We start from the raw sequence: 144,179 nt of genomic DNA on the forward strand, positions 1-144,179 counted from the left end.
CCTATAGGTTTATAAATACTGATATATATGTGTAACCTTGGTTTATAAATACTGACATATGTGTGTAACCTATAGGTTTATAAATACTGATATATATGTGTGTAACCTATAGGTTTATAAATACTGATATGTGTGTTTTCACCAAAGTCTGAAAAGGTTGAAAATATTTCAACTCTCGACAAGAAGTTAAAAAAGAACAACATAGACCTTCAGCAGCACAGTATAAATACATGACGCTCTCATTGTAAACAGTTAAAAACATACATACTGTACTCAGGATAAATGTCTTGGTGGACAGTAGCCCCTAAAGACACTTTTTAACATTGGCTTTCAGTGACACAGCTTATAACGGTATTCCAAGCTAATACTAAACTACAGCCTCTCTCTTACTGGGAAATTAAGATGCTGAAATAGAAGCCATTGTTCTTTCCATTAACCCTAGAACAGGGTTTCTCAAAGTGGGTGCACCGTGGCACCCTAGGGTGTCGTGACACAAGTCCAGGGGTGCGTCAGAATGTTTTGATAATATTTGGAATTGAGCCATATCACTTTTGGACCTACATCAAATCTCTTTGTCAAAAATTGCTGGTGTTCCCACGCTTAGAGTCAGTGCCCTATGGTGCATTCAGCCGTTTATTATTTAGTCACAAGCTCTTGTTAGTACTTTTCATTGGTTCAATATATTTATAAAACCCCACAGACACACTTAACTTTGACTTTCTGTTTCTCACAACGCATCGCGTTGTGATGCGTTGTGAGCTTGTAGATCTGTAGAGCTTGTAGAGCGGTTAGTAGATCTGTTAAACGTAAAAGTATAGAATTATTTTCAACCTGCCCAAATGGTAATTGATACTCTCTCAAGTTTTCCGCATGACATACTGTATCTTAGGCAGAAATATTTACATTTTTAAGTACCGTAATATGACATAAATGGAGGGTCCTATAAGTAAGTAAGTAACAATGTAATTCAGGGGTGCCGTGGATGAAAAAGTTATTTACAGGGGTGACCTGAGCCAAAAAGGTTTGAGAACCACTGCCCTAGAACACTAACGTTGGGCGATTTTCAGCCACACGATTATGTTTATGTGATTTTCATAACGTTGCTGATGTCTGAGGTGGGCGGGTCCTCGGGTGCCTTCAGGCTGCTCAGTGACATCATGGAAGGTAGGCGTGTTTCCTGTTGTTTTGGGTGATTGGGGTATTTTCCAGACGTTAGTGATAGAGCGTAAAAACAATGGGGTGGGCTCTCCCACAGTTGTCGGCTGATGCAATTAGACTGTGCCTTCACTGGACAAGGCTCACATGTCCCAGGAATGGGTCCCTGCTCCATCACCCTGTTATCATTGTTTTAAGGAATTCTTTGTTAACAATTCACACATTTTGAGGTCTTGTTATGGTATTGCTTTAATATAGGACCCCCCCCCTCCCTCGGTGATGTTTTTAACTTTCTGTGATATTTTATATTGAAACATTAAAGAAGAGTACCTCCATTTGCCATGTATTGTTGTACTTTAAAGGTAGGGTAAGTGATATTTTTTGGTATTTTTGTTGTTTTTGGTAAAAAGGTTAAAGTACTATATTGTGATAGTAATCATTGCTACAGAGCGAATATTTTATTAGGCAAAAAATGTAAAACAGCACAGTTACATTTAAAATACTTTGTCTAACAGGTCCGTTCATAAAAGTCCTTGCGGACTTGTTTCCAATGAGGGCCTTGGTATTCAATTCATATACATATATAGTGGCACCACAGTTCGAATATCATTAAAAAAAAAAAAACAGCAAAAATGATAACATATTGTTTTACTATATAGAAATGATGTGCCACCTCGCCATTTTCAACTGCCCCCTCAGTCACTTCATCCTGGCACCAGGCTTGGTGTGTGTGTGTGTGTGTGTGTGTGTGTGTGTGTGTGTGTGTGTGTGTGTGTGTGTGTGTGTGTGTGTGTGTGTGTGTGTGTGTGTGTGTGTGTGTGTCTGTGTGTGTGTGTGTGTGTGTGTGTGTGTGTGTGTGTGTGTGTGTGTGTGTGTGTGTGTGTGTGTGTGTGTGTGTGTGTGTGCGCGCGCGCGCGGTCATGGAGTAATTGTATTGTTGATTTTGCTGCCTGCTCTGGACTTTGTGCCGGTGGAGTAAATGTAACTAATTATATTTACTCAAGTACTGTACTTAAGTATAATTTTGAGGTATGTTTTACTTTACTTGAGTATTTCCAAATTTCAGTACTTTTATTTCCACTCCACTACATCTCAGAGGAAAATATTGTACTTTTACTCCACTACAATTATTTGAAAACTTTAGTTGTTCTTTTCGTTTCTTCATAAGAAACTTACTTATGGGATATCATCGCCCTCTGGCAATGGCACAGAGCACAACACATGAGCTCCCGGAAACAATCTTCGATTGGACAGGGTTCTCTGACGCAAACCGGAAACCGGTTGGGTTATAAAACCCCCAGCGTCACTAGGTTCGTCCTCTTCCTTCACTCTGCTAGCAGCTAATGCGCACAAGCACGGACCTGATCGGGAGGACACAGGCGGAGGAGCAGCAAAGGCGAGGGGCGACCGCAGGTCTCCTCGCCGCCGCCGTCGCTGGACGCAGGCGAGGAGCGTCCAGGTCGTCCTCCACCAGAACCAACTCCTGGGAACGTCCCTGCGGCTCCCTCCGCGTGGGGGACGTGAGGAAGCGCAAGGACTCCGAAACCCCCCCTCCGATAAAACCCCCCCGAAAGGACCTCGGGGCTGGTCGCAAAGGGAGGGGTAAGTGACGGTCTATGATCCCGTCACGGCCACTTGGCCGGTATTATGCGGGGTCAGCTCCCCAATTGGGGACCAGAACTGGCGCTCTTCTTGCGCCCGACGGACAGGGCCACGGGCGGCTCCGCGGGAACACAGAGACTATAAGAGACGCTAAAAAAGACAATTTAATTGCCATGCTGTCCTTTCAGTCAAATGTGTGTAATGTGCTTTGTGTGTGTGGAATAAACCTGTTGCCGAAAACACAAATGCTCATTTCTTCTCATACTAATGTTAGAGGTGGATCGTACCCCGGTGGGGTGCCCTGTCCTCGAAGTTATGCTATGAGCCCTCAGTGTTCGGTTTGCACCCTGGACGTTATTCCGAACACTGCAGGGACAACTCCTGTGCGTGCCATGACCATGATGAATCAATCGCAGGTAGTACCTCTTTCTGCTATGAATCAAATGTCTATAGAGTGTTGTTTTCACAATGTGAAACAGGGGCCTTCTGTGAATAAAAAAACATTTCCAACTGCGACATTGCAGTTCCCTCTTCCATCCGGCAGATGGCTGCAAAGTTCATCTGTAGGACGGCCGAGAGCCAAAATGGCGGCCTCCCTCAACTGCCCTAAAATGGCGGACGAGGGAGGGCGGAAATGCGTTTTTCAGACAGCCCCGGTGTTGCACCGTCAAAACTCCCCGGTGGGACGAAAGGTTTGTTCCGTGTAGCAACAACGTCTCCGCACAAGAGGCCCGCCCCCAGTTGACCTCCCTAAGATGGCGGTCGTCAAGAGACGGAAGTTGACGGACCAACGGAACCTGGTGTTACCCCTTCAACTCTCCCCGAGAGGGACGGGAGTTTCGTTCCGGGTAAAAACTCAGCCGAGTGAGGGTTCCGCTGTCTCTTCGAAAGGAGTGTCGACGCCTCCGGTTCCCATGGAAACGGGCTCGTCGCGGTGAGTTCTTCGCGTCCGTTGAAACACGGACGGAGGCGGCCGCTGCTGCCCCCCGTGGACGCCCTCCCACTGGTTACACCAGTCGGGCCGGCAGTTTCACCAGTTACCTTGGCAACGAGGCAGAGCTCTTCGGAGCTGATGACGTCATTGACCCCCTCCGGCCCCACGAACCCTCTGGCTCGTTGCCTGGCGCAGTGGGAAACTTGCAAACCAAATCCTTGGGTACAACGTACCATTACGAAAGGGCATAGGTTGCAATTTTCCTGTAGACCTCCCCTGACGGACGAGGTTATTTTCTCCCGAGCGTCAGGCCAGGCGGCTGTGACGCTACGGGAGGAAGTTGTGTCTCTGCTGAGCAAGGGTGCTATCAGAGAATTATCCCCGAATCAGAGCCGGCTAGGTTTCTATTCGGAATATTTCCTGGTGAAAAAGAAAGGGGGGGGGGGCGTGAGACCTATTCTGAACCTAAAAGGTTTAAATAGGTTTCTGACGATCTTCAAATTTCAAATGCTAACAACGGCCAGGTTGTTGCGATCGATACGTCAGGGGGATTGGTGGACGAGTATAGATCTGAAAGATGCCTATTTTCACGTCCCAATCTACCCCGCGCACCGGAAGTTCCTACGTTTTGGCTTTGAAGGCAAAATATACGAATACACGGTGCTCCCGTTCGGCATGTCACTGAGCCCTCGGGTCTTCGTGAAGTGCACGGACGCGGCTATCGCCCCGCTACGCCAGCAGGGTCTCCGCCTGGTGACGTACTGTACATAGATGACTGGCTGCTGGCGGCGGGGTCGAGGGAGGAGGTGGCGCGGCACACGAAGGTAGCCATTGCGCACCTGACGTCCCTGGGGTTTACGATCAATACTCAGAAGAGTGTTCTGGTCCCATCCCAGCAAACCACCTTCGTGGGGATTTCCTTGGACTCATCCACGATGGTGGCGCGCCTGTCTCAAGACAGATTGGCCGGTTTCCTGGCATGTGTGCGCTCTTTCCGTGTGGGGCGCAGGGGCGCGTACAGGACATGCATGCAGGCTGCAGGTCTCATGGCCTCGGCCATACACCTGATCCGGCTGGGCAGATTCCACATGAGACCTTTTCAAAGGTGGATGCGGAGTCTTAGGATACCGCACACCATGAAGTCTCTAAAAGTGGTGATATCTCCCCGGTGCGTGACGACGTTGCAACCGTGGTCACAGGCGTCCTTCCTGTCCGGTGGAGTCAGGATGGGCGAGGTGGTGTCACGAAAGGTGATTACCACAGACGCTAGCCTCTCAGGTTGGGGGGCTGTCCACGATGGTTACTCAGCCAGGGGGGTGTGGACTTCTGCTCAAAAGGTTTACCACATCAACTATTTGGAGTTGTTGGCGGTCTTCCTCCCCCTCCGACGGTTCGAGGACCGCATTGTGGGATGTCATGTTCTGGTTAGAACGGATAACACCACAACGATGTGCTATGTCAATAAACAAGGGGGCCTGGGCTCTGTTGTTTTGGACAAATTGGCACGCGAACTGACGCTATGGAGCACGTTGCGCCTAGCCTCGTTACGCGCCTCCCATGTGCCGGGTCTCCTCAACAGCGGAGCGGATCTGCTGTCTAGGGGCGAACTTCGGTATGGGGAGTGGTCTCTCAACCCGCAGGTGGCGAGCCTGATCTGGCTCCGGTTCGGTCGGGCTCAGATTGACCTGTTTGCGTCCGGGGGAAACGCAAAGTGTCCACGATTCTTTTCTTTGAATCACAAGGATTCCTCCTTGGGGGTGGACGCGTTGGCACACGTCTGGCCGGACGTTCTGCTGTATGCTTTCCCACCTTTGGAACTGATCCCGTCCATTCTGGAGCGGGTCAGGGTCCAAGGCAGGACGGTCCTGCTGGTGGCCCCAGCATGGGGAGTGTGGAGGTCGGAGATCGCTCCTCTCCTCTACGCTGAACCCTGGCCTCTCCCGCTTTTCAGAGATCTTCTGAGGCAAGGCGGGGATGAGGTGTTTCACGAGTTCCCCGGGGTTTTGGACCTGTGGTTCTGGCCCGTGAAGGGTCGGTGAACGACCGAAGGTGGTTGGACCGGTGATACATGTCCCTTGGGGACACGGTTATTGCCGCTGGCCGTCCGGTGTGGAGTCTTGCCAGAGGTGTTGGCCTCTGTGGCCCTGGCTCGACCGTGATGGCACCTGGGGTGTCATGCGTGGTCGGGATGGGGTGGGACTATGGTCAGGGGAAGCCGGCACTGGCTTTGGCTGGTTTCTCTTCCCTTGACCGGTGGTCTCCTTTCTGTTTCCCTGGGAACGGCTGGGCCAGGCCCAGGGATGGAAGGTGGGGACAGGAGCCTGGCTCTCTTTCAGGGAGAGGTCAGGTTCATCTGATGGGCTCCTGTCTCATTTCTCTTCCTTATGACCTTTTGGGTCATGCGTCTGGGGGTCGGGGTCTTGCCGGGAGGCATGACCTTTTGACCTTGGGGCGTACAGGTTGGATAGGGTTGCTCCTGGGACTCCCCAGGGGGGTCTTGGTGTCCCATAAGTAAGTTTCTTATGAAGAAACGAAAAGAACAACTAGGGGTTACGTAGGTAACCCCAGTTTTCTTAGTTTTGTAGTAAGAAACTTACCGGAAACCCCTTCTGTGCGCTTCGACTAGCGTGCAGAGTGAAGGGTATCAGAGGACGAACCTAGTGACGCTGGGGGTTTTATAACCCAACCGGTATCCGGTTTGCGTCACAGAACCCTGTCCAATCGAAGATTGTTTCCGGGAGCTCATGTGTTGTGCTCTGTGCCATCGCCAGAGGGCGATGATATCCCATAAGTAAGTTTCTTACTACAAAACTAAGAAAACTGGGGTTAACTACGTAACCCCTACTTACTTTGTAGATTTTGATTATTATTACAAAACACACATTAACCACTTCAGCCCCTATATACATTTCGGTTACATGTTTCGCGATGCGATGCATTGTGAGCTTGTAGATCGGATATGTACGCCAGCGGTCCTCTCCTGCATCTTTCTTGAGTATAGCCACGTATGTTAGTACGGGACGCCCTCGTGGTTGTGTGTTGGTTCCCACAGCACCAATTTGCTGGCTGCTGGCTCTTGATGTCTTTGGCAGTGTCCTGCTAATCTCATTCTCCTGGCTGCTATTTTCTCGCTAACCCTTGGCATTCCCTCATGTTGGTAACATGTGTACTCTTGCTGGTGTGAAGTACTGCACGCAACATTCTGGTGTAGCACCCGTCTAGAGACTTCTGCGGGTTGGTTTCAGGGTCCAGCATTCACTGCCATAGAGTATAACAGACTCTACCGTTGAATAGAAGAAGCTGAGTTTTGTCGGAGGAGGTTGGAGTTCCATACACTGGTCATGCCGTTCAGGGCCCTCCATGCAAGTGCCTTCCTCACCTTAAGATCTTGCTCGGTTGAGTTGACACATGAGCCCAGGTACTTGAAGTCCTTGACTTCCTTCAGAGCAGTGCCTCCTGTTGTTGTCAGAGGTGGATGTTCCAATAGGAGGTTATAGGTGATAACCTAGGTTTTCTTGGCATTTAGCCGAAGGCCAACCTTGGCAAACTCTGACTCCACTCTGTTCAGGAGCTTCAGTGCTTGTACCACATGGTTGGAGAGCAGGCTGACGTCGTCCGCATAGTCAAGCTATGTCAGGACAACTGTGAGGTGTCGTCTCGACCTCTTTGTTGTTAGGGTGAAGCCAAAATCCTGCTCTTGTCCACTGATGGCCTTCCTGAGCGCATAATCCAGGACTATGACGAAGAGGACGGGGTCTAGGCTGTCCCCTTGCATTACTCCATCCAGGATGTCAAAATCCTTACTGTTACCATCTGGGGTCATCACCTTGGCCCTTGTTCCTGCGTACATGGTACATCCATCTGCCGAAAGCGTGTCCTAACCTCCTCAGTATACCTGGTTTGAAGGCCAGGGTTGGTCGTGAATGCCTTCCAGTCATAACAGAACTTGGGGCATGGCTTGGGGACCCTGAGGCTCAATCGTACCCTCATGGAGACCAGGCGGTGATCAGAGCCCACAGAGCTGAATGTACTGTACGTTTCAGCATTCAGGATGGAGTTCCTCCACTTTTGCCTCACAAGTATGTAGTCCAACTGACGAGCCACAGCATACCTGTGGCTCGGTCCTGGAAGGTCCATTTATTGCCTGTTCTTTTCTGGAACTTGGTGTTCGCTGCCAGTAGTTTGTAACTTTGTAACTTTTTTATTACACATGTATGCCTTTTATTTTCAACAGCTATTCACAGTGTATCCTTTGCAAAAAAAAAAAAAAAAAAAAAAAAAATATATATATATATATATATATATATATATATATATATATATATATATATATATATATATATATACATATACATATATATATATATATATATATATATGTGTATATATATATATATATATATATATATATATATATATATATGTATATATATATGTATATATATATATGTATATATATATATGTATATATATATATATATATATATATATATATATATATATATATATATATATATATATATATATATATATATATACACCACTATTGCTATATGATGCCTCCAGGGCAAGGTGGTGTGGTCCTTCTTTTAGGACAACGGGTGTGTATTTCTTTTGTTAAGGGTATCTAAGGGTTTGACTCCTGCTTTAATGTGAATTCCTTCTTGTTAAATTCAGGGGAAACACATCCCTATTCTTTCCAGTATAAGAAGGTTAACTCTGTACGGGGGGAGTTATGTTTTGGGAGGATGAGGTGAGCAGAGAGGTACAGAGGACACAGGAGAAAGCCTTGTTAGGCTAACATGCTACTTGCTTGGCTTGCTTCATGATTTTATAAATAAACTTGCTAATTACTTTCACCTTCCTGTATGGACAGTATAATTTTTTGCCATAATAAGAGCAATGTTGAACCAGGTGCCCTCTTACAACCTGACCTCTGGCCTGAGCTGAAGGAGCTGAGAGACATGGTGGTGGTACAGCAAGAGAGGATCAACCATCTAAAACTGTTTCAGAAACTGCTTGATAGAGGCACACCAAAACTCATTGTACGTATACTGGTGTTTTGGTATGCAAATCAGAAAATGCATGTCAAATGGGGCAATGCATTATCTGCCCAATTCTCTGTTAGTAATGGGGTACGCCAAGGGTGGATTTTGTCCCCTGTCTTATTCAACGTCTATATGAATGATCTATCAGTTGAACTAAATATGTGCAATACGGGATGTATGGTAGGAAACACTATTATCAATCACCTGATGTATGCTGATGACCTGGTTGTACTAAGTCCATACAGTGGAGGATTACAACAGCTACTGAAAATTTGCTCTAAGTATGGCACTGATCATGACATTATATATAATGCAAAAATAAGTAGTGTCATGATTGTGAGAAGTAAGGATGACAAGAAATTGGCTTTTCCAGCCTTTTCTTTAAGTAACAGTCCTCTTTCATTGTGTCAGGAAATTAAGTATCTGGGCCACATCTTTACTGATAACCTCCAAGATGATAGAGATATCTCTAGGCAGTGCCGCATACTCTATGCCCAGGCCAATATGCTGCTTCGAAGGTTCAGCATGTGTTCTGATCCTGTTAAATGTGCTCTATTTAAAGCATTCTGCACTCCCATGTATACAGCCTTCTTGTGGAGCTCATACAAGAAGGGTAGTATGCGGAGGCTCAAGGTAGCATACAATGATGCCTTGAGGATTCTACTTAAGGTCCCCAGATGGCATAGTGCCAGTCACTTATTTGTGACAAGTGGTATACACACCTGTGAGGCTCTTTTAAGGCACTCTATGTATGGGTTCATGTCTCGCCTGGATGAGTCCAGGAATAGTATTATTGAGGATTTAGTCAATCCTGGGAAAAGTTGTCTCCGGTACTCATCCAGACTACGGAATCACTGGAGAAATAGTCTTTATGTGTGATTTGTATGTAATAGTATGTCCCTGTATATTTTGTGTTTTTATCTATTTATTTATTTTTTACTTTCTTAATCTGTTTGTTTTTATCTGTATGAAATATGGACCCCCTGTGTGTCTGGAATAAAGTTTGAATTGAAATTGAATATATACTTCACTTCATTCAGGGGTGGAAAAGCCTTTTGCTTACCTGTTATTTATTTTGTATTTAGTTGGGGGGGAGGGGACAATTTGAAGATAACATAGCAAATAATTATATTAATACAAACAAACAAACAGAAAACTAGGAACGTTTTTTTTTAAGGGATATTTATGCCTACATAATTATGTTCTGGAAACAGTGCTGCCCTAAATGCAGTGTTATTACCACTAGGGGGCACTAGACTTCAACTAAAGAGGGACTGCTGTCTTTGCCTCTAAACCAGGGGTCTTCAAGGTTTTTCAGGCCAAGGACCCCCTAGTTGAGAGAGAGATGAAGCAGGGACCCCCACTACATTGTTTACTATTGTGTTGCAGATTAAACTCTTTCATAGATTTCATTGATAGCGTCATTTAACCACTTAAACCTTCAATACTTAGTACTTGGTCTGCTCCTTTCCCCCCTACATCAAACTTCTTTGGCGAAAATAGCGGATCTACAAGCTCACAATGCCGTTGTGAGCTTGTAGATCTGCTGTTTTTGGCTAACGTTCCCCTCAGAAAAGGAATTCTAGGGTTCAAAAGGTTCCAATCTCAAAGATTTGGTGGCCCCCCTCTGTAGTAACTCTGAAGACCCCCTAGGGGTCCCCGGCCCCCTGTTGAAGACCCCTGCTCTAAACTCATGAACATTAAAAGATTCCCTTGCCTGTCTTGCTCCTTGAGGCCATTTTTATGTTTGAAGTTATAATATGACTTATTAGTATTTTATTGTACTTTTCATACTGCCTTGTGTCTGACTAAAGTGGTGCTAAAACACTATAAGTGGTTCTTTGGCTCATAGTCATATAGAGGAACCTCTTTTGGTGCTACAGTATAGCACCTATTTTATAGAAATTAGACGTTTGCCCAGGACCCAAACTAGTGAAAATAGCAGATCTGCAAGCTCACAATGCTTCGCTTCTCGCCGCGTTGTGAGCTTGTATATCGGCTATTTTCAGTACTTCTTCAACATTTTGTTTTTTTTATTTGTGGAAATGATTTTATTTATTTTATTCTATTTATGAAATACTTAAGAAATATGTTGGAATTCATTTTTTTTGATGAGAAAGGGGAATTAAAAAGATATTTACTAGCGATCCCATACATGGGTCCTGACCCACTTTTACTTTGCCTCTGCCAGCACAGCAGGGAGGGCAAAGGAAATATATGAACATATAAATGTTTTTATATATGCAACATATATGTTTATTTTAATGTGACATCATAATTGAAATTGGCTGCCTGCATATATGTCTCTACATACATATATATATCTATATATGTGGCATAGATGTGGATTGTGGACATAAGCTATAATGTATGTGAGACATATATTTCCTATATATCCACATATATGACCTGAATATGGCATATATAAGCAGCATAGATTCTGCATATACTTGCCATATATTTTGGCAAAATATATATATAATTAAACAAATAATTATAATTTGTTTTGTTTTTAAATGGTTCGGTCGCCCACCTTACCATCACTCTACTAGGTTACTGTCAGTGGTGGAAAAAGTACTCAAATGTTTTACTTAAGTAAAAGTATCAATACTGCAATGTAAAAATACTCTGTTACAAGTAAATGTCCGGAATTCAAAATGTACTTGTGTAAAAGTACAAAAGTATTGGTATGAAAATGTGCTTAAAGTACCAAAAGTACTCATTATGCAGAATGTCCCATTTCACAAGTTTTAAAATGTTTAAAATGTTTAAAAATCTTTTGAAAATAGCCGATCTACAAGCTCACAAGGCGTCGCATCGCAACGCCACTATTTTCAAATGGCCGAAATGTATAGGGCTGAAGTGGTTAATTTATGTTTTGTAATAATCAAAATCTACAAACTATCTAACTAAAGTTTTCAAATAATTGTAGTGGAGTAAAGTACAATTTGCCTCTGAGATGTAGTGGAGTAGAAAAAATTGGAAGTACTCCATTAAAGTAAAAATAGCTCAACAGTACTTGATGAGTACATGTACTTAGTTACTTTACACCACTGGTTAATATCCACCACTAGAGGCATCATGGCTCAGGTTGACACATTACTAATGAACAGATTCTGCTCTGCGTTGGAGAGATAGTGAGAGATAGTACAAACAGCAGAGGGCGCTGTTTTTCATTCTCACTGGCTCTGGGTTCCCAGATTGACACATTACAGACTGGAGGGGGGGGGGGAGAGGAAGAGGGGGGGTTGACTGTAGAGAAGATGAGAGGTGGTTCGGGTTGCGCATGCGTGCCAGACGCAATGGGGATTTAATTTGATCACATTACAACCAGCAGGTTGTATGAGGATGATGATGATGATGATGAAGAAGGCCCCTCCCACTGTCATCTGGAAGAGACATTCATTCATTCATTTTAGTGTTTTATCTGCTGAAAGGTGTTTGTGTGCTGCTGTGTGCATCATGTGATCATCATCAGTCGTGGATATTTGTCGTTGCACGGCGGGGGGTGTTAATGGTTCTATAAATCAGAACCCATCAAACTGCTGACTATAGATCTGTTTCTCTATCGTCTCATCATCATCAGGAGATCCAGTGGATCCACTGGAAACTTTGTAACGAGTTGTTGGATGTGTTGAGTAGACTGCAGACTGATGCATCATCTAACTGACTGGATCTCTGGTAAAATACATTGTATCTACTAGTATCTAGATATTAGCCTATTATTAGATATTAGTACTTAAATGTTTTACTTAAGTAAAAGTATCAATACTGCAATGTAGAAGTACTCTGTTACAAGTAAAAGTCCGGAATTCAAAATGTACTTGAGTAAAAGTACAAAATGTAATGTATGTTTTATAATGTAATAATTTATATATGTAAAGTAGGTCTAACTAGTAACTAAAGTGTTCAAATAATTATAGTGGAGTAAAAGTACAATATTTGCCTCTGAGATGTAGTGGAGTAGAAGTAGTATTGACAATTGGAAACACTCCGGTAAAGTAAGTACCTGAGTAAATGTACTTAATTACTTCACACCACTGATTTTAGCCTAGTTGGATCAAGACTATCACAGATGTATTTGATCGATTTTTTTTTCATTTATCTTTATAGATATGATGAAAGTAAAAGTCTGACTCGATAAAAAATACATCTAATAGTCTTGATCCAAGGGTATCTATCTATGTCCTTTAATGGTAATGATAGCCTTATTACTGTATGTCACTAATTGATTTGTAACAATTATGGTTTTATCCAACACAAATAGTAGCATGTCTTATAACTGAAATAAGATGATTTAATGTAATCACAATATTTAGTAGATGAAGAGCTGCATATTAGAGGAGCAGTGGTGTAAAGTAACTAAGTACATTTACTCAAGTACTGTACTTAAGTACAATTTTGAGGTATTTTTTACTTTACTGGGGTATTTCCAATTTTTGATACTTTTACTTCTACTTCACTACATCTCAGAGGCAAATAATTGTACTTTTACTCCACTACAATTATTTGAAAACTGTAGTTACTAGTTACTTTGCAGATATAAATCATTATAAAACATCCATTAACCACTTTATACATGCTATTTGAAAATAGCCGATCTACAAGCTCACAATGTTGTGAGCTTGTAGATCTGCTATTTTCAAACATTTTAGTACTTTTACTTTTGGTTTTTAAGTACATTTTGATGCCAATACTTTTGTACTTTTACTCAAGTAACATTTTCAACACATGCCTTTTACTCGTAACAGAGTATTTTCATATTGTGGTATTGCTACTTTTACCTCAGTAAAATATCTGAGTACTTCTTCCACCACATGGAGCATGCAGTGATGCCATATGGAGCACTGGTCAGGGTCAGCTGTCTGGACACGTGACAGTCCAGCAGCATAAACATGTCACATTGGCTGACCTGATGTGACAGACTAGTGTCACTTCACTACTTCAGAGATCATGCTTTTTTTATGAATCATGATTTTTTTTTATTTTATTAATATCATATTGTTATGTCCCTCAAACGTTTTTCAAAAGGTTTGAGCCTAAATCAAGCCTCAGATATACTCATTCCAACTAACTTCTTTCTGGCTTATAAAGCACTTTCACCTGCAATACCACATTGTCCTGTTTGGCACGTGGCGCTATTGAGCCAGTGTGTATGCATGTTATCTCCTGTTTCTGGAGTGGAAAAAGTAAAAAAAATAAAAATTATTATTTATTTATTTTCTAAGTTGAAACTGAAAAACGGGAGGAATTGTACCACTAGTGACGTCACTTTCGGGGCCAAATCAGTTTGGCCTGTTTTGAGACCAATTTACATAAAACCCCAGATATGCTGTGAAAGCCTGAGTGCTCAAACTGGGCTATTTTTTGGGATAGAAGAGAGGTATGGGGAGACCAAAAACACACAAAAAAGAAGAAAAAGTTAAAATTCATGGTGTAGTCCCTTTAAATAGTCATGTTATTTGATGTCATCATCAGGGACACCTTTGCAACATTATAGGCCTATTGCTGATGAATACATTCATTCTCATTTTGACATTGAGCAGTGACTAAGTACATTTCATTGAGTTCTGTTCTTAAAGGGGTAGTTCACCCCCAAAATTACTTTTTTTCCCCCTATTGATTAGTCACCTCATGGAGACTTGAATTCATGGATATTTTTTTTGTTTTAATTTTGATGACCGGCAGCGGTTCCGGTAGGAGACAGAAAGAGTCTCCTTTGTGTCTCCTACCCAAACCGCTGCCTACCTGGTCATCAAATGATTGGCATAGGAATGCAATAGAGTGACTAATAGATAGAAAAAAGTCATTTTGGGGGTGAACTATCCCTTTAAGTACATTTATTTGAGCATCTGTAGGCTACTCATTTGTAGCCTCCAGATACTGTGGAGAGTTCCGACCATACCTACTACCAGTGACATCATTGGTAGGCAGGTTTGGTCATTTCAAACAAGATTTCAACTTTTTTTTTTAAATGTAAGAGCAATGTCCTCTGTTTCTATGCTCTTGCATTAATAAACATAAAAGGTTGAAATCTTGTTTGAAATGACCATACCTGCCTACTGATGATGTCACTGGTAGGCAGGTTTCTGAACTGTCCACAGCCCTCCTCTGAGACACAGACCAAATAGAGAGAAATGGTGCATCATCTTATAATGAGCAATAGTGAGGAACAATTATATGAAGACAGTTTGAAAATGGGTGAAGTGGGCCTTTTAATCCATTAAAGCCGGGAACGCATCTGTGTAACCACTTCAACCATTATTTTATACTTTGGCTATTCAGAAATAGCAGATCTACAAGCTCATAGTGAGGCGAGCTTGTAGATGTGCTATTTTTGAAAAATCGTGAAAATGTGTGCAAATCTTTAAATATATATATATATATATATTTTAGAGCAAACATTTTTAGCTAAAATCTTTTCTTCTGGGGGGGTCCCTGGAACAAAACATTTTGAGATGGGGGTCCTCGGCCAAATACATACTGTATCTAAAAATATGTTCTAAATCCTAACCGTAATGTTGCTATATCAGTTGTGCTCCAACCTTTTCATGTCAAGGACCAAAAATGTATGTGGCCGCGGACCCCCATCTCAAAATATGTTGTTCCAGGGACCAGAAGCAAATATTGGAGTTAAAAATGTTCAAGATTCTTCAAAAAAAATCAGATCTACAAGCTCATAGCGCTCATAGCGATCTACAAGCTCATAGTGATGTATGATTGTCTCTGTATGTAATGTAGGATCCGTGGTGGGTGGCTGTGTGGGCAGGAACCGTGTAGACGGACAGGGGACGACCAGAGACATCGCAAGAAGCAAAAAACGTGGAGGTAAGAAGCTCTGCCCTGGATCTATGTATATATTCCTTACAACTGTGGTTCTCAAACCTTTCCATGTCAAAGACCCCCGAATTAATGTATATTTGGCCGCGGACCCTCATCTGACAATATTCTGTGCCAGGGATCCCCCATGCAAGATTTATGGTGTTAAAATGTTTCAGATAGATTCCAAATTGTTCACATTTCTTTTCAAACTAAAAATAAATAAATAGCAGATGCAGATCTACAAGCTTACTGAGCATGTAGATCGGCTATTAGCCTGTTAAAAGAGTAGTTTAGCCCTAGAAGGTGTGGGAAAAAAGTTGCTTTGTGTGCATTTTAGAGCCGACACAGACAGACGGCTACTATGGTGCTAACAATAGCCCACGGCTTGATGTCTTTTTCAACAACAAACACATGAACACGTAGATGCTTAAATCATTCCAGAAATGATAAACAACATAACTACTGCACTGCAGGGTGCTTAGGGCATGGGCACAAGGTTATCTGTGTTTAGATTATTTTGGTGTAGCCTACCGGTATATCTTTTGAATTTAATGTTCATTAAAACGATAAACGCTGCGTGCCTGCACCAAGCAGCATCAATATGTAATAAATAGATTTTACAGACCTTTTTCACCTTAAAGAAAAGCAGCAGTATGTGCTCAATTGTGTTTTTATAAGATGTTAGTCTTTTCAAAGACAATGATTTGAGCTGCCTAAATGCCATTCACACCTACAGTAACCACACATGAGTTTGATTAATCCATTGTGCAGGAAATCAAGAACGGATTACAATAATTTAACATTCTCTATAATCAGTAACATTTGTATCAAACATGTTAAAAATGTTATTCTAAGGCAATCAAAGGCTAGACATTATGATCCAAACGTCGGGATGTGACCAACGTGCTGTGTTGCTTTTCGATGTGTACACTGTATAAGTTTATTGAGCTATCTAGAGCACAAAGTACATTTCTGAACGAAGTATCGCGAGAATTTACATCATTGACAACCACCTGACAACCAAATCTCGTGATACTGCCGAGCCAGAAACGATACATGCCGCCAGTGGTGGAAACGGTACAACAATATTTTACTGAAGTAAAAGTATCAATACTGCCATGTAGAAGTACTCAGTTACAAGTAAAAGTCTGGAATTCAAAATGTGCTTGAGTAAAAGTACAAAAGTATTGGTATGAAAATGTACTTAAAGTACCAAAAGTACTAAAATGTTTGAAAATAGCAGATCTACAAGCTCACAACGCGTCGCATGTGAGCTTGTAGATTGGCTATTTTCAAATAGCCTAGGTATAACATAGGGCTGAAGTGGTTAATGTATGTTTTATTATGTAATAATTTATATCTGCAAAGTAACTAGTAACTAAAGTTTTCAAATAATTGTAGTGGAGTAAAAGTACAATATTTGCCTCTGAGATGTAGTGGAGTAGAAGTAAAAGTATAGACAATTGGAAATACTCCAGTAAAGTAAAAATACCTCAAAATTGTTACTTGAGTAAATGTACTTAGTTACTTTACACCACTGCATGCCGCTGTTAAATGCCACAATAAATGATACAGTGTGCACATCGAAAAACGTGATTGGAAAACAACCTGTGATTATGTCTTCTTTTATATTCCTGAACTGATTAACTGCCAAAGGACGCAATTGTTCAGAAATAGTGTTTGTTCACAAACTGGTCCAGCCGGCTGCCATTGACTCTAATGTATTTCACCGAACTTCCGGTTCCAGTTTTGCCTCCCATGCGCGTCAATGGCACCTGCCTGGTCTTTCATAGCCTTGACCCATAACAGGAAATGTTTATGCTTCCTTCAAGAAAAGGGAACTACAGTCGTGCACAGAGCCTATTACAGTCCAAATACTAATACTACAGTCTTTATGCAATAAGTAGGCCTTACCATAAAACAGCAGAGCATAGACAATTGACAGTTGGTTAAAAAGTGATATATGCAAAAAGTCATATATATATTAGCTGTATATGTAGACATTATGTATGACTGGCATATATGTGGAAATATATAAGCTATATATGAGACATATATTTAAAATCCACATAAATGCACATATATGAACCTGAATATTGCATATATAGTATGCAGCATATACTCTGCATATATACTCGCCATATATTGACAGAATATGTTCATACATTTCCTTTCCGTGTGGGTTTGCATGGATACTCATTCTGCTGTCAGATGTTAAATGTGTTCTGTAAAGTGTATGACTTTATGAACAAGAAGAACTGATAATTTTTTTTTATATGAACAAGAACAAATTTAAAAACCTCTACTTCACTTTACACACACACAGACGCACACAGACGCACACACACACACACACACACACACACACACACACACACACACACACACACACACACACACACACACACACACACACACACACACACACACACACACAAACACACACACACACACACACACCTCGAGCCCTATACTAAGACAGCTTTGCATCTGAAAAATATGAATTATTACCATTCCGCTTTGCACTGAACCTTGGCAATCGATATGCCAAAGAACAGAGAAACAAAACAATGGGCCGTGAGAGACAGTACACCTGCAAATAGGGTCCACCACTAATAGAATGTATACTAGACAAGGCTTTACAGTCTATTAATGGGTTGGCCATCTTGCCCTTGGTATTTCTAACTCATGCCTTTTTAAATAGGGCTGATAGGATTAGACTCTCTTGTGTAAAGAAGCTGTCTCTCTCCACAGCCTGGACACGAGGGACAGGTTTTCCCTCACCTGCTGCCTCAGACGAACTGATCCGGTGGTATTTTTGGGTGTTTGTTATTAGATAGAAAGGACACAATTAGACAGTGTGTGTGTGTGTGTGTGTGTGTGTGTCTGTGTGTGTGTGTGTGTGTGTGTGTTAATGTTTGAGGAAGCAGGTCAAGCTTGTTGCCGTGACGGTTGGCAGTGACTGCATACAGGAAGGACCGTGGCAGTTTGCATGCTGGCATTGTTGGGATCATACTTTCATACTTTCTGGATTCTTCTTTCTCTCAAATGCTGATTTTGGAACTGCGTTAGTTAACCTTGCGAGAGAATAAGTGTCATCATGGGAGTGACTAACTCCAGGGGCCACAGCTATCATTCCAGCAGGGACTTTCCCATCAAAGTGGTGCCGAAAAGTAAGTACTGCTTATCGCTGCTGTCAGGGGCCAGAAACCTCCTATCTCCATCTTCTAACTTTTTGGTGTTTTTTCGTAAAATCAACGTCCTACTTGATCATACTACAGCGTCACACAAAAGCATCAAAAGTAGCAGATCTACAAGCTCGAAACGTGGCGCGAAGCGACACGTTTCGAGCTTGTAGATCTGCTACTTTTGGATTTGAATCCTGAAAATTCACAGTTTTGGACATAATGAGGTTTCCACCCGACTTTATATAAACTGTAGAAGAAGCATTCTTACTTCTAAAATATTGTCTCCTAAACTCATGGTAAATATTGACCCAAAATGAGTAGCGTTTTCTTGTCACGGAAATCTTTTTACTCTGCATTACTCTGGTATCACATGTTTCCTGCAGACAGAGAACACAAGCTAAATCATCCATATTCAGTATTGACTCGAGTTATTAACTATATCTTAATCACCCTGGCTTAAACAAATGGGGGGGGGGAAAAGACTGTTGGTAAAATCTCTATCACTATTTATTGTGAGGCTGAATTAGACATTTTGATCAGGGACATGTAGACTTAAGGTCATTACACACCGGCGATTATGCGAATATACGCAAAATTCGGACTCTGTCCGAATAAATAAAAGACGCTTTTTCGGTCCGCGAAACTGATGTGGAAGCTTTGCATTGACTTTATAAGGCTTTAAAAAAATACATATTATTTACATGAAAAAATCGCCCCCGGTGTTTAAGAACCTTTACTGTTGAGGTTGCTGTATGTATTAGTAGTTATGTATCTATTAGTAGTTATGTCAATAGCCATTTTGGGCCTATAGTATATATTAGTGAAAGAGGAACTGTAAAGGAGTGCATGTATTTGTGACACAATCTCTGGTGCCTGCATGAAGTCTTATTAATGCTCATAATGATTATGAGATCATAACATACTATAATGAACATAGTAAATGACATTTAGTAGGTTTGCAGTACGGCATTCTCCTCCATGTTACATAGTTGGATATACAGAAAGGACAACGTATCACTTGTGTGGTTAGATTTAGTCAGTTTTACTAAGATATTGATAAACTTGGATTCCAGGTAACTAGACTTTATACTAGGGAACTCTTTTTGTTGTGGACCAGTTGCCTTCAAGTTCAGATTGGATGGACTGGGATGACATAGGAACAGTATTTGATACTACTGTATCAAGGACAGATTTCTGAGTGTTCATCACTAAACCCTTTACCTTCATTCCAGTAAGGTGTACCACCAGCCAAGAGGTTTACTTAGGAAATATAAAGCTTCAATACTTACAGGATAACCAGTTACAGATTCTAGTGGAGTGTTGATCGGTGTCTAATGCTTAGAGATCCATGTCTGGGACCTAGTATCGTCAAAGACCTCCAAATGTCCTTTCGCCTAACTGTAGCGGTAATGACAGTTGACCTTATCTTGGGTTTTTCCTCAGACATTTCCAGATACTAACCCATTTAGACCTGAGGCAGATTATTTTCCGAAAAACTTGAAAAGATTCCTGTTGCTATATACATGGCAACATCTAAAATGACACAGATGCTTCCCTGGTTTTAAAGGTATGACAACATATAGGCTTCCCGTTCTTAATGGGTTAATGCAGATCATTTTGTAAGAACTCATTTATCATTGCATTGTTCTATGCTACCTGTATTTATCAGAATGTAGCTGCTGGACTAGTTTGTCTAACATGTTGATACAATACTAACAATGTATTATTGTTTAATAAAACAGTACTATCTAACAATGCAGCACCGTTTAATAATACAATACTATCTATAATACAGTACCGTTTAATAATACAGTATAATATCTAATAATACAGTGCTGTTTAATTATACAATACTGTGTTGGCTAGCACGCTAACACATGCATGCAGCTCTCCAGTTGCCAGGGGCTAGCAACAAGGCCTTTAGGTTGACGTTGAATTCACACACACACAGGGTTTGAAGAAAGAGAGGAAATTATCTACTTATTCATTCATTCAAACCACAATCTATTTGAATAAAAATGTATGTTTTTCAGAAAAGGCGTTTTTAGAATCGGCCTCAGGTCTAAATGGGTTAAAAATAGTTGGAGACATGTGTGATTGATTGATTGATGTACTTTTATTTAGTAAGACATGAGAACAACAGTACATGGAAGTACAAATTCACAATACAAGGTCTACTAAACTGGAAGGCTCATAAAGCACTGAGCTTGTTTAAAATGAGACCCCCCCCCCCCCCCCCCAACCATGATGACATATAAGAGACAGACAAATATACACCCTACTATATAGAACGTCATACAATCAGCTTACAGGTTACTGGTATGAAGAGTGAAAAATATGTACACGAGAAAAAGAGGAAAGGTTCAGGGAGGGGGGGGGGGGGGTTGGTGGGGGGTAGGGGGGGTTAGGTTAAGACTTTGACAGGGGCCATTTTCGAATTGCAGCCTCTTGAAGGTGTTTCTTTAGGGCAGTTTTGAAAGTGAGTAGGGTTTTACTCCTTTATGCCTTTTGGTAGGGCATTCCACTTTTTTTTTTTTAGTTGTTGTTGTGGGTAGGTCTGCAATCAAAGATTCAAATTGACCGTATGTTATGGGAGAACGGATCTTTAATTTAAGCTGTAGGTCATTCCAAGTGGTTGGGGCTAAGGAAAGGCGCTCAGATTTCAGAAAATGTCTCTGCTTTGTGATCAAATATTACTCATAAAAATAGGATACTGTTTGTGCCCAGGCACATACTGTGTCTGCCTGGGCACACACACACACACACACACACACACACACACACACACACACACACACACACACACACACACACACACACACACACACACACACACACACACACACACACACACACACACACACACACACACTGTATCTGCCTGGCCACACACACATAAACAACACAGCATGTGGTTGAGCTGAAGCTTGGAGGATGGCCATGTTTATACAACAACAGTGTCCATGTTTCTAACCACATGAACTCTAGCCCATCCCTATTCTGGGCATGTCGTAATGTAGGCGAACAGATCTGGTATAGAGGGACAAAGGAGGAGACCTAGTACAGACCCCTGGGGGACCCCGGTCAACAAAGTATATAGGGTCCCAGTGGTTAACTGGTAAACATTTCCATAGACTGTGTATTCGGTTATGATGACACTTTCACAGCAAGTTTATTCAGCCAGTTATTTTCGCCCTAACAAGTGGGTTGATTAAGACTTCTAAAGCGGTATGAGTCCCTGTGGTTTGTGTTGTTGTTGTTAACAGTGAGGTAAGTAACTAAGTACATTTACTCAAGTACTGTACTTAAAGGGCAAGACCACTTTGGTAGAGGTTTGGGTTGTGTAGTTACCTTGCCATGATGTAACTCCAAAGGTGGTCAAGAAATAAAAAATAATTGCTGCATTGATTAGAAATTGATAATTCAAAATATGCTCCTCATTGACTTACATTGTACAGTAAAACAGCTCTCAAAGTCACTCTTTTAGCATGTAAACGAATGTAAACAAAGTCGATTCAGACAATATAGAACATCACCAAACCCAGTACTGTTTTTTTTTTAAATAAAAATGTTAACTTACTGTTGATTTAGCTATTTTTATTAGAAAGAAAACCTGGACTGGATCGCGGATCCGGATCCGGATCTTCAAATAGTAAAATCATCAGGAAGTTGACATTTTTATTAAAAAAATAAACAGTACTGGGTTTGGTGATGTTCTATATTGTCTGAATCAGCTTAGTTTGTGTTCGTTTATGGGCTAAAAGAGTGACTTTGAGAGCTGTTCCAGTGTACAATGTAAGTCAATGGGGAGCATATTTTTAATGATCGATTTCTAATTAATGGAGCAATTATTTTTCATTTCTTGTCCACCTTTGGAGTTACATCATGGCAAGGTAACTACACAAACCAAACCTCTACCAAAGTGGTCTTACCCTTTAAGAACAATTTTGAGGTATTTTTTACTTTGTATTTTCAATTTTCTATACTTTTACTTTTATTCCACTACATCTCTGAGGAAAATATTGTAATTTTACTCCACTACGATGATTTGATAACTTTAGTTACTAGTTACTTTGCAGATATACATTATTGTATTATAAAACATACATTAACCACTTCAGCCCCATTTTATACATAGGCTATTTGAAAATAGCAGATCCACAAGCTCACAACGCGTTGTGAGCTTGTGGATCTGCTATTTTCAAACATTTTTGTACTTTTACTTTTGGTACTTTATTTTGATGCCAATACTTTTGTACTTTTACTCGAGTAACATTTTGAACACAGGCCTTTTACTTGTAACAGAGTATATTTATATTGTGGTATTGCTACTTTTACTGTTGTTGTTTTGCCTCTCATTGCCTACAGAGTGTTTGTCTCTCCTAGCAATGCCATGTGGAACAGTGGAAGATAAATCCTGTTATGTAGATCCTGATTACTGACTATAATCCACTGTGTGTGTGTGTGTGTGTGTGTGTGTGTGTGTGCGCGTGTGCGCGCGTGCGTGTGCGTGTGTGTGTGTGTGTGTGTGTGTGTGTGTGTGTGTGTGTGTGTGTGTGCGTGTGCGTGTGCGTGTGTGTGTGTGTGTGTGTGTGTGCGCGCGCGCCTCTGTCTCTCACTGGCTACCACAGTAATCCATGACACTATAAATAATCCCTTTGATTTCCCTGCCTCTCTGTGTATCAAAGTGACCTTCCTCCCACATAGGTATCGCTTCTTCTTTGCGCTACTGACAGGTCTGTCATAGTAGAACTGACACCTGCACGTTGTAAAAGTTCTCTGTTTGAAGTCTCTCAAGGCACTCAAACTCCACAGTGAGTTTAGTCTATAAGATTAGATGTGTGGGATAATATCATATAGATCTGTGTTATATGTGTTGTTCCTTTGCAGTGCACGTGACACTGGAGGGTTTGTTTACACTCATAGATGTAAGATGAGCCTGAGCTCAGGGGTTGTTGTACATAAACAAAGAGAATATTACATCACGAGTCAAAACATGTCATGAAGGTGTAAACCCTATACACACCAACATCTGTTCATTCTGTTCCTGAGATGTGACATTTACGTCATTTTTGTTAACCCATTAAGACCGGGAACTCATCTGTGTTATTTTTAGACTTCTTTGGCTATTAAAAAATAGCAGATCTACAAGCTCATAGCGTGGCACTGAGTGCCGCACTATGAGCTTTTAGATCTGCTATTTATTTTTTTTCGTGAAAATGTGGGCAAATCTTACATATTTTTAAAGTGAACATTTGTAACTCAAATCTTTCCTTCTGGGGGATTCTACAAATGTCTTCTAAATCCATATGTCGCTATAATATCAGTGGTTCTCAAACGTTTTCATGTCAAGGACCCCCACAATTATATGTATTTGGCCACGGACCCCGATCTCAAAATATTTAGTTCCAATTCAAAAATATATATTGAAAAATGTACAAAAATGTTCATGATTTTTCTAAAATAGAAATAATAAATATATAATAAAAATAGATTTTGGCTATTTTTGAATAGCCAAAGTTTAAAATAATAAAGTGGTTAAAATCTAAAAAGAGAAATGCTTTCCAGGTCTTACATCGTACATCGGCTGTTTTCACTATTCTTTTGAGAAAGCTTGATTTTTTTTTGAACATTTCCCCTATAGTGACATCCTGATATAGTGACGGCAGGTTGAAAAGTGGAGCATCTCTTCAGGGCAGCCTAACCTACTGATCATTCTCACCAAGTTTAGCAGAAAGAATCGCAGCCGTTCTGGAGTTATTTTGTTCACAGACACACAGACAGGAGTGATTACGATATGCTGACATGCATGGCTGTGAACAGGGTAATAGTGCAATTGAAACATTATGCTGATACCTCTATGTAGAGTGCAACAGTATTATAACTATACTGAAGAAATGTGTGGCAGTTGGGTTGTACGTTGCAAGATTTTGAGATTTGAGGTTTATATGTACATCATCAATTATGTGTTGTATGCATTTATACAACAGAGTCACCGCTGTGGATTCAAAGCCCTTGTCTCTGTGGTGGTGGGCAGGAACTGTACCCCTGTGCCACCCGAGCACCCCACTGTCCACAGTACCTTGAGTACTATTCTTAAGTGAGAGAGGAGGTTGAATCATCATTCCTGTAATATCATTTCTTCACCACTAGGACGTAATGAGCCTCTGAAGAAGGAGCGGCTGAAATGGAAGAGCGAGTACCCCATGACAGAGGGCCAGCTGAGGAGCAAGAGGGACGAGTTCTGGGACACGGCCCCGGCCTTCGACGGCCGGAAGGAGATCTGGGACGCCCTGCGGGCGGCCGGCCTGGCCGTGGAGTGCAACGACCTGGAACTGGCACAGGCCATAGTGGACGGAGCCTGCATCACTCTGCCCCATGGTGAGAACCCTGCCTCTAGTGGTAGGAAGAAGTACTACTCACATGTTTTTACTTAAGTAAAAGTATCAATGCCCTATTTGTAGAAATAGGCTGTTAACAAGTACAAGTTCGATATTTGAAATGTACTTTACTTTTTGTAAAAGTGCAAAAGTATTGGCGTCAAAATATACTTAAAGTACCAAAAGTAAAAGTACTCATTATGCTGACTGTCCCATTTCACAATCGTTCAAAATGTTTAAAAAAATCTTTTGAATCTACAAGCTCAGGAAAATAGATCGTCTATTTTCAAATAGCCGAATAGCCGATGAAGAGGTTAATTAATGCATGTTTTGTAATAATAATCTAAATCTGCAAAGTAACTAGTAACTCAAGTTTAAAATAATTGTAGTGGAGTAAAAGTAAAATTTTTGTCTCTGAGATGTAGTGGAGTAGAATCAAAAGTATTACATATTGGAAATACTCCAGTAAAGTAAAACAAAAAAACTCAGAATTGTACTTAAAGGACGACTTCACCGATTTTCAACCTATATTCATATAATAGGTCCTCACTAATGCTCATGACAAAATGGTACAATTTTTTTCTACTCGGTCTGTGTCTCAGAGGAGGGCTGTGGACAGTTCAGAGTCCCGTCTACCAGTGACATCATCAATGGGGAATCCAAGCTAATAGAAACTGCTGGCTTTCTATTCCTGGAAAGTTGCAATGCAATAAAAGAAGCCGTTGTTCTCGTGTTAATACAAATCTAAATAAAAAATGTGAAATCTTGTTGAAAAAAAAAATCACGCCTAACGATGATGTCACTGGTAGACGTCTTTCTGGACTGTCCACAGCCCTCCTATGAGACACAGACCAAGTAGAAAAAAATTGTACCATTTTATCATAAGTATTAGTGAGGACCTATTATATGAAGATAGGTTGAAAATCGGTGAAGTCGTACTTTAAGTACTGTACAGTATTTGAGTTTATGTACATATTTACTTTCCACCACTGGAACCTTCACACAGACAAATGCACACACGTGCGTCACACACGCACACACACACACACACACACACACACACACGCACGCACACACACACGCACGCACGCGCACGCACACACACGCACACACAGGTATTCCTAGAAATGAAAGCTGTAAACTTCCATTGCTACGTAACAATGTATCATAACTCTCAGACTGTCAGCACAGTTGTGCAGTCTGAGTCCTGTGTGTGTGCAGTTGCTAAGAGATTACCGCTATGAGCGTTACGTAATAGTCACCAGGGCGACTAGAGCAGAGAGTGTGACCAGAGCAGATGGATTGCTAGTCAGATACCATGGCAGAGATGGATGGAAAAATCTGTGTGTGTGTGTGTGTGTGTGTGTGTGTGTGTGTGTGTGTGTGTGTGTGTGTGTGTGTGTGTGTGTGTGTGTGTGTGTGTGTGTGTGTGTGTGTGTGTGTGTGTGTGTGTGTGTGTGTGTGTGTGTGTGTGTGTGTGTGTGTGTGTGTTGGGGGGGGGGGTTTAATTACAAAGCATTTACCTTGTTTCAAGGACAAACGTATCTCCTCTGCTCTTTGGCTTAATAAAGCAAAACGCCACACAGCCTCTGTCCATGTCCTGATGGGACTGGGCATTGACCCTTCTCACACGAGACGCTGTTATTTAATTAGTCAGCATCTGACCAGTGTCTCTCTCTCTCTCTCTCTGGAGACAGACTGTTGGCTCACACAGTTTAATTAGTCAGCATCTGACCAGTCTCTCTCTCTCTCTCTCTCTGGAGACAGACTGTTGACTCACACAGTTTAATTAGTCAGCATCTGACCAGTCTCTCTCTCTCTCTCTCTCTCTCTGGAGACAGACTGTTGACTCACACAGTTTAATTAGTCAGCATCTGACCAGTCTCTCTCTCTCTCTCTCTCTGGAGACAGACTGTTGACTCACACAGTTTAATTAGTCAGCATCTGACCAGTGTCTCTCTCTCTCTCTCTCTCTCTCTCTGGAGACAGACACACAGGCTCACACAGTTTTCAGATGCTTCCACCATGCAGTCTGTGCAACGGAAGCGCTCAGAAATGCCAAGATTGTAAAGCGGACGTCCGACTATACTCCCCACTTCCTTCTAGCCTTTGCAGTTGTGTAACTTTGTCCTTCCTTAAATTAGTGGAAGCATATTGTAGCTTTGCCGTTTAGCAGAAATGGAAATTCAAACCCACATTAAAATATATTTCCGTGAACGGAAATGACAAACGGACGACAGCTTCCCGTTTGTGGCTGTCAGGGAGTCATAGTTACAGACAGTGGTGTAAAGTAACTAAGTACATTTACTTAAGTACTGTACTTAATTCACTTTTAAGGATTTTTTTACTTTAGTGGAGTAGTAATTCCCATTTTCAATACTTTTACTCCTACTCCACTACATCTCAGAGGCAAATATTATACTTTTACTCCACTACAATTATGAGACAGTTTTAGTTACTTGTTACTTTGCAGATTTAGATTATTATCACAAAACATACATTAACCACCGATCTACAAGCTTGACGCATTGTGAGCTTGTAAATCAGCTATTTTGAAAAGATTTTTATACATTTTAAACTTGTGAAACAGGACATTCTGCACAATGAGTACTTTTACTTTTGATTCCAATACTTTTGTACTTCTACTCAAGTAAATTTTGAATTCCGGACTTTTACTTGCAACAGAGTATTTCTACATTATAGTATTGATACTTTTACTTAAGTAAATAATTTGAGTACTTTGTCCACCACTGGTTATAGACTCTCTGAAGCATTCGAAGATTGTGGAACGGTTGTCTGGCTTGAGAGACTATAGCATCTGACTACAGGCGGAGGTCTCAGATAGAGACTAAAGCATCTGACTACAGGCGGAGGTCTCAGATAGAGACTATAGCATCTGACTACAGGTGGAGGTCTCAGATAGAGACTATAGCATCTGACTACAGGTGGAGGTCTCAGAGACTATAGCATCTGACTACAGGTGGAGGTCTCAGAGACTATAGCATCTGATTACAGGCGGAGGTCTCAGAGACTATAGCATCTGACTACAGACGGAGGTCTCAGAGACTATAGCATCTGACTACAGGTGGAGGTCTCAGATAGAGACTATAGCGTCTGACTACAGGTGGAGGTCTCAGATAGAGACTATAGCGTCTGACTACAGGTGGAGGTCTCAGATAGAGACTATAGCGTCTGACTACAGGTGGAGGTCTCAGATAGAGACTATAGCGTCTGACTACAGGTGGAGGTCTCAGATAGAGACTATAGCGTCTGACTACAGGATGAGGTCTCAGATAGAGACTATAGCATCTGACTACAGGTGGAGGTCTCAGATAGAGACTATAGCATCTGACTACAGGTGGAGGTCTCAGATAGAGACTATAGCGTCTGACTACAGGCGGAGGTCTCAGAGACTATAGCATCTGACTACAGGTGGAGGTCTCAGATAGAGACTATAGCATCTGACTACAGGTGGAGGTCTCAGATAGAGACTAAAGCATCTGACTACAGGTGGAGGTCTCAGATAGAGACTATAGCGTCTGACTACAGGCGGAGGTCTCAGATAGAGACTATAGCATCTGACTACAGGTGGAGGTCTCAGAGACTATAGCATCTGACTACAGGCGGAGGTCTCAGATAGAGACTAAAGCATCTGACTACAGGTGGAGGTCTCAGATAGAGACTATAGCATCTGACTACAGGCGGAGGTCTCAGATAGAGACTAAAGCATCTGACTACAGGTGGAGGTCTCAGATAGAGACTATAGCATCTGACTACAGGTGGAGGTCTCAGATAGAGACTAAAGCATCTGACTACAGGTGGAGGTCTCAGATAGAGACTATAGCATCTGACTACAGGTGGAGGTCTCAGATAGAGACTATAGCATCTGACTACAGGTGGAGGTCTCAGATAGAGACTATAGCATCTGACTACAGGCGGAGGTCTCAGATAGAGACTATAGCATCTGACTACAGGTGGAGGTCTCAGATAGAGACTATAGCATCTGACTACAGGTGGAGGTCTCAGATAGAGACTATAGCATCTGACTACAGACGGAGGTCTCAGATAGAGACTATAGCATCTGACTACAGGCGGAGGTCTCAGAGACTATAGCATCTGACTACAGGTGGAGGTCTCAGATAGAGACTATAGCATCTGACTACAGGTGGAGGTCTCAGATAGAGACTATAGCATCTGACTACAGGTGGAGGTCTCAGAGACTATAGCATCTGACTACAGACGGAGGTCTCAGATAGAGACTATAGCATCTGACTACAGGCGGAGGTCTCAGAGACTATAGCATCTGACTACAGACGGAGGTCTCAGATAGAGACTATAGCATCTGACTACAGGCAGAGGTCTCAGATTGACTCTGATTGCTGAGATTAGTGTCTGACAGACATTGCACATTTTGACGGTTCTCTCGTCTCATTCCACAGGCTCTCTAACAGAGAGTTATGATGAGCTGGGCAACCGCTATCAGCTCCCAGTCTACGCTCTATCCACGCCCGTCAACCTGATCAGTGACACGGTCAACGGGGGTGAGATCGCTGCACACGCAGAAAAACAAGCCCCGCCCACTCCACCCAAACAGGACTTCAGACTGCGTGTCCGCATGTCAACGGGTAAGGAAAACATTATCCTTATTTTCTATCCCCAGGACACCACAACAAATTCCCTTTTCTGCCCAGTATTCCCATGTTACAATTATAGCATATTTCTGTAATATTGCTTGTGTCTGTCTTTTTTGAATAATACGGTTCATAACCAGTGGAGGAAAAAGTACTTTTTTGGGCGGTGAAACCGCCCCTATATGTGAGGTTTGGATATTTGCACACCAAATCCTGCGCTGTGATTGGCCACAAATGTACCCCCCTAACCCTGCACCGTGATTGGCCAATCACAGTCTATTCAGGACTGTGATTGGCTAGGGAAACATGACACATGTGCATAGCCCTATATAAGAAACCATAACTTTAAAAAAAAAGAAACTTTGTTTTTTTTAAGTTATGGTTTCTTCCATCACTTCTTCCATCACTTCTTCCATCACTTCTTCCATCACTGTGATGACCACTGTGACCACACCGCCCACTTCACACTGGGTGTGATTTTGTTTTTACTTGTGTAAAAGTATCAATACCACAATGTAGAAATACTCTATTACAAGTCAAAGTAAAAGTCTGGTATTCAGAATTTACTTGAGTAAAAGTACAAAAGTATTGGCATCAAAATATACTTAAAAAAGCGAGATGAAGTCAAGAGACCCAGACAAGGAGAAATCTTTATCCTAATTGAGACCATGACTAAATAATTCAGTTTTTCAGAAGAATTTAAGTCGACTACAAAGCACCACTGGTTGATGTTGATGCAGCATCACCATCATGTTAACCCCTTTATCCATATCTGCTATTTTTTTACATTTTTGAAAAATCTTGAAAGTGTTTGTTTTAATAATTTAGATTTCTTTTTTTAAAACACAAATCTTCTCTTCTGGGGGTCAGCTGGCACAAAACAAATTCAGATGGGGGTCTGTGGCCAAATATATATATATCAATGAAAAACTACTGCTCTAAACTAACTTAGTAATTTGTGTCGTTGCGTGGTGGACAGGCAGGGACCTGTGTCTGACGGCCACCATGGCGGACTCCATCGCCGAGCTGAAGAAGCGGCTAGAGGGCCAGGAGGACATCGCCATCGCCCACCAGAGGTGGTTCTTCTCTGGGAAGCTCCTCACCGATAAGACCCGCCTCCAGGACACCAAGATGCAGAAGGAGTTTGTCATCCAGGTCATCGTCAACCAGCCTCCTCCTCCTCCTCCTCCTCCAGCCACAGCCAGCTGAGATCAACCAAACAAAAAGAGGGACACAGAGCTAGAAGATAGACCAGGGGTTCCCAAGTAGTGGGTCGAGACCCATTTTTGGGTCATGAAAAATATCCTTATTTTTTTTCGTTTACTACATTTTTATTTTTCAGTTTTCAAGAGAATTTCATAGATTTTCCCTCAAAATCTTAAGAAATTCAACTTTTAAGAAGTAGTGAAAATAGCAGATCTACAAGCTCACAACGCGCGCGACGCGTTGTGAGCTTGTAGATTTTGGCTATTTTCACTATAGTTTGGGTCCCCGGGTAGGCGTCACATTTCTCTTTCTGGGTCTCGGGCTAAACCACTGGGCTATACCCCATGGGGTAATACTGCAATTACAGTACATTTTGTGTACTTTCTCTTGTTTTTATTAAAACGTTTGTTCGCTTTTCTATCGCACCTTTTGTATGTTTACCTGTACCCCCCCCCCCCCCCCCCCTCTAAATGGCCTCATCTTTCCCCTGATAAAAACCCTGTAGATCCCCATGTTAACCGGCGTGGACCAGTGAAAAACCACATCAAGCTCCTACGCTTGTTGTTTTTGTTTACGTGTCCTTCTCCCCTTGTCGTGTGTGTTTGACTTTTGCACTATCGCTCAGTGGCAACACGCACAGTCCTGAGTGTTCATGTAACTCTGAGAGTGTTACAGATGGAACTAAATTGGATCCGTATAAGCCAGGGATGTGTTGCAACTTTGACGATGGAGAAGGCCACTATAGTTCCACACTCACTCCAGAGGGACACATTGCATATACTGTCGGGCCACTCTATGTCACACAAAAGCAGCAAAAATAGCCGATCTACAAGCTCAAAACGTGTCACAGTGCGACGCGTTTTGAGCTTGTAGATCTGCTATTTTTTTTGTTGCTATTTTTTTATTGGAATCTTGAAAAGTACACATTTTATGTAATTTTTGAAATGACTTTAAAAAGAAAATTGCATTTAGTTATACTTATGTTAGCTTTATGAACTTAAATACAAATACATTGGACGTAATTAAAGCGGGTCATGTTTGCATGTTTGGAATGTAAACAGCTGAAATCAATAATATATCAGTATTCCGATATTAACCTGCGGGCCGCATTAAGTGAGCAGGAAGGGCCGCCAGTTGCCCATGTATGGTATAAGCGTCCATTTGGTTCCATTTGGTACATTCTCACAGTTACACACCTGTAAGTGTCCACTCGGGATTTGTGTGAATCCTGAGTGAAGCCTGGACATCCTGATGAGGAAAATCTATCACGTTCTACCCTTTTTATCGTTGCTGTCACGCCAGAAACCTCTTATCTCCATATTCTAACTATTTGTGGGTTTTTTTCCGTAAATTAACGCCCTATACTTGATCATACTACAGCGTAGGCCTGACCTCGATTATTCATATAGTCGACTAATCAGTCGAGGGGAGTCTTTGAGTCGACTGCCAATCTCTTAGTCGAATTATGAAAAAAATAAAAGAGAGAGATTGGCCTAATTTGTTATATTAATTAACTAATAGTTTGCCAAAAATAGGATATACAGCATGAGTTATTGGGAGATAACTAAGCAAGTATATGTTAAATCAGACATTAATCACCCCTACAGCACCAAATGGAATGTTCCTCTATTGCATAAAATCTTTTTTTGCATGATTCGACTGAGAGATTGGCAGTCGAATCAGACTGATTCGACTGCCAATCTCAGTCGAATCATGCCAATATATATATATATATATATATATATATATATATATATTGTATTTTCTTGGTGTTGCATTAGTCGACTATTAATCGACTATAGGCAACATTTGGCCGATCAGATTCGACCATAGAAATCCTTAGTCGGGGACAGGCCTACTACAGCGTCACACAAAGGCATCAAAAATAGTGCCGTGTTTTGAGCTTGTAGATCTGCTACTTTTGAATTTGAATCCTGAAAAGTTTTGGATATTTAGGTTTCTACCCGACAGAGACGATGAGACTTCTATCATCTCATTTCCAGGTGTAGGAGGGTGATTTTTTTTTTTTTTCGTGGCGTGCCTGTAAATATGTACATTTACCTACAGTATATAATAGACACACGTGGTGTATTTTAAAATCTCAGTTGTATATTTTCAGTGTGAAGTGTAACGCTGAAGGCATACCTTTTTTTTAAGGGTCCAAAGGAGCAGATGTGGTTCTGATTTATTTTATCAACCCAATGTAGATTTAATTAAATGCTGTAGTTTTTTAATGCGCAATATGATGCTTAACTGAATTGTCAATAAATAAAAATGTAAATTAAAATGAAAAATATTCTCTACAGCTGTTGTCTTGTAGAGCAATTATTTTATATACACAGTAAAATGCTTTGTATTCATTTAACTCGACTGGTTAACAAGCTCACAACGCGTCGCATCGCGACACGTTGTGAGCTTGTAATCATAACACATTATAAATCATTCTATAACTAGAAAAAGTGCTCCTCGGAGCACAGGTCTCCGCCAGGTCAGGTAGAATCGGCCACCTGGTGGCGCTATAACAGGTCCATGTGAAAACTTTGAAAAAAAGATTGGGGGCAGAGGTTCGGAATTGGTATCCAGAGAGTGTGTGTGCAAAGTTTAGCTGCGATCAGGCCAACGGTGCCGGAGATTAGCTGTTCACAGACAGAAGGACGGACGGACAGGGTGCAAAACATACTCTCTCGCCATGCCTTCGGCCTGGCGGAGACGATGACTTATAAGGTCAATTATTATAATTGTCTCCATAATCTTTTAATGCATCAAATTACCACTTATAGTGACTTACTGTATAATGACAGTATAATGCATTTTAACAGTGATTACAATGCATTATAAGGTGATTATAAAGCATTATTACATGATTATAACGTCTTACAACTATGAGAATTACCATGCAATGCATAAAGTGTCATTATAAAATGGTTTAAAATGTATTATGATTGCATTACGAGTACTTATGAGTGCTTATAACGTTAATTATACAGTGTTATATGTATATCACAATGCATTTATACTTGACCTTATAAGTCATTATAGAATGCTTTATAATGTGTTATGATTATTGTTAAGTTCTGATTATTGTTAAGTTCTTTTAACTAAAAGATTTATTAAAAATATTTTGGAAATAGCAGATCTACAGCAACTTGTGAGCTTGTATAGATCGGCTATTTTCAAAAAGCCAAAGTTTTAAAAGGGCTGAAGTGGTTAATGTATGTTTTGTTTATAATAATTCAAATCTACAAAGTAACCAGTGTAACTGTCAATGTTCTGGCTTTAGTGTATCTTTTGGGTAGACAGCGCCCTCTACTGGTCACTAAATGACAAGTCAGGCAGAGAACCAGACACCAGTGTTGCCAGATTCTGTGAGAGAAACAAGCAACCAGGTCTAGGAAAACCAGCCCAAAAGAAGCGACTATATGGGCCACATCACATCATCATGAGCACTTTAAACATATACATCAGCCATTTGAAAATAGCAGATCTACAAGCTCACAACGCGTCGCATCGCGACGCGTTGTGAGCTTGTAGATCGCCTATTTTCAAATAGAATATTGCGGGGAAATTATAATAAGCAAGATCTGGCAACCCTGCCAGACACGTGAATCTGCCAGTGACGTCATCAATGAGCGACACAGAGCCATCGTCAGTACAGAGTTGAGAGAGAGAGAGAGAACGGGAGGATTGTTGTTATTATTATACTTTAACAAAATGGTGAAATCTGGTAAATTAAAATCCGGGACGTCGTCCAAGCTGAAGCGGTGGAGGAAGGGACACAGCAGCGACTCTAACCCGAAGACCAGCCTCCACAGAGAGGCCGCGAAGAGCCGCTACTTCAGCCGACCGAGTGGTAAGAGACCCAGAGACCTAGAGCACCATGACAGTCATGGAGCCCAGAGGTCCTGGGTTGAGATTTTTTTTGCCATTGCCAACTCTCACATGTACATAAACGTTCAGGTTTCAAATATAACGTGCTTAGCCAAGTGCCACGGATGTTACAAGGTGATCCGCACCGCGATAAGTACCCGTATCTCCCGTATTGTTCGATAAAAAAGCATTTTAATCCCATCGCCGGCCATTTTCCTTTCTTGTTTGTGTGATGTATCAGAGTGCAATACACCTCCCAACCGTTAGTGTCGCATAGTCGAAAGCAACGTAGAAAATTTGGAGAAAATGGCTGGCGATGGGATTAAAATGCTTTTTTATCGAACAATACGGGAGATACGGGTACTTATCGTGGGTCGGATCAACTTGTAACATCCGTGGCTCGTGGTTAAAGCACTTTATATTTGAAATGTGAACGTTTATGTACATGTGAGAGTTGGCAATGTCAAAAAAAATCTCAAACCAGTAACTGTGGGTTCCATGACGCTCTGAGGCAGACTGAGCGTCATGAGAACCATGGAGCCTTCCTCCTCCTCCTCCTCATCACACGTGGGTCTCTGTGCTACCATTAGCTTAGCATAGCAGACATTCAGAGCTGCTGCCTGGCGCTGCTTTATATGTTTGAAGCTTCTTAACGCTCGAAGGGTTTACTTAACATTCATATAAAGTTGTTTAAAGTTAGCAGCTGTGTGGTTTTGAAGTTGCACTTTATAAAGTATGAGTAGTTGTCCTCTATGACGTCATGTATGTGTAACTTAAGGCGTGCCTTACATGAGCTGGTGTTGATGTGTGTCTGAACCACAACATTATATTCATAGTTAGTCATCATGTCAGAGTCAGTGGTGTAAAGTAACTAAGTACATTTACTTAAGTACTGTACTTAAGTACAATTCTGAGGTATTTGTACTTTACCTGAGTATTTCCAATTTCCAATACTTTTACTTCTACTCCACTACATCTCAGAGGAAAATATTGTACTTTTACTCCACTACAATTATTTGAAAACTTTAGTTACTTGTTACTTTTCAGATATAAACTATGATGTTAAACATACATTAACCACATTAGCCCTATTTTATACCTAGGCTATTTGAAAATAGCCGATCTACAAGCTCACAAACTCACAAGAATGAAGAAGAGCTATAATGACATTCATTCTGACCAGTGGTGGAAAAAGTACTCAAATTATTTACTTAAGTTAAAGTACCAATACTGCAATATAGAAATACTCTGTTAGAAGTAAAAGTCCAGAATTAAAAATGTACTTGAGTAAAAGTACAAATGTATTGGCATCAAAATGTACTTAAAGTACCAAAAGTAAAAGTACTAAAATGTTTGAAAATAGCAGATCTACAAGCTCACAACGCGTCGCATTGCGACGCGTTGTGAGCTTGTAGATCGGCTATTTTCAAATAGCCTATGTATAAAATAGGGCTAATGTGGTTAATGTATGTTTACTTTGATTTTGACAATTGCATATAGATAAGAAACAAGTCAAAATACATCTATGATCCAAAGCTATTATATTCCTATCCTTCAGTCAATTAATGTTTACATCAGCTTGATGCTAGTAAAAAACAGCAGTGTTTTCTTTTCTGGTGGACAACATGACCTAACACACCTGCTGGCCTGCCTGTTCTAGCCATGTCATTATAGGAAAAAATGGTTAAAATATGAAGAAAAAAAAATTAATCAAATATTTTCTACAATAGTGAAAATAGCAGATCTACATGCTATTGATGTGCTTTATGAATAAAGCACTTTTAAACTGAAGATGATGGCCAATGTTAAAATGATATCGTATTGTGAAATGTGTGTATCGTGGCACCCTACTACTGCAGCAACTATGTTGATTAACCATAGACAGATGCTTTTGCCCTTGTGGAGTCGTATGAGATGTAATGCATAGAATCTTGTTTGTATGACTGTATTTCCTCCTCAGTGCAGTTCACATTGTGTTCTTTTTTTTAACATGTGGAGTGACCTTGTCCATGTCACACAAATGCTGGAATAAGTCAGTCAGACCTTGCATTACGAAGTTAATTCATGGGGCTCATTTATGGGAGACTTCAGAGAATACAAAAAGCATCACAACAATGTCACAAATGTTTTTTTTCTACCGATTGCTTGGTTCTTCCTCTGGTAGGGAACCTCAATATAGAGGATATGCAGCACGTGACATCATCGTACCCGGAAGTTATGTGGGAACGCCTACTGAGTGGCAAAAAACTACTTTGTGGCCTTGACAGCCCATACATCCAAACGGGATCTGATTGTATTAAACAACGTTAAACTCACCAACTTTGCATCCGTAGGGAAAGCTTGATTTATCCTCTTTCTATCTGCAAAGTTTTTGTTTCATAAAAATCCACTGTAGAGACAGACATGTTATGAGATACTTTATGTCAAGACATTCCGTGCAGGTGTTGGCGTTTGGAAGCGCTCGTTTTCAATAACGCAATGTCCTGCTGCCTCCTGGATTATGTGTCATTTCAAAACGGGTGGTATGCAGGACCGTTGAGTGATTTCCAACAAGCGCTTCCAAACTCCAACACTCCTGCTGCTCAATGTTTTGCCAGAAGTTGCCACTCAGTCTAGCTGAGGGGGGCGTGTCTAGCTGAGGGGGGCGTGTCCCGGTGGAAAAGTAACACATGTGCAGCATACTCTCTATTGTGTGTGTGTGCCTTCCCAGTTAGGGATGGGTATTGGCAACAATCTCACGATACGATACGTATCACGATACTTGGGTCACGATATTGGGATATATTGCGATATATTGCGATATATTGCGATATATCACAATATATCACAACTACATATTGTTTATATATACACTACATATTGTTTATATATACACTACATATTGTTTATATATACACTACATATTGTTTATATATACACTACATATTGTTTATATATACACTACATATTGAGTAGCTGCAGATCTGTGATAGGTTCTTTGAATGTTTTTCATAAAGCCTGTATCTGAAAAAGCAGATTTTTTATTATTTTTTTTAATCGCGATATTGATACTGGAGTATATATATACAGTATCGCGAAATAAAATATCGCGATATATCGTGATATCGATAATATTGCCCATCCCTAGTTCCCACTAGCCTTATCTTTGGTCTCTCTCCGTAGGAAAGAGTGACCTGACGGTTGACGCTCTCAAGCTACACAATGACCTGCAGGCACCAGGACCCCTGGAGCGGGGTGGCCGCGGAGATGCCCGTATGGACGAGGACCCGGAGGAGCAGGCGCTTTCCCAGAGGACCTCCGGCACCTTCCTCAGCGGTCTGTCAGACTGTACCAACGTCACCTTCAGGAAGGTGCAGCGCTACTGGGAGTCCAACTCAGCCGCTCATAAAGAGGTGGGTTTTACGTCTTCAAATGGAGCCAGCTGAGTTCACTTAAACCACCGGAACGCATCGGTGTCATCTTAAGATATAAAAGAAAATAGCAGATATACAAGCTCACATCTATTTTTTTAAGCGTTTTTGGTGAAAACAAGCTCTCATTTAAAAAAAGATATATATCCGGTTGAAAGAAGAGACCCTCATCTTTCCCCACAGACATCTGATGTTTACATCGTTATTGAAAAAAAATGTCTGTGGGTCTCGAAAGATTTAGTAAAAGCACTGGCAGTGGCTTGATTGATTAATTAATTCATTAATTCCCGGCTGTTTAATGGGATCCTTGATGTGTTCCACAGATCTGTGCCGTGTTGGCAGCCGTTACTGAAGTGATCCGAGCTCAGGGAGGGAAGGAGACGGAGACGGAGTACTTTGCTGCTCTGGTGAGTACAGCAGTGTTGATTTTGACAGCAAATTTAGTTTTAGTTATAGTCTTTTGAATAAAATTCCATTTAGTTTTAGTCATATTTTAGTCATCTGAAATGTTTCAGTTTTTGTCTAGTTTTAGTCGATTAAATATCATAAGATTATAGTCGACTAAATCTACAGTTGATTTAGTCGACTATAATGTATGTTGGCGGTGCCTTGATGGTGTCGTAGTGGCTGATTTTACACTTGGTTGCATGCTGAAAATAGCCGATCTACAAGCTCACAACGCGTCGCGAGCTTGTAGATCTGCTATTTTCAGAGCACAACACCCGAGCGCAACCAAACATAAAATGACTTGTCTTTTAGTTCTACTGGATCTCTTCTCCACTAGATCCTCACTAACATATTAGTCTAGTTTTTATTTGTTGACGAAAATGTCAATATATTTAGTCTTAGTTTTAGTCATAGCTTAGTTTTTATCTAGTTTTTATTTAGTTTTCGTTAGTGAAAAAAGGTAGTCACATTTTTTGTCATAGTTTTAGTCGACAAAATCAACACTGGTGAGTACTGACATAAAATAGTTGTGTTCAGTTTGACATGGTCAGAATGTGACGTGTCCAGTTCAAACCAATAGTGTGCCGTGTGTCTGAATGCACTGTGTGTTGGGTCTCCTTTCCAGATGACCACCCTGGAGGCTGTAGATTCCGGGGAGTCGCAGGCCGCTGTGGGGTACCTGCTCAACCTCGCTATGAAACGGTCAGTGCGCTGATTATCATCCTTGTTTTTATTTCAAATTTTCATGGACCCGTTACCCCACGTCGTACGTACCCCCATTTTATACCAAGTTTATCAATCTCTGACTCAAAATGTACACTGTAAAACCCTGGAATATTTAACCAAATGTAAGGTTCCATTTAGTTCCATTTCTACAGTTACAGAACGGTATGGGTCCATTTGTTATGTAGCTGAAGACCCCTGGGGGTCTTTGCTTGGACCCCAAGTTGAAAACCAGTGGATTAGTGCTGCAAACAACTGTATTAAAAAAAAAAAAAAAACTACTGTAATCAGAAATGGAGATTTAATGTGTATCGTTGTTGTCGGGCAGAAACCTCCATATTTTAACTTTTTGTGTTTTTTTGTATATTAACACATCCACCGCCAGAGGTTAATCTCATAATGTACTCACCAGTGCCAAGGTGTTTTTGTTGTTTTTTTGTTTTTTTCATGTCGCCATAGATCTTGTTAAAATCCTTAAGATTGAGCCGTACACGGTCTGTTTACATCGGCGACATCCCACTGTATCTCCCAGTGAAAACCACGTGTCAAACGGAGCCGCCATGTTTGAGTTCTGACCGTTTATGTTAACATGGGAAATGCGAGGATGAAAAACGACATAGGTTTAAAGGGGTTTTTGTGTACGACTTAGAATGGAGGCCGACGGGAAACAAAAAACGGGATCGCACTTCCGGTCGACATCGGGTGGTGTTACACTGAAAATGGTCCCCCTAGAAAATTGAAAAAAAAAAAAAAAAAAGAAAAAAAAAAAAAAACACCCGGACCGTAGGACTACGGTTTCGGCGCTTAACAGTTGGATTTAACGGACCGTAGGACTACGTTCTTGGCGGTGGATGTGTTAACGCCCTACTTGATCATACCACAGTGTCACAAAAGCATAAAAAGTAGCAGATCCACAAGTTATTAGCTTGGTGATCTGCTACTTTTTAATTTGAATCCTGATAAGTATCAGTTTTGGTTATATGAGATTTCCCCCGAAAAAAACCGATATATATATTTATTGTTACATGTGTATGAATGTTTGCCTTCCAGGGTCCCAGCTCCAGTTCTGGTCTCTAAGTTCTCAGACACAGCTAAATGTCTGATGGACGTCATGTCCAAGCTGGCCAGTTCTGACGCTGCTCCTGCCCTCCGATGGGTGAGTGGATGTTTCTGTGTCTCTGTCTGTTGTCCTCTGTCTGTTGTCCTCCGATGGGTGAGTGGATGTTTCTGTGTCTCTGTCTGTTTTCCTCTGTCTGTTGTCCTCCGATGGGTGAGTGGATGTTTCTGTGTCTCTGTCTGTTGTCCTCTGTCTGTTGTCCTCCGATGGGTGAGTGGATGTTTCTGTGTCTCTGTCTGTTGTCCTCTGTCTGTTGTCCTCCGATGGGTGAGTGGATGTTTCTGTGTCTCTGTCTGTTGTCCTCTGTCTGTTGTCCTCCGATGGGTGAGTGGATGTTTCTGTGTCTCTGTCTGTTGTCCTCTGTCTGTTGTCCTCCGATGGGTGAGTGGATGTTTCTGTGTCTCTGTCTGTTGTCCTCTGTCTGTTGTCCTCCGATGGGTAAGTGGATGTTTCTGTGTCTGTAGCAGATCTACAAGCTCGTAGCTTGTAGATCTGCTATTTTTGAAAAGAAAAAATTGTGAAAATGTGTGCAAATCTTTGAATATACATATATATATTTTAAAGCAAACATTTGTAACTCAATTCTTTGCTTCTGGGGGATTCTACAAATGTCTTCTAAATCCTAACAGTTTTTTGAAAAATGTTATGTTGCTATAATCAGTGGTTCTCAAACTTTAATGTCAAGGACCCCCAAAATGATATGTATTTGGCCGACCATCTCAAAATACTCTGTGTACTACCAGGGACCGACCCACAGGTTGAGAACCACTGCCCTGGGGGACGCCGGCTAATGAAAAATGTAATGTTTGGCTGTTTTAAGTTCTGTGCAACAAAACATGTGTGTTTTATTAACCCATGTGTCTTATCCAGATTCTGTCCTGTCTGGCCACGCTGTTGAGGAAGCAGGATGCGTCGGTGTGGACGTACCCCTCCACGCTGCAGGCTTTCCATGGTCTGCTCAGCTTCGCAGTGCACAGCAAGCCCAAGGTCCGTCTCCTGTTTCCTCTTTAGTATCTATACTGCTCACTCCAATGTGTTCGTTGTGCCTGTAGTCTCGCACAGCCAGGCGAGCGGAGATCCCTGCACCTGCGGATAAGTCTGATGACATCTACAATTCAATGTAGAGAGTAGGGCAGGGGTCTTCAACGTTTTCAGGCCAAGGACCCCTTGGAGATGAAGCAGGGACCCCCACTACATATTGTATGAAATTGTGTTAGAGATTAAAATTCTTCATATCATAGATTTCATAGATCAGCTTCATAGACTGTATTTTCAGACATTGAACCACTTAAACCGTCAATACTTAGTAACTTCTTAAACTTGACCTTTCGCTCTATACTTGGTCTGCTCTTTTCCCCCCTCTACACCAAACCTCTTGACGCCTCGCAGCTGTAGATCTGCTATTTTTGGCGAATGTTCCCCTCAGAACAGGGATTCTGGGGTTCAAGTTGTTCATGTAAAAAATAAGTTCCTATCACACAAAGATTTGGCGGACCCCCTGTAGTAACTCTGAGGACCCCCTGTTGAAGACCCCTGGACTAGGGTCAGCACCGAGAATGGCAGCTAGCAAACGTACGCTTACTTCCTTTGAAAACTAATCACATTACATTCCCAATATGAAGGACCACACCAAAGTCTTGGTTGTACGATGCAGTTATTTCTCAATCTCCGAATTGGTTTCCACCCAGTTTTGTAGCAAGCTGCATTGAATTTAGATGTCACCAGACCCCTGAGATCTTGCTATGCAAGACTGTGTAATTGTGACTCTGCTTTTTTTCATCACAAAAGGCGATGGTGAAACTTGTGCGTCCTTTTTTTATTGTGTTTGGTCTCATCCTGTCCACTAGGTGCGTAAAGCCGCCCAGGTGGGTGTGTGCGCGGTCCTCCGGGGGAGTGACTTCCTGTTCAGAGAGAACGCCCCCTCCCATCACCCAGCTGCTATGGCCACCGCCAAGTTCTGCATCAAAGAGATGGAGCAGGCCGGGGGTGAGAGGATAATATGCTCTCCCTTTGTTTGGAGATGTTTGATGTGATCATCACAGAGTTGTATTCAAGTAGTAATCTGTGTGGTGTGCACTGTTGATTTCATCGACTAAAACTATGACAAAAAAGTGTGTCGACTACCTTTTTGCACTGACGAAAACTGAATAAAAACTAAGCTATGATGATAATTTGACAATTTTGTCAACAAATAAAAACTAGACTAAAATGTTAGTGAGGGATCTAGTGGAGAAGAGATCCAGTAGAACTAAAAGACAAGTCATTTTATGTTTGGTTGCGCTCGGGTGTTGCGCTCTGAAAATAGCAGATCTACAAGCAAAAACATTTCAGATGACTAAAATATGACTAAAACTAAATGGAATTTTATTCAAATGACTATGACTAAAACTAAATCAAAATTTGCTGTCAAAATCAACACTGGTGGTGTGTTTGTGTTCAGGCAGTAAAGAGGACACCACCATACTGCACGTGCTGGGCCTTCTGAAGGAGCTGATGCTGACGTTTCCCCTGGCGGCGGTCAAGTCCTGCTGTGAGACTCTGCTCCGAGTGATGACACTGAGCCATGTGGTGAGTACACACAAGACCACAAAGTAGGGAAAATACTGATAGACAATCAGTATGCCATCAGTTACCCGACACCATTATTCAGTTAATTATGTTTTTTAAATGAAAAAAATATATATCGTTGTTGTCGGGCAGAAACCTTATCTTTATATTATAACTTTTTGTATTTCTTTGTAAACTAACGCCCTACTTGATCATACTACAGCGTCACACAAAAGCAGCAAAAGTAGCAGATCCGCAAGCTCGAAACGCGGTGTGAAGCGACGCGTTTTGAGCTTGTAGATCTGCTACTTTTGCTTTAAAAAAATTAGAAAAATCCTGAACGATTTACAGTTTTGAGGTTTCCTGTCCACCCGGCAGAGTGTATATATATATATATATATATAGATATAGATATAGATATAGATATAGATATATCTATCTCACACAGGGGTGCACATAACTGGTGCGCGGCACATCAGACGACGCGAGGCGCTTTTGCGTACCAACAGTGGGACAGGAATTTCCAAGCTTTTATTTTTTAGCAAAACTAAAAAGTAAAAGCCTGGAGATCGAGGCTAGGAATTTACTTCCTGAAGCCACACTCACACAATCACGCTAAAGCACGCGTCGGCCCCATGTACAGCCATTAGGCTCAGGGGGAGGGCACGCATGCTGCACGTGATTGTGTGAGTGTTGCCTCGTCCTGCCACACAGACACACTGCGACTCGCAGCTCGCTGCACGCAGCCAGCAGCGGTTAGCGGCACTCGTCACCGATGATGAACGCACCGTAATGGTGCCAAATATGCCGTGAACGTCCCAATCTGGCGGATAAAAGCAGCGCAGCACAGGGCACCAACCTTGGGGGTTCACCAAACGGCGTGCGGGAAAAAAAACGGCGAAAAACGACGGAATTTGGATGCAGAGCGTCCCTTTCTCTCGCGCAGCACCCCCCCCCCCCCCCTCCCCCCCCCTTGTGACAAGGGGGGGGGGCCCGTCCCCATGTAATGGCTGTACATGGGGCCGACGCGTGCTTTAGCGTGATTGTGTGTGTGGATTTATTTGGTGCGCACCAAGTCACATCTCCAGGTGCTCTTCTGAGTACTAGACCTAAAAAGTTATGTGCACCCCTGTGTGTGTGTGTGTGTGTGTGTGTATATATATATATATATATATATATATATATATATATATATATATATATATATATATATATATATATATATATATATATATATATATATATATATATATATATATATATATATATATATATATATATATTTTTTTTTTTTTTCACCGTTTTTACATGTAACCTTTCATTTTCCCTTGCTCACGCTCTCTCTGATCAACCAGTCTGAACTCTGAAAGTACTCTATTGCGTCTCCCTGAATGTGTTTAAAATAATGACATATCCCATTAACCAAATTACATTGTCAACAAAATACGGAACATGTATTTAATGTATTGTTATGCATATGAACTAATATGGTGTTTGGATATATTTCGGAGACAAAGTCATTTATCACTTGTACTCACAGCCACAGGTACGTATTTCTATTCCTCTTCATACTCTCTCTGTGTTTGTGTTTAGCTGGTGACGGCCAGCGCCATGCAGGCCTTCCACAGGCTCTTCAGCGGGAAACCAGGCGCCGTCTCTCTGTCTCCTGAACTCAACGCACAGATCATCACGGTGAGAGAATGCACCATGAAGTGACGTTCAGTTTGTTGATTTGCACCAAAAATACAAAATAAAACGCACTGAAGCAAAGCAGGTGAAGGCACGAAACTGAACCGGATAACAGAGCCTGTATGTATTGATTGAAATTAAGAAAAATATATAATTGTATGAACGTGTACATGTCATGGGAATGTCCCCCCCCAGGCCCTGTATGACTACCTGCCCAGTGAGAATGACCTGCAGCCCATACTGGCCTGGCTGGCTGTCATGGAGAAAGCCCACGTCCACTTGGCGAGGTAATCACTTCCACACGGCAATGTCGCCAAAAAACATTTACGTTTTCTTCCCTCTGGGCAAGTTGTTGATCATGTTTTCTCCCGTCTCTCTCTCTCTCTCTCCCTGCAGTCTCCAGAGCTCTCTGAGTTTGGGACACCTCCCTCGTTTGTTCTCGGCCGCCATGAACTGCTTCCTGTCCACTCACACACAGGTGGCCTCTGCTGCCACCAACACACTCAAGGTAAAGGAACAGTCCTTACACCTCAGACGTCTGTTTATTACAAAACAACTTGAGCCCACTACCATGGTAGTAAATGGCATGAACCCAAGTCAACAAGAAACATGGTAAATGGTCACGTAAATCGTGGTTTTAAACCCTTTTCATATCAAGGTCCATTATTTATTCTGCATTTGAGCCAGGGAACGACCGTTTAATGACATTTAGACTCTCACCCAAGACTCAGAATATTTTGTTGTCGTTGGATGAGATTTAGTCAATTCCACAGTTCCATGTTGTATTGATGTTGGTCTCAAGGTAAATTGACTAAATGCCTTCTTCAGGGTATACAGAGCATACAGTTGCTCTGTATACCCTGAAGAAGGCATGTGTTTGCCGAAACGTTGGTCTTTTTTACTCTGCGTCCTAAATATTTTTTTGCACTTTTGTTATAACAGTGTGTGTGGACACTTTTTGTCTTTTGACAATTTACCTTGAGATTATTCTGCCATGAGCCAGCAGCACCACTACAAGGACCTGGTGTGCGTAGCATCTTTGTGCACAGTATTGATGTTGGTTCCATAGGAGAGATAACAGGCAAACATTGATCAATATAACAATTCTTCTACATTCTCTAATTGTGTAGACTTCTTGTAAATTAAGTAATGCAGATGTTTAACAATTTTACGCTCTTAAGAGTTAAAGTCCTATAAGGGTCCATTTGGTTACCAACTCTACATCATTTAGCTGGCGACCACCTGGAACCTCAAGGACCACTGGTGGTCCCTGGACCACTGGTTGAAAACCAGTGACGTAAATGGATTGCAAAGATAACAATTAAGTGCTATAGAGTAACCTAGTAAACATTAAACCTACTAACCAACATACAGTATACTGTATCTGCATAGTATAACTGTGTCTGTGTGTGTGTGTGTGTTCAGACTCTGTTGAATGAGTGCGTGGCCCCTCGAATGGCAGAGATCGGCCCCGTCAGTGTCACTGCTTCCACCGGAAACCCAGCATACGTCTGCAAGATGTTCAGGTGAGCTCCGCAGCTGTAGAGAAAATTGTATAATTTTTTCCTAAGTTACACATGGATGACTGTTGTTGTAATGGTGTGTGTGTGTGTGTGTGTTCCAGTATCGTGGAGGAGGGTCTGTCTTATCGTTTCCATGCCTCCTGGCCCTTCGTGCTGCAGGTGCTGGGTTGTTTCTACAAAGCTGCAGGAAAGCAAGCGCATCCTGTCATGACTAAGGTAACACACAGACATTTTTACAACACAGGGCGCTGTGAATACCAAAGACAAGCAATGGACAGAATTCACAACACCCGTTCCATGAATTTCACCCCCGAAAGCCTTTTATAAACATATTTTCTATTGAAAGTGGAGTGGGGCGTCTTTCCCGCGAAAATGACGTCATCCGGCCGGAAAACGGAAATGCACCGGTTTCCTGTTTGGCCCTGAACTACCGCTAGTAACAAAAAGGAATATCACGCTGTTTTTATGGCATTATAGGATTTGAAGATGGAAAAACAACAGTAAAAGAAAGCACAGCTCACTGTAACTAAAGCTCCACTGGCTAAGAGAAACGATCCACAGATAGTATAAAACAACAAAAAGAACGCTTTTTGAAACGCTTCCGCCTTCCGGTGAAAACTAATGGAATTCTGGGTAATGCAGGAGGAGATTTGTACACGCTCCGAGTTAAATTAACACTGAGGATTTGACATGGTAGATTGAGGTCCCAGAGATGAAAGATATATCAAACTTGGGGTCCTTGATATTAAGACGGTTGACATTCACTGATCCAGACTGTTGATGTGCCCTCCGTGTCCCCATCAGTCTCTACAGTCCCTGTCAGACCTGAGGGCCACGAGTCACTTCCCCTTCGCCGGTGAGCTCGATTTAGCCGTGGGAGGAGCGGTGGAGGCCATGGGGCCCGAAATAGTTCTGGGAGCCATACCCCTCAACATCACCGGATCGGAGTAAGTAAAGACACACACACACACACACACCAGAGGTCGCGCTAGTCCGATAATTGCCGGTTTTGACCGATTTTTTTATGACAAAGACCGGAAAAAATAAATCTCTTCGAACATCCTGACCGGTTGATAATGACACGGCAGTTCATTAATTATCACCGCAAATCAGGCACATTTCAAATCCTCTTTGCAAGCTCTCTCTCGCTCTCGCTTGCTCGCTCTTTCTTTCTCTCTCTCTCTCTTAACAGCGTGCGTGTCTTTCTGGGAGAGAGAGAGGTAGAAAGAAAGAGTGCGTCACGCGCTGTTAATTTACACCTATTTCCTGTTAATAATAACCAGTGTAAAATGTGCTGCATTTGGCGGTAAATGGGAGACACTTTATTGTGAAGGTACAACAGGAAGAAGAGAGTTGTTGCTGCTGTTGCGTAGTTGTTGCTGCTGCTGCGTAGAGACTGTGGTCTCGGCAGTCAGACAGTTACAAGTTACATTACATAAAGTTGTGTATTTAACAGTCAGTCACACACAAGTTGTATCATTACGAGTTAGAATATGTCACAGATACTAGGCTACTACAAGGGCACTTGTGAGTAAAGTTGGCAAGTTGTCCTACAGTTTAACAACAGTGCAGGTTGAAGATGAAATATCCAACACAGATGCGTAAATACTCTCCACAACAGCTATAGGCTACTGCAACTATGGCATCCAGGTGAAACATGACGTTAATCATAATCGTGGACCTATTTTTAACTCTATGAGGGGGACACGTTAAAACGTTACCACTTTGAACTGAATAGCTCTATGAGGAGACGACAAGATTCTCACAACTCATCAACTTTCCCACGGCTGTCTCAACTAGACGCGCGGACGGCATCCACTGTCTAACTATACAGTATAACCTCCTGTGAGTGAGTAGTCTATAATGTATTGCCCTAACAGGTCAGCTGAGCCACGTTATGAAGGATTCATCTGAAATGCCCAATTTTGTGCAGTGCCCTTTGATTGCGTTCAAACGCAATTGATTATTGAGAAACCATTACGCACGCAGCATGCGCAAATGGTAATGTAGGTAATTAATGTATTTGTGTAAGATGACCCTGCTATATAAAATGTGTATATTATGATGGTTCATGTTCAAATAGCTCAATCCAAAATATAATGCTGTAGGCCTAAGTGTTAGGCTGTATTTACGCACCTGCTTGTCATTAAGGCATACAAATAATTATGACCGTTATTTTTGTCAGATGTCCGATAAATTTGAATCCTTCCGGACATAGGGACCGGCAGATTAAAATCCTAGCGCGACCCCTGACACACACACACACACACACACACACACACACGGTTTGTGCAGGATTTGTTTTGGAGTTACATGATCAGTGACTGTTCTTGTTCTTCAGGGATGATCTGGAGTTTCCACGCAGCTGGCTGGTCCCGGTCATACGAGACCACGTGAAGAAGACCCACCTCGCCTTCTTCATCTCCTACTTCCTCCCTCTGGCCGCCACCCTGAAGCAGAAAGGTAAACGTGACGTCTTATCCTCTGACCATTGGAAACGGGGTGGGTTCTCTTTTATACGATACGTGAGCCCAACTGTTTAATCTAATCTTAATTTAAATGTGCATTTTTGTTTATTGTGTAGTTTAATTTAAATGTTCTTTTCATAAATTGAAGTTCAATACACTAACACAGGGGTCATCAACGTTTTCAGCCCAAGGACCCCCTAGCTGAGAGAGAGATGAAGCAGGGACCCCCTCTATATTGTTTTAGATTCAACTTTTTTTGTTGACGTTTACTGTTCTTTTTTCCTCTACACCTCTTTGCCAAAAATAGCCGATCTACAAGCTCACAACGCCTCGCAGCGCGAGGCGTTGTGAGCTTGTAGATCGGCTATTTTTGGCTAAAGTTCTCCTCAGAAAAGGGATGCTAGGGTTCAAGTGGTTAATGTAAAAAATGTAAATCCTATCACACAAAGATTTGGCGGACCCCCTGTAGTAACTTTGAGGATAGGGGGCGGCCATAGCTGAGTGGTTAGTGAGCCCGCCTAGGGAGCCAGAGGCCCTGGTTGCCCCAGGTACGATTCCAGGCCACGCCAGCATATGTGTCGATGAAATTAAATTTGTCCCTGAGCAAGACTCTTAACCCCTAATTGCTCACAGGCCCTCAATGGAAACAAGCCCGCAAGGACTTTCATGAACGTCCTGTTAAAAGGAATTATCCTTACCCCCTAGGGGTCCCGGACCCCCTGTTGAAGACCCCTGCACTAACACATTCACTGCCAGGTATTAATTAATTCATCCGCCACTGCCAGCGGTTTTACCTTATTTTGAGTCTTTTTGAGGAACAACATCAACTCGGATGTAAACAAACGATGTCCCCGTCAGGAGACGAGTCTCTCCTCTTTCCACCGGAACAAAAACATTGTAACTGCGACCGTCCGTTCTGTAGTTATCTGCAGTTAAATATGGCTCGTTTTCACCAAAAAACACAGTCTGGGAGAAGAAATCCGAGCTAGATGTGTTTTTCTAAATCTCATAACATTGGAGTGAAAGGGGTTATTTATTTTTTCATTTACGGTTCTATCGTTCTCTCGCAGTCAAGGCATCATTCATAGGTTGGCGAAGAGCGCCCTCTAGCGTAATCACCGAAAACATGATTTATTTTTTAAATGACAGAGATTTCCGTCAATGGCAGGGAATGTGCTAATATACTTAAATTTTTTGCATCGGTCAGACTCTAATTTTCTCTCTTGCTCTGTGTTGCAGCTGAAGCGTTGGAACAAGCAGGACAGAAGCTGGAGGCCAAAGTCTACAACACCTTACAGCTGCAGGTAATCTACCCGGTGACAGCACCGTGTTAATGGATCCAGTCTGACCAGGTTATCAGGTGGTTGGAGGTGTCATGGCTCTCTGTCTGTGTGTCTCTCCTGTCAGTTCTGGACCATGCTGCCTGGGTTCTGCAACGGGGCCCTGGACGTGCTGGAGTCCTACAAGGGCGTCGCCCGGACCCTGGGCGTGGCCATCAACGAACGTCCAGACCTGAGACTCACCATCTGCCAGGCCCTGCGCACCATCATCAACAAGAGCTGCAACACACGTAGGCATGCACGTACATACACACCCTATGCATTCACCATCATCAACAAGAGCTGCAACACACGTAGGCATGCATGTACACACACACCCTATGCATTCACCATCATCAACAAGAGCTGCAACACACGTAGGCATGCACGTACATACACGTACACACACACCCTATGCACTTACCATCATCAACAAGAGCTGCAACACACGTAGGCATGCACGTACATACACACCCTATGCACTTACCATCATCAACAAGAGCTGCAACACACGTAGGCATGCATGTACATACACACCCTATGCCAGAGGTCTTCAACAGGGGGTCCGCGACCCCTAGGGGGTCCGGAGGTACTGCAGGGGGTCCGCAAAATTGTTGTTTGATTAAACAATATTTATGTTTTAAATGTTTTATTTTTAATTTTTATTGTTTATGTCAATTTGTCTAACTCTTTCAGTGCCATGCTTATTTATGGAATTTTGGTTCTGAGTGCCACAACCAAAATTAATTGTAAAAAAAAAGTGCGTATTTGACGTATTGTGGCACTAAAAGAGTTAAACATAACATGAATCCACCATATTTTAGCGAACAGATACATGGAGGCAGAAGTTGTTATCCTTCATCCAGAAATGCACACCTTCAGTGACACAAGCTCTCTCTCTCTCTCTCTCTCTCTCTCTCTCTCTGCGCACCTGACTGGCCGAGATGGTGGCAGAAGTCTCACACAAACACTAACAAGGCACAGCTGCCAATCAAAGTGACTACTGGCCAATCACAGCTTCAATTTTATACACAATATATGTGGTAGCCCCCCCTACCCTACGAGGTAGGGGGTCCCTGCTCCATCTCTACATCAGTTTGGGGGTCCCTGGCCTGAAAAGGTTGAAGACCCCTGCCCTATGCATTCAGAGCTCACAAACACTTTGTTACCAGTGTGTGTGGAACACAAACTGGTTTTGCTCAGGTGCATTGTTCACGTCAGTGGTTTTCAACCTTTTTCATGTCAAGGACCCCTAAATTGATATACATTTGGCCATGGACCCCCATCTGAAAAATGTTTTGTGCCAGGGACCCCCAGAAGAGAAGATTTGTGTTTAAAAAAAAAAGATTTTTCGAAAATGTTCAAAAATGGCAGATGTACAAGCTTGTATATCTGTGAGCTGTGAGCTTGTATATCTGCTATTTTTGAATAGCCATCTTATACAATATGGATAAAGGGGTGAAAATGTATTAACACCTTTTGCTGGGGACCCCCTGGAACCCCCTCAAGGACCACTGGTCGTCCACTGGTTGAGAACCACTGGTTCCTGTGATAAATGTGCCCATGTTTCTGATGACCGCCCGAACGCAGACGCCCTGGTAAATACAACCAGGTCACGTGATCATTTTCCACATTTGAGAGTTGACGAGGACCAACCGTTCATTAACGTTTTACTATCGGTCTGTTCCTACTCCCAGTTTGTTATAGAACAGTTTAGCAGTTTATCATTATTTCATAATTCACCAGGTTCCACAATTCTAATTGTGAATGAAAAGTGACTTAGTGCCCTACATCAAAACAAACATGTACAAACCGCAGTGTTAAACCCATTAAGACCTGAAGCTGTCTTCTAAATCCCAACTGTTTTCTGAAAAACGTATGTTTCTATATCAGTGGTGCTCAAACCTTTCCATGTCAAGGACCCCCAAAATGATATGTATTTGGCCGCCGACCTCCATATCAAAATGTTTTGTTCCAGGGACCTGGGATTTGAGTTACAAATGTTCGCTTTAAAACAATATATATTCAAAGATTTGCACATTTTCACGATTTTTCAAAAATAGCAGATCTACAAGCTCGTAGAGCTTCGGCACTCGGTGCCGCGCTTGCAGATCTGCTATTTTTGAATAGCCAAAGTGTAAAATAATGCTTTTTAGCTCAAATCTAAAAATGACACAGACGCGTCCCAGGTCTCAATGGGTTAATGTATTAATTAAGTAGGCCACTGCCAGCAGACGGTCGACACACAGAGTGTCGCAAAAGACAGAGGAGTGTCTCTGCTTCCATCGGGGGGGAAAAGCGTGTCACCGCGACCCTCCGTTCTTTAGTTATTGGCTCTTGAATATAGCTTGTTCTCGCCAAAAATGCAGAAAAAACAAGAAATCAGAGATTATTTTTGACCTTTAACATCAGACGGGGCTGGGTTTGTTGTGATCACATTATTTCCGAATCTACTCTTCTCCAGAAGTCATAGGATCACTCATAGGTTGGGGAACAGCGCCATCTAGCGTAAACACGGTTTGGCCGTGTTACACGTATTTGGCACGTTTTTTTGGAAAAAATTGATGTGTTACACGCCAATGGCTCTGAATGAGTTACAGTACAGACAACCCGTGGCAGCCAGAAAGCAGGTATTGGAGGTATCTTAAATGAAGGTGTTGTCATCACCATCATCATGTGCTTCCTGTCTGCAGAGGAAGAGAAGGCTGAGGTGGCTCGCTTCTCCAAGAACTTCCTGCCCATCCTGTTCAACGTGTACAGCCAGCAGCCTGCCGAAGGAGAGACCGCAGATTCCTCTAGGATGGCTGTCCTAGACACTGTTAGAGTCTACCTGACCATCACTGAGACACAGGTCAGTTATGGACGCGCACACACACACACACACACACACACACACACACACACACACACACACACACACACACACACACAGTCCTTTGACCCATTAAGACCTAGAACGCATCTGTGTCACTTTTTGATTTGAGCTAAAAAGCATTATTTTGCCCTTTTATTTAAAAAAATAAAGCAAATATACAAGCTCATAGCGTGGCACCGAGTGCCGCGCTATGAGCTTGTAGATCTGCTATTTTTGAAAAATCGAGAAAATATGTGCAAATTAATATATTTATATTTTTTAACTCAAATCTTTGCTTCTGGGGGTCCCTGGAACAACATATTTTGAGATGGGGGTCTGCGACCAAATATATATAATTTTGGGGGTCCTTGTCATGAAAAAGTTTGAGAACCACTGATATAGAAACATACGTTTTTCAGAAAACTGTTGGGATTTATAGGAGACATTTGTAGAATTGGCTTCAGGTCTTAATGGGTTTATGGCTGGGAACAGTGGTCAAATTAAAACGATCCCTTCTCCCCCTCAGATGACCTGTACCTTCCTGCAGAAAGCTACAGAGAGACTGGTCACTACAGGAAGCACCGAGTTCACACGGTAGGACAACAGCTTTAATGCCTTACTTATGATTTGTCATATGACGGTGTCCCAATGCCCAAAATAGCAGATTTACAAGCTCACAACACATCGCGAAGAGCCGCTTTGTGATCATGTAGATCTGCTGTTTTCTGACACCACGTATAAATGAGGTTTTAGGATATACATGATTTGGGCATTCTCTTAAAATGTTTTAACCTTGGTTCTCATTTCCATGCGTTGCTTCTCCTCTCAGCCTGTCAGTCATGGACCTGATCATCGCCATGGCTCCCTGTGTAGACGAGGCCAGCATGTCTAGTACCTATGAGCTGATGAAGCCCTATCTGGAGGTAAGAACCAGCATGTCTAGTACCTATGAGCTGATGAAGCCCTATCTGGAGGTAAGAACCAGCGAAATACCTGTAACGATGCATTCTAAGCTACAGTTCCCAAAATGTTTAGATACGCACGCTAGAGAGTTAGTTCTACAGTGTGTTGCCCTAAAACCCCCCGGAAGCGAGTTTGCAGTGGGTTCCCTCGTCAAATTAGCTTTTATTTTAGTCAAAGGGGCATCAGGCTAGCCTGGTAAACCCTCCCTCCGGAAATCTCATTTCCATTTGATTTCAGAAGTGAGTCTGGCCTGATGGCTTGTATGGGCGTTTCTAGCGCATTACCAAAAAAACGAGCCAGTTGGTCAATCAGGTGGCGAGTTCGAGTGAGCCCGAATGAAGCCGAGTGCAGCCTGAGTGCAGCCGACAAAAGACGAACGGCAGCCATTGTTGTTTGTGCGAGTGCCTTCACTTCTTACTTTCGTTTATAAAACGCTCTCAAACTTCTTTTTTGAGGCACGTAATTTACTTATAAGATATCGTTTGGATAGAATGTAGTTGTTTAACTTCATATATGTGGTAAATTAATCATGACAGAGCCTATTTAAAAATAAAAATTCAGAGAACCGGCAGGGGCGGGCACTGACACGCATGTATCCGAATAAGGCAACCTATTTTGGGCATGGCCATCTCAAAAGTCCAGTTGCGTCACATTAGTCGCGGAGGTGGTAAAAATGCACTGCAATTGGCTGAAGGGGGAAAACGATCATTGGCTGAAGGGGTTGTCAGTCAACGGTATTACTCCCGCCCAACTCCAGCCCACAGCCAATATTGCAGAATGGGCGATCAGGCCAGACTCACTTCTGAAATCAAATGGAAATGAGATTTCCGGAGGGAGGGTTTACCAGGCTAGCATCAGGCTACATTTGGAGTTGACTGCCAGAAGAAATGATAAAAAATAAAAATAAACGAGTGCACACGCCTTTGTCTTTCTGCCACTGTGGTTCTCAATGTGGTCCTTGAGGGGGTTCCAGGTGGTCCCCAGCTACATGATGGAGTTGGTAACCAAATGGACCCTTATAGATCTTTAACTCTTGAGAGTGTAAAATGTAACCAAATGGACCCTTATAGATCTTTAACTCTTGAGAGTGTAAAATGTAACCAAATGGACCCTTATAGACCTTTAACTCTTGAGAGTGTAAAATGTAACCAAATGGACCCTTATAGATCTTTAACTCTTGAGAGAGTAAAATGAAACCAAATGGACCCTTATAGACCTTTAACTCTTGAGAGTGTAAAATGTAACCAAATGGACCCTTATAGATCTTTAACTCTTTTGAGCGTAAAATGAAACCAAATGGACCCTTATAGATCTTTAACTCTTGAGTGTAAAATGGAACCAAATGGACCCTTATAGATCTTTAACTCTTGAGAGTGTAAAATGAAACCAAATGGACCCTTATAGATCTTTAACTCTTGAGAGTGTAAAATGTAACCAAATGGACCCTTATAGATCTTTAACTCTTGAGAGTGTAAAATGAAACCAAATGGACCCTTATAGATCCATTTGGTTACATTTTGCGCTCTCAAGAGTTAAATCATTGTTAAACATCTGCATTACTTAATTAAAGAATTGTTATTTTGATCGTTTGCCTGTTATCTCTCCTATGGTACCAACATCAATACATCATGGATGGAATTGTGGACAAAAATCTTATCCAACGACAACAAAAAAATCTTTGGTCTGAGAGTCTAAATCTCATTAAATGGTGGACGGTGGCTCAAATGCTGAATAAATAATGGACCTTGATATGAATACACAATGTCTTGCTACAAAGTGAATAATGCAAAGCACAGAGAAACGGATGCAGTAAGAAAACAAAGGGCTTGCGTGACAGAAACACCAGAACACACCAGTCAATTATGACATCATCAACATACATGACATCAGAGGTCCTCAGGGAAGCCACACCATTATTAGACCCTGTCTTGTGTTTTTGCTGTAGGGTTTTAAGAGAGTTGTGTTGTACAACATAACTTTACACCTGTTAAAATCTCCCTTGTGAAATTTGAAGCCTTGTGCTTTTTTAAATGTATAGTAATTGCCTAAGTGGTTCAGAACCGTAATCTCCACAAATCAACCCACTTCTTATAACAAAATGTGTTCAGAAACAACATAAACATTTGTTTTGCGGTAAAGCTTATTTTTGTAATTGACCCAAAACCCCAAAATTCCATTGCGTGGTTAACCCATTAAGACCTGGAACGCATCTGTTTGATTTGAGGTAAAAAGCATAATTTTACACTTTGGCTATTCAAAAATAGCAGGTGCCGCGCTACGAGCTTGTAGATCTGCTATTTTTTGAAAAATCGTGAAAATGTGTGCAAATCTTTGAATATTTATATATATTCTTCTAAGGCGAACATTTTGACTCAAATCTTTGCTTCTGGGGGTCCCTGGAACAAAATATTTTGAGATGGGGGTCCGCGGCCAAATGCATATCATTTTGGGGGTCCTTGACAATACATGAAAAAGTCTTGAGCACCACTGATGTAGAAACATACTTTTTTCAGCATACTGTAGGGATTTAGAAGACATTTGTAGAATGGGCTTCAGGTGTTAATTGTTTAAAGGTTAGCCGACATAAAGACGTGATCCCCTTGGCACAGCATTGCGTTGCATGGCTTGACCTTTTGCCTCTGCGTCCAGACGAAGGAGCCCCGCATGCAGAAGAAGGCGTACCGCGTGCTGGAGGAGATGTGTGGAGGGGAGAGGGAGGAGTGTCGCTCGTTTGTCGTGACCAACCTGGAGAAACTCAAACGGATGCTGATGGCAAACCTGAAGAACGCCTCTTCACCGGCAAAGAGGGTAAGACCACCGCCGTGCACACAGCGTTATGATGCTTCTCCATTGTGTAGATCTGGCTTGACTCGCCTCGTTTTAGGAGCCTTTTAGGACCCCCCTCTCCCCCCACAGACTTTGCAGTCCCTGCAAAGGGATGAATGTCAACATAAACGGTGGAACAAAACCAAAATACAGCCAGAGGGGATGTGTTTTCTGCAGGAAAACACCAGCATGATTATATAGTGGCTGATGGAGGGAAAGAATTCAAAATAAATATATATTTTTTAATTTAGGCTCTAAGTTACCTAGTCTGCCTTTAAAGCTATTACTGACAATGGTCATGAGAATGGTGTTCTGTAAGACTGCATTTTTTTCTCATCGACTTTTGGTATCGCCCCAAAATGGCCTAATGGACAACCGAAAAGACGAGTGGAGTTAAGCTGGTTCTAGTGTGCTATTAGAGAGAGAGAGCTGGTTCTAGTGTGCTATTAGAGAGAGAGAGCTGATTCTAGTGTGCTATTAGAGAGAGAGAGAGCTGGTTCTAGTGTGCTATTAGAGAGAGAGAGAGCTGGTTCTAGTGTGCTATTAGAGAGAGAGAGAGAGAGCTGGTTCTAGTGTGCTATTAGAGAGAGAGAGCTGGTTCTAGTGTGCTATTAGAGAGAGAGAGCTGGTTCTAGTGTGCTATTAGAGAGAGAGAGCTGGTTCTAGTGTGCTATTAGAGAGAGAGAGAGCTGGTTCTAGTGTGCTATTAGAGAGAGAGAGCTGGTTCTAGTGTGCTATTAGAGAGAGAGAGCTGGTTCTAGTGTGCTATTAGAGAGAGAGAGAGCTGGTTCTAGTGTGCTATTAGAGAGAGAGAGAGCTGGTTCTAGTGTGCTATTAGAGAGAGAGAGAGCTGGTTCTAGTGTGCTATTAGAGAGAGAGAGAGCTGGTTCTAGTGTGCTATTAGAGAGAGAGAGCTGGTTCTAGTGTGCTATTAGAGAGAGAGAGAGCTGGTTCTAGTGTGCTATTAGAGAGAGAGAGCTGGTTCTAGTGTGCTATTAGAGAGAGAGAGAGAGAGCTGGTTCTAGTGTGCTATTAGAGAGAGAGAGAGAGAGCTGGTTCTAGTGTGCTATTAGAGAGAGAGAGAGAGAGCTGGTTCTAGTGTGCTATTAGAGAGAGAGAGAGCTGGTTCTAGTGTGCTATTAGAGAGAGAGAGAGCTGGTTCTAGTGTGCTATTAGAGAGAGAGAGAGCTGGTTCTAGTGTGCTATTAGAGAGAGGGAGAGATGGTTCTAGTGTGCTATTAGAGAGAGAGAGAGCTGGTTCTAGTGTGTTATGAGAGAGAGAGCTGGTTCTAGTGTGCTATTTTAGAGAGAGAGAGAGCTGGTACTAGTGTGCTATTAGAGAGAGAGAGAGCTATTAGAGAGAGAGAGAGTTGGTTCTAGTGTGCTATTAGAGAGAGAGAGAGCTGGTTCTAGTGTGCTATTAGAGAGAGAGAGAGCTGGTTCTAGTGTGCTATTAGAGAGAGAGAGAGCTGGTTCTAGTGTGCTATTAGAGAGAGAGAGAGCTGGTTCTAGTGTGCTATTAGAGAGAGAGAGAGAGCTGGTTCTAGTGTGCTATTAGAGAGAGAGAGAGCTGGTTCTAGTGTGCTATTAGAGAGAGAGAGAGCTGGTTCTAGTGTGCTATTAGAGAGAGAGAGAGCTGGTTCTAGTGTGCTATTAGAGAGAGAGAGAGAGCTGGTTCTAGTGTGCTATTAGAGAGAGAGAGCTGGTTCTAGTGTGCTATGAGAGAGAGATGGTTCTAGTGTGCTATTAGAGAGAGAGAGCTGGTTCTAGTGTGCTATTAGAGAGAGAGAGATGGTTCTAGTGTGCTATTAGAGAGAGAGAGCTGGTTCTAGTGTGCTATTAGAGAGAGAGAGCTGGTTCTAGTGTGCTATTAGAGAGAGAGAGCTGGTTCTAGTGTGCTATTAGAGAGAGAGAGCTGGTTCTAGTGTGCTATTAGAGAGAGAGAGAGCTGGTTCTAGTGTGCTATTAGAGAGAGAGAGAGCTGGTTCTAGTGTGCTATTAGAGAGAGAGAGCTGGTTCTAGTGTGCTATTAGAGAGAGAGAGAGAGCTGGTTCTAGTGTGCTATTAGAGAGAGAGAGAGCTGGTTCTAGTGTGCTATTAGAGAGAGAGCTGGTTCTAGTGTGCTATTAGAGAGAGAGAGCTGGTTCTAGTGTGCTATTAGAGAGAGAGAGAGAGCTGGTTCTAGTGTGCTATTAGAGAGAGAGAGAGCTGGTTCTAGTGTGCTATTAGAGAGAGAGCTGGTTCTAGTGTGCTATTAGAGAGAGAGAGCTGGTTCTAGTGTGCCATTAGAGAGAGAGAGAGCTGGTTCTAGTGTGCTATTAGAGAGAGAGAGCTGGTTCTAGTGTGCTATTAGAGAGAGAGAGAGCTGGTTCTAGTGTGCTATTAGAGAGAGAGAGAGCTGGTTCTAGTGTGCTATTAGAGAGAGAGAGAGAGCTGGTTCTAGTGTGCTATTAGAGAGAGAGAGAGCTGGTTCTAGTGTGCTATTAGAGAGAGAGAGAGCTGGTTCTAGTGTGCTATTAGAGAGAGAGAGGGCTGGTTCTAGTGTGCTATTAGAGAGAGCTGGTTCTAGTGTGCTATTAGAGAGAGAGAGCTGGTTCTAGTGTGCTATTAGAGAGAGAGAGCTGGTTCTAGTGTGCTATTAGAGAGAGAGAGAGCTGGTTCTAGTGTGCTATTAGAGAGAGAGCTGGTTCTAGTGTGCTATTAGAGAGAGAGGGAGCTGGTTCTAGTGTGCTATTAGAGAGAGAGCTGGTTCTAGTGTGCTATTAGAGAGAGAGAGCTGGTTCTAGTGTGCTATTAGAGAGAGAGAGCTGGTTCTAGTGTGCTATTAGAGAGAGAGAGCTGGTTCTAGTGTGCTATTAGAGAGAGAGAGCTGGTTCTAGTGTGCTATTAGAGAGAGAGAGAGCTGGTTCTAGTGTGCTATTTTAGAGAGAGAGAGAGAGCTGGTTCTAGTGTGCTATTAGAGAGAGAGAGAGCTGGTTCTAGTGTGCTATTAGAGAGAGAGAGCTGGTTCTAGTGTGCTATTAGAGAGAGAGAGCTGGTTCTAGTGTGCTATTAGAGAGAGAGAGATGGTTCTAGTGTGCTATTAGAGAGAGAGAGAGCTGGTTCTAGTGTGCTATTAGAGAGAGAGAGAGCTGGTTCTAGTGTGCTATTAGAGAGAGAGAGAGCTGGTTCTAGTGTGCTATTAGAGAGAGAGAGCTGGTTCTAGTGTGCTATTAGAGAGAGAGAGAGCTGGTTCTAGTGTGCTATTAGAGAGAGAGAGAGCTGGTTCTAGTGTGCTATTAGAGAGAGAGAGAGCTGGTTCTAGTGTGCTATTAGAGAGAGAGAGCTGGTTCTAGTGTGCTATTAGAGAGAGAGAGAGCTGGTTCTAGTGTGCTATTAGAGAGAGAGAGAGCTGGTTCTAGTGTGCTATTAGAGAGAGAGAGAGCTGGTTCTAGTGTGCTATTAGAGAGAGAGAGAGCTGGTTCTAGTGTGCTATTAGAGAGAGAGAGAGCTGGTTCTAGTGTGCTATTAGAGAGAGAGAGCTGGTTCTAGTGTGCTATTAGAGAGAGAGAGAGAGCTGGTTCTAGTGTGCTATTAGAGAGAGAGAGCTGGTTCTAGTGTGCTATTAGAGAGAGAGAGCACATGATGGTTGTAGAAAGAGAATTGGAGAATTGGATTTGAGTGTTTTTTTTTTGGCAGTAATACAGATAATGGTTTATAATCCTGTACGATTGATTGTGTCTTTCTCTTGCTTTCTGCAGCCCAGACTGAAGTGTCTGATCCACATAGTGAAACATCTGGATGAGCAACACAAGGGTTTCATCGTGGACCTGCTGCCAGAGGTACGTACACATCCTTACAGACACACAGAGAGTCGTCATGCTAGTCGTGTTCATGTATTTAACCACTTTCAACCTGGTGTTAGCTTGTAGATTGGCTGTTTTCATGCGAAACGGTCTTACAACGAAGTATAAAATAGTTCTTGTGTGGTTATATTACTCTTTTGTTTCCTTTTCTTTTGTGACAATAAATGTAATTTGAATATTAATAAGGTGAGCATAATAAGCTTTGGCTTCAGCCCAAACCTTTTCGGCCCAAAATGATCTTGTTGAAAATATTTTGTATGTTCAACTGTTTGTTTTTTAAACCATGACCGAAATAGATAAACTAACTAACTAATTAACTGATGCATGTCTTCTTTGAGTGGTTTAACTGATGTGTCTTCTCCTCCAGGTGATTATCTGTACCAAGGAAGTGTCAGTTGGAGCTCGTAAGAACGCCTACACCCTGCTGGTGGAAATAGGAAAAGCATTTGTCCGCATTTGTGGTAATGCCAAAGGTAACGTTTTCCATGTTCCCTATTTATTTTATGTGAAACTTTATTGCTGCTGTCTCATATCACAACATCAATATAATATCCATATACTACACTCAGCCATATGTGTCATGTTCAGTGTGTGTGTGTAGGCCTAGGCTAGTTTGGGAAGTGTAAATGAAGAAGGGTTGTTAGAAGAAAAGCGTAATGTGATGGAGGCGGTTAGTCATTTCAGCATGATGTCTTTAGTTGTTAGTGCGTAATAGTGATGGGTCGTTCATAATCGATTCGTTCAAAAGGACTGGTTCATTGCCGTGAACGAGCTCGTTCACTTCCTCAAACTGTTACGTTCACGCTATCGTTCATGCCCCCCATCCCCTCCCCCGTACACAGGACGGGTGTTTTTCACTAGAAAATAGCGCTACTGATCGAGAACGTGAACGAATCATTGCCGTGAACGGAATCGTTTGTTCACTGAAATTAACGTTTTTTCCCACCACTAGTGCGTAAGGGTATAATGTATAAAGAATGCTAACATGATGTCTTTAGTTGTTAACTCATTCCCTGCCTAGAATGTAAAATACGTAATTATTTCCAATTACCAATTCTGCCAAGAACGTAAAAAACATATTTTTTTTTTTTTTTCAAATTTGACCCAAAGACCAAGGAGATCTAGACTCCCATCCACTTCCTTGTTAACTTAAAAATTCTGTATCTCGGCTCCTGAGTACTTTTTTTTTTTCAATGAAAAATCTCTGGCAGTGGGCAAACGCGGCCAGAAATAATTCAGGCAGTGAATGAGTTAAGTGTTTAAGGGTATATAATGTATAAAGAATGCTAACATGTGGCTCTTGTCTCCAGATGCTGTAGATCAGTATTTGGTGTTGCTGTATGCGGGGCTGACAGGCTCCGTCACCATGATCTCCTGCACCATATTAGCATTGACCCGCCTGGTGTATGAGTATAAAGGTAAGAACAGTACTGTTAGGCCTTTTGATTGATTGATAACACTTTATTAAAAGAGAAATGTGTGCAGATAAAAACACCTGCACAAATCAGTGTTGTTCCACATGCATGACATCAGTTTGTGTTGTGAGTGACATCAGACCAGAGCTTTGTCAGCCTATATAAGCTGTTGCAGACATCTAGAGAGACAACGAGAGGAATATTGAGAGATTATTTGATTAAGGCAGATACAGAGACACTGATACAGAGACGTTGACAGAGAGACGCACAGAGAAGGGACAGACGTGGACAGAGTGAGACACAAAGGAAGAAAAGAGAGATGCAGAGATAGAGATGCTGTGCTGTTCGGTGCCTCTGAAAAGAGGACCACAGACAGGCCACTTCTATGGTTGTGCTGCTGGGCCAGTGGAGGACAAGGTGTATTCCTTTGGAGGGTTCAAAAACAGGCTGGCCTACAACAAGGATCAGATTGATGTTCACGTCTTCAACACAGTGACTTTGTGCTGGATGAGGTTACCCCCAGTGACAACTGGAAGAGGAGAATGTTCCCTTGATGTTCCCTCCATGCGCTACAGACACACAGCTGTACTGATAGAAGATATCATCTATATCTGGGGTGGGACGGTGAATTGTGAGATAAAAGGGGACAACAACTGGTTTACCATCACGGGAGACAGTGACAACGTTCTTTATGCATTTGATGTCGACGCCCACAGATGGTTCAAGCCAAAGATTTCTGGAACTGTTCCAGAGGCGAGGCACGGCCACTCAGCCTGTGTCTTGGAGAAGGTCATGTTTATCCATGGAGGATACAACCAGCTGACTGTACACACTAATGACATCTACAAGTTGGACACCACAACAATTATCTGGACTTTAATTAACACCAGAGGAACTCCTGTACCTGTTTCATCAAGTCACTCTGCTACCATCATCGGGACAAAGATGTTTGTATTTGGGGGATATGGGCACCAGGAAAACAACATCAGAGTGTTTGACACAGAGACCAACTGTTGGCTGAACACACCTTCTGCACATCTTCTTCCAGAACAACGTTACAATCATGCATCCTTTGTCTACAATGGAGAACTGTACATATATGGTGGATACAACTCTGGTTCAATGATCTCTGGACATTTAATCCCAAGACCTTCTGGAGGAAGGTTGAGCCCAAGGGGAAAGGCCTGGGTTTTTTGGGTAACATGTGCTGTTGCATGGTGGGAGATCGCATCCTCTTTGGAACAGAGCTCATCTTACAGATCTTACATGTAAGTCCTAGTCTGAAGACGTTATGTAAGCTAGCAGTTCTTCAGAACGGTCTGGAGCAGTCCGGACTCCCACACAACATCAGGTGGGAACTGGCAGCCATGACAACAGAAAGACGAAAAAGTAAAAGAAAGACAAGCAAATAGAATGAAAAAAATCAAAATAAATGTTCCAGTGGATGTTGATGATCGTAGAGAAGATGACACCGAGTGGCCTGGACTTCCTAGACTTAAGGCCTAGTTTTAAGACGTCTGGAGCTTGGGAATCTGATTAAACATCAGGAACCGGCAGCCGTAAAAAAAAGCAAATGAAGGAGAAAAAAAACCAGAACAGTGATTCTAAACCTGTGGGCTGTGAGCCGAGAGGAGAGGCCAGAGGGGCCGGACTTTGCATGACGTGTGTGCAGAGTGACTAGACCAGCAAAGGTCGCCGTCCTGAGGAGGAAATTGACTATTTAAAAGGTATGACAGTCGAAATGTTTTGGGACGATGATGAGTTTGGGACTCTGAGCATGGACCAACCTCGGATAGGGCCTAGATGTCTCACATCTAGTAAATATAATTAAAACAAAAACATAGGATATTTTTCTTAATAACCTTGAAAAATGACTTTGCATTGTGATAGTGATGAATAGGAACATAAAATATACTGTTTATTCCATCATTAAGTGATCATTAATCTCCCATGGGGGACATTCAGGATGTCACAGCAGAATATGACTTGGCGTCCCTATTTGGGCATGTAATTTATAGGCAAACATTTTAGCAATTTTTTCAATGTGACGTGTTGTGAACTTGTAGATGGGCTATTTGTGCCACCATCAAACAAAGTATGAAATGGGCCTTAAAGTAGTTAAAAAAATATAAAGTGCACGGTAGGCAGTAAAAAATAGGAGTGTTATCGGTGGGGAGCTTAAGTCCATGAATGAAGGGGTGTGTAGTATCAGTCAATTGTATGCTGGTTGCATGGTTCCATGTGTCCAGTAGGATTCAGTCCGGTGTGTTATCATTCTGCTCTGTGATTTGTATCTGGTGAACATTATAGGACTCATCACTGCATCCTGTATGATAGAGATGCAGACCTACCCACAAGTGTCTGCAACTGCTTTTAAACTTGTGTTGTATCACACGATAGGGGAACGTTTCTGTTTTGTTTTAGTTTTATCATTGATTTGAATATTGATATGAACATGAAATTGTATTGTGATGTATCTCGACGACACTGCAAATGAGGGCAACCTCAATGTCTTTGGAGAATAAATAAAGGTTTGAGTGTGTGTTCCCACAGACAACATCGAGTCGAGCTCCATGGAACAGCTGCTGCAGAACGTGTGTCTGCTGATGACCTCACGTACCAGGGAGGTGGTCAAGGCTGCCCTGAGCTTCCTAAAGGTCATCCTCTTCATCATGGACTCTAAGACCCTGGCCTCACACGTCACCGTCCTGGTACGTTACGCAGCAGAGCGTATTTCGTTGCTGTCAGGGCAGAAACCTCCTAACTGTTTTATCTTAACCTTTTAGTCGAATCTTTGCCTGTGATGACTGTCCCGAGTGGCTCATCAGCTGACCATTGGTTTCCCTGTCCTCTCTCTCTCTCTCTGTGTCAGATGGAGGGCATTGGAAACATCAAGGAGGACATCAGGAGGCACTTCAGGATGAAACTGAAGACCATCTTTACCAAGTTGATCAGAAAGTTTGGGTGAGTGGGGCTGTCCTCAACTAAAGATATGTAGTAGTCAAGTAATAGGAATTTTCGACTAACCAGTCAAAAACATTTGAAAATAGTAGATCTACAAACTCGCAACACGTCACGTGACTCACGTTGTGAGCTTGTAGATCTGCCATAGCTGAAGTCTAAAATGGGGTCGGACGATATATCGATATCGCGATATATCGCGATACTTTCTCCCGCGATAAATAATCGACACACGTTGTTTTTCCGACTCTGTATTGTGTAATGATGATTTTGAACTGTTTGGTGCTATTTTATGTGTTTATGAATTGAATACAAGGACTATCGTGATATATCGTTGGTGAAATCTCTTGCAATATATATCGAATATCGTGATATCGCAATATATCGAATATCGTCGAATATCGTGATATATATTGTTATCGTGAGCCTAATATCGTGATATATATCGTATCGTGAGGTACCCATATCGTCCCACCCCTAGTGGTTAATCAGCAAATGTGTAAAATGGTGTTGGCCGCATACAATCATGCAGAGAGCAGCCATTTCCGTGTTGGTGAGGTTGAGAACTGAACGTTATTATTCATGACGATGAATCGTCAAGTATAATTTCACGATGGTGACGGCCCTGTGTGTGATATGTGTGTACATTGTTTGTGTGTGTGATATGTGTGTACATTGTTTGTGTGTGTGATATGTGTGTACATTGTTTGTGTGTGTGATATGTGTGTACATTGTTTGTGTGTGTGATATGTGTGTACATTGTTTGTGTGTGTGATATGTGTGTACATTGTTTGTGTGTGTGATATGTGTGTACATTGTGTGTGTGATATGTGTGTACATTGTTTGTGTGTGTGATATGTGTGTACATTGTTTGTGTGTGTGATATGTGTGTACATTGTTTGTGTGTGTGATATGTGTGTACATTGTTTGTGTGTGTGATATGTGTGTACATTGTTTGTGTGTGTGATATGTGTGTACATTGTTTGTGTGTGTGATATGTGTGTACATTGTTTGTGTGTGTGATATGTGTGTACATTGTTTGTGTGTGTGATATGTGTGTACATTGTGTGTGTGATATGTGTGTACATTGTTTGTGTGTGTGATATGTGTGTACATTGTTTGTGTGTGTGATATGTGTGTACATTGTTTGTGTGTGTGATATGTGTGTACATTGTTTGTGTGTGTGATATGTGTGTACATTGTTTGTGTGTGTGATATGTGTGTACATTGTTTGTGTGTGTAATATGTGTGTACATTGTGTGTGTGTGTGTGTGTGTGTGTGTGTGTGTGATATGTGTGTACATTGTTTGTTTGTGTGTGTGATATGTGTGTACATTGTTTGTGTGTGATGTAGGTTTGAGCTGGTGAAGGACATGTTGCCTGCAGAGCACCACAAGGTGCTGGTGAACATCAGAAAGGACGAGGCTCGCACAAAGAGACGCCAGCAGGCGTCTGAACAGCAGGACGACTCGGAGAGCGACCAGGACAACGGCGTGCCCACAGCCAAGAACCAGAGGTTAGGACTCTGTCCCTTTGTAACAGCCAAGAACCAGAGGTTAGGACTCTGTCTCTTTGTAACAGCCAAGAACCAGAGGTTAGGACTCTGTCCCTTTGTAACAGCCAAGAACCAGAGGTTAGGACTCTGTCCCTTTGCCTGAAGCTGTGGTCCGAGGAATAGTTTAACCTCGTTTAACCTGAGGCTGATTCTACTAAATGTCTTCTAAATCCTAACAGTTTTGTGAAAAACTATCGTTTCTATATCAGTGGTGCTCAAACATGTTCATGTCAAGGACCACCAAAATGATATGTATTTGGCCACGGACAAAATATGTTGATCCAGGGACCCCCAGAAGCAAAGATTTGAGTTACAAATGTTCACTTTGAATATATATATATATATATATATATATATATATATATATTCAAAGATTAGCAAAATCACCATTTTTCAAAAATAGCAGATCTACAAGCTGAGCTTGTAGATCTGCTATTTTTGAATAGCCAAAGAAATCTAAAATTACAAAAATGAGTTCCCGGTCTTAATGGGTTAAACACTTAATGTCCTATTTCACTTTTTGTCTATTTCGAAAGTAGCCGATCTATATGCTAACAATGTGTCACGATAGGACGCGTTGTCGATGCTTGTAGATTTGTTATTTTCGAAAAGATGAAGACAAATGTTAACGAATCTCTTATAATTGTCTCTGGCACAAAATATTTTCAGATGTGGGTCCGCAGCCAAATGCATATAAGTTTGGGGGTCCTTGACATGATGACATGACACAATGTTTGAGAACCACCGACCTAAAACACACAAGACACTAGGTCTTTCCTCAGAAATTATATTCGAATATTGGTCTAAAAAATTTGCAGATATTCGAATATATTCGAATATTATTATTAAAAAATATATGATTTTTAAAAAATACATTTGTTTTGACAGAAACAATACAAAAAACAATGTATCGAGTGCTTGGATCCAATAAAACATATCTTTTTTTTTTTTTTTTACTTGATACATTGTTTTTTGTATTGTCCCTGTTTCTTTTTTTTATTTTTATTTATTATATTCAAATATTAATTTTCATATTCGAATATACATATTTTCCCCACATTCGAGGAATATTCGAAATTCGAATATTAATTCACCAGCCCTACAAGACACAGAGACCCAGAGTATGAAGTCAGAGCATAATGGTTCGCCACGTGCATATGGTCCATTTTCTGTCACCTCCCTAAGTCTCGTCTCCTTCGTCCTCTCTCTTCGTCAGTATCGAGGACATCCTGGCAGAGTCGGACAGTGACATGTCAGACGATGAAGGGAAGGCGAAAAAGGGCAAGAAGAAAGCAGGCAAACAGCCGAAGGGTCAGGCCTGGCTGAAGGAAGGAGAGGCCGATGAACCGCTCAACTTCCTGGACCCCAAGTCGTCCCACAGAGTTCTGGGTAATGGAGTCTCCTATGCAGTAAACGTCTGTTTTAATTTAACTCGGGAGAGTGTAATTATGCACCTTTGTGGGTACATTTCAAATCGAGATAAATGAAAAATGCCTTTTTTTAAAGATAATTCTTTGAGGCTTTTATTGATAGGAACAGTAGACTGACAGGAAAATGGGGAGAGAGATGGGGGGGGCGGGGGGGGGATTGGGAGTCGAACCCGCCACGCGCTGTCAGGCTGGATTACCAGTCTAGGTGCCCAGACGGTTACGGCAACCTTTTAGAGCCCGTTTAGATCACATTCCCGGGCGGTCACATCCTCCTATAATTTGACAAACCTCTGTGGTCGACCGAGGTGAGGCCAAAACTGTATGCCCGGTTCTCCTCACTGGCTGGAGCAATTGATCTGAATTTACACACAGCAATTGACCATTACGATCTGAACGCAACTGCGAAGCCCGTTTCTCAATTTCATCACATCTCAGCTGTTTTATTAACTTTTTAAAAAACAATGGGAGATCAAACTGCGCATGCGTCGAATCAACGTGTGTTGTTGTTGTAACCTGACATGTTGATCCGCCAAGGCTGAGCGTTGTCACTGCAATGAACAGAAGTCATGTGATCGTTAACGTGATTATTATGGTGTCCTCAGCCACCAACCCGGCGGGGAAGAAGAGCGCCAAGGTTCAGCACGACTTCAAGATGACATCGGACGGACGGCTGATCATCAACGAGGACGACGAGGATGACAAGAATAAAGGTGAGAAGAATGACGGCCGTCTGTCTGGTGCATTCTTACTTATTCTTGTACGATCTGCAAAAAACTGGTTGGCTGTATGTATGTTTTAATCTAGCACTTATCTTTGATTGTTTTCTAATTAATAAAGTTGGTTCCTTCCTTTTCTTCATGTAAAGCGACTTAGAAAAGCGCTATATAAATCTATTATTATGTAGAACAGTAGGGTTTAGAATTATAATGGCTAAACATCGTCATTTTACACATTGTCAATTTGTGCCAATCGTTTTAATTACAATATTCATGCTGTTTCACTAATCGCAGATTGGGACTTGGCTTAAAGGAATAGTTCACCCAAAAAATTACATATTTCCCATCAATTACACACCCCATGAAGCATTACACACCCCATGAAGCAGTGAATTCATGGAGATTTATTTGTTTTTGTCGCATTCCTGAGACAATAATTTGATGACCGGGTGTATTTCTGGTAGGAGACTCAAAGATACTCCTTTGAGTCTCATACCGGATACATTAGCATCTTTCCGCCGGTATTCAAATAATTGTCTTAGGAATGTGTCAAAAACAAAAACATCTCCATGAATTCACTGCTTCATGGGGTGTGTAATTGATAGAAAATAAGTCATTGTTTGAGTGAGCTACTCCTTTAACAAAGCTTTCAGCCGTGAGATGTGTTTTTACTTTAAACTGTATAACCACTTAAACCATAATTTTTATTTTATTTTTATTTATTATTCAAAAATAGCAGCTCTACAAGCTCATAGCGCAGCCGCGCTATGAGCTTGTAGAGCTGCTATTTTTGAAAAATGGTGAAAATGTCTGCAAAACTTTGAATATATATTTTTAAAGCAAACATGTTGTACTCAAATCTGTGCTTCTGGGGGGTCCCTGGAACAACATATGTTCAGACGGGGGGTCCGTGGCCAAATGCTTATCATTTTGGAGGTCCTTGACACGAAAATGTTTGAGCACCACTGATATTATAGCAACATAAGTGTTTCAGAAAACCGTTTAGAAGACATTTGTATCGGCCTCAGGTCTTAATGGGTTAATGGGTTACACTGACTGTTTCCTCCACAGATGACGAGGCAGAAATTAAAGACATCCTGGGCGAGGCGGGGGTGAAGAGTGTGAGTACTTATTCATATTAATCATATTATTATGTGGACTTGCAACTCATATTAGACTTTTCAATGGTGCTTAATGCTTATTAATATTACTCCTCCTCTGCCCCCCCCCCCCCTTTTTCTTTTTTATTCCCCTCAGAAAAAGATCCAGAAGAGGAAGTTCCAAGATGGCGACTTCGATGACGACATGGATGTTGGACCTCCGCTTAAATATTCAGGTATGATGGCTGCCTAGTGCCTAAAGAAACCTAATAATAATAATGTTTGACTGGTTTGTCTGCTAGTGATGGTGGGTTAGTTAGTGTAAACCACCCGGTCCTCACCGTGTCTTGTCCTTTACACAGCGGGGGGCAAAGGCATCCACAGACCCCTGGGAGCCGCCGGCCGAGACTCTGGAGCAGATTACAAGTCTAAGGTGACACACACACACACACACACACACACACACACACACACACACACACACTAGGCAAAATCCAAAATCATACTTCTTATGGATATTGTATATAAGACACTATTGTAACGATAAAAACATTATTTCTTTCAAACATTAAAAAAATATTTATAGCTCAAATAGCAGATCTACAAGCTCACGATGCGTTGTGAGCTTGTAGGCTATTTGCGCTGTTTTGTTCATTGGGTAAATATCTGTGCTTGTTGGCAAGTTGACACCGCCGTGCGCTGGAGTATGAACTGAGTTTAAAGCTGCAAACCCTAAGATTGAGGTCCGTGTTGGAGACAAAATGTCTCCCACTGAGCTCAAAATGAACTCCTACTTAGGCAGCAGGAGATATTGTTAATACTTCCTACCTGACACCAGGGTCCAAATCAGGGGTCTTCAACAGGGGGTCCGGGACCCCTAGGGGGTCCTCAGAGTTACTACAGGGGGTCCACCAAATCTTTGTGTGATATGATTTTTTTTAAACCTTAACCACTTGAACCCTAGCATCCCTTTTCTGAGGAGAACTTTAGCCAAAAATAGCCGATCTACAAGCTCACAACGCCTCGCAGCGCGAGGCGTTGTGAGCTTGTAGATCGGCTATTTTTGGCAAAGAGATGTTTGGTGTAGAGGGAAAAAAGAGCAGACCAAAAAAAGCAGTAAACAAAAAAAGTTGAATCTGAAACACAATTTTATACAAAAAAAAAGGGGTCCCTGCTTCATCTCTCTCTCAGCTAGGGGGTCCTTGGCCTGAAAACGTTGAAGGACCCCTCCTCTAAATGTCTCAATGGAAGAGTAGGGAGAGTCCACCTCCAGACACTGCAGATCTACTATATTACATTTACATACTCTGTCTCTAACCATACAGATCTACTATATTACATTTACATACTCTGTCTCTAACCATACAGATCTACTATATTACATTTACATACTCTGTCTCTAACCATACAGATCTACTATATTACATTTACATACTCTGTCTCTAACCATACAGATTGATTAAAGTATCATTTTATTCATTAGAATAAATCACACAGTTTTAAGTGTTCTCTCCTTGGGCGTCTTTCAGAAGGGGAAAGGAGACGTGAAGAAGAGCGGGCGGGTCGACCCGTACGCGTACATCCCTCTGAAGACGGAGACGCTCAACCGCAGGTATGATGACCAGGGTTTAATTTAGTCGTCGTCGTGCAGAAAACTTGTATCTCCATCATTTCTACTTTTTATGTTTTTTCGAAAATGTATTAATGCACTACGTCATCAAAATGTATTAATGCTACGTCATCAAAATGTATTAATGCACTACGTCATCAAAATGTATTAATGCTACGTCATCAAAATGTATTAATGCACTACGTCATCAAAATGTATTAATGCTACGTCATCAAAATGTATTAATGCACTACGTCATCATACAAGAGTCCCACAAAGGTAGTGAAAATAGCAGATCTACGAGCTTGTAGAGAGCTCATTCTTGTGTGTGTGTGTGTGTGTGTGTGTGTGTGTGTATGTATGCAGGAAACGAGCCAAACTGCAGGGGCAGTTCAAAGGCATGGTGAGGGGCGCCCAGAAGGGGGCGCGCGCCGGAAAGAAAGTGCAGAAGAACAAGAGGAGATCCTGAGGAGCAGAAGAAGATGCTTCATATGGACTCTGTATTCATCGTGTATGATGGCGTGCTCATGAACATTCTCAAATGTAGACATACAGTACGCCCTGGAAGTGTGTGTGTGTGTGTGTGTGTGTGTGTGTGTGTGAGAGAGAGAGACAGACACTCTAATATTTGGCAAATATGTGCCAGTGACCCTGTTGAATGTCACCATATCGGCTGAAAACCAGCTCGGCTGCAAAGTTACAGACAGAATGACCGCGTGCGTAATTTGAACACGCTTGTCGAATCAGTGTCAGTCAATGTATTCACTCTGTAGATGGTACTTAACCGTCTGTTTAACATGAAAATGTATTTATGTATCTTTCTTTGGTCAAAGTATATAGACTACTATATGAGACTGTTAGTGCTCTGTTTGAGCACTAGATGGCACTGTAGACTGCTGGAATCAAATGCTTCATAGCGGCAGCAGCGGCCACTGAGTGGATTCAAGGCTATGTTTCTGCATGATAGTGCAGTATTTGTAAGGAAAAAACAGGCAATAAACAATAGTTCAGCTGTCCTTGTCTTGACGTGATCTTGTGAAAGTGTAATACTAAGGGGGATGATGAAAACCTAGTCGGATTTTGTAGTTTGTTCTGGTTCAGCTTCAAAACTACAGCATGTAAAAACATACGTAAGACTGACCTTATATAGAGCACCAAAGTCCTGACATCACTGCCAGTAGAGGGCGCTTTTCCGCAGGTTTGTGGCTTTACTTTTTGTATTGATATCCTCATTGGGGAATCTTAGATCGCTTCATATAAGAACTGTGTTCCAAAAATAAACGCACCACCCTGGCGTTTTTACTCATATGGATATGAAGCATCGACTGAAGGTGTAAATGTACACATTTACCCAAAGAGTAACACAATATAAACACTAGAAACGAGTCAAACAACCCAAAGACTAAATTTCCCATGAACGCGGCTGCAGTAGGGACAGTGATTTGAGACCCAGAAGTAGTAGTTCTTAAGACTTTTAAGGCAGAATTAATTCCATTTACGCCAGAAACGGGCTGTATCAAATATGAATGAATATCAAAAACGATGCAGAGCCACCCACCTGACAGAAATGCCAGGGTGGTGTGTTAGCCTACAAGCTCACAGCACAACGCCCTGCATTGAGTTGTGAGCTTGTAGATCTGATATTTTCGCAAAATCTCAAAATGTTTTGTTCCCCAGAAGCAAAGATTTGAGTTAAAAATGTTTGCTTTAAAAGAATATATATTAAAAGATTTGCACACATTTGCACGAGTTTTCAAAAATAGCAGATCTACAAGCTCATAGTGCGAGTGCGCGCTATGAGCTTGTAGATCTGCTATTTTTGAATAGCCAAAGTGTAAAATAATGCTTTTTTTTTTAGCTCAAATCAAAAAGTGACACAGATGCGTTCCAGGTCTTAATGGGTCAAGAGAGCCTCACAAGTGTGGATTCCACATGTTACAAACAAGTGACTGACCTGATCCTATGCCATCTAGGGACCTCAAGTAAGTAGTATCTCAGGGCAGAAATGTGGCACTTTTTACGACGTGTTTCAAGCTTGTCGATCTGCAATTTTTTTAATTTGAATCCTTGAAAGTAACGGACAGTTTTAAGACATATGAGGTTTCCACTCGACAGAGACAATATAATGACATGGGTTTTAGTATTTTTTTCAGTTCAAAATAGATCATTTGCATTGAGACACTTGACGAAACGACCATGGGTCAAAATCTAACAGATTAGATCAGGGGTCTTCAACGTTTTCAGGCCAAGGACCCCCTAGCTGAGAGAGAGATGAAGCAGGGACCCCCTCTATATTGTTTACAATTGTGTTTCAGATTCAACTTTTTTTTGCTCACGTGGTCTTTTTTCCCTCTACACCTCTTTGCCAAAAATAGCAGATCTACAAGCTCACAACGCCTCGCAGCGCGAGGCGTTGTGAGCTTGTAGATCTGCTATTTTTGGCTAAAGTTCTCGTCAGAAAGGGATGCTAGGGTTCAAGTGGTTAAGGTAAAACAAATAATCATGTCACACAAAGATTTGGCGGACCCCCTGTAGTAACTCTAAGGACCCCCTAGGGGTCCCGGACCCCTTGTTGAAGACCCCTGGATTAGAGGTACCATAGGACTGATAAAAAGAGTGATTTCCCGTTATGATGGATTGCTACACAATGAATCACATGACCACACACTGACCACCTGACGGGACGTCCTGTGTGACTCAGTCCTCTGTCAGACAGACAGTTGTTCTGAGGAGGAGAGCAGATGTTCTGCTGGCCTCCTGTATGTGGAGCATTCCCAGGCCTGCCATCATCATGGCCGTGTAGAAACTAAGAGACCGTTGTGTGTTATGAATGCTCTGCCGGTTGCATACAAATGTTAACACCCAGCTAAATGCGCCAATTAAAGTTTGCAACTCTGGATTTACAACGCAAGGCAATCTCTTAAAAGTCATGGATAGATTATTCACATCCGGACAGAAGCTGAACAGTAATTAGTCTGATTAAAAGAAGGATCTATTAAAGTTACAAACATTACATCATCAGTGTTGCATCCCATAATATTATACAACAAGCCAATAAACGTGTCATTTGGTGTCTCTGCTGCATTGGCTGTGTGTGTTTGGCAGAACTGCAGTATCATGACTTTGTAAAGAGTTCTTCAGATGACAGATTGTATTCAATTTATAGATCCATTTAAAACATAAATCATTACAACCGCTTGTGTTGTGTAATGTAAAGATGCTATATAGACACTGAACAGAAATGCTGCTAAGAAGCACAAAGTGGTTCTTTGGCTTGTAATAATAGGGGAACCTCTTGGCGCTATACAGCATGTATTTAAAATATATATTATAGCCCCTGTCAAATGATGCTTCTATAGAACCATTAGAGGTTCCTACATTAGCTATAGATCCATACTGTATGTGTTGTAGTAGGGGGTACTAAGCACAAAAAATGGCCAAATCGTTACGCGGCGGATAAAAGCATGAAATTTGATACAGATGTCCCTTGGGTCATCCTAAAACATCCTAGAAGGGGTGCCCAAAAAAATCTTAAACAGGAAGTGACTTATGGACAAAATTCAAAATGGCCACCTAAACTGTTGACCGTTGACTCAAAAGACACCAAAAGAATCTCCAAAAAGCATAAAATTTGGCACATATGTCCCTTGGGTCATCCTAAGACATCCTAGAAGGGGTGCCCAAAGGAATCTGAAACAGGAAGTGAGTTATTGACTAAATTGAAAATGGCCGCCTAGTGTTGTCGATTGACTCAAAAGACAACTAAAGAATCTCATAAAAGCATACAATTTGGCACACATGTCTTTTTGGTCATCCTAAGACATCCTAGAAGGGGTGCCCAAAGAAATCTTAAGCAGGAACTGAGTTATTGACAAAATTGAAAATGGCCGCCTACAGTGTTATCTATTGACTCAAAAGACAACTAAAGAATCTCATAAAAGCATACAATTTGGCATACATGTCCCTTGGGTCATCCCAAGACATCCTAGAAGGGGTGCCCAAAAAAATCTTAAACAGGAAGTGAGTCATTGACTAAATTGAAAATGACCGCCTACAGTGTTGTCGATTGACTCAAAAGACAACTAAAGAATCTCATAATGGCATACATGTCCCTTGGGTCATCCTAAGACATCCTAGAAGGGGTGCCTGAAATTATCTGAAACAGGAAGTGAGTTATTGACTAAATTGAAAATGGCTGTGTACAGTCTTGACAGATGATGCAAAAGACACTCATAAAGAATAATCTCATAAAAGCATGAAATTTGGTACAAATGTCCCTTGGGTGATCTGAATGCATCCTAAGGGGTGCCAAAAAAAAGTTTTAATAGTCTCTCAATGGAAAACACTCCTCCCACACGGGCTGCACTGCTACAATATTCAAATCGAGCAGCCAATCTAGCATTTGGTCCAGAAGCCTGAAAGCTATGCAATCTCTACCATCTCCTGACAAATAAATTAAAGTCGCTGATTCGTGGACACCTTTATGGACACTCTTGCCAGAGGCTGCTTAAGTTTGTAGAGAACTCAAGTGTGGCTGCAAAGCTGAGCCCTTCTGTTCGAGAAAGTGTAGATGCCGGGATGCTGGGTTACCTTGCAGAGCATTATGCCAATGTGCTGGTAATTGCGAAATGGCACACATGAATACATGTAGTTACTAAACACTAATCACAAGAAAACAGTAATGATCAAGAAGAAAATACATGAGAAGATAGAGTGTAAAACAAGCAAGAAGATGTAGAGTGCAAAATAAATAAGATGCAGAGAGTAAAATAAGAATATGCAGAGTAAAATAAGATGCAGAGTAAAATAAATGAGAATATGCAGAGAGTTAGATAAATAAAGAAGATTCAAAGAGTACAATAAAAAAATTATGCAGAAAGTAAAATAAATAAGTGATGTAGAAATGAAAACAGAAGGTAGACTACAACATACGGCAAGTTATGCACTGCATAACCTGTCGTATTGAGTCTGCATAATATGCAGACTGCCATGGTCAACTGTTTAAACAGCCATTTAGAATTTCTTCAACATGGTCCCTTCCTAAAAAGTTTAATAAACAAGCAAACAAATAAATAACCCCTTCTAGGATATATTAAGAAGCACTCAATGTACGTACCAAATTATACACTTTTATGACGTCCCCTTATGTTTTCTTTTGTGTCAACTGCTTTTAGGCGGTCACTTCCTGTTTAAAACCTTTTTGGGCACCCCTTGTAGGATGCGTTCAGATCACCCAAGGGACATTTGTACCACATTTCATGCTTTTATGAGATTCTGTAGGTATCTTGCATCATCTTTCAACACTGTAGGCGGCCATTTTCAATTTAGTCAATAACTCACTTCCTGTTTCAGATTATTTTTGGCACCCCTTCTAGGATGTGTTAGGATGACCCAAGGGACATATGTGCCAAATTGTATACTTTTTGGAGATTCTATAGGCTTTTTGAGTCAATCGCCAACACTGTAGGCGGCCATTTTCAATTTAGTCAATAACTCACTTCCTGTTGAAGACTTTTTTGGGCACCCCTTCTAGGATGTCTTAGGATGACCCAAGGGACATGTGTGACACATTTTATACTTTTTGGAGATTCTTTAGTTGTCTTTTGAGTCAATCGACAACACTAGGCGGCCATTTTCAATTTGGTCAATAACTCACTTCCTGTTTCAGATTCTTTTGGGCTCCCCTTCTAGGATGTCTTAGAATGACCCAAAGGACATGTGTGCCACATTTGATGCTTTTTGGAGATTATTTTGGTGTCTTTTGAGTCAACGGTCAACAGTTTAGGTGGCCATTTTGGATTTTGTCCATAACTCACTTCCTGTTTAAGATTTTTTTGGGCACCCCTTCTAGGATGTTTTAGGATGACCCAAGGGACATCTGTATCAAATTTCATGCTTTTATCCGCCGCGTAACGATTTTTCACTTAGTACCCCCTACTATTGAGAGTAGACGAGCAACACACAACCCCTGGAATGAATCAACCTAGAGCAGGGGTCTTCAACAGGGGGTCCGGGACCCCTAGGGGGTCCTCAGAGTTACTACAGGGGGTCCCCCAAATCTTTGTGTGATATGATTATTTTGTTTTACATTAACAACTTGAACCCTAGTATCCCTTTTCTGAGGAGAACTTTAGCCCAAAATAGATCTACAAGCTCACAACGCCTCGCGCTGCGAGGCGTTGTGAGATCTGCTATTTTTGGCAAAGAGTTATAGGTGTGTAGAGGGAAAGAAGAGCAGCAAAAAAATCTGAAACACAATTTTATACAATATAGGTCCCTGCTTCATCTCTCTCAGCTAGGGGGTCCTTGACTCCTGTGTCTCTTCCTGTGAATATAGCCTCAGACCAGGAAGCATGCATTTACTTTACTATAAAAAAAGCTCTATATTCTGATGGTAATCATTGCTATATAGTGTTTGTTTGTTCAGTAACAGGAGTCTCCATGTCTCTCCAGCTCTTTATTAAACAGAAAATGCATTTTCAGGTCAGGATACCAATTTTATCCAATCAGGATCGAGAACTCAGTTCAGGATACAGATTAAACAAGTGCAATTGGAAGTGAGGACACAAAGAAATGAGCAGATACAACACTGGAACTGGGACACTGTATAAATGAAGCTGATAAATGGGTACTCTCTCCTGATTGGCTGAGAGTTTATCACCTACCTGAAAATGTATTTTCTGTTTATTAAAGAGCTGGACAGACATGCAGACTCCGGGACTTGGACTCGAGACTCGACTTGGACTCGAGTCCCGATTTTGATGACTTTAGACTTGCTTGATCAAATCAAAAATAGACTTGGACTTGCTTGGGACTTGCCAAAGACTTGAGACTTGACTTGACTTGAATGCCAAAGACTTGAGACTTTACTTGACTTGAGCCCTCTTGACTTGAAAATTCAAGTCTTTTCAAGTCACTTTCAAGTCACTTAAGCAAGCCAAAAATGTTTAAAAAGTGTCGCATCAACTATAATGTTATTAGTCAGAAATCCCGGCTGTCAGTGACACCTAGTGTAGTGTTGCCTACACTACAATTATTTGAAAACTTTAGGTACTTTGTAGATTTTGGTTATTAATACAAAACATAGGCCTACATTAACCACTTCAGCGATACATTTCGGCCATTTGAAAATAGCCATTGTGATAACAGAGCCTGCCTGCTTGATCAGGGGATACATTGAATTTGTGTAAGATCCTGTGTCTAGGTGAGACATGGCCTTTGACATTACATTACATTACATTACAGTCATTTAGCAGACGCTTTTATCCAAAGCGACTTACAATAAGTGCATTCAACATAGGTAGGGAACGAAAACTACTAATCACCAGAAGTCTGAAGTGCATTTTCTGCAAAAACAAGCAACCAAGAGTATTCCTAGCGCTAAGGTAAAAGTGCAATATATCAGCTACCTATTTCCTTAAACAGATGAGACAAAATAGCAAAATCAAATGAGCAGGAGCTAAAACAAATAATTGTATCGACTAAACAAGATCCAATAAAACAATACAACAATAAAACAAGCGTTCGTACAACTAGTTAACAATAAGTAGGCCAGGCAAAGAGGAAGGGTAGTGTTTCCTGAAGAGGTGGGTTTTCAGCCTGCGGCGAAAGATGGGCAGTGACTCTGCTGTCCTGACATCAGTGGGAAGTTCATTCCACCACTGTGGGGCCAGAACAGAAAAAAGTCGTGACCGTGTGGACCGGCCAGAAGGACCCTTGAGTGACGAGGCAATCAGTCGCCCCGAGGTGGCTGACCGAAGTGGTCGGGCAGGGGTGTAGGCATCGACCATAGCCCGGAGGTAAGAAGGAGCTGTTCCTTTCACTGCCCTATAGGCTAGCACCAGGGTTTTAAACTGGATGCGAGCCACTACGGGGAGCCAGTGTAGAGAACGGAGAAGGATAGTTGTGTGGGAGAACTTGGGGCGGTTGAACACCAGACGAGCCGCAGCTTTCTGAACAAGCTCCAGAGGTCTGATGGCAGATGCCGGAGCACCAGCAAGGAGGGAGTTGCAGTAGTCCAGGCGGGAGATGACAAGAGCCTGGATGAGCACCTGGGCTGCCTTCTCCGTGAGGAAGGGGCGAATCCTCCTGATGTTGTAGAGGAGGAATCTGCAGGACCTTGTCACTGATGCGATGTTTGCCGAGACCGACAGTTGATCGTCCAGGGTCACACCCAGATTCTTCGCAGTCCGAGTTGCGGTCACCACAGCATTATCAATGGTGATGGCCATGTCTCGGTGCGGACAGCCCTTCCCCGGGAGGAACATCAGCTCGGTCTTGTCCAGGTTGAGCTTCAGGTGGTGCGTCGACATCCACTCCGAGATGTCAGCCAGACAAGCAGCAATGCGTGCCTCCACTTGGGTGTCAGAGGGGGGGAATGAGAGGATCAGCTGGGTGTCATCGGCATAGCAGTGGTAGGAAAAGCCATGGGAGTGGATGACAGCACCAAGAGATGTAGTGTAGAGAGAGAAAAGAAGAGGACCCAGAACCGAGCCTTGGGGAACCCCAGTAGTGAGTCTGTGTGGTTCTGACACAGATCCTCTCAGCATCACCTGGTAGGAGCGACCCGTCAGGTAGGATGCAAACAGGGAGAGTGCAGAGCCTGAGACACCCATCCCCTCAAGGGTGGAGAGGAGGATCTGATGGCTCACTGTGTCGAACGCTGCAGACAGGTCCAGGAGTATCAGGACGGAGGAGAGAGAGTTCGCTCTAGCGGCATGGAGCGACTCCGTCACTGCCAGGAGGGTAGTCTCGGTCGAGTGACCCACTTTGAACCCAGACTGGTGTGAGTCCAGGAGGTTGTTCTGGTGGAGGTACGAGGACAGTTGTTTGAACACAGCACGTTCGAGAGTTTTAGATAGGAAGGATAGAAGGGAAACCGGTCTGTAGTTCTTGATCTCAGAGGGGTCAAGTGTCGGTTTCTTCAGCAGGGGGGTGACTCTGGCAGTCTTGAAAGCAGAGGGAAAGTAGCCAGATGTCAGAGAGGTGTTAATAAGGTGGGTTAAGAAGGGAAGAAGTTCAGGTGCAATAGACTGCAGCAGAGTGGATGGGACCGGGTCCAGGGAGCATGAGGTGGGGCGACTAGAGGTAAACAGTTAACAGTTTATTAACTAAGTACTTATTTGTTGTTTACTTAACCTGCGATACATGAACACTCCTGTCCGGTGATACTGTTGTCAACATAGTTTATAACTAAAAGATGAGGTTTCTCCCTCTTTCTTTGTGAGTGATTTACCTTTGCAGTGGTGGAAAAAGTACTCACATGTTTTGCTTAAAGGGTAAGACCACTTTGGTAGAGGTTTGGGTTGTGTAGTTACCTTGCCATGATGTAACCCCAAAGGTGGGCAAGAAATCAAAAATAATTGCTCCATAGATTAGAAATTGATAATTCAAAATATGCTCCTCATTGACTTACATTGTACGGTAAAACAGCTCTCAAAGTCACTCTTTTAGCACATAAATGAACCCAAACATAGTTGATTCAGGCAATATAGAGCATCACCAAACCCACTACTGTTTGTTTTTTTAATAAAAATGTCAACTTCCTGTTGATTTTACTATTTGAAGATCTGGATCCGGATCCGCGGATCCAGTCCAGGTTTTCTACTTGTTAAAAATGGCAAAATTTGAGTTGGTTGGTTGGTTGGTTGGCTGGCTGGCTGGCTGGTTCCCTGGTTGGGTTGAGTTGGTTGGTTGGTTGGTTGGTTGGTTGGTTGGTTGGTTGGTTGGTTGGTTGGTTGGTTGGCTGGCTGGTTCCCTGGTTGGGTTGGCTGGCTGTCTGGCTAGCTGGCTCCACCGCAGTTGAGTGATGTCGACAAACACACTGACTAGTGACTTCATTTGTTGTTTCTGGTTTATTATAGTTGTTGAAGGTCACCACCATTGTATTGTGAAGTAATTGTAGTATTAGTCTGTAGTAAATTCTGAAGAACAGCAACAATGGAAAACCTGTGATCAGTGTTGCCATGTCTGCTTATTATAAGTGACTTTGGGCTTGTTTATTTGCAAAGCTTATAAATAGTGGTGGTTGTCGTTTTCTGGGCTTGTTTGTAAACTGTAGTTGCTTATTTGGGCTTCCTTCCTAAATGTTGTTTAAACCAGTGGTTCTCAAACATTTTCATATCAAGGACCCCCAAAATAATATTGATATGTATTTGACCACGGACCCCCCATCTGATAGCAGTATTTGATAGGTATAACTTGTCACTTTAGAATTTAATAAATGAGCAGATAGTCTGTCTACAGACTTAACACTATATTCAACCTGTAAATAAGTCAAGAAGCAAAAGACGCTGGTATGGAACTCCTGGTTTACTAGGCTGGGGTTCAATTCCCTGCGGTGTCTGCTGATTGCAGGTTCCTGTAGTCTGTTACGTTCCTTATGAAACTACCGTATCAAACTGCCATAACAAACTACCATAATAGACTACCGTATAAAACTACCATAACAAACTACCACCAGGTACTACCAGGAACAGCGTACCTGACGTTCCTGGAAAATCATGCCCCGAGTATTGTAGTTTTTTTTCAGTTCCAGGAATTAGTCATGCCCCGAGAATTAATGGTTTTTTTCCAGTTTCAGGAATTAGTCATGCCCCGAGTATTATAGTTTTTTTCAGTTACAGGGATTAGTCATTCCCCGAGTATTAATGTTATTTCAGTTCCAGGAAGTAGTCATGCCCCGAGTATTATAGTTTTTTTCCTGTTCCAGGAAGTAGTCATGCCCCGAGTATGTAATGGTTTCAAAAACCTTTACATACTCTGTACATAACTAATTCCTGGAACTGAAAAAAAGTTCCAGGAATTAGTCATGCCCCGAGTATTGTCGTTTTTTTCCTGTTCCAGGAAGTAGTCATGCCCCGAGTATGTAATGGTTTTTTGAAACCATTACATACGAGTATTGTAGTTTTTTCCTGTTCCAGGAAGTAGTCATGCCCTGAGTATGTAATGGTTTTTTGAAACCATTACATACTCTGGGCATGACTAATTCCTGGAACTGAAAAAAAGTGCCAGGAATTAGTCATGCCCCGAGTATAGTAGTTTTTTTCCTGTTCCAGGAAGTAGTCATGCCCCGAGTATGTAATGGTTTCAAAAAACCATTACATACTCTGGACATGACTAATTCCTGGAACTGAAAAAAAGTTCCAGGAATTAGTCATGCCCCGAGTATAGTAGTTTTTTTCCTGTTCCAGGAAGTAGTCATGTCCAGAGTATGTAATGGTTTTTTGAAACCATTACATACGAGTATTGTAGTTTTTTTCCTGTTCCAGGAAGTAGTCATGTCCAGAGTATGTAATGGTTTTTTGAAACCATTACATACTCTGGGCATGACTAAGTCCTGGAACTGAAAAAAAGTTCCAGGAATTAGTCATGCCCCGAGTATTATAGTTTTTTTCCTGTTCCAGGAAGTAGTCATGTCCAGAGTATGTAATGGTTTTTTGAAACGAGTATTGTAGTTTTTTTCCTGTTCCAGGAAGTAGTCATGTCCAGAGTATGTAATGGTTTTTTGAAACCATTACATACTCTGGGCATGACTAAGTCCTGGAACTGAAAAAAAGTTCCAGGAATTAGTCATGCCCCGAGTATTGTCGTTTTTTTCCTGTTCCAGGAAGTAGTCATGCCCCGAGTATGTAATGGTTTTTTGAAACCATTACATACGAGTATTGTAGTTTTTTCCTGTTCCAGGAAGTAGTCATGCCCCGAGTATGTAATGGTTTTTTGAAAACATTACATACTCTGGGCATGACTAATTCCTGGAACTGAAAAAAAGTTCCAGGAATTAGTCATGCCCCGAGTATAGTAGTTTTTTTCCTGTTCCAGGAAGTAGTCATGCCCCGAGTATGTAATGGTTTCAAAAAACCATTACATACTCTGGACATGACTAATTCCTGGAACTGAAAAAAAGTTCCAGGAATTAGTCATGCCCCGAGTATTATAGTTTTTTTCCTGTTCCAGGAAGTAGTCATGTCCAGAGTATGTAATGGTTTTTTGAAACCATTACATACGAGTATTGTAGTTTTTTTCCTGTTCCAGGAAGTAGTCATGTCCAGAGTATGTAATGGTTTTTTGAAACCATTACATACTCTGGGCATGACTAAGTCCTGGAACTGAAAAAAAGTTCCAGGAAGTAGTCATGCCCAGAGTATTATAGTTTTAGTCCTTTTCCAGGAATTAGTCATGTCCAGAGTATGTAATGTTTTTTTTTAAATCATTACATACGAGTATTGTAGTTTTTTTTTCCTGTTCCAGGAAGTAGTCATGCCCAGAGTATGTAATGTTTTTTTGAAACCATTAGATACTCTGGGCATGACTAATTCCTGGAACAGAAAAAAAGTTCCAGGAATTAGTCATGCCCCGAGTATAGTAGTTTTTTTCCTGTTCCAGGAAGTAGTCATGCCCCGAGTATGTAATGGTTTCAAAAAACCATTACATACTCTGGACATGACTAATTCCTGGAACTGAAAAAAAGTTCCAGGAATTAGTCATGCCCCGAGTATTATAGTTTTTTTCCTGTTCCAGGAAGTAGTCATGTCCAGAGTATGTAATGGTTTTTTGAAACCATTACATACGAGTATTGTAGTTTTTTTCCTGTTCCAGGAAGTAGTCATGTCCAGAGTATGTAATGGTTTTTTGAAACCATTACATACTCTGGGCATGACTAAGTCCTGGAACTGAAAAAAAGTTCCAGGAAGTAGTCATGCCCAGAGTATTATAGTTTTAGTCCTGTTCCAGGAATTAGTCATGTCCAGAGTATGTAATGGTTTTTTTTAAACCATTACATACGAGTATTGTAGTTTTTTTTCCTGTTCCAGGAAGTAGTCATGCCCAGAGTATGTAATGGTTTTTTGAAACCATTAGATACTCTGGGCATGACTAATTCCTGGAACTGAAAAAAAAGTTCCAGGAATTAATCATGCCCCGAGTATGTAATTTTTTTTTAAAAACAATACATACTCGGGGCATGACTACTTCCTGGAACAGGAAAAAAACTACAATACTCGGGGCATGACTAATTCCTGGAACCTTTTTTCAGTTCCAGGAATTAGTCATGTCCAGAGTATGTAATGGTTTCAAAATTACCATTACATACTCTGGACATGACCAATTCCTGGAACAGGAAAAAAAACTATAATACTCGGGGCATGACTAATTCCTGGAACTTTTTTTTCAGTTCCAGGAATTAGTCATGCCCAAAGTATGTAATGGTTTCAAAAAACCATTACATACTCTGGACATGACTAATTCCTGGAACAGGAAAAAAAACTACAATACTCGGGGCATGGCTAATTCCTGGAACTGAAAAAACTCTGTCTCCAACCGGAAATACACAGTCATCAAATTATTGGCTTAGGAATGCCACAAAAACAAAAACAAATCCATGAAATCAAGGCTTCATTGGGGTGTGCAATTGATAGGAAATAAGTATTTTTTGGGGGTGAACTCCTCCTTTAAGGACAGACTGGAGCTGCTTGATTCGACTGTAGAGAAACGGATTCACACCAATATTTTTGGGTTAAAACAAAATAAATGTTAATCAGGAGAGAGTACCCATTTATCAGCTTCATTTATACAGTGTTCCAGTACTCAAATGTTTTACTTAAGTAAAAGTATCAATACTCAAAACTTTTTAGGCAATCATTTACCTAAAGTTAATTGTACTTCTATATATAGATTACCAAACTCAAAAGTCAGATGTATTCAGAACTGGAACTTTTTAGGTACTTCTATAAATCGATAACCATGATTTATTATTGTCTACTCAAATAATAGTTAGTACTACATGTACTCTTTATTCATGATTAATTAAATATATTTATTATATCAACTCAAATATGTATTCGTGCTAAATGGCTACGCTGAGCTTGATCGCCACACCCCAAATTAGCCATCTTTACGACTTCAGCATTATTATTGCACAAATGTAATGACCAGAAGTCTAGCTTCACATTTGCACTTTTTATAGAATTGTCATATCAGAAGACAGACCCTTGCAGCATAGAGAATAGTTATACCCTTCCAGACAAGAGTCATATCCCGGCGGACACAGTCGTCTTCAAGGCAAGAGACAAAGTCAGAATGCAACATATACCTTATAGACGCCGGTAGGGAGGGGCAACTATTATTCACTTATAATAATAATAATAATAAACTTTATTTGTATAGCACCTTTCATGACATGAAATGCAGCTCAAAGTGCTTTACAGAGCAAGGATACAATTACAGTTAGAACCAATTTAACAATAAAGCAAACAAAAATAAAATAAAATAAAAGCAGTAAAATGCAGTAAAATGCAGTGGCCCTCGCCACTACACAACTACAACACAAATGGATATAACTTAAATGTAGTGGCCACTGTCCTCTACAACACAGCTAAAGAAATATCCACACTTCACACAATTGCCAATATTACATGTGTACCTTGTGTACCTTAGTAATATATCTTCACACAATTGTCAATATTACACCTTAGTAATATATTTTCACTTAGTAATATTACACCTTAGTAATATATTTTCACCATGTTTACCACGTGTGGACTAGCCCAGGGGATCTGCTAACTTATCACATCCAAACCACACACCGTACACCCCTGAGAATGATATCGGGGTTATACAAGATATATAGAATAAACATAGACAAAAGGATCTGCCCTGGAGGGTCCACAACGTGTCGACGTGCTAAAAATAAAATAAAATAAAATAAAAGCAGTAAAATGCAGTAAAATGCAGTGGCCCTCGCCACAACACAACTACAACACACACAATTGCCAATATTACATGTGTACCTTGTGTACCTTAGTAATATATCTTCACACAATTGTCAATATTACACCTTAGTAATATATTTTCACTTAGTAATATTACACCTTAGTAATATATTTTCACCATGTTTACCACGTGTGGACTAGCCCAGGGGATCTGCTAACTTATCACATCCAAACCACACACCGTACACCCCTGAGAGTGATATCGGGGTTATACAAGATATATAGAATAAACATAGACAAAAGGATCTGCCCTGGAGGGTCCACCACGTGTCGACGTGCCCCAGAGGATAATTCACTAAATCCTCCGGATGGAGTTATCAGACTCTTGTCTTTTAACTACCGTGACTTTCTCTTCCACTCACACAAAACAAAAGCAAAGGCATAAAACAACATTAAAATAGGGAATACAGTGAGGAATTAAAAATCAACCAAAGAATCAGCTAAAAGCAAGAGTGAAGTAATAGGTCTTGAGCTGTGCTTTAAAGCTATCGACAGAGGCTGCCTGTCTTAAGTGTAGTGGCTAGGAGCACCGCTCCATCAGATCCAAGCCAAGTCTCTGTTAAAAAAATAATATCTAGTTTCTCTTTACAGATGATATCATTTACAGAGGAAGACTTGTCATTAAGTGACCTGATGTTAAATAGGGCCAGGTTTAGCTTCAGGCATTCAACTATCTGGCTGTTGCCTCTACAGGGAATGCGTGTTAAATTTGCTATATTTGCAGAGTGTTTAAAGTCACTCCTTGTCCCGGAGGCTCTATTTGAGATAACAGTGGAAATATTGTAAACCTTGTTTTCTACAAGGCTAACTGAAATAGCCTTGGGCCCAGACATGATTTTGGCTATGCATAATGGACCCTGCCTATCTCAGCAGTCAAATGTATTCTCTAGACGTAGGGAAGCCGACAGGACGTTCTTGTTCTTGCACTGTTCTTGACGTTCTTCGTTCCTGATCTTGCGCCTCTGTATCGCTAGTGCCAACAGCGTCAACCGTCGAGGGGGGATGGGTGGGGGGCAGGGCACGGTTGATGGTTGTGGGGCCTGGCGTTTGATTTGGGGGGTGATTCTAGTCCCCTCTTTAATCAAGTCGTTCATGCTACTGGTGAACTCCAGAAGAGGTATTGGGGACAGGGAAAAAGATGATGATGAGGAGGAGGAAGGTGATAGAGTTGGTTGATCTTCCTCATTGAGAGACTCCTCTGTGTCTCCTCCCTCTTCTAGCGTGACCGTGGCTGCAGAGTCGACAATCTCCTCCAGGCTGTCATCAGCCTTTGTTTTTGTTTCCGAGTTATCAGAGAGTTCATTTGTTATGGATGTTCCACCATCCTTGGTAGGGGGAGGTGTGACGCCCCCCTCCCCCTCAGCAGCAGTGGGGGGTGGTGTGGTAGCGTCTACACAAAGCCATTCATGTTTTTCAGCAGCGGTAGCAGATAACAGAGCACTATCAGTTGTTATGGAATCTTGTGCTCTGGCCTTGATAGATTCCAAGGACTTGGAATCAACTCTATTAATGTTAGAACTTGGAATCAACTCTATTAATGTTAGAACAGAGTCCTAACAACACACTTCCCTAAAGGCAAGGCTCCTTTTGGTCAGAGGAGGCATCTCTGCTTTCAGAGCTCGCTCTATTCGGGACGGACATGGGGTCCTTCAAGACATAAGAGCTCTGACTGGAAGGGTATGACTATTCTTTACACTGCGAAGCTCGGTCTTCTGATATGACATTCTATAAAAAGTACACATGTGAAGCTAGAATTATGGGTATTGAATTCATTGTTATATGGGTATTGAATTCCCATTATATGGGAGCGCCAATGGAGGGGGAAGGCTGCTTCCGTACACGCTCCTCAGCGTCGCAACGTTTTTCCTTCTTTTTAGTATTTTTAAGCCTTTTATTTTTTTCCTACACAGTCGGGTGTCTAAGGAGTTATGACAGACAAGCACTTCTGGACATCAGCACAGCGATCACACACAGAATTCCGGACTTTTTCGCGGATAACCCTCCACCGGCTGGGTGGTGGGAGATCTTCCCTTTGTCTTGTGGGAGATCTTCCCTTTGTCTCGGCGGGGATCATAGCATGGAAACGGCGAAAGAGGCGAGCGCGTCCTGGGGCCTGTTCCTCAAAAGGTGAATTAGAGCTAAAGCCTGGCTTTACCACCTATCCTGGCTTAATTTAGCCAGGATTAGAGCTGAGTCGGTTCCTCAAAAGGTGAATTATCTTGAAGATTAGTTTAGCCAGTTCACCCTGGCTAAGTTTAGCCTTATCCGATTCCTCAAAAGAGAATTGAAGCAAGCCTAGCTTAGTTACCATGGCAATTTAGCTGTGAAGTTAGCCTGGTCAGGAGCAGGCTAACAGCCAAGCTTTATTAATCCAGTGCCTTGTTCTTCAAGTTTTGTGAAATAGCTGTTAGTCCAATGACTCCAATCATAAACCAATGAGTTTTTCTACACTTATTCAATTCTTGAATAAAATCAAAGATCTACAAGCCCGAAATGTTTTTGTCTTATGGCGGCCGGGGGTCCCCGGCCCGCCATGGACCCCCGCCCCCGTGGACCCCCGGACCCCCGTGTACCCCCGGCCCCCTGTGTACCTCCGGACCCCCGTGGACCCCCGGACCCCCATGGACCTCCGGAGTCCGGACCCCCGTGGACCCCCGTCCCCGTGGACCCCCGTATACCCCGGACCTCTGTTGGGGGTCAACGGGGGTCCGGGAGTACACGGGGGGCCCGGCCCCCCGTGTACTCCCGGACCCCCGTTGACCCGTGGACCGTGGACCCCCGGCCGCCAAAAGGCAAGCTTTTCCCTTGTAGATCTTCGATTTTAGAAATTTGAAATTTGAAAATTATTCTAAGTGTTTATAATTATAATTCCAACATTCACTTAAACTCCTTATGTTTAAACCCAACTGAATTATATATTTATGGATTTGTATATAAATTAATTGCATATTTTTGGACAACTTGTGCATTTCATTTGTCGGCAATACTTTGCCACGCTTTCTCCCTGGATCTATATTTATTGCGGCCGTGTTTCCTTTCTTGCTTATTATAAATTTTACTTCCTTGTAAGATTCCATGAGCTGCTGCAGTGCTGCTGTTCAGCCACAGAGAAGAACGCTGCTCTGGTTTTGGGCTCCATGATTGGTCAAGTTCAAGGATTCTGCTATCGACTTTCATGGTCTTTTATAGAAATAAGTGAAGCCTGGCTTCATTATCCTGGCTCGACACAGCCTGGCTTGACAAGGCCTAGCTCGACAAAGTCGGTCCTTTTCAGCCTGGCTTGGCGTTCCAGGAACCGAATAAACCAGGCTATACGGACCCGACTTTGTCAAGCCTGGATTTGACTTAAATCCAGGCTTATTTAATTCACCTTTCGAGGAACAGGCCCCTGGCCGTCGGAGGACAAGAGCGTGCCTTCGAAAATGTGCGAACATATAAATGGATAAAGTGGTTAAAATGTTTATGATGCTACACTTTAGCTGGGGACCCCCTGAAATCCCCCCAAGGACCCCTGGGACCCCTTGAGACAGGCTAAGAGCTGCAGGGTGTTTGTAGCTGCGTTAGCATTGGGAACCGTATCCATCACACTGTCAGAGCTGCTGTGTGGACTTCACGTCTGATAAACCATTACAATACCAGTGGTCCTCAAACTTTTACATTTCAAAGGCCACCATTTGGTTCCATTTGTACACTAAGAGTTACAGACCTGTAATGGTCCATTTGGTCATCAACAATTATAATGATAATGAAGGATCCCAACCCTACACAATGAACATAAAGAATAAACCGGGTAAATACAACGATGAATATAAAAATAAAACATAAACCTAAAACATAAACCATGTAAGGGTAAATACAACACAATGAACATAAAGAATAAACCAGGTAAATACAACACAATGAATATAAAAATAAAACAAACCTAAAACATAAACCATGTAAGGGTAAATACAACACAATGAACATAAAGAATACAACAAACCATGTAAGGGTAAATACAACACTATGAACATAAATAATAAAACAAACCACGAAAGGGTAAATACAACACTATGAACAAAGAATAAAACAAACCATGTAAGGGTAAATACAACACAATGAACATAAAGAATAAAACATAAACCATATAAAGGGTAAATACAACACTATGAACATAAATAAAACAGACCATATAAAGGGTAAATACAACACTACGAGTAGGGCACTGCAGGGAATTGAACCCCATCCCGGTAAACCAGGAGAACCACACCAGAGCCTTTGTTTTTGTTTTGTTGTCATTTACAATCACATGGTACCATTCACACATTTGCATTTCAACAGTTAAGTCATTTCACAATTTACAATGTAAATATTCATCTATAATCTTTATCCAGAGTGACTTACAATAAACAAAGTAAACACATACATAGAATGCAGAGACTGTGTAGTGTCTCAGTAAACTAGGATCACAGGTAAACCAAGAAACTAGCATCAGTCTAAGCAGTATAATAAATGAATAAACAGTATAATAAATGAATAATCTGTACATAGAAACTATAAGTCAACTAACCAGGTCAACAAATGAACCCAGCATCTGAGGTCTTTTTGACTTTACTGGAGTATTTCCAATTTGCAGTACTTTTACTTCTACTCCACCATATCTCAGAGGCAAATATTGTACTTTTACTCCACTACGTTTATTTGAAACCTTTAGTTACTTTGTAGATTTTGATTACGACAAAACATTCACACAAACATTAACCCTATTTAAACTTAGATCTACAAGCTCAAAATGCATCTAAGTGCTACAGGCTGAGGTGGAGTCTGAAGAGGAGTCTTCACATTATAACAATGATGAAGACTTTGTTATATGTTGGTCACATAGAATTCCTGAAGCAGCACAGCTGTACAGTTACAGATAATGAGCCTACTGAGATTAGATACGGTAATGTTTAGCGATATAGCGCCTTTTATTTAAAAAAAAAGAATACAATAAATACAAAAAAAAACATTAAAATACAGTAAATGGAAGTTAAAACAAAACATACATTACAACTGATTTTTTTGTGCATATTACATAATTTCCAATGATATTATCCATCAAAGACTAATGCCATTATGTAATTTTGACAGGCCTATGAAGTCATGATGACCGAGAACAGGAAAATAGCACAAAATACATGTCAATAATTAACAGTACACAAAAATAAAAGGAGAAACAAACAAAATACAGAAATAGATACAATAAACTAGATATTCAAATTAATATTTGTACAAAAAAAAACTCTTGCTGACCTCCATCTATCCCGTCACAGTTCATCCATTTACCAATTTAGTTTATCCACTTAGGCTGCCATGTTAAAGGACAAGTCTGGACTAGAATAACGGCCTTTTTTTCCTACTTATATTGATCCCAAATGACCATGTAAATTCATGAACAGACCATAAATAGGTAGCCATGTTTTCACTCCACAAAAACCTTAGGAAAACTCCTTAGACAGAGACTAAGAAAATATATTTGCATTTTATTTGTTCATGCTCATAAAGTGCTGCAAGTGTTAAAAGTGAAAAGTGCAGCAGCAAACGTTTGGGTCAACGGACCATCGTCAGTGCCTCGCCTACTGACCGCCGTGAATAATCAAGCTTTACCCGCAAATGACAACACATAAGTCCACATCACATACAGCGCCTATGGTCATATGTGATGTGTACTGACGTGATGAAAACTTACCCGTGAAATGATAAGAGACGCAAATCAAATTATGCGAAATGATACGAGACATAAGTCCACATCACATACTACACTACACTACACTACACCCCACACACACTATGGTCATATGTGATGTGGACTGACGTAATGAAGCTTTAACCACAAATGATTAGATCTGATGATATAGCACTGACGATGATCCTATGACCTACATGTGTGTTGCTGCACTTTTCACTTTGAACACTTGGAGCACTTGATGATCATGAAACAAATAAAACAAAAATATATTTTGTGGAGGGTCTTTTTTTCTGCCAGTTTTGTTTTGTTTTTGAGACCAGCTACAGTAAGTAAATATTCCTCTTTTTCCTTTTAGTTTCCTACAATTAAAGAAAATAATATTTACAGAAATAAAAAGTTTTCATTTTTCAAAGGAACCTCACACAATTTGTTCTGCATGGAGCAGATATGACATATTGGAATATTGTTGATGTCCAAAAAACATTATAAAAAGTGAAAATAGCCGATCTACAAGATCAATGTCACAAAAATAATCAAAAATATTCAAAATAATGTAATTTAAGAAAATGCTAAATAAGAAATTCCCAAAAGAAAATAATGAAAATCTACAAGAGTGAAGATCTACAAGCTCAAACGAATTTCATAAAGTAAATTAAAAAAAAGAAAAGCAATTCCATAAAGTAGGGGAAACATTTGTTTAACATACAACTTGCATTTAGTTGAAATTTAAACCAGTGGTTCTCCACCTAAATAATTGGCAAAAACATTCAGATTTAATATAAAAAGTTATACCAAATAAATAACTTAGTATACTAAGTTAGTTCCAATGGATTGATTGGTCTTTAAAGCATGCTCTGAAAAGGCCCACCCATCTGTCCACTTAACACGGCTGCAATGTTAAGTGGTCAGATCCAGAATAAGGCTGAGAACCACTGATTTACACATTTCAAAGATCTACAACTACGGCAGATGAAAACATAACCCTATGGATTAACCCTCTGTACATGAGCAACATTTAATTAACATTTTTAGAGGAACTATATTTTATTCACCACTTTTTTAAAGCTCGGCGGACATTGTTTTAATAAAAACCTGATAATGCTTTTAATCGGTTAAACGACATAGATCATATTTTTTATCAAAAAACAAAAATGTCCACAGAACTCACAATTGTGAAATAAAATCTTGACTCCTCCGAATTTTTTTTTTTAAATTGTAATAATTTAATCATTTACAGACCATAAATGGGTAGCCATGTTAACATCTTTATACAAAAGAAACCGGTTGACGAAAAGACTCACTCCACAAAAACCTTAAGAAAAACACCTTAGACAGAGACTAAGAAAATATATTAGTGTTTTATTTTGTCATGCTCATAAAGTGCTCCAAGTGTTAAAAGTGAAAAGCGCAGCAGCAAACGTTTGGGTCAAAGGACCATCGTCAGTGCCTCGCCTACTGACCGCCGTGAATAATCAAGCTTTACCCGCAAACGACAACACATAAATCCACATCACATACAGCGCCTATGGTCATATGTGATGTGTACTGACGTGATGAAGACTTACCTGCAAATGAAAGTGACGTGAAATGATAAGACGAGACGCAAATCAAATTATGCGAAATGATACGAGACATAAGTCCACATCACATACTACACTACACTACACTACATCACACACTCACTATGGTCATTATGTGATGTGGACTGACGTGATGAAGCTTTAACCGCAAATGATTAGATCTGATGATATAGCACTGACGATGGTCCTATGACCTAAATGTTTGCTGCTGCACTTTTCACTTTGAACACTTGGAGCCTTTATGATCATGAAACAAATAAAACAAAAATATTTTCTTGGTCTCCGTCTAAGGAGTTTGTGGAGGGAGTCTTTTTTTCTGCCAGTTTTGCTTTGTTTTTGAGACCAGCTACAGTCAGTAAATATTCCTCTTTTTCTTTTTAGTTTCCTACAATTAAAAAATATATATTTACAGAAATAAAAAGCTTATTTTTCTAAGGAACCTCATACATTTAAGGCAACAAATGGAACCAAATGGACCCTGGTCCACTGTTTCCCAAATTATGGGTCGGGACTCAATAGTGGGTCGTGGACACATTTTCTTGGGTCATGAGTAAATAAATCCCCCCCCCCAAACTTGTTAATTAAGTATTCAATCAAAGCTTCCAGCAGGTGATTGGCCCGTGGATTACAGTTCATTGAACATTGTAATGTATTAAATACATTTGAAAATGACATTGGTTTGTTCTTCATGGAGCAGATATGACATATTGGAATATTGTTGATGTCCAAAAAAACATTATAAAAGTGAAAATAAACGATCTACAAGATCAATGTCACAAAAATAAAACATTCAAAATAATGTAATTTAAGAAAATGCTAAATAAGAAATTCCATAAAGAAATGAAAATAATGAAAATCTACAAGAGTGAAGATCTACAAGCTCAAACGAATTTCATAAAGTAAATTTAAAAAAAAGAAAAGCAATTCCATAAAGTAGGGGAAACATTTGTTTAACATACAACTTGCATTTAGTTGAAATTTAAACCAGTGGTTCTCCACCTAAATAATTGGCAAAAACATTCAGATTTAATATAAAAAGTTATACCAAATAAATAACTTAGTATACTAAGTTAGTTCCAATGGATTGATTGGTCTTTAAAGCATGCTCTGAAAAGGCCCACCCATCTGTCCACTTAACACGGCTGCAATGTTAAGTGGTCAGATCCAGAATAAGGCTGAGAACCACTGATTTACACATTTCAAAGATCTACAACTACGGCAGATGAAAACATAACCCTATGGATTAACCCTCTGTACATGAGCAACATTTAATTAACTTTCACAATTAAGATCATTTTTAGAGGAACTATATTTTATTCACCACTTTTTTAAAGCTCGGCGGACATTGTTTTAATAAAAACCTGATAATGCTTTTAATCGGTTAAACGACATAGATCATATTTTTTATCAAAAAACAAAAATGTCCACAGAACTCACAATTGTGAAATAAAATCTTGACTCCTCCGAATTTTTTTTTTTTTTTTAATTGTAATAATTTAATCATTTACAGACCATAAATGGGTAGCCATGTTAACATCTTTATACAAAAGAAACCGGTTGACGAAAAGACTCACTCCACAAAAACCTTAAGAAAAACACCTTAGACAGAGACTAAGAAAATATATTAGTGTTTTATTTTGTCATGCTCATAAAGTGCTCCAAGTGTTAAAAGTGAAAAGCGCAGCAGCAAACGCTTGGGTCAAAGGACCATCGTCAGTGCCTCGCCTACTGACCGCCGTGAATAATCAAGCTTTACCCGCAAACGACAACACATAAATCCACATCACATACTACACTACACTACACTACGATCATTATGTGATGTGGACTGACGTGATGAAGCTTTAACCGCAAATGATTGCATCTGATGATATAGCACTGACGATGGTCCTATGACCTAAATGTGTGTTGCTGCACTTTTCACTTTGAGCACTTGGAGCACTTTATGAACATGGAAAAAATAATAAAAATATGTTTTCTTAGTCTCTGTCTAAGGAGTTTTCCTTAAGATTTTTATGGAGTGGGTCTTTATTTCTGCCAGTTTTCCTTTGTTTTTGAGACCAGCTACGGTCAGTAAATATTCCTCTTTTTCCTTTTAGTTTCCTACAATTTCTAAAATAAAATAAAACATTTACAGAAATAAAAAGTTCTCATATTTCAAAAGAACCTCATACATTTAAGGCAACAAATGGACCCTGGTCCGCTGTTTCCCAAGTTATGGGTCGTGGACACATTTTCTTGGGTCATGAGTAAATAAAGTCCCCCCCCCCCAACCTGTTAATAAAGTATTCAAAGCTTCCAGCAGGTAATTGGCCGTGGATTACAGTTCATTGAACATTGTAATGTATTAAATACATTTGAAAATGATATCCGTTTGTTCTGCACAGAGCAGATATGAACATTGTTGCCGTCCCAAAAACATTATGAAAAGTGAAAATAGCCGATCTATGTCGGCAATGTCACGAAAATAATCAAACATTCAAAAGAAAGTATTTTAAGAAAACGCTAAATAAGAGATTCCATAGAAAAGAAAATAGAGTGAAAATCTCCAAGAGTGAAGATCTACAAGCGCAAACACATTTCATAAAGTAAATTAAAAAAAAGCAATTCCATAAAAGTAGGGAAAAAGATATTAGCAAACATTTATTTATTTTCTTCATTTGTTTAACATACAACTTACATTTAGTTGAAATTTAAACCAGTGATTCTCCGCCCAAGTAATTGGCAAAAACATTAAGATTTAATATTAAAAAAGTGATACCAAATAAATAAGTTAGTTCCAATGGATTGATTGGTCATTAAAGCATGCTCTGAAAAGGCCCACCCATCTGTCCACTTAACACGGCTGCCATGTTAAGTGGTCAGATCCAGAATAAGGTTGAGAAGCACTGATTTACACATTTCAAAGATCTACAACTACGGCAGATGAAGACATAACACTACCGATTAACGCTCTGTACATGAGCAAAATGTAATTCAGTTTCACAAGATAATTTTTAAAGGAAAAACTATTTTATTCACTTTTTTTAAAGCTCTGTGGATTTTGATAATGTAACCTGATAATGCATTTAATCATCGGGTAAACAATACATCATATTTTTATCAAAAAAATAAAAATAAAAATATCCACAGAACTTGCAAGTGTGAAATACAATCTTGACTCCTCCAACCAAAAACATTTAGACAATTGTAATAATATCATCATTTACAGACCATAAATGTGAAGCCATGTTAACATCTTTATACAAAGGAAAATCGGTAGAAGAAAAGACTCACTCCACAAAAACCTTAAGGAAAACTCCTTAGACAGAGACTAAGAAAATAAATTAGTGTTTTATTTTCTCATGCTCATAAAGAGCTCCAAGTGCTAAAAGTGAAAAGTACAGCAGCAAACGTTTGGGTCAAAGGACCCTCGCCTACTGACCGCCGTGAATAATGAAGCTTTACCCACAAATGACAACACATAAATCCACATCACATACTACACTACACTACACTACGGTCATTATGTGATGTGGACTGACGTGATGAAGCTTTAACCGCAAATGATTATATCTGATATAGCACTGACGATGGTCCTATGACCTAAATGTGTGTTGCTGCACTTTTCACTTTGAGCACTTGGAGCACTTTATGAACATGGAAAAAATAAAATACAAATACATTTTCTTAGTCTCTGTCTAAGGAGTTTTCCTTAAGGTTTTTATGGAGTGAGTGTTTATTTCTGCCAGTTTTAATTTGTTTTTGAGATCAGTCAGTAAATATTCCTCTTTCCTTTTAGTATCCAACAATTTATTTTTAAATGAATAAAATAAAACATTTAGCGAAGTAAAAAGTTCTCATGTTTCAAAAGAACCGATACATTTAAAAACAAAAATCAAAGAAATTCCATTTAAAATATTAAAATAAGAGTAGTGGAAATAGCAGATCTACAAGCCAAGCTTGTAGATCTGCTATTCTCACTAGGTCCCAGGGAGACATCACACGTCTTTTGGGTCTCGAGCTAAAACATTATGATAATCCTTACACTGGAATGTTTACATCCCAGTGTGTTTTTTGCCATTGTTTGTTTATTGTTCATTTCAGATCCAGATTCATTAGTGACTATTCTTCCTGGGGTCAAATAGTAAAATTTAAATGAATTAAAAGTACATATAAGAAGCAAGCAAAAATAGAACATGTGCTATTTCGTGAAAACAACAAATCTAAGCAATAAATTAGGAAAAAAAAAAAAAGGTTGTGAAAATAGATTTACATGCTCGTTGTGAGCTTGCAAATCTTATTATTTTCACTAGTTTGGGTCCTGAGCTAAAAGGTTTGGGAACCTCTGCAGTGGCACAATGCCTGGTAGCTGTTAAATATAGAGCTTACACATTTTTGATTGACATCAGTTATGACTAATGTTTAGAATGCAACACACAGTTATGACACATGTTTAGAATGCAATCACACAGTTATGACACATGTTTAGAATGCAATCACACAGTTATGACTAATATTTAGAATGCAATCACACAGTTATGACTAATGTTTAGAATGCAATCACACAGTTATGACTAATGTTTAGAATGCAATCACACAGTTATGACTAATGTTTCTTTTATTTTCCAGAAGTAATACAGTCTACAGTGACTGAACTGCCTCTTACAGTGACAGTGGCTGCTAGCTGATGCCTATGAGTTCAATTCAAGTTTACAATTTAAATGGTGCATTTATCTATAGTACCTTTAACCAAAGCACTTTGTATTGTGCATTACATTCACCAACCTACTCACCAGGGGGAGAGATAGAGATGAGAGGGATAGAGAGAGAGAGAGAGACACACTCGTATAATTTACATCATTTGTGGACGATTGACATAAATTATACGAGGCGCATATGACGCAATGGCAGCAGCATTCTTTGCTTCATGTTCTCTGCATCAGTCTCAGTCCAGCATCAGTCCATTTTCTTCATTATTCTCCTGCCAAATGACGAGCATTGTACGCAAACAACGTGAAACGAAGTCCACATCACATAATGGTCATATGGTTGTATGTATCGTTTATATTATATTATTATATTATTATTATGTGATGTGGATTGACGTGATGAAGCTTTACTCGCAAATGACGGCACAAATAACGAGTAACTATACGTGATGCACATGCCGACATCCGTCACACACCTTCACATCACATACTGGTCATATGTGATGTGGATTGGCGTGATTAAGCTTTAACGCAAATGACGCAACGCAAAATCAATTGTGCCAATATTTGTCAGCAATACAGCAACAACATGAATGACATTAGTACACAACATACAACACTATGAATGACATTAATACACAACATACAACACAAGCAACAGGAATAACCAAAGTCATTAAATGCATATGATATAAATGATGGCCCTACATATCTTCCTGTTCTGACCTACTGTAAACAACGGCGTGTACCTCGCCTAAAAGAAAAAATTGCCGACCGATGTGAATAACGAGCTATCCGCAAATGTCGTGAAATAATCACAAAATCACATAAATCCACATCACATACGACCAGTAATGTGATGTGGCCTGACGTGATGAAGCTTTACTCGCAAATAACCTGAAACGGTACAACGCAAATCAAATTACGTGAAACGACACGAGACATGACGTAAATGACGACATGCATCACATACCTCCACATATGTTCATATGTGACGTGGACTAACGTGATGAAGTTTTACCCGCATATGTTGTGAAATGACACAACACAACACATACATCACATCAATCCACATCACATACGGCCCCTGTACGGTCATATGTGATGTGGGCTGACGTGATGAAGACTTACCTGCATATGACGGAAGCGACGTGAAATCATAAGACATGACGCAAATCAAATGTAATGAAGGTTTACCCGCATGTGTTGTGAAATGACAACACATACATCACATCAATCCACATCACATACTACACTACACTACACCATGGACTTATGTGATGTGGGCTGACGTGATGAAGACTTACCTGCACGGATGTGACGTGAAATCCTGAGACGCGACGCAAATCAAATTACTTAACGCAAATGACGCGAAATGCTACGAGACAAATCACACAAACGCTGGCCGTGACCCAATAATAAAAAACACTGGTCCAGTCCCTTCTTACTTACTCTTCACGAATGACGGGCATTAAACGCAAACCGCTGGCCCGCCACCTGTTAAATGACGCAACGCAAGCGGCGCTACGCGAACGACGCTAATAGTGCAAATTTTACGGTTAAAGCTAAATTGTGTTTAGTTGATACTATGACAGGGCAAAAAAAGCTATATTTTTAACTTTATCAAAAATAGATAAAGCACAAATAGGTTTAACTATGTGAGTTTGCTATGTGACCAAGAGCCACATATACTATACCCTGTCACTATATTATACAACCTAGTATACATATAAAGTGCCCTGTCACTATATTATACAGCTTAGCGTAGGCCTACATATACTGTACCCTGTCATTACATAAACAGCCTGGTATACGTATACTGTCAGTACTACAAATGGAACCAAATGGACCAGTGACGGGTCCATTTGGTTCCATTTGTACACAAAAACCACTAGTGAAGAACTAGTGCAATAGACAGGCAAGAAGAAAGAAATAAGAAATAACAGACTTTTATAAAGACTGTTATTCTGAGTACTCAAAGACACACTAGAAAACAAAAAAGTTATAACTTTATTCAAGCAAATAATGAAGAGAAAAGAGGGGAAGTTAAAGTATGGAGGTCAGGCAGAAACCTTGTATGTCCAAAATTGTTACTTTTTAAAATGGACACATAAAATAACTTGTGTTTCAATGGATCCAATGTAATTATCATGATCTTTGCGTTGTGAGCTTGTAGATCGGCTGTTTGTACTGCTTTAGTGTGTGACACTGTAGTATGACCAAGTAAAGAAATGTATTTACGACAACAAAAAAAAAAATATATATATATATATATATATATATATATATATATATATATATATATATATATATATATATATATATATGGAGATACAAGGTTTCTGCCCGACAACCAATGTTAGACCGTGTCACTACGATCACTTACCTTGAACAGCAGCCACGACTCAGACAACAGCAAATGAAATAAAAAAACACTAAGAAAGATGCAAATGACACGACGAACATCATTTGCTTTCTCTTTTAGTTTGCACAGACCTACAGCATAGATGACTGTAAACACAGTGTTAATGGGGCTACATGCTACCATAATGATACCAGACATAAATCACATAGCTCCACATCACATACATTTGTACACACAAACCACTAGTGAAGAACTAGTGCAATAGACAGGCAAGAAGAAAGAAATAAGAAAGTGTTTTTCTAATACAAGAAATCGATCAAATAAGACACAAAAGTAAATAAAAACAAATCATTTTGTTATTGCTTTATTAAAGCAAAGAGAAAAAGAGGAGAAGTTACGACCACATATGGTCGTATGTGATGTGGACCGATGTGACCAAAGCTTTGGGCGCAAATTACGTGAAACAATAAATAAAATCACATATATCCACATCACAGAAAGGCACATGGTGATGGTCCTATGTGATGTGGACCGACGTGATGAAGCTTTACCCACAAATGACGCGATGCAAATGACGTGAAACGATAGACGACGCAAATGACCACATACATGGTATGGTAGCATGTAGCATGTAGCCCCCTTAACAAGCAGCAGCTGCAATCAAAAGGTTCCTACCTTCCTGCCATCTTCACTGCAGTGACACAGAAGACGTCGTCTTCTTCTTGTCATCTTCGTGTTCTGTAAAGACACAAAAAAGAAAACAAGAACGTTGAGTTGAGCAGGCCTTACAGGGTGACATTTTGGAAGCCATGATGATCTGTAGAGACATAAGCTGGTCACTGACAGGGCTGTGTCACCATTATGACATTTTACTTGAGTAATTATCACAAATAATTGCGATTAACGATTTAATTGTATTGTACATGAACATTGAACATGTTTGAAAATAAATGAACATTTTTGTAACCAGAAGAGTGGGCACCCGGGAAAAGTGGGCACTTCAATGTGTAATTGGCCATTTCTATTCCTCAAAGTAAGTAATTAAGTAACTTAAGGAGTAGTTCACCCACAAAATGACTTATTTTCTATCAATTGCACACGCCATGAAGCCTTGAATTCATGGATTTGTTTTAGTCGCATTCCTATGCCAATAATTAGATTCCCGTCTCCTACCGGCTAATGTATCCGGTAGGAGACACAAAGTAAATTATTTGTGTCTCCTACCGGAAATACACCCGGTCATCAAATAATTGGCTTAGTAATGAGACAAAAACTAAAACAAAATCATGAATTCAAGGCTTCATGGGGTGTGCAATTTATAGAAAATAAGTAATTCTTTGGGTGAACTACTCCTTTAAGTACATGATTTGAAGATGCTTGACTGGCCTACAGCCACTGTGGGCATAAAAACAATACGTTTTAGGTCTGATAATGATGTACCCACCCGTACATGTTCACATCATGTATATACTTTACATTATTTAAAAGGGATAGTTCACCCAAAAACGTACTTTTTTTCTATCCACTAGTCACCCCATGGAGCCTTGAATTATGGACCGGTAGGCAGCGGTTACGGTAGGAGACACAAAGGAGACTCTTTGTGTCTCCTACCGGAACCGCTGCCGGTCATCAAATTATTGGTTTAGGAATGAGACAAAAGCTAAAACATATCCCTGAATTCAAGTCTCCATGGGGTGACTAATCCATAGGAAAACGTTTTTTAAACTATCCCTTTAAGACAGAGGTCTTCAAGGACCCCTTAGCTGAGAGCGAGATGAAGCAGGGACCCCCTACTCTATATTGTATAAAATTGTGTTTCAGATAAACTTTTGCTGCTCTTTTTCCCCTCTACACCTATAACTCTTTGCCAAACATAGCCGATCTACAAGCTCACAACGCCTCGCAGCGCGAGGCGTTGTGAGCTTGTAGATCGGCTATTTTTGGCTTAAGTTCTCCTCAGAAAAGGGATGCTAGGGTTCAAGTGGTTAATGTAAAAAATAATCATATCACACAAAAATTTGGCAGACCCCCTGTAGTAACTCTGAGGACCCCCTAGGGGTCCCGGACCCCCTGTTGAAGACCCCTGCTTTAAGACCATTTTGCAAATTCTTCATTTGTTTTACATTTTGGGGGAAAAAGAACCAATTTAGCAAAGAGGTGCCGTCTATTCCTGTATCAAACACTATCTTCAAGTTTCAAATCTACAATGATTATCATTTCATCAAGTTTCAGAAACAACTAAAGACACTGGCTCTCAAACGTTTTCATATCAAGGACCCCCACATGAATATTCATTTGGCCAAGGATTGGGCCTCTTCCTTACTTCCTTCACATGTGTTACCAATGATACTGATGAAGGCTCTGTTCTATTTAGTGTAGCACAGTGGTTCTCAAAGGACACCCATAACTCTTACAAATGGAACCAAATGGACCTGTGATTTGTTTCCATCTGTACACTCAAGAGTTACACACCCGTATTTGGAACAGAGCCTTCATTAGCATCATCGGTAACACCTGTGAAGGGAAGTGAGGAACTTGAGGCCCAATTTATTTCCAATATGGCCGCTGATTCCAAAACTCCAGTTTGTGCCTCCTACCTCCAGCATGGTTGTGTTGAAATTGGTGACCTTCAGACAACATGCGACCATCTCGTGGACTTCACAAAAACATCACCATGTGCAAATGTAAATAACAACCGTTTGTTTGTTTATGAACAGAGCAACTCTGTTCATAAACTAACAGCAGTGATTTACTTTGGATGTTTGACATGTGAAGTCCACAAGATGGACACATCTTTTGTCAGGTCACCAATTTCTCCATAACACTGGAGGAGGCAGAATGTTGAGTTTTGGGATTCGGCTTGAAAATAAAACCACAGACGTCTTGGTTCAGCTCTCAGCCGCTAGACCAGTAGCTCTCATAGTGTGGTGTGATACCAGTCATCAGTTACCATGAGTAAAAACCCTAGGGTTTATACTAGACCTGTCACAATTATTACATAATTGTCTAATTGCAATTATTTGAGATAATCGCAATTATGTTTTGCATAATCGTCATAATCATTACCATGTTAAAAATGTTCATATATTTTCAAACATTTTTTAAATATTGTGGAAATAGCAGATCTACAAGCTCAAAACGTGTTGCGATGCGACACGTTTTGAGCTTGTAGATTGGCTATTTCCACTCTGCTAATCCCACTATGAATGTATTTTTTTGTAATTAAATTATGTATATTATTTGTCATATCTAACTTGTGCAACTTTTGTTTACGAAGCCCTAAAAGCCAAAAATAAAATCAATTACATTTGTATTCATAATGTTCCAATGCTCAATGACAAACACAATTAAATCTTTCATCACAATCATGTATGTGACAATGAATCGTCAACTTCCATTTTGTAATGGTGACACAGCCCTAGTTTATAATGGCCAGCAGTGGTGGAAAAAAATACTATTTTTTTTTACTTAAGTAAAAGTATCAATACTGCAATGTAGAAATACTCTGTTACAAGTAAAAGTCCGGAATTCAAAATTCACTTGAGTAAAAGTACAAAGGTACTGGTATCAAAATGTACTTAAAGTACCAAAAATAAGAAGTACTCATTATGTAGAATATCCCGTTTCACACGTTTTCAAAATATATTAAAATCTTTTGAAAATAGCAGATCTACAAGCTCACAATACGTCGCATCGCAACGCATTGTGAGCTTGTAGATCGGCCATTTTCCAATGGCCGAAATGTATATAGGGCTGAAGTGGTCAATATATTTTTCAAATAAATGTAGTGAAGTAAAAAGTACAATATTTGGATCCGAGATGTAGTGGAGTAAAAGCAAAAGTATTGAAATTTGAAAATACTCAAGTAAAGTACAAATCCCTTGACATTGTACTTAAAGGAGAATTTTGGACTAAAGTTTTCTTACCTTTTCTATGACGTTAGGATATCTTAGGATGAATGGTACAGTAGAAAAATTTCATAACTCCACCCCTGAGCCGCCACAGCTTAAAAGGTGCGCGGATAGGCCTTAGGTTAGATCACATATTTTAATATCTTTTTTTTTTTTTTTTTTTTTTGAGATCTGACGTTCATAGTGACAGAACACTATGCAACCAAAAAAAAAAAAAAAAAAAAAAACAAGTCTCGCTAGACAAGATTGAAATCTCGAGATTTCAATCTCGTCTAGCGAGACTTCTGTTTTTTTTTTGTTTTTGGGACAGTGTTCTGTCACTATGAACGTCAGATCTCACCAAAAAATTTAATAAAAAAAGCTATTAAAATATGTGATCTAACCTAAGGCCTATCCGCGCACCTTTTAAGCTGTGGCGGCTCAGGGGTGGAGTTATGAAATGTTTCTACTGTACCATTCATCCTAAGATATCATAACGTCATAGAAAAGGTAAGAAAACTTTAGTCCAAATTTTCCCTTTAATACAGTACTCAAGTAAATGCGCCTAGTTACTTTCCACCACTGCTGGCCAGGTGTGATCCAGGTACATACCGTGTGGGGTCTCCCGCCACGTGGTTGAAGATAGCTGGTATTAATAGAGCCGCGTAGGTTGTATGGCACCACGTCCCGAGCACCGTACGCCTTGTATCTCGGACGGAGAGCGTTCGTTGGCACCGTTATACGTTTCAGCTCTCAGGGCTCGTTGCTGCGTCGACTCCATCGAGGTTCCATCTTCAAGCCCCTTGTCCTGAGTTACAGACACTCTATTACCAGCTATCTCCTGATGACTCCATCCATCCAGGACCTTCACTGAAGCATTCATACAGCGAGTCAAACGCTGAGTCATAGCTAGAAGCCATGACTCAGCGTTTTTAACTCGGTATATGAAGTAGATTTAGTCCACTCTGCAGGAGGTCACCACATGATTAACCTGCAAGACACAGATATAAACCAACATTACATTTAATATATTGTATAATAATAACAGAAAATAGAGTTTTTAAGTAGGCTATAGTGCAGGGGTGATGCAACTTTGATGATGTAGACTAGAGGGCCACTATATTTCCACACTCACTCCAGAGGAACACATTGCATATTGTTGCTGTCGGGCAGAAACGTCTTATCTCCTTATTTTTACTTCTTTCGTAAATTAAATTTGTAATTCTAGTATGTCACACAAAAGTAGAAAAAACAGCTGATCTACAAGCTCAGAGCTTGTAGATCTGCTATTTTTGCCATTTTGGAATTGGAATCCTGAATTATTTTTTTGGTATTTTTTAATTGGAATCCTGAAAAGTAATTGTTTAATTTAATTTCAAATGCATTTAGTTATACTCAAGTTAACTTTATGAACTTAAATACAAATAACATTTGGACATAAAGTCATTAAACTGATAATATAGACTGAAGTAATTAAAGCGGGTCATGATCGCATGTTTGGAATTGGAACAGCTGAAATCAATAGATTCCTATTAACCTGCGGGCCGCATGAAGTGAAGGTGAGGGCCGCATGTGGCCCCCGGGCCGCATGTTGCCCAGGTATGCTATAGTGTTAAAGGGGTAGTTCACCCCCAAAATAACTTTTTTTCTATTGATTACTGACCATCTGGAGCCTTGAATTCATAGATATTTTTTTGTTTTTGTCACATTCCTAAGCCAATAATTTGATTATAATAAATGTGTCCCCATTGATTCCGGTAGGAGACACAAATGCATTTGTGTCTCCTACCGGAATCAATGGGGCTAAATTTATTATAATCAATTAATAAAGGAAGGAATGCGACAAAAACAAATAAATATCCATGAATTCAAGGCTCCATGGGGTGAGTAATCAATAGAAAAAAAGTTATTTTGGGGGTGAACTACCCCTTTAAGTATGTTCGTTGTTGTCGGGCAGAAACCTCTCGTCCTACTTGATCATACTACAGCGTCGCATAAAAGCATCAACAGTAGCAGATCTACAAGCTTGAAACGCACGCTTGTAGATCTGCTACTTTTGCCATTTTTGAATCTTGAAAAGTAACAGTTTTGGACATTCTGAGGTTTCCTCCCGATAGACGATATTATAGTTTCATCCGCCTTGGATCAAGACTCATAGATTTATCGTTATCAATTTTGATATCGATATTTACTTTAGATTACTTATTCTCCTGCCTGAGTGTTATTTATCTTATGTTACAACGTAGCTCTGTTATCTCTATCCTTAGGCTTTTACAGTGGTGGGAAAAGTACTCAAATGTTTTACTTAAGTAAAAAGTATCATTACTGCAATGTAGAAGTACTCCACTACAAGTAATTGTCCGTAAAAGTACAAAAGTATTGGTATCAAAATGCACTTAAAGTACCAAAAGTAAAAGTACTAAAATGTTTGAAAATAGCAGATCTACAAGCTCACAACGCATCACGACGCGTTGTGAGCTTGCATATCGGCTATTTTCAAATAGCCTTGGTATAAAATAGAGCTAAAGTGGTTAATGTATGTTTTCTAATATAATAATTTATATCTGCAAAGTAAATACAGTAGTAACTAAAGTTTTCAAATAATTGTAGTGGAGTAGAAGTAAAAGTACTGAAAATACTCCAGTAAAGTAAAAATACCTAAACATTTTACTTAAGTACAGTAGGCTACTTGAGTACATGTACTTAGTTACTTTACACCACAGCAAACATAAATCCATACATTCTAAATATAAAGTGTTTATCCCAAAGCCACAGATGTTATCCCACCATACGGACACTTTATGTTCAGTAATATTCCACATTATTCAATTAATAAATGTTTCAATCTGGTCTGTCTGAATATCACTAAATATATATAACATTCAATGGGTGTAAGTGGCACTGTTGCAGCAGGTGAACGCCGGTATTACACCCCATGTAATCCAGGAAATACAATGACGTTCATCCACAGACGGGATTAAAACACTTCTTTATTAAACTATACTGAACATTAACTGGACACTAACACCCCGTATGTACAGATAACATATGTGGCTTTAAGATAAATCTATTTATATTTACAATGTATACATTAATGTAGACACACGAGCCTTAAACACAGAACTACAAAATATTTTGTAAAGTGGCGCTGTGTCAGCAGGTGAACGCAGGTATTACACTCCTTGTAAACGTGGAAATAGAACGGTGTTCAGACACACACGGGATTAAAACACATCTTTATAGACCGCCGAAGTCTGACGTCATTTACACATCCTTTGTTTGTCTACCTGGTTCGCAGTTTGGAACCCCCGTTCTGAATCCCATAGACGTATTTAATATCGCGTCAAATAAGAACTGTGTTCCAAAAATAAACAAATGACCCCGGCGTGTTGACTCTTATGGATATGAAGCATCAACTGACGGTGAGAAAACGCTAATGTTACTTCCGCCGAATTAGTTACATTTTCGCCAGAAACAGACTGTATCAAATATAAGTGACTGACTATCATAAACGATACAGAACCCCCTCCCTGACAATAACGCCGACACGCGGTGTTTATTTTTGGACCACAATTCTTATATGAGACGATTCTAAGATGACCCAATGTTATTCTCCATAGAGAAATTACTTCCGCAAACCTGGGGATGAACGAGTCACGTCAGGACTTCGGTGCTCTATAAAACGTTAAGTAATATTACGGAACACAACAGACCCGTATGGACGGGTAACATCCGTGTCTTTGGGTTGAAACGCTTTATGTGTCGGATTGGGTTCATTTATGGGGATTTATGAGCCGTTTAGAACTAACAAACACATCAGACTTGATCACCATAAATAAAATCCCTGACCGTCTTGATCCGAGGCTAAAAAGTAGATTATAAACGCACATTAATGTATGGCAAGGTTAATAGATCTACAAACCCCCACACAGTGAGTGTGGTTTAAGGTTTAAACTTTAGGTGACAATTTAGTTGTGATCATTATTTGGAACAAATGTTTGTTTGATGCTAGTTGGATCAATACTATAATAGATGTATTTTATCGATTAGACATTTGCATATTATATCTATGAGGTAAAAGTCAAGACTTGGTAAAAATGACTAGTTTGATGCATTTTCTCCCTTGGTTATAAAACACAATATTTCACATATGTGTCCATTTGGGTGTCATAATAATTCACAGTCCTAGAACACCTTGAATGCTTAAATAATAATAGTGTTAAATATTGGTGGATAAAAACGTGTCATGTTGATATAAATCAAACATTAGTTTACCTTCTACAGAGCGGCGTCACGCGGTGCAAACCAAACAATTCAAACGAGCGTCGTGCGCCTGCGTCCACTTTAAACCCGTATTCACATCCGGTCTAAAGCCCCGCCTACTGGATCCGGTGTGTTGAACAGGTTCATCTTAAATGGACGCACTATTTCCGTTTCCGTTTTCTGACCGGATGTTCCACTGCAGAGTGAATTGATCCCCAGACTTCTCTCAGTCATCAACACTAATATAAACCATCTACACCTGTGTGTGGAGTCACAAAGCTCCACATTTTATACTTTGGCTTTTCAAAAATATCAGATATACAAGCTCACAGCGCGTCACTTCATGACGTGCGGTGAGCTTGTAGATCTGATATTTTTAATGTTTGAAAAAACGTTTGGAAAAGTTTGAATAATGTTGAATTTCTTAACATAAATCTTCTCTTCTGGGGGTCCCTGGCACAAAATATTTTCAGATGGGGGTCCGTGGCCAAATGCATACATTAATTTGGGGGTCCTTGACATGAAAAAGTTTGAGAACAACTGATTTATAGATCCATAATAATCTCCAAACACATGTAGTGTCTACTGATGGCCACTAGAGGGCCACCAAACAGCAGTTTTCCACTCTGTCCATGACAAGTCACTGTTTTTTGTTACTAAGTAAGTAACTAAGAACTCAAGTACTGTACTTAAGTACAATTTTGAGGTATTTTTTACTTTACTGGAGTGTTTCCAATTGACTATACTTTTACTTCTACTTCACTACATCTCAGAGGCAAATATTATACTTTTACTCCACTACAATTATTTGAAATCTTTAGTTACTAGTTACTTTGCAGATATAAATTATTACATTTTAAAACCCTATTTTATACATAGGCTATTTTCAAAAAGAAAAATGTGGGTACTTTAAGTACATTTTGATACCAATACTTTTGTACTTTTACTCAAGTACATTTTTAATTCCGGACTTTTACTTGTAAGATAATAACTACAATTAATAATACAATATAAGGCTTATTATAAAGCTTAAAGTTAGGGTAAGTGATTTGCTTTGGTTAAAATAAGTGTTAAATAGCTCTCTATTCTGATAGTACTCATTGCTATAGAGTGTTTGTTTTGATTGATGTAGTTTATTTAGAAAGACATGAGAATAGTACATGACAGTACATAACAGTACATGGAAGTACAAATTCACAATATAAGGTCTACTAAACTGGAAACTCTCATTAAGCACTAAGCTTGTTTAAGATGAGAACCCCATGCACACAAATCATGATGAAATATAAGAGGCAGACAGATATACACACTACTATACAGAATGTCATACAATCAGCTTTCAGGTTACTGGTATGACGAGAGAAAAAAAATATATATATACAAAAGAGGAAAATGAAGGAGGGGGAGGGGGGTAGGGGGGGGTAGATTAAGACTTAGACATGGGGCCATTTTCGAATTGCAGCGTCCTGAAGGTGTATCTTTAGGGCAGTTTTGAAAGTGAGTAGGGTTTTACACTCCTTTACTCCTTTTGGTAGGGCATTCCACATTTTTGATGAATAGCATGAGAACGAGTTCATACCCTTAGTTGAGCCAAATCTGGGTTGAACATGATTTGTGGAGCTGCTTCTGGTGTTATGATCATGGACTGCATTAACATTTTGGAAGTATTTTGACAAATACAGGGGGATCCCAATGTTGTGGTGTATCTTGAAGACCAGGCCCATAGCAAGTTGCTGTACTCTGTCCTCAACCCTAAGCCATCCAATCCTAGCAAAATGAGCAGGGGTTAGATGGGTTCTGTGATTGAGGCCAAGAAGTAGCCTTACAAGTTTGTTTTGGGATGTTTGGAGCCTTGTTTTTAAGGCCTTGGAGGTGTTGTGATACCATGAAGTGCATGCATAATCATAATGACCTTGAATGAGGGCCCCTGCAAGAATCTTCAGAGTATTCTTACTGACTAGGCGATCAATCCTCCACAAATAGCGTGTTGTTCGGTTGACATTTTTGATCACTTTTTCGGCGTTTTTGTTACCAGAGAGGTTTGCCTCCAAGATGGAGCCCAGGTAGGTAATTTCATCCTTTCTTTTGATGACATCATCACCCACTTTGATCGTGAAACTCTCTGCCTTGCTAAGGTTAGGACTGGACCCAAAGAGGATGGATTCAGTTTTACCCAGGTGTAATGAAAGTTTGTTGTCAGAGAGCCAGATGCAGATCTTGTTGAGTTCGGAGCTGAATATTTTTGGAAATGTCAATGGGAAAAATGCATCGACTATTTTGGAGTGGAACCAGAAAATGGCCGCCACTGCTATGCCCTATATCACACTTCAAGCACCCCGAAGGACCACCAGAGAACTGTTTTCTTTGCTCCACCACATCTGTATTCTTGTGCAACTATAGATGAATCCACACAGTTTACAGTATAAAATCATTTTTAATGAGAACAGAGACGCAATAGATTTGTTAATATAGAAATAATACATGATCATTTCAGTCAGTAAATGGCCTGTAGGGGGCGAACCCCCGACAATACATCTCTAAAATATCGCACTTTAAAGAGTAAAAAAAAGAAACCCACGAATAAGTAGCAAGCAGTGAATGAGCCTTCAAAACCACTTAAACCCCTTTGTACTTTAGGTATCTGGGGTCCCCCAGGGCTCTATACTAGTATAATAGGTATGCTAGTATTTCCCTGTACAACAGCGACGCATAGCGGCGTGTTGAGCTGGTAGATTGACTATTTTCGTCCCCGGATATGGACGCTAGGGTTTATGTGGTTAACTTAACATCCACCCACTTATATGTCCCTCTCTAATCACTGAGCTACGGAAAGATTATGAATAGAACCTAGAAATCAATAAAAGGGATTTGACTCTGAACAGAAAATGAATGCAAACCGGGCCGGTCTTAAATAAATTAAATATGAAAAACTGCCCCGCAGTTGTGATACTGTATTTATTAACACGACAGTTGAGCATGATTTTATGTCTGTTCAGTAACATCCTCCGTGTTAAACTCTGAGAGAGTACAAATGTAACCAAATGGACTGGTTACATTTGTACACTCTCAAGAGTTACAAATGATGAACATTTAACACTGAGGTCTTTTACTGTGAAACACTGAACAAGAGGGAAATAGCTGCTTTGGTCAAATAATGAAGATGTCTGTTAGTTTGATCTATACTGTGGCATCCAGCACACCCTCTTAAACATACTAAAACTCACATTGCAGAAACCCTCCAAACATTCAAATGGATCATTCATTCTCCTAAAACCTTGTTTTGTCTTAATCATCACATTCTCATTTACCATTGTCAAGCACTTAAAAATAAAAAAAAACATGGCATGACTCAGCATTACTCAGACATGACACATCACAGCCGCAACTTTCATCTCCAACACACTGCTGACACGTGACTTTCTCCTTACACATTATTTTACACTGACATTTCTTTGCAGGTCCAGACATCAATATTTCCACAAGACTTTCACCAACAACACTCTATTCTAGTAGCATGCTGTACATGTACATGCTGGGCTGTCATAATGTTTTTATGTGGCTTTTATAAAACAGCGGTGTGTGTGTGACTGTGTGTCAGTGTCATTGCCAATGCTGAACGTTTTGGGGAGCGCTCGTTTTGGTTTACTCGACGCACTGAACGTATGTGGAAGGTTTTTAAAAAGTACTCACATTTCTTACTTAAGTACATGTATCAATACTGCAATGTAGAAATACTCTGTTACAAGTAAAATTCTGGTAATAAAAAAATAACTTGAGTAAAAGTACAAAAGTATTGGCATCAAAATATACTTAAAGTACCCGCGTGTTTCCCGTTTCACAAGTTGTATGTATAAAAATATTTTGAAAATAGCAGATCTACAAGCTCACAACGCGTCGCATTGCGACACGTTGTGAGCTTGTAGATCTGATATTTTCAAATGGCCGAAATGTATAGGGCTGACGTGGGTGATGTAACTATGTTTTGTAATAATTATCAAAATCTACAAAGTAACTAGAAGTGGAGTAAAAGTACAGTATTTGCCTCTGAGATGTAGTGGAGTAGAAGTAGAAGTATTGAAATTTTGAAATACTCCAGTAAAGTGAAAGTACCTCAAAATTGTACTTAAGTACAGTACTTGAGTACATGTACTTAGTTACTTTACACCACTGCTTTTTAAATCACAGGCCTGTGTGAGCCTTGCGCATAAACGTGTTACACCGTCTGTGTTGGCAAGGCTGCGGTGGACGGAGTAGGTTATCATGTGAACCAAAACAAGCGCTCCCTCAACGTGTCTCAGACAGGGTTTGGCAATGACACCATACGCCCAAAATACACCGTCTTTCTTTTCTGGATGAAACTCAGTAGCTGATTTAGATGTTATTACATTTAAATAATATTTTTTTTCATTGTTTTTCTTTTGCTGTCCAGCAACAAAGCACAGAGCTTCAAGTCATAATAATAATAATAGCTCCTTCTACCTAGCTTCTTTCACCATGTTTCAGGAGGGTTTTTTTTTGTGGGGGGTGGGGGGGGGGGGGTTGAAAGAAGGGGATTTGTAACATGTGGGGGGGGGGGGTGGGGGGGCAGTTGTGAAGAATTGACATTTTGGCCCTTTCAGACGCCCTCTCTTCCTCTTCTTATTCTCTCCCTCATCAGAGTCTGGGTGGGGGTCGAGACGGAGGGGGTCCCGGGGGTCCCCCCGGGGGCGTGCGGGTCGGGGGCGGGCCGGGGGGAAGGGGGCGGGCCACGGGCGGGGGGGCCCGGGCGGGCGGCGTGGTGCGGGGGCCCCTGGAAGGTGGTTTGGAGCGGGGGACCGAGGAGGAGGAGGGGGGGGGGGGGCTGCACCAGTGGCTGATGTTCTGGAGGAGGAGGGGGGGAGGGGTGGAGGGGAGGGGGAGGGGGAGGGGGGGAGCTGTGGGAGAGAGGGCGGGGCCGGGCCGCCGTCGACCCCTCCGCTTTCACCCGCTGGAACTGTATGCAGCGACCCTGAAACACACACACACACACACACACACACACACACACACACACACACACACACACACACACACACACACACACACACACACACACACACACACACACACACACACACACACACACACAGTTAGAGGCCATACATATTATGCTCCGTTGTACAACAAAAATAGCAGATCTACAAGCTAGCAATACCTCACAGCGCGCCGCTTTGTGAGTTTGTAGTTCGGCACTAATTTGAGTGTAAGAAGATCTCCATTCAGACACCTATGCATCTCATTTCTAAATTTAAAAAATATTTTTTATTTTTTATTTATTTTTGCTTCTGAATAATACCAACTTGCAATATCAATCATACCTAAACGATGTAAAGCAACAAATAAATATAAATGTAACGTTAAATTCATAAATATATATACATATATAATTATATATATAACAATATATTCTTATATTTAAAAGAGAATCCTGTGAGAATCGTGATCTCAATTCTTATGGAGGAAAATCCTAATTCACATTTGAGCAAGAATGGTGCAGCACTACTCAGGGGTAGAGTAGAGCTGCCAGATGAGAACCGCCAGGTTCCCAGTTTGATCCCGGGCTCCCCCAGAGTTAGTGTGGACGACGTGTCCTTGAGCAAGACGCTGAACCCCTAAGCCTCATTTCTCCTGATGAGCAGGTTGGTGCCTTGCATGGTTTCCTCCGCCATCGGTGTGTGAATGGGTGAATGTAATGCACAATCTATGTGTAGCACTTTGGATAAAAGCGCTATATAAATGCACCATTTATGTATCTGTGTGTGTGTGTGTGTGTGTGTGTGTGTGTGTGTGTGTGTGTGTGTGTGTGTGTGTGTGTGTGTGTGTGTGTGTGTGTGTACACACGTGTGCACGTGTGAGAGCGAGCTTCTTTAGAAGCACCAGCCAAAATGCATGGTGTGACAACGTGCCATAGCTCTGATGACAGAGGCCTGTGTGTCACCAACATAGAGACGTTTCTGTGTTCAGGTCCAACACCTGCACCACCAGCATCCTGATGCTGCTATCAAAGCCGCCCAATGTATGTTTTCTCATGCCAATACAGCCCAAGCCCACCATCCACCACCTCCTGCATGGCTCAGGGACTTAATGTCATGTCTGTCATCTGAAAAGTACTCTCTAAGACTCAACTTAAGATGGCTCAGGGGCCACTCAGCAAAATACCAAAAGTCCAAGGGGCCGCAAGCTAAAAATGTCGGCCATATTTTGGATTTTCCGATTTTGTAAAACTCCACACATTGTTATTGTTATAAGAAAATGTTAATTTTGACATCATATTATTTTCACTGTACCTGTTTATTTTGTGTGTATGTCCAGTGGTGTCAGTTACATCAAAAGCTAAGGTATGGCAAGGTTAGGTTTGCCAACTCCCGGAGATTGAAATAAGGGACACCTATCCTGGGCGTGCGGCAGATTTTTTTTGGGGGGTCAAACCGCCGAAATGCATAGAAAACGATGGTATAATGCATAGTTTATAACAGTTATAACACAATACAAACACAATGGTCTTACACCTGCATCAGGTTACTATTCTACCTTGCCATACCCAATTGACGCCCCTGTGTATGTCTGTTTGTTTTTGAAAAAAGAGGAAGCAACCCATATATTTGAACGGATTCTTTTTTTTGCTTGACCATGCAGAGACGCTGCGTTGGGGCCGCATGCGGCCCGCGGGCCGCGTGTTGAGTAGCGCTGCTCTAAGAGGCTCAATTGACAATCGTTATGATACATGGCAACCGCTAATCACATTCATAAACACCCTCCCTTTGAACCAGACTGATCCTAAAGAAATGCTCAGATACTCTGATGGAAACTTCTCCCCATTGTGTTATTTATTAATCTACTTTATTTGAGTTTGATTTCCTTTTCCTGTTCTTTTTTTTCAGTCCTGTCTGTGTTTTGTCATGTCCCATAAAAGTTAAAAAGAATCATGGTGATATAATGTTAATAACTAACTAACCCTTGTTTCTCTGTAGGCCTACCACCTGTCTCACCAATATAGATTTAGATGTTTTAATGATGCTGCTATCAAAGACAAACTTCAACGTTATCGCACACGCACACGCACACGCACACACACACACACACACACACACACACACACACACAATCACATGTCGTCTGTCAGTTGGTAAACCTCATTATGTCCAAAACTGTTACTTTTCAGGATTCAAATTCAAAAGCAGCAAATCTACTTCTTCAGGAGAGACTTTGTGTGACTCTGTAGTGACTCTGTAGTGACTCTGTAGTGTGATCAAACAGATCAAACAGATCAAACAGGGCGTTAATTAACGAAAAAACACAAAAGGTTAGAAAATGGAGATGAGAGTTTTCTGCCCCGACAGCAACGATACACATGTTAGTGTTCTCCTAACGGACCATCATCCATTCTGTGTCTCTGTTGATGCAGAACAGAACGTGGTTTATGTGGCTGGGATGTAAAGGCTAGTTTAAGAGCGCGCACACACACACACACACACACACACACACACACACACACACACACACACACACACACACACACACACACACACACACACACACACACACACAATGGTTAACAGGGGCCTCGCAGCTTTTAACATAATTTACAAGTCAGGGAAAATGGTTCCTCTTCCCTTATTGTCCTCATTGATAGTGTTCTTCTCTCTGCACCCTCTCTGTTCCCTCTAGACCCCCCCCCCACACACACACACACACACACACACACACACACACACACACACATTGAAAACGTACACAAAGTAGTAGCCGCTGCGCTCAGTCAGTGTGTAGAATGGAGGGTAGACCCTTGGTGGTCTGATTTAACACCTTATTAAACCCAGAGGCCCTAAAGTCACACAGGGGCCATAAGAGGGGCCCTCAGGTTTTGTGACTGAGGGCCCATTGTGTGTGTGTGTGTGTGTGTGTGTGTGTGTGTGTGTGTGTGTGTGTGTAATTGATTGCTTGGTTGGGGGTGGGTCCAGCTGTGTCGGTGGGCCGCGGTGAAAAGGCCCAGTTTGTGAGCAGCAGAGACACGGCAGTAGAACACCAGAGGGAACATATGGACACAATGACAACACAGACTCATGAATATGAGGATGACTGTAAGCAGAGGCCTCCACCACACACACACACACACACACACACACACACACACACACACACACACACACACACACACACACACACACACACACACACACACACACACACACACACACACACACACACACACACACACACACACACACACACACACACACACAGCCTGAATGAAGCCACAAGACCATGAATAACACAGAGAGAGAGAGAGAGAGAGAGAGAGAGAGAGAGAGAGAGAGAGAGAGAGAGAGAGAGAGAGAGAGAGCTGTATCCCCTCCAAATGCACATACTTTCACCAGTTTGTGTTGTTTTTTTAATTTATGTTTTTGACACTTGCTTTGGCAATGTAAAATGTATGTTTGAGGTATTCTTTTACTTTACTTGAGTATTTCAAATTTTCAGTACTTTTACTTCTACTCCACTACATCTCAGAGGCAGATATTGTACTTTTACTCCTCTACAAATATTTGAAAACTTTAGTTACTAGTTACTTTGTAGATTTTGATTATCATTACAAAACATACATTAACCACTTCATCCCTGTATACATTTCAGCCATTTGAAAATAGCAGATCTACAAGCGATGCGACGCATTGTGAGCTTATAGATCGTCTATTTTCTAAATATTTCATTCATTTGAAAACATGGGAAACGAGAGAGTCTGCAGACTGAGTACTTTCTACTTTTGGTACATTTTGATACCAATACTTTTGTACTTTTACTCAAGTACATTTTTGATTCTGGACTTTTACTTGTAACAGAGTATTTCTACATTGCAGTATTGATACTTATACTTAAGTAAAAGATGTGAGTACTTTTTCCACCGCTGATGTTTTCTCATGCCAATAAAGATCCCTTTAATTACATTGAAAATTGAGAGAGAGAGAGAGAGAGAGAGAGAGAGAGAGAGAGAGAGAGAGAGAGAGAGAGAGAGAGAGAGAGAGAGAGAGAGAGAGAGAGAGAGACAGACAGACAGACAGACAGACAGACAGACAGACAGACAGACAGACAGACAGACAGACAGACAGACAGACAGACAGACAGACAGACAGACAGACAGACAGAGAGAGAGAGAGAGAAAGAGAGAGAGAGAGAGAGAGAGAGAGAGCGAGCGCTAAGGAGGGTGGTGATGGTGTTGTGCTGTATGTGTGACAGGGCCAGCCATCAGCTCTGGGGACAATAGGAGGGAATGTCTTCTGTCACAACGTGGCTCGTGGCCTTTCAACTCCCCATCTGTTTATGTGATGCTCGCTCTGGAGGGCTGACACATTGACACACACTACAGCCACACACACACACACACACACACACACACACACACACACACACACACACACGTTGAGTGTGGCAGATAGTGTCAGCTCTGCTGACGGCCATTTGCAGATTGGGTGGAGTTGTAAAACCACAAAATCCTGAGTGTTCATTCCGTCCATTTAAATGTGACTGAGTGACTCTCATAGTTAAATGAATACTAAGGGTTTTGACAGCGTGATAAATGCAGGGGGAGGAACAGAGAGAGGATGTTCCTGAACGGCTCCTTAACCACATTAACCACTTAAACCCCAGCGTCCTTACTGTGGGGAAAGCTTTGGCTGAAAATAGCCGATCATCTGCTATTTTCAGCCAAAGCTTTCCCCACAATAACAGAAAAGACATTAGTATCGAGCCCTGAGGGATTCCGGTCAACCATGGGGTTGAAGTGGTTAAACCCTGACACTATTTTGCACAGATTTTCCAAATATTTTCTTAACAGTTTAGTTCAGTTATTTTTTTATAGCAATAATAGCAGATCTACAAGCTCACAATGTGTCGCGATGCAACGCGCATCTATTTTCACTATTTGATGTACAATGAAGCATATACATGTAGGGCTTGTTATTTATTTGTTCTTGCATTTTATGCCTTTGTTTGTTTATGAGACAGTGACAACGCACAGTAAATATATTATTGCACCAGAACAGCATAAGCTAGTTTACATCTGCTGTCCCTGAGCGGGACTCATCTGTAATGTAATGTAAGGGACTCATCTGTAATGTAATGTAAGGGACTCATCTGTAATGCATCATTCAGAGCATAACATAAAAATTAATGGCACTTTCTGTGATCTAGTTGCAATTCTTCATCCGGCCATAATATGTTATTGCTCTCTGGGCCGCGTCCTTTACGGCATGACTCTGTAGGAGGCTAGACCTCTATAGGAGGGTCTGTCTGTCTGTCTGTCTGTCTGTCTGTCTGTCTGTCTGTCTCTATGTCTCTATGTCTGTCTGTCTGTCTGTCTGTCTGCCTGTCTGTCTGCCTGTCTGTCTGTCTGTCTGTCTGTCTGTCTGTCTGTCTGTCTCTCTCTATGTCTGTCTGTCTGTCTGTCTGTCTGTCTGTCTGTCTGTCTGTCTGTCTCTATGTCTGTCTCTATGTCTGTCTGTCTGTCTGTCTGTCTGTCTGTCTGTCTGTCTCAGTGTCTGTCTGTCTCAGTGTCTGTCTCAGTGTCTGTCTGTCTCAGTGTCTGTCTCTGTCTGTCTGTCTGTCTCAGTGTCTGTCTGTCTCAGTGTCTCTCTCTATGTCTGTCTGTCTGTCTGTCTGTCTGTCTGTCTGTCTGTCTGTCTCTATGTCTGTCTCTATGTCTGTCTGTCTGTCTGTCTGTCTGTCTGTCTCAGTGTCTGTCTGTCTCAGTGTCTGTCTCAGTGTCTGTCTGTCTCAGTGTCTGTCTCTGTCTGTCTGTCTGTCTCAGTGTCTGTCTGTCTCAGTGTCTGTCTGTCTGTCTGTCTGTCTCAGTGTCTGTCTGTCTGTCTGTCTGTCTGTCTGTCTGTCTGTCTGTCTGTCTGTCTGTCTGTCTGTCTGTCTCTCTATGCCTGTCTGTCTCTCTCTCTCTATGCCTGTCTGTCTGTCTGTCTGTCTGTCTGTCTGTCTGTCTGTCTGTCTGTCTGTCTGTCTGTCTGTCTGTCTGTCTGTCTGTCTCTCTCTATGTCTGTCTGTCTGTCTGTCTGTCTCAGTGTCTGTCTGTCTGTCTGTCTGTCTGTCTGTCTGTCTGTCTGTCTGTCTCTCTCTATGTCTGTCTGTCTGTCTGTCTCAGTGTCTGTCTGTCTGTCTGTCTGTCTCAGTGTCTGTCTGTCTGTCTGTCTGTCTGTCTGTCTGTCTCAGTGTCTGTCTGTCTGTCTCAGTGTCTGTCTGTCTGTCTGTCTGTCTGTCTGTCTGTCTGTCTGTCTGTCTGTCTGTCTCAGTGTCTGTCTGTCTGTCTGTCTGTCTGTCTGTCTGTCCGTCCACTGGACTGATCAGCGCCACATATATAGTTATATATCTTTTAGCATTCCTCGCTTTTTTTGACACGACTATTGTGAATGAATTCCTCATTTGAATATCCGAATCCCCGGCCTGGCATTGTTCCCTGTGTGTGCAGATCGGTTGCACAATGAGAAATCATTGTGTTCTTTTCATGTCTGATAAGGCCATTAGGGGAACGATGCCGTGCAACCGTCTCCCCCACCGTAACAAAAGTCCATTTGCGTTCCCTTCATTTCCTTCCATGAGAAGGGGAGTTTTTATTTTCCTCGGTTAATGGCGCGTGAACGAGGTTGTTGAGGTCATTGTTGCGTGGCTCCGTGAACCGCCGTCCCCCGAGACACGAGACAGAGCCTGACAAAGACTACGGGGGGGAAAAAAAGTTCTGTCCCCTCCTTGACGGAGATAAATCGACCTGCTCCTCCGAGCGACGTCAGGCCTGAGTTATACCAGTGTCGCTCACTGAAAATAGCAGATCTACAATCTTGTAGAGCTGCTACTTTCGATGCTCGACACAGCTTGTAGATCTGCTATTTTCGATGCTCGACGCTGCAGCACTACTAAGAATAAATCCGGCTTAAGATGGAACGAAGATAAATGACACATTGATATCTCTCTCTGTCGGGTGGAAACCTCATATGTCCAAAAATGCTGCGTTCATGATTTGACACATTTTGTTCAAAATTAACCAAGACTGCAAACTTTGGAAGAATCTTAGGCAATCAGAATGGCATTTGGAAAATCGGACAGATCCGTGTTGATCACATGACTATAGAGATACTGTGTACCGATTTGTGTGTTTTTTTAACAAAATCTGTAGAAGTAATATAAAAAAAAATGTTTTGCAAAAGTTGGCCTCATGGTGGCACTATGACGAGCTGATCTGAAAAACGTGGGGCAGAGGTTCTGCTGTGGCATCCAGGGAGTGTGTGTGCACAGTTTCACAGCGACCGGGCCAACGGTGGCGGAGATTAGCTGCTCGCAGACAGAAGGACGGACGGACACACAGATGCACGGACATGGGGCAAAACATACTCTCTCGCCATGCCTTTCGGCCTGGCGGAGACAAATATGGAGATAAGAGGTTTCTGCCTGACAGCAACGATATAAAATCCTTTGAACAAAGGACACAGTACCGGAATGTACGCACATGTCCATGAAACAAATCCACATTTCTATAATACAGTGGTAATAATGGAACATAATGAATCTGACAGATAATGTCTCGGCCAAGAAAAGACAGAATGAATCCATTTACGTCCGAGCAGATGTATCGCCATGGCGACCGATGTGATGATGTAAACATGCGTTATGTTTTTATGAGATGCCGCGCACGAGGTCAAGGTTATAGATAACAGTGCCAGCTTCTCTCTCTGTCCCTTTCCCCATCTCTCTCTCACACACACACACACACACACACACACACACACACACACACACACACACACACACACACACACACACACACACACACACACACACACACACACACACACACACACACACACACACACACACACACACACACACACACACACACACACACACACACACACACACTTGAGTAAAAGTGTCAATACTGCAATATAGAAATACTCCGTTGAAAGTAAAAGTCCGGAAACTAGGCCTACTCAAAATGTACTTGAGTAAAAGTACAAAAGTATTGGCATCAAAATATACTTAAACTACCAAACGTAAAAGTACTCATTATGCAGAATGTCCCATTTCAAGTTTTCAAATGTATAAATATATTTTGAAAATAGCAGATCTACAAGCTCACATTTCAGCTTGTAGATTGGCTATTTTCAAATGGCCAAAATATATATATAGGTCTATAGTGGTTAACGTATGTTTTGTAATAATAATCAAAATCTTCGAAGTAACTAAAGTTTTCAAATAATTGTAGTGGAGTAAAAGTACAATATTTGCCTCTGAGATATAGTAGAAGTAAAAGTATTGGAAATACTCAAGTAAAGTACAAATACCTCAACATTATACTTAAGTACAGTACTTAGTTACTTTCCACCACTGAGACGCGCACACACACACACACACACACACACACACACACACACACACACACACACACACACACACACACACACACACACACACACACACACACACACACACACACACACACACACACACACACACACACACACACACACACACACACACACACAGTGAGTGTCAAGCTGTTTGATGGTGAAAGCGCTGATGTCAGCGTTGGTCATACTTTGGTCATGTTACATCTATCATAGACATAGTGAGTGAGTATCTGTAACTATTTGGAGTTTGACAGAGAGCCAGAAAACCCCCTCCGGACATTATCCTGGACGTCTCATTCTCAGGGAAGGGTACAGTAGTCCTTGTGTTTTAACAATGACTGCTTTGTCAGAAGGACTAGTTTCAGTGGCTCATTGACTCAGTGTGTGTGTGTGTGTGTGTGTGTGTGTGTGTGTGTGTGTGTGTGTGTGTGTGTGTGTGTGTGTGTGTGTGTGTGTGTGTGTGTGTGTGTGTGTGTGTGTGTGTGTGTGTGTGTGTGTTCTGTGCTCACAGAGCTGTCCATGTTATTCACTGCCACCTGCTGCTTTCATGTGAGATAAAGACAGAAAGAACAAATGCTTCCTTATCCATGCGGATACAGACAGTCCAGCGCTTTGGTAAACTGATTTGCACTTAAAAAAGCTTTTACATTGATGATGTCAAATGTCAGAAGACTCTGTGTTAACTTTTTTTTGATTTTGTATTCATGCCTGTTTATTTTCAACATGTAACATGTAGTTGTAATGACTGCTTCTTAATTCAACCCTATATGTGACTCAGCACGAAACAGGGCTAGGCTTTTTGCATTTCAGTTTTTTCATGTCACATGAAAGCAGGGAATCATAACTACAAATTGAATTGGTTATTCAGTGTGACCCACCGGTTTTGGAAATATGGCTTATATAGTGATGTCTTGCAGAGATACAGAGATTTGAGCAAACAGCCTCAAAAGAGAATAATGTCAGTCAAGTCAACTAACTGACCTGTCTCTCAACCAAGTTTTGAGGCTATCATACAAAAGAACACACTAGGAGAACATTTCAACACATCACAGATGTGATGGTGTAGTCGTGGACTAAGGCTCAAACTTTCTCCACTGATTTTACATGTTTAAGTCCCAGACCTACTGTAGTTTCTAATGTTGACATATAAACACTTCAGAAGTACTAACACACCTGTTAATGACCAATGAGTAATGGTGTAGTGGTCTAATACCCAGTAGAGAATTTCCATGTTCAAGTCCCAGGCCATCATAGTTAAACCAAACGGTAGAGTGCTTTAAAGTTTTGCCGGCTAAACTACAAAAGAACAACTCAAAAGCATAAAAAGACAAATCCGAGGTAGGACAGGGAAGTTACACAATGCAGCTTTTTGAATGCTGGAGTATTTTAACTTTACTAACTGAAGGCTAACATATAAAATAACTCAGACTCTCACCACAGGGATTCCATGTTCAAGTCCCAGTTCTCCTATAGTTCAATGCTGGAGTACTTACAGGCTAAAATACAAAAGAACAACTCAAAAAACACTTTTGATTTATTTTTTCCTTAATAATTCTGTCTGCTTTGATGACATTGTACATGACAGTACAGTGATGTTTTAAATAACTTGTTTTTTTGTAAGTGCATGAGCCAAATGCCTTTAATTATTTTGGGGTAATGACCCATCACGTTCATGCAATGTCAATGTACAATGTTTCCTGTGTCTGGGTAGCTCAGCTCTTGACTTAAAACCACAAGATCATGGGATCGTATCCTGGAACCGGCAACTCAGCATAATGAGCAATCTGGCTCCCAGCAGTCTACTAACTTTTTCTAACTTTTTTTTGGACAATGCATTGGGCGCTTAGTTAAATATTTCAAAAACTACAAATTATTTATTGTTAAGTAAAAATCTCAAGCATGCATGTTAACACAAAGGTGGAATTTTTAAATCGTGAATCAAGTTCAAAACTAGGTTTAAGTATGAAGGAACAGCGAGGTGCCAAAGTTTTCAGGTGTAAGTTTTAAAGGTTAAATATCTCAAAAACTACAAAACATTTCAAAGTAAAAGGTTCAAGCATGTGTGTCCACAGTAAGCTGAATTATAAAAAGTGTGAATGGAGTTTCTAGGTGAACGTGCATTTGTGAGGCACCAAAATCTTCCATTGACTTCCATTATACTTTTCTGAACTTTTAAAGGGAAATATTTCTAAAACTACAAAACATAAAAAAAATTCATGCACAAGCTCACGTGTCCACACTCCACAGTAAGCTGAACATTTTAAAGTTTGAATGGGGGTTCTAGGTGGAAGAATGTAGGACCAGTAGCGTACCAAAGTTTGTGAGGAGATGTAATAATAACCAGAGGTTCGGGCCGCTACGTGGCCCTCACATCTACGTCGCACCACCGATCCGACCAATATGTCTGAGTGTCGGGGGCTTGGTCAGAGTACCCGTTGTTGTGTTTTGAAGCAGGAATGCGTTGGAATAATGAACAGAGAGGCTGTGCAGGTTGCCATGTCTCACCTGGTCTCCAGGCTGAGGTCTCATCAGGGACACCTGGTCGTATCCTCTCTGGAACAGAGCCCACAGCGCGTCCAGCTTCCCCTGAGGAGAGACAAGACAAAACTCACCACCGGGGCTCAAACATCTTTGAGAAGCATTATATAAACATAAAGATGCCATCGTTTCATAATTACAAACTAAAGCCCAATCTATACTTTGTTGTACAACAGTGTCATTTGCCTATAGCCGATCTACATCGTGACGTGGCGTGTCTGCTGTGAGCTTGTAGAGCGGCTATTGTCAACCTGTCACAATTATTACATAATAAAACAATATTTTGGCATAATCGTCATAATTGCCATGTTAAAAATATTCATATATTTTCAAAAAAAATCCAAAGAAAATTGGAAATAGCAAATCTACAAGTTCAAAACGCGCCGCGACACGTTTTGTACTTGTAGATTGTAGGTTATTTCCACTATTAATTTTTTATTTTATTTATATAAGTATCTATAAGTAATTCAATGTGTATGTTATTTGTGTAACAGTGCAACTTTTGTTTAAGAAGCCTAAAAGCCAATCGGAAATGTAATTATTATTCATGAAGTTGTAATGTTCAACGACAGAAACACAATTAAATCATCAATCGCAATTAATCGTCAAGTAAAATGTCATCATCGTGACAGCTCTAGCCATCAGAAGCCATCTGCTGGGTGAAGCAGTAAAAGTGATGTCCCCCCCCCTCCCCCAGTAAATACTCCCTTTCCTTTCCCCTCACCTGGATGGGAGTGTACCACTTCCTCTGCTGTGGCGCACTGCGGGGGCGTTTCCGCGGTTTGGGCTCGTAAGGCTCAAACTCCTGCTCTGGCATCTTGATGATGGCATTTTTGGGCTTGTCCAGCTTAGCGCCCTCTTCAGTGGAACCCTTCTCCCCCCATCGCACCTAAACAACAACAACACAACAGAAAAGTATGAAACATATTCTACATGTACGCTATTCTGTGAGCTGTAGTGTGTGTGTGTGTGTATGTGAGTGTGAGTGTGTGTGTGTGTGTGGAAAGAAGCAACACAAAAGCAGAGTAAACTAGAATGCTATCTGGCCCTAAACAGAGAATACGCAGTGGCAGAATACCTGATAGTCAGGGGATATTAGCAGAAAGATTTCCAATCTTGGAATAAATTCCTTACCAAAAAAAATCTTCACCAATGTGTTTGTAAAGGTGTCTAGTAACACATCTCACAAAGACTGAAATGCAGTTTCCCTAGGAGAATTTTTGACAGCTGCTGAAAGTTGGGGTACCCACCATTTCCCTGCATTTCCATGCAGGGGAAAAAAGAAATCAAATTTTAATTCTGTTTTAAGTAGCATGTGAGGGGTCAAACTAGGGTGTTTTTATGATTCTGAATCCATTGCAAGCATTTGTTTTGCACCAAAACCACTCCTTGGGCTAAAAACAGCCCAATCTCAATGGGCTTTTTACATAAAAAGTATACCTGGAAAAGGATGGCTATGGCAATTTTTAGCCCAAGGAGTGGTTTTGGTGCAAAACAAATGCTTGCAATGGATTCAGAATCATAAAAACACCCTAGTTTGACCCCTCACATGCTACTTAAAACAGAATTAAAATTAGATTTTTTTTCCCCTGCATGTAAATGCAGGGAAATGGTGGGTACCCCAACTTTCAGCAGCTGTCACAAATTCTCCTAGGGAAACTGCATTTCAGCCTTTGTGAGATGTGTTACTAGACACCTTTACAAACACATTGGTGAAGATTTTTTTTGGTAAGGAATTTATTCCAAGATTTTTTTAATATCCCCTGACTACTGAGCACCGTGACTGACCCAAAACAAAGAAAAATCTTAACTAGGTACAGACTCAGTGAGCACAGTCTTGCGATCGAGAAAGGTCGTCACAGGCAGACCTGTATCCCGAGAGAAGACAGACTATGCACCCACTGCACACAAAATGAAGTGGAAACCGAGCTACACTTCCTAACCGTCTGTCCATTGTACCAAGACATCAGAGACACATACTTCCCACAGATTACAACCACACACGGAGATTTTAAAAACATGACCAATGACAACTCCCATATCTGCTGGGCGAAGTACAACAATGTGCAAACACAGCAGCAAGATTTGTGAGTTGCTGTGATAGGAGAAGGATATCAAACGGAACACAACCACCCTAAAGACTAATCATTGTGTATATTCCGGCACTATACCTGCACCCAGTGATCTTGGTACATAGAAATTGACCTATCGAAGATTCTGACTTTCAAATGTACATATTTTTTGTTTTGATTGTATTTCTGTATTGTTGTATTGTGCTTTCTGCTTTGGCAATGTAAACGTATGTTTTCTCATGCCAATAAAGCCCTTTGAATTGAATTGAATTGTGTGTGTGTGTGTGTGTTCGAGTCCTGCGCGGGCCCAACACTCCAGCCCAAGCCATGGCATGCAGTAGTAGAGGATGAATTAAAACCAAGTTATGTGATCCTGCAGAAAATAATAAATGCCACCAATAACATGCTCACGAATATAAAAAGTAACTCCATTACATAGCAGCATAAGCATGAATAAATCCAAGTTACGTGATCCAGCAGCAAATAAGTAATAAAAAATGTTATGATCTACATATTTCAAACATTATATCCCTCAAAAATCCATTGAATCATGTAGAAATACTTGCATTAAAATGAGCCTTTATATGAGCCTCATTCAGGGTTTATTTTGTGTTGTGAGCGCTGTGCGTCGCATCCACCAACACGTTCTCCCTCCCAAACTCCTCTCCTTTCGTTGTCAATGAGAAATGTTCTATTCAGTAAGTCGGGGCATGCACAGGCATGCAATCATGCGTGTCGACGTGATGCATGTGCATGTGTGCGTGCAAAAAGGCCGGGCCAAAAATCTATGCTAACTGCTCGGGCCGGGCCGAGCCTCGGGTTCCGTGAAGAAAAATAAATAAAATAAAAAATAGTAATCTATTACCCCCCAAAGAATAATTTTCAACTGCCCCTGGCGGCCTAACGGTAATGCCAACGGAAATGGCAGTGTATGTGTTGGATGCAGCTCAAAGTGAACTTTACTCAGGTATCTAGTTTGTTGTCGTCCGTCCTTCCTTAGCCCGTGTTATTAAAGAAAAACGGGCGACAATGGCCAAAACTCAATCAAAAATCTGCGAAAGTGGCCGTTTGTCCATTATCTCTGGAACAGAAGGTCCAATCTACTCAGTTCAAAGCTTGTTGGATGTGTGACTTTGAGGACATTAAGCACATTACGACACATTTCTGGATTAAAGGTATGATAATTGTTCTGGCCGGGCCGAGCCTTGGGCCCATTTTCATGCCCGTTGAGGACTCTGGCGTGCATACCTCCATGCGCTTGATGCCGCCCACTCCTCTTCCTCCGTAGTAGGATGCATCCACTGTGGGCCACTTCTTCTTGGGCATCCCGTCTTCATCATCAGACTCCTGAGAGACGCAGAGACAACCAGGGTTTTACACCAACCATCTCATCTCATGCATTATTATGACACTAATTCTAATCTAAAATCATCTATGAGGTCTGTGTAGTGAGAGACTTACTGGTTCTGGTGGAGGGGGCGGCGGAGGTTCTCTGATCACCTGGATATTAGGGGAAAAGAAAAAAGAAAGCACAATTTTACAATTTTACAAAAACATTATGTTAAAGGGATATTTCACTTTCATATTTGAAAGTGAAATATCCCTTTAAAAACAGCATTTTCTGAATTTGTCTTAAAATGTCAAAGTATTTAAAATAATTAAGCAACTTAAAATAATATAGCAAAAATAGCCGATCTGCAAGCTCACAACGTGTCGGCCCTCGTCGTGCCGCGCTGTGAGCTTGTAGACTATTTGTCGTACAATGAAGTATATAAGGCTTTAAGTGGTTAATATCGCCCCCTGCTTTCTTTGACAAATCGAACCCTGCATTTAAAAAAAATTACTTTAAAGTACTTATTAAAGTATAATTAAAGTTACTCACTTAACTCCAGTTTTAGATAATGAAAGGAAGTCTAATGATGTGTTAATGTGCACTTCAATAAACCAAAAAAAAAAACAAGTAATAAGAATCACAAACACCCCCCCCCCCCCCCCGCCCCCACCCCTTCAAATATATGACTTCTAGCCCACCTCCAGATGTTCTCTGAACTCTGTGGGGTGCTCTACCCCCCCACTCCCACCCCCCCCCCCCCCCCCCTCGATAAACACTAATTTATCACAAACTGACAGAGGAGTCGTTCACAAGTAGCACCATTACAGTGTAAACACTGAACACTCACCACAGTGCAGCACAGAGGCCAGAACCACCACATGAGGACCATGGCCAACACCAAGAACAGTACCAGCAGGGAGATCAGCACAATGGTGCCATCGAACTACACACACACACACACACACACACACACACACACACACACACACACACACACACACACACATAGGGATAAAGATTAAACAAAAACACAGCAGAGAGGGGAGTGGGGGGGTAAAAACTTTGCAGATAAAAGACAAAGGCGTTCTCTGTGTGTGTGTGTGTGTGTGTGTGTGTGTGTGTGTGTGTGTGTGTGTGTGTGTGTGTGTGTGTGTGTGTGAGCGAGAGGAAAACAGTGTCAGAGAAAAGAGAACGTACTCACAGTCTCCTCTGAGGACAGACAGAACAGAGGAGACCCTTAGAGAGGACATAGCGGACAAGAAGAGACGGCTACAAGAACCAAACACAAACAAGAGAGGGAAGTAAAGAGGAGTTTGAAAGAACACTGGTCAGATCAGACGACACATTATGTGTTAAAATAGCAGATGTACAAGCTCGTGGCACGGCACGAAATGACGCGATGTGAGCTTGTAGATCTGCTATTTTTGAGTAGCTAACATATAAATGGATAAAGTGGTTAAAATGCTTGTGATGGAGTATTAAGACGTTTTCCCAGTAATAGCTGTAATTTTCGCCAGAAACAGACTGTTTCAAATATAAGTGACTGACTATCATAAACGATACAGAGCCTCCTCCCTGACAATATCGCAGAGACAGTTTGTTTATTTTTGGACCACAATTCTTATATGAGACGATTTTAAGATGACCCAATGTTATTCTCCATAGAGACATGACTTTACGACCCAGGGGATGAACCAGTGACGTCTGGACTTCTGTACTCTATGTCTGATTTATACATGGTTATTGCGCTGCTGTAGCCTGGTAAACCCTCCCTCCGGAAATCTCATTTCCATTTGATTTCAGGAGTGAGTCTGGCCTGATCCGCCTTTCTGCAATATTGGCTGTGCTGGAGTTGGGCGGGAGTAATACCGTTGACTGACAACCCCTTCAGCCAATGATAATTTTTCCCCTTCAGCCAATCAGCAGTTCACCAGTCTTAATGTGACGCAACGGGACTTTTGAGACAGCCATGCCCAAAATGGGTTGCCTTATTCGGATACATGGGTGTCACTGCCCGCCCCTACCGGTTCTCTAAATTTTTATTTTTAAATAGGCTTTGTCATGATTAATTGACCACATATATGAAGTTAAACAACTAAATTCTATCCAAACGATATCTTATAAGTAAATTCCGTGCCTCAAAATAGAAGTTAGAGAGCTTTTTGAAGTAAAAAAATAGCGGAGAATATAGCGGACAAGAAAAAGATGGCTGCCGTTCGTGTTTTGGGCTCACTCGAATTCGCCACCTGATTGGCCAACGTAAGCTGTCAATCACAGAACAATGAGCGACGACGCTGATAGGCTCGTCCGTTTGGCGTACACAGCCAATATTGCAGAAAGGCGGATCAGGCCAGACTCACTCCAGGAATCAAATAGAAATGAGATTTCCGGAGGGAGGGTTTACCAGGCTAGCGCTGCTGTCGTGCCCTCCGGAAATAGCCAATCTATAAGCTCTCAAGGCGGTGCTCTGCAAACGCGTTGTGAGCTTGTAGATCGGCTATTTTCGGCACGCGACAGCGCCGCGTAACTAAGAATGACTGTATGTAGTAGAGAGAGAGTCTGGTTGAACTACATGTGCTACGGTTAGTATAGTGTGAGGATTCATGCCATGCAGTGATGATGCATTGTGTGTACACACATCATACAATGAATGAACAATGTGTGTGTGTGTGTGTGTGTGTGTGTGTGTGTGTGTGTGTGTGTGTGTATTTTATACTCACACATTCAGTGGTGGTGATGTGAACAGAGCTGGTGATGTAAGATAGGCCTTCGTTCATGCTGACCTGCAGGTAGATCACCCTACACACACACACACACACACACACACACACACACACACACACACACACACACACACACACACACACACACACACACACACACACACACACACACACACACACACACACACACACACACACACACACACACACACACACAAGTTTGCATTGAACACACACTAACACAGGGTATTTCAAACTTCTTCATGCCATGGCCCCCCAAATCTTGACGTTCATTAGGCCATGGACCCCCATACGAAAAGATGTTTTCACTTCAATTAAATTAAAGGGTTAGTTCACAAAAAAAAACTTGAACTTGAATTCATGGATAGTTTTTAGTTTTTGTCTCATTCCTAAGACAATAATTTGATGACCGGCAGCGGTTCCAGTAGGAGACACAAAGGAGACTCTATAGCCCCCTTTCTATTGCAGCTTAAGCACCACACCACACTACACCACACCACACCACACCACACCGCATCAAAATATCTACCTTTTCCATTACACAAAAGTACCCCCTCTCAAATCCACAGGTATGATTAGCAGACTGCGGTCATTGACACTCATTTGTAATGTAAACATAGATGGAGGTCATTGCTTTTTGTCTAACAATGTAATGTAAATGAGTGGCCAACTGTCCTGTATACAAATGCAAATCACCTGTGCTCGTGAGGATGAACCAAATGGATCCTTATAACTGTGATTATAATACAATATAAATTATAATGTATTACAACTATGCTAATTATAATACACTATAATGCATTATAACTGATTATAATACAATATAAATTATTATAATTTATTACAACTATGATATTTAGAACACACTATAATAGATTACAACTGTGATCATAATACACTATAAAGTAGTATAATGTTTTACATATGATAATTATAACACACTATAATAGATTACAACTGTGATCATAATACACTATAAAGTAATATAATGTTTTACAACTATGATAATCATAATACACTATAATAGATTATAACTGTGATTATAATACACTATAAATTATTATAATGTTTTACAACTATGATAATTATAACACACTAGAATAGATTTTAACTGTGATTATAATAATATATAAAGTATTATAATGTTTTACAACTATATCCTGTTCTAAATAAAAAGTCGGTGAGTGATCAGTCATTATGAAGTGTTTGGCCCCGCTTGGCCTAGCTCAGACCTACCCAGGTCTGGGTACTTTTTAGGCACCAGTTTAGTACCACTTACACACCACTCTACCCACTTCATTGTAGTGGAAACCGAGGCACAAGTGGACGGTGTGGTGTGGGGTAGGGTGAGGCCATGCATATGGAAAGCCGCCTTTTGTGTCTCCTACTCGAACCGCTGCCGGTCATCAACACACACACAACCCACAAAACAACAAGTGAACCATAATACTGACATGATACTGACATGATACTGACATGATACTGACATGATACTGACCATAATACTGACATGATACTGACCAGATACTGACCATGATACTGACATGATACTGACCATGATACTGACATGATACTGACCATGATACTGACCATGATACTGACATGATACTGACATGATACTGACCATGATACTGACCATGATACTGACCATGATACTGACATGATACTGACCATGATACTGACCATGATACTGACATGATACTGACATGATGCTGACCATGATGCTGACCATGATGCTGACCATGATACTGACATGATACTGACATGATACTGACCATGATGCTGACCATGATGCTGACATGATACTGACCATGATACTGACCATGATACTGACCATGATACTGACATGATACTGACATGATACTGACATGATACTGACCATGATACTGACCATGATACTGACATGTTACTGTCATGATACTGACATGATACTGACCATGATACTGACATGATACTGACCATGATACTGACATGATACTGACCATGATACTGACCATGATACTGACATGATACTGACATGATACTGACCATGATACTGACATGATACCGTCATGATACTGACCATGATACTGACATGATACTGACATGATACTGACATGATACTGACCATGATACTGACATGATACCGTCATGATACTGACCATGATACTGACCATGATGCTGACCATGATGCTGACATGCTACTGACATGATACCGACATGATACTGACCATGATACTGACCATGATACTGACCATGATACTGACATGATACTGACATGATACTGACCATGATACTGACCATGATACTGACCATGATACTGACATGATACTGACATGATACTGACATGATACTGACCATGATACTGACATGATACTGACCATGATGCTGACATGATGATACTGACCATGATACTGACCATGATACTGACATGATACTGACCATGATACTGACATGATACTGACCATGATACTGACCATGATACTGACCATGATACTGACATGATACTGACCATGATACTGACCATGATACTGACCATGATACTGACATGATACTGACCATGATACTGACATGATACTGACATGATACTGACCATGATACTGACCATGATACTGACATGATACTGACATGATACTGACATGATACTGACCATGATACTGACCATGATACTGACATGATACTGACATGATACTGACCATGATACTGACATGATACTGACCATGATACTGACATGATACTGACATGTTACTAACATGATACTGACCATGATACTGACCATGATACTGACATGTTACTAACATGATACTGACATGATACTGACCATGATACTGACCATGATACTGACATGATACTGACCATGATACTGACATGATACTGACCATGATACTGACATGATACTGACCATGTTTTGGTATCTGTAGCTTGCCCCCCATCCAGTTATTACACTGGCCCGGGTACTGACCATGATACTGATATTTTAATGACGATGGTTTTCAGCGCCACATTTCTCAACACCAGATCATTATTATGCTGTGACTGGCAAAATGAGAGCCATTGTGTTTGTGTTGCTGACTGTACAAGAATGCACACGGTAGTCAAATTCCTAAATGTACTGTAACTGTACTCTGTCCTTACTTGCCCTCTTAGAAATACAGACAAACACAATCTTGCTGTGGAGATTTTTTCATGGGCAGTTTTGTGCAGATCTGGCAAAAACACACACACACACACACACACACAGACGCGCACACACACACGCATACACACGCCTGGTTCACGCCAAACACCTCTGGGAGCCAAGAACTTTCTAAAGAGGCCGGGGAGTTCTCCACCCTCAGAAGGAATCTCTCGTGTTTGGATCTGACCCAAACCTCTAATGTGGAAACCATAGACAACCCAATGACTTCCTCCTCCCTGCTCTCATGTTAAAGCGCCGTTATCTCCATCCTACCATACCGTACACAAGTTAGGAAGATGACAAGATAGCAGATAGCAAAACATTAGCACGCTCACGCGCGCCGCACAGAGGAGTTATGGGACGAAGGACAAGAAGGCTGAGAAGGGAGGGAGTGTTGACTCAAGAGATTATACAAACATTGTTTAACCGTTTGAGTCCTATTTCACGACGGCTATACCAAAATAGCCAATCGACAAGTTCACAACACTTTGCCCCCACGTCCACGACGTGCTGTGAGCTTGTAGATCGGCTATTTTTGAATAGTTCAAACATCTTGAAAATTTGACTTATTTTTTTTTATTTATCAGAAAACAATTTAAAATGCTTTTCAAAATTAAGAAAAACTTTTAAATAAGGATTTTCGAAATACTTTTACTTAACAAAACCCAACCCAATTGAGGAGTGGGGGGGGGGCAGTCTAGGTTTTGGACAGAGAGAACAGAGGAAGGATTTCTTTGCTGTGGTTGTGCTCTGAGGGAATGGGGGGGCGGGGGGACACAAAGGGGGGGCATTGAAGTCTGGCTTCAGATTTGAGGAGGAGGAGGAGGAGGGGGGGAGGGGGAGGGGGGGTCACTGGAGGGTGATTGGGAAGAAGGGTGAACAAGGAGCTCTGGAGTGAGACCAGAGGAAACAGAGACAGAGGAGAGAGAGGGGGAGGGGTGGGTGGGGGGGTTGGTAGGACCCAGGGTTTTCCTGTTTCACATCCCTTCAGCACGGACCCTCCTCCCATCTGAGACCCCCTCAGATCTCTCTCTCTCTCTCTCTCTGTCTCTCTCTCTCTCTCTCATTTCCTGGAACACACTGACACACTGTTTGGTTTCTCCTTCTCCTCCTCTGTGCTGCTGTGGCTCATAACTCACACTGACACAGTGGTGTGTGTGTGTGTGTGTGTGTGTGTGTGTGTGTGTGCGCGTGTAGGGAGTGGGGACAGGTGGTATACTGTCCACTTCTACTTTTGTCTTTCCCTCCCCTCCCCTCCCCTCTCCTCTCCTCTCCTCTCCTCTCTGGCAGCCATGGGTCACAGTGCTATCAGCTCCCTGCTGACAGAGAGATCTCATCCCCCATCAATCAATCAATCATTCAACCTGCCCACTATATCTGTCTTTGCCCTGTGTGTGTGTGTGTGTGTGTGTGTGTGTGTGTGTGTGTGTGTGTGTGTGTGTGTGTGTGTGTGTGTGTGTGTGTGTGTGTGTGTGTGTGTGTGTGTGTGTGTGTCTTCATCCGGGAGGCTACTGATATAGTCAACATGGATTTGTGTGGCAGCGGCACAGATGACTTCATTATATACGACAAGGGTTGAGTTCAGCTGGGTGTTGGGTGTGGGGGTGTATGGGGTGTATGGGTGGGGTGGGTGGTGGTAGGGGGCTGCAAGTGGGGGTATGGAGCTGAATGATTAGAGTTTTAGGCGACTACACACTCGAGAACTATCTGGACCTCAAAACTATTAACCTGGTGTGCCTATTTTGGGAAAAATGTTTAAAAGTAAAAAATATACCAAATATATCTATGCCCCGTGTTGTGAGCTTGCAAATCTGTTATTTGCATGCGACACCAAGTATAAAATAGGCCTAAAATGGTTAACCACAATGTTACACAAACTAGAATCCATAATCTGTAGTATTTTTTTATTTTTTTTTACTTGGTTGCGCAAAGCTTTGGACAAGTGTTGCTTTAAATACATGCATGTTGTTCTTGTGGAGTGAAAGGGTGGTGTGATGAAGTATAAATCACTCTGACTGCCAAAATAGTCTGGTATGTTTAGCACATTGACAACGATGTGTATAAACACTTGAAGGCTATAGCATCCCTATTACCATCGTCATAATAAGCTAACGTTCGTAAAATTGGTGAACATTCGTCGGGAAGTTCACAACGCATCACATTGTAGATCGGCTATTATCGCAGACTTGGTGCAGGGGGGTGAAGCAAAGGGGCCGCGAGTATAGACCCTGGGACTCTGGTCAACGAAGTATATCGTCTCTGTCCGTATATAGCGACGTAGGCATACATAGCTACATAGCTACATACATACATACATACCTACATACATAGCTACATACATACATACATACATACATACATACATACATACATACATACATACATACATACATACATACATACATACATACATACATACATACATACATACATACATACATACATACATACATACATACATACATACATACATACACACACACACACACATACATACATAAGCCTACATACAAATCGTCTCTGTCGTCATGTCCAAAACTGTTATTTTCAGGATTCTAATTCAAAAGTAGCAGACCCACAAGCTCGCTTGTGGATCTGCTACTTTTGATGCTTTTGAGTGACGTTGTAGTATGATCAAGTAGGGCATTGATTCACCAAAGACCACAAAAAGTTAGAAAATGGAGATAAGAGATTTCTGCCCCGACAGCAAGGATATAGGGTTTAACCCATTAAGACCGGGTATGCATCTGTGTGTCATTTTTAGATATCTTTGGCTATTTTTGAATAGCCAAAGTATAAAATCATGGTTAAAGTGGTTAAAATCTAAAATGACACAGATGCGTTCCCCGGGTCTTAATGGGTTAAGGGGTTTGATTCTGTACCAAATAACACCTGGCGAGCCATGCAGCACGGAGACCCTTCTTCCACTAGGATTTTATTCCTACTGTATTTTTACACTCTGTTGCAATGTAGCACGCAGCTCATCAGCCCTGCCTGGAACCCCTCAGCCGTTCACTATTGATCTGCTCCTTCCCGAGGAGGAGTTCGGGGGGGGGGGGGGAGAGGTGCTGACTCCACTCTAATGGCTTGTTTCCTGTGGGAACTGATCCTTCAGGCACCATTACAGCCTCTAATGATGCTCCCGGTCCAGCGCTGAGGAGAGCTTCAACCTGGTACCTGTAGCCACGGCGGATTCCGTTGCTGTCGAGGCAGAAACCTCTTATCTCCATATTCTAACTTTTTTGTGTTTTTTCACAAATCAACACCCTACTTCAAACGTGGGCAACTGGCGGCCCAGGGGCCACATGCGGCCCCCACCTTCACTTAATTCGGCCCGCAGGTTAATATCAGAATACTGATATATTATTGATTTCAGCTGTTATGATTCCAAACATGCAAACATGACCTGCTTTACTTCAGTCTATATTAGCTTAATGACTAATACTAAAATTCTATTGTCTTTTTTATGTCCAATGTATTTGTATTTAAGTTCATAAAGTTAACATAAGTATAACTAAATGCATTTGAAAATAAATTTAAAAAATGCTTTTCAGGATTCCAACTCAAAAATAGCAAAAAAAAATCTGGATTCCAATTCAAAAATAGCAAAAATAGCAGATCTGGCGGCTTGTAGATCGGCTATTTTTGCTACTTTTGTGTGACATGTGAATGCCGAAAAAAGTAAAAATACGGAGAGATAGTATAGACGCAATGTGTCCCTCTGGAGTGAGTGTGGAAATATAGTGGCCCTCTCCATCATCAAAGTTGCATCACCCCTGACCTACTTGATCATACTACAGCGTCACACAAAAAACATCAAAAGTAGCAGATCTACAATCCACTTGTAGATCTGCTACTTTTGCTGTTTTTTTATTCTAATCCTGAAAAGTAACAGTTTTGGACACGTGAGGTTTCCACCCGACAGAGACGATTTGTATGTAATGTAGCTACAGTATGTATGTATTCTTCTGCCTACACATACGTCATGTCCTAGAATGAGCCAATAGGGGAAGGGGATCAACGTCACGTGATTCCCTTCTTTGACGGCAAAAACTTGAATGTGCGTCTCAAAGAATATGATTATTAGCAGAATCGCAGAAAGTTTAGAATATGTGGCGGTCCCGTTTACATTTTTCACAAGATCGGTGGTTGTTGCAATGACCTGCACTACAATACTTCACCATATGTTGCGCTATGATGAAATAAACCCATAAAATGTAACAATGTGTGCGTTCCGTAATGCAGTTCCAATGGTGAAAGCTGTGTTATTTCACCCGGTGAAGGAATGGCGGATTCGGCCACGCCCCGAAATACCCGTAAGGACCTTAAGTCCTCGGCGATACGTAAGTTAGCTTGATTTGTTTTGGTTCATCACAAAAAAAGAATGTTCCCTCATTCAGGACAGCCGTAGCTGAGAGACCGTCTGGGAATTAGAAGGTTGCCGGTTTGACCTTCGGCACGCCCAGTCTACGTGTCGAAGTGTCCCTGAGCAAGACACTTAACCTCTAGTCTAACAGCCCCTCTGCGTGCTCATCTTAGCCATTTGAACAGCCAACAGCTGGGTGAAGCTGTGAAAGCAGTTTGCCTCCAATGATTCGGTCGGCGCTAGCTTGCCACCATTGGTGTGTGAATGTGGGAAAAGTGGGGACGCTGGCGTCGACTGTTCGCCGCTCCACCTCCCAATGCCCCCCCCTGTATGAATGAATGGACCATTGTAAAGCGCTTTGAGTAAGTTTGAGTACTTAGAAAAGCGCCATATAAATGCAATTCATTATTATTGACGTCTATAGACGTCATTTCAAATCCAACGCTTCACTGCCATTAATCTCTCAAGAACAGATTCAGAGCTGCGCTACTGAATCTGTCGGTAGTCCCGTTCAGAACGTGTCAGCCTACAAGTGGGCGTGCCTTCAGATCAGGCAGCGCTTTACCCAATCAAATGTAGTGGGCGGGATTTACATCTGTGCCCACTGGAAACAAACCCAAACTCATTTAACTATAGCGTCCTCTGAACCACGGAAAGTTAGTAACATTTTAAGAGAGAAATGTGTGCAGATAAAAACACCTGCACAAATCAGTGTTGTTCCACATGCATGACATCTGTTTGTGTTGTGAGTGACATCAGATCAGAGCTTTGTCAGCCTATATAAGCTGTTGCAGACATCTAGAGAGATCGAGAGGAATACTCAGGGATTATTTGTTTAAGACAGAGACAGAGACACTGATACAAAGACGTTGACAGAGAGACACACAGAGACAAAGAAGAGACAGACGTAGACAGAGTGAGACACAAAGGAAGAAAAGAGAGATACAGAGATAGAGATGCTGTGCTGGTCGGTGCCTCTGAAAAGAGGACCACAGACACATAACTTCTTTGGTTGTGCTGCTGGGCCAGTGGAGGACAAGGTGTATTCCTTTGGAGGGTTCTATAACAGGCTGACCTACAACAAGGATCAGATTGATGTGCACGTCTTCAACACAGTGACTTTGTGCTGGATGACGTTGCCCCCAGTGACAACTGGAAGAGGAGAATGTTCCCTTGATGTTCCCTCCATGCGCTACGGACACACAGCTGTACTGATAGAAGATATCATCTATATCTGGGGAGGGATGGTGAATTGTGAGATAAAAGATGACAACAACGGGTTTACCATCACGGGAGACAGTGACAACGTTCTTTATGCATTTGATGTCGACGCCCACAGATGGTTCAAGCCTAAGGTTTCTGGAACTGTTCCAGAGGCGAGGTCCGGCCACTCAGCCTGTGTCTTGGAGAAGGTCATGTTTATCCATGGAGGATACAACCAGCTGACTGGATACTATAATGACATCTACAAGTTGGACACCACCACAATGGTCTGGTCTTTAATTAACATCAGAGGCCTTCCATCACCCGCTTCATATAGTCACTCTGCCACCATCATCGGGACAAAGATGTTTGTATTTGGGGGATATGGGCACCAGGACAAGAACATCAGAGTGTTTGACACAGAGACCAACTGCTGGCTGACCACACCTTCTGCACAGCTTCTTCCAGAACAACGTCAAGGTCATGCAGCCTTTGTCTACAATGGAGAACTGTACATATATGGTGGATACAACTACGATCTGAGACGGAGGTTCAATGATCTGTGGAAATTTGATTCCAAGACCTTCTCCTGGAGGAAGGTTGAGCCCGAGGGGAAAGGCCCAGATTTCGGGGGTAACATGTGCTGTTGCATGGTGGGAGATCGTATCATCCTCTTTGAAACAATACTCATCTTATATATCTTACATGTAAGTCCTAGTCTGAAGACGTTATGTAAGCTAGCAGTTCTTCAGAACGGTTTGGAGCAGTCAGGACTTCCACACAACATCAGGTGGGAACTTGCAGCCATGACAACAGAAGGACGAAAACGTAAAAGAAAGACTAAGTGCAAAATAGAATGAAAAAGTGCAAAATAAAAAAATGATGTTCCAGTGGATGTTGATGATCGTAGAGAAGATGACACCGAGTGGCCTGGACTTCCTAAACTTAAGTCCTAGTTTTAACTCTTTCATTGCCAGACTTATTTATGGCTGCGTGCACCCACTGCCGATTTTCTTACCTTTTGAAGTAGTCACAGAATATTTATCTACAGTATGATGGATCCCCTTATGGTTGCTAATCACGGAGGGTTTCACTGTGCTTCCGCAAAAAAAAGAAAGTGTCATGGCGACCTCCCGTTCGCTTGTTACACGCCGTTGAAAATAGCATGTCTCGCCAAAAATACAAAGTAAATCCGAGATACAGGATTTTTAAGTAATAGAATACAAAATAAAAAATAGTAGAACTATAGATCTAGATCTAGATCTAGATCTAAGATGCTTACAGCTCGATCCTAACTCGGCCTCGGCCGATTACGGTTGCCATCATCTTGTGATCTGTTGTCTCAGCTAAGAATGGGGGGGAACTATTATTATTATTTGTTTGAGCTTTGTTTTCCGATAGGGAGGTTAGTATTTGTATTTTGCTTTCTTTCGTGGGTAGGTAAGAGGTTTGTTTGCTAGTTTTGTTCTGTTGTAACTATTCCTCCGCCCCTGGCGAGTTTTGTAACCACTTTGAAGAATAAAAAGAAAAGATCGAAAAAGCAAACTGTTTGGACGGCGGTTCTTGGGAGTTGGGAAGGGCGGTCTTCCACATCATATGTTGCGTCTCGGTTCCCCTAGGCCCGGGCGTAACACCTTGCGTGTGACATTTTTTTCCACTGGGGGTCGGCCACAGATCCTGTTTGTCTACACACACGTACCGACCATGGATCATACTGGATCAAAATTTCTGTGACCAGTTGAAAAGGTTAAAAAACACGGAAAACGCTGGCAGTGGGTGAGTTTATTAATGTATATGTCACAGTTGGAATTGGAAAGGTATGCTTGTTTTTAGACGCGGGGCTTCGCCGCAAGGCGGAACAGGGTTTTTTACGCGAGGAGGAGGAGGAGGAGGAGGAGGCGGCGCGAGGCGGGGTTTTGATGCGAGGCAGCGGGAGGAGGAGGAGGAGGAGGCGCGAGGCGGGGCTTTCATGCGGGGCTTTTGTTGTTCCCCCCCACATAGCAACCCGGAAGTTACGCTAGGGGACCGCTGAACACGCGTTCACACGCACACGTGATAATAGTTATTGTCTGTGACGGAGGCGTGCCGACTCAGCAGAGCTTGAGGCCGAGGAGGCGCGCCCGAGTGCCTCCAGGCGCGAGTGCCCGCGCCGACCGGCCAATGGTCTGCAAGTTGAATCAGCGCTGTCCGAGTTATAAACCGATAGGGGGAGAATAGATCTTTTCATGGGTTACTATCCACGACACACATGTGTGCCGTGTGCATGTGTGTGCGCATGCGTACGTGCGCATGTGTGTGTGGTGGGGGGCTCTAGTCTAGTGTGGCTTGCATTGCCCTCTAGTGTTGGTTCTACAGAATTGCCATGGGGGGGGTGAAAACGAACGCTCCTTTTTCAATTTCCCTGGTTTTCCAATTTCCCTGTAACATATATACTCTGGCAGTGAAAGAGTTAATGATCACTTAATGATTGTGTTGTGGCTTGGAACAAACAGTATATTTTATGTTCCTATTCATCACTATCACAATGCAAAGTCATTTTTTAAGGTTATAAAGAAAAATATCCTATGTTTTTGTTTTAATTATATATATATATATTTTTTTACTAAATTTTATCCCACGTTTTAATTGTTTTAATTATATTAACTAGATGTGAGACATCTAGGCCCGATCCGAGGTTGGTCCATGCTCAGAGTCCCAAACTCATCATCGTCCCAAAACATTTCGACCGTCATCCCTTTTAAATAGTAAATTTCCTCCTCAGGACGGCTGGTCTAGTCACTCTGCACACACGTCATGCAAAGTCCGGCCCCTCTGGCCTCTCCTCTCGGCTCCTCTCCTCTCCTCTCCTCCCTCCCCGCTTTGCTTTGCGGCCCTAACCTCTAGTCCCAACCTCCCAAACCTCCCAAATCATAGAATCAATCAAGCCGAGAGTCATAGCCATAGCTCTGATCAACAGTCTGTGGCGGGTCTTGGAGGCATGTGGAGTGATCCTGTGCTTGCGAATCCTTGACGAACTTTCAGAGCTTTTGTCAATTATAGTAGTAAGATAAGATAAGATGTTATATTATCAGAATCGTAGTGATTTGTTAATTATTTGGGGGCCCACTTGCAATATCCTCACAGCCCACAGGTTTAGAATCACTGTTCTGGTCTGTTTTTTTCAGTTTTTTTCTCCTTCATTTGCTTTTTTTTACGGCTGCCGGTTCCTGATGTTTAGTCAGATTTCCAAGCTCCAGACGTCTTAAAACTAGGCCTTAAGTCTAGGAAGTCCAGGCCACTCGGTGTCATCTTCTCTACGATCATCAACATCCACTGGAACATTTATTTTGAATTTTTTCATTCTATTTTCTTGTCTTTCTTTTACGTTTTCCTCCTTCTGTTGTCATGGCTGCCAGTTCCCACCTGATGTTGTGTGGGAGTCCTGACTGCTCCAGACCAAGCTGAATAACTGCTAGCTTACATAACGTCTTCAGACTAGGACTTACATGTAAGATATGTAAGATGAGATCTGTTCCAAAGAGGATGATACGATCTCCCACCATGCAACAGCACATGTTACCCACATCTGGGCCTTTCCCCTTGGGCTCAACCTTCTTCCAGGAGAAGGTCTTGGAATCTAATTTCCACAGATCATTTAACTCCCGTCTCAGATCAGAGTTGTATCCACCATGTATGTACAGTTCTCCATTGTAGACAAAGGCTGCATGACTCTGACGTTGTTCTGGAAGAAGCTGTGCAGAAGGTGTGCTCAGCCAACAGTTGGTCTCTGTGTCAAACACTCTGATGTTGTTGTCCTGGTGCCCTAGGCCCCCAAATACAAACATCTTTGTCCCGATGATGGTGGCAGAGTGAAGTGATGAAACAGGAGGTGGAGTGCCTCTGGTGTTAATTAAAGACCAGATCATTGTGGTGGTGTCAAACTTGTAGATGTCATTAGTGAGTTCAGTCAGCTGGTTGCATCCTCCATGGATAAACATGACCTTCTCCAAGACACAGGCTGAGTGGCGGGACCTCGCCTCTGGAACAGTTCCGGAAATCTTCGGCTTGAACCATCTGTGGGCGTCGACATCAAATGCATAAAGAACGTTGTCACTGTCTCCCGTGATGATAAACCAGTTGCTGTGATCTTTTATCTCACAATTCAGCGTCCCACCCCAGATATAGATGATATCTTCTATCAGTACAGCTGTGTGTCTGTAGCGCATGGAGGGAACATCAAGAAAACATTCTCCTCTTCCAGTTGTCACTGGGGGAAACGTCATCCAGCACAATGTCACTGTGTTGAAGACGTGCACATCAATCTGATCCTTGTTGTAGGCCAGCCTGTTTTCGAACCCTCCAAAGGAATACACCTTGTCCTCCACTGGCCCAGCAGCACAACCATAGAAGTGGTCTGTCTGTGGTCCTCTTTTCAGAGGCACCGACCAGCACAGCTTCTCTATCTCTGTATCTCTCTTTTCTTCCTTTGTGTCTCACTCTGTCCACGTCTGTCTCTTCTCTGTGTGTCTCTCTGTCAACGTATCTGTATCAGTGTCTCTGTCTCTGCCTTAATCAAATAATCTCTCAATATTCCTCTCGATCTCTCTAGATGTCTGCAACAGCTCATATAGGCTGACAAAGCTCTGATCTGATGTCACTCACAACACAAACTGATGTCATGCGTGTGTTATAACACTGATTTGTGCAGGTGTTTTAATCTGCACACATTTCTCTCTTAAGACGTCTGGA

General features: G+C 41.3%; 4 protein-coding genes across 5 annotated transcripts in view; 3 read left to right on the forward strand and 1 right to left on the reverse strand.

The window, feature by feature from the left end:
• Window positions 1-12,228: 12,228 nt before the first annotated feature.
• Window positions 12,229-31,782, forward strand: LOC308100900 (ubiquitin domain-containing protein 1-like). 2 transcript variants are annotated; one of them, XM_080450076.1, is made up of 5 exons: window positions 12,229-12,420; window positions 15,481-15,567; window positions 24,903-25,130; window positions 29,569-29,754; window positions 30,740-31,782. In XM_080450076.1, the coding sequence occupies exons 1-5, from the start codon at window positions 12,393-12,395 to the stop codon at window positions 30,967-30,969; spliced, it is 759 nt and encodes a 252-aa protein (XP_080306202.1). In that variant the 5' UTR covers window positions 12,229-12,392; the 3' UTR covers window positions 30,970-31,782. The 2 variants fall into 2 exon arrangements, with proteins under 2 accessions (XP_080306202.1, XP_080306203.1); XM_080450077.1 differs by lacking the exons at window positions 12,229-12,420; window positions 15,481-15,567 and adding an exon at window positions 18,470-18,734.
• A 2,834-nt stretch (window positions 31,783-34,616) lies between these two features.
• On the forward strand, window positions 34,617-72,365 carry rrp12 (ribosomal RNA processing 12 homolog). The gene is made up of 34 exons (XM_080450064.1): window positions 34,617-34,816; window positions 37,996-38,225; window positions 38,567-38,650; window positions 39,316-39,392; window positions 40,464-40,569; window positions 41,401-41,517; window positions 42,378-42,516; window positions 42,971-43,098; window positions 44,671-44,769; window positions 44,962-45,053; window positions 45,163-45,274; window positions 46,192-46,292; window positions 46,391-46,505; window positions 47,094-47,236; window positions 48,631-48,752; window positions 49,997-50,061; window positions 50,165-50,327; window positions 52,770-52,927; window positions 53,457-53,524; window positions 53,760-53,853; window positions 56,543-56,701; window positions 60,460-60,540; window positions 60,932-61,037; window positions 61,875-61,982; window positions 64,533-64,690; window positions 64,852-64,943; window positions 66,295-66,456; window positions 67,712-67,884; window positions 68,528-68,635; window positions 69,713-69,762; window positions 69,899-69,977; window positions 70,104-70,174; window positions 71,271-71,353; window positions 71,717-72,365. Exons 1-34 carry the CDS (start codon window positions 34,678-34,680, stop codon window positions 71,817-71,819), a joined length of 3,885 nt encoding a protein of 1,294 aa, XP_080306190.1. The 5' UTR covers window positions 34,617-34,677; the 3' UTR covers window positions 71,820-72,365.
• Window positions 72,366-111,031: 38,666 nt separating this feature from the next.
• The window catches only part of antxr1d (ANTXR cell adhesion molecule 1d), a 63,960-nt gene continuing 30,812 nt past the window's right edge, over window positions 111,032-144,179 (reverse strand). The window contains 8 exon segments of the mRNA XM_080449978.1: window positions 111,032-113,507; window positions 113,509-113,604; window positions 124,544-124,624; window positions 125,301-125,465; window positions 127,897-127,995; window positions 128,110-128,148; window positions 128,829-128,924; window positions 130,702-130,780. Of these exon segments, the coding sequence (XP_080306104.1) occupies window positions 113,271-113,507; window positions 113,509-113,604; window positions 124,544-124,624; window positions 125,301-125,465; window positions 127,897-127,995; window positions 128,110-128,148; window positions 128,829-128,924; window positions 130,702-130,780 (892 nt within the window). The 3' untranslated portion in view covers window positions 111,032-113,270.
• On the forward strand, window positions 139,205-140,311 carry LOC308099967 (kelch domain-containing protein 3-like; the record flags this gene model as incomplete). The annotated part of the gene is made up of 1 exon (XM_080448869.1): window positions 139,205-140,311. One exon carries the CDS (start codon window positions 139,205-139,207, stop codon window positions 140,309-140,311), a length of 1,107 nt encoding a protein of 368 aa, XP_080304995.1.

This window comes from Gymnoscopelus braueri, assembly GCF_963280865.1.
Source record: "Gymnoscopelus braueri genome assembly, chromosome: 14".
NCBI lineage: Eukaryota > Metazoa > Chordata > Actinopteri > Myctophiformes > Myctophidae > Gymnoscopelus > Gymnoscopelus braueri.

What these genes read in the sequence shown, in the direction of transcription:
- LOC308100900 (XM_080450076.1), top strand. Translation starts at nt 12,393, where the DNA reads ATGCATCATCTAACTGACTGGATCTCTG. An exon ending in CTGCATCACTCTGCCCCATG is followed by an intron (nt 25,131 to 29,568) that starts GTGAGAACCCTG and finishes CTCATTCCACAG; the next exon opens with GCTCTCTAACAGAGAGTTAT. An exon ending in GCGTGTCCGCATGTCAACGG is followed by an intron (nt 29,755 to 30,739) that starts GTAAGGAAAACA and finishes CGTGGTGGACAG; the next exon opens with GCAGGGACCTGTGTCTGACG.
- rrp12 (XM_080450064.1), top strand. Translation starts at nt 34,678, where the DNA reads ATGGTGAAATCTGGTAAATTAAAATCCGGGACGTCGTCCAAGCTGAAG. An exon ending in CGCATCCTGTCATGACTAAG is followed by an intron (nt 46,506 to 47,093) that starts GTAACACACAGA and finishes TGTCCCCATCAG; the next exon opens with TCTCTACAGTCCCTGTCAGA. An exon ending in TCGTGGACCTGCTGCCAGAG is followed by an intron (nt 60,541 to 60,931) that starts GTACGTACACAT and finishes CTTCTCCTCCAG; the next exon opens with GTGATTATCTGTACCAAGGA.